Source organism: Dendropsophus ebraccatus, chromosome 1, assembly GCF_027789765.1.
Source record: "Dendropsophus ebraccatus isolate aDenEbr1 chromosome 1, aDenEbr1.pat, whole genome shotgun sequence".
NCBI lineage: Eukaryota > Metazoa > Chordata > Amphibia > Anura > Hylidae > Dendropsophus > Dendropsophus ebraccatus.
In genome coordinates, this window is record NC_091454.1 from 117,503,364 (window position 1) to 117,616,324 (window position 112,961).

At 40.4% G+C, this 112,961-nt stretch overlaps 1 protein-coding gene across 1 annotated transcript; it reads left to right on the forward strand.

The window, feature by feature from the left end:
• Positions 1 to 5,071: 5,071 nt before the first annotated feature.
• LAMB4 (laminin subunit beta 4) lies at positions 5,072 to 99,376 on the forward strand. The gene is made up of 36 exons (XM_069957688.1): positions 5,072 to 5,146; positions 6,002 to 6,059; positions 9,539 to 9,696; positions 11,007 to 11,142; positions 14,111 to 14,184; positions 15,091 to 15,279; positions 19,166 to 19,229; positions 20,099 to 20,313; positions 28,443 to 28,563; positions 32,155 to 32,343; positions 34,045 to 34,224; positions 34,374 to 34,483; positions 38,201 to 38,280; positions 38,704 to 38,854; positions 40,577 to 40,708; positions 40,795 to 40,980; positions 41,153 to 41,274; positions 43,066 to 43,186; positions 48,692 to 48,869; positions 53,035 to 53,178; positions 54,672 to 54,903; positions 56,912 to 57,069; positions 58,488 to 58,709; positions 60,563 to 60,789; positions 61,631 to 61,727; positions 64,095 to 64,467; positions 67,237 to 67,400; positions 69,492 to 69,706; positions 70,714 to 70,917; positions 73,109 to 73,253; positions 74,767 to 74,832; positions 78,660 to 78,858; positions 80,584 to 80,722; positions 82,184 to 82,360; positions 83,743 to 83,896; positions 99,192 to 99,376. Exons 1-36 carry the CDS (start codon positions 5,072 to 5,074, stop codon positions 99,329 to 99,331), a joined length of 5,595 nt encoding a protein of 1,864 aa, XP_069813789.1. The 3' UTR covers positions 99,332 to 99,376.
• Positions 99,377 to 112,961: the final 13,585 nt, after the last annotated feature.

Genomic DNA, 112,961 nt, shown 5'->3' on the forward strand with positions numbered 1-112,961 from the left:
GTATCAGGGATACAATGTACCACTCTTTTCTTTATTACTTTGTTTATTTTCATAAAAGCCAGGATCAGGCATCACTTTGTCTATCTAACCACACACATACTTGGTTGTAGAAGGTTTTAGTTCATGTTGGACTTTTAGAGCAAATAACACTAATCCTGATATCTTCATTTTAGTTGGTAGATTTATGTGTTTACAGTACACCATCGATATTAAGAACAACTTAAATGTAGATTGTGCAATTCTAGTTCTTCAAATTATGATAGTATCATTTTTCTGTTTTTATGTTGTAACAACCTACAAGAGCAACAGTAAAATATTTCTTGACAGCAGATGTGTTAAGATTTTTTTTTAATTATTAAAACATTACAGATATAAGATTACACAGCTATACATTGCAGGTATGATCATTGTATGATAATAGGACATTTTAATAGGAGGAATGCTGTTTTTATTTTACAGTTCATTGTTTCATAGTTATTTGTAACTGTTTCAAAATATTCTCCTGATGTAGTTTTTGACTGTTAGATGTTTTTTTCCCATTGCATGATACTACTGTGCAGGCAGCTGTACAAATTCACAATGAGAATGTCTGTCTGCCACAGGGGCATAGACAGTAGGGAAATAATAAAAACTTGCAAGTTTTTGGACAGTGAATTTTTAAGCATGTGGCATGGATTGCAAGATAAATTAATCAGGCTCATGCTGTATTGAAAATTAGGTGAACTCCACTGCATGTGCATTTAATTAACATAAAATACATGTTTTTAACCTTAAGTTATCATTTTGAACTTGTTTTATGGTTTTGCACACCATCTATTTTTTATCATTCCTGAAGAGCAAATTATTTACCACACACCCCCACGAGTTATTCTCGTGTTATAAAATATTTATTCTTTTGCACACAATGTCAATGTGCAATGAATTTTACTAGTTAGTATAAATTGCATTTACTTACTTTAAAAGAAGTGGCATTAAACCTTTAAACAATTGTCACAAAGTAAGATGATACAGTATGTCTACTTGGGTGCAGTCAAATATGGAACATGACACTCTAAAACCTTATGCATTCTTTAAAAATTAAGCATAAAACACACAGGCCCAGATTTTTCAAAGGGTGTAAAATTTAGACTGGTGCAAACAGGCCACAGCAACCAATACCAGCTCAGCATCCATCTCTGGTAAAATGAAAGCTGATCTGTCATTGGTTGCTGTGGGCAGTTTGCAGCAGTCTAAATTTTACACCCTTTGATAAATCACACCCACAGTTTTTTTTTTATACACTGTCTTTTCACCATTTTTACTATTAAATTCAATTGACTTTTCAATTAAAGACAGGCAAATTAGTAAACCCAAACTGGAAAAATGTACCAACAGCCAACATTGCACTGACAGGCGGCCAGACAGCTAAATGACATCTCTCATTTTAGACTCAAAGCTGAAAAAAGTTGTGTTAACATAGCCTTAGGGCCCTATTATGCAGGACGATAACCCAATTATCACTCTGTGTAACAGAAAGATTGATCATCAACTGATCGTTTCTTTAGGCCCAAACCTAATATCATTCTGCACCGACTGTGCATCACTAGGTGTAATAGCAATACTTGGCCAGCGGCTGAAGATTCTACAAACAGTATACATTACCCATCCACACTTCAGGGCTCCTCCTCTGCTTCTTCAACTCAAAGGCAAAAGTGGCAAGTATTTGTCTCCAAAGTTGGTTTTAAATGGAAGTGATCTCCTGAACCTTTGTGGGCACTGTAGGATTCTCTGGTAATCTGGTGGGCCAGTGTCAGTCTTGGCTGTCTGATGATGTTTGTCTCAACTAGAGTTCCAATAGAAACAAAAAGCTTGACCTGTCTGGTATTTCCCACAGCAAACAACCATAGTTCAGCTTTCATATCTTAATGAGCTCATGGGAATATGAAAGCTGAGTTGTGATTGGTTGCTTTTTGCAAGACCAGACAGTTTTGGTTTCAGGTAGATTGAATAACTTGGGTGAGTCATTTGTCTGGTCATTGAGGGTACCTATTCTAGAATGCAGTATGAAAGTACTAGAACAGGGATGTCAAACTCAGGCCAGCTATAGCAAAACTACAATTCCCATCATGTACGGAAAGCCAAAGCTTTAGTTTTGAGATTGACACCTGTGAACTAGAATGAGGCATTTTAGAACTTCTGTGCAGGGCTCTCAGGGGCTTGGCTGTCAGTATGAAGGCCAGGTTTCTACTGTAACTAACAAGAATGAAGAAACCTCTGTTCCTGGTAAATTAACCCCTTGATAAATGTTCCCAAAAATTGTTTATATTGTGTAAAAATAGTAAAACAAGAGAAAACTGGTATATATAAATTTTGTATCATTATTACTGACTCACAGAATATTGATATTTCATCATTTATGCACATAGTGAATGTCATAAGAAGGAAGACCAAAAATTTGTGGAACTGTTCACATTTTTTCATACCACCCAAAATATAATAAAATAAAGATACCCCAGAAAGGCTACATTAAAAAATACAGCTATGGTTCTCATAGTCAGTTCTTTCAAATGAGTTACTGTGGACAATTAGATTAGTTCCCAACATCCACGGCTGCAAGCACATCCTTGAAATATGCCTTTTGAGGTGGGCCTACCATATTCCCTCATCTGTCTCCTTTACTTTTATTCCCTTCTTTTCTACATTATTCCTCCAAAGTTTGATTCTAGCAACGAACAAACTTTTCAAAAGTTCGGTTTGGCAGGTTTGCCGAACTTTGAACCAAACATTAAATGAACTGCACTAAAACAGCTAAACAATTGTAAGGCATTTAGTGTGGTTCAGTTTGCTCATCAATAAGTACCTGTCTGCACTCTCCCGGTGTCCCCTGCTGATCACAGCCACCTCCACTTCCTGATTGTGACTGGACAGCGATGCGGTCAGTTACTAGCTGAGCGGACTGTCCCATCTCAGACAATCAGCTATTCCACCCTACAGACCCTCAGCACTGATATAGGTGTGCTATTCCAACCCACAGAGCCGCAGCACTGATGTAGCTCTGCTATTCCACCTCACAGACCCCTAGTACTAATGACTCTGTACTACAGACACTGTGCACTGACAGCTCTCTGCTATTCCACCCCACAGAGTTATTGTACTATACCACATACACTGTGCACCAGGGGCGTACCAAAACTGGCTGGGCCCCATAGCAAACATTTGATTGCCCCCCCCCCCCCCAATTGACCACAAACCTGTCAAGTGTAGTAATAACCTTTCACATTTAGCTCAGCCACTGGGTGCTGCAAATGATAACGGCTCAGGGGGCCCAGTTATTACAGGAGTTGGTCACCCTGCACCCTGATTTGGTGGGCCCCATAGCAGTCACAAAGGCTGCTATGGCAGTAGTTACCGCCCTGTTGTGCACTCCAAGCCACTCCAAGCAATAAACCCCTTGTATTAATGACTCTGCACCACAGAGAATCTGCTATGGCAACTATGTTTTTTCAATACACATAGCTTTAGCACTAATGTATCTCTGCTATCCTACCCCTTAGATTCTTTTACCAATGGTCATGATCCACAGACCTTCTCTGCTATTCCAACCCAAAGATTATGTGCACTAACGTCCCTCTGCTGCTTTATCCCACAGACCATGTATGCAAACACCTCTCAACTATGCCAATCTTTAATATTAATAGCGCTCAACTATTCCAAACTGCAGCCCCTCTACACTCACACCTCTTCACTATTCTGATAGACAGACCCTCTATACTAATGACTCTGCTACTGAACATCCTAAAATTACTTGGGACCAAAACAATAGCAGGAAAGTTTTCTGTAGCTCCAGTAGTGATTAAAACTAATAATAATATTATTAAAATGTCATACATAGAGCCACTATATGCAAAATGGGGGGGGGGGGGGGGGGGGTGATAACATCATAGATAGAACTAGATTTGTTGCGCCTATTGATATATTTTACCTCTGCCTCTAATGTATTCTTGTTGTAGATCTTCTTTACAATACTACTGAGCTGTATGAAGGCAGCCACATGCCAATAGGTGATATATGGCACCCCAGGCTGACCATTAGTTTGAAGATTGTTGCCGGCTCAGCCAACCAATAACTGAGACAGCACTGCAGTGATTGGCTGAGTGGGTTGTCACTCTCATCTCGACGAAGATTTTTTCCGTCTCAGTCAGTGATTGGCTGAGCAGGCTGGAGATAGCTGTGATCAGTAGGGGACACCAGAAACCCGCAGGAGGAAACCAGGGGAGCGTAGATAGGTAAGTATATGTTCTTTTTTTTGTTTTCTATGTGTATTAAAATGTGCAGTTACCTTCTTTACAAACTTTTTAGAAACTTTACAAAACGTTCAGTTCTGTAATGAACCAATCTTTTTGCTAAATTTTTAATGGATCTCAGTTTGTGAAATTTGATTCGCTCATCTCCACTTGAGTTAGGTGTCTCTGCCACACTCTATGCACCCTAACGCATGTCATATCTGGCATTCACAGATAGTTACATAATTTCTATGGATGATAAAAGACATAGATGCAACCAGTTCTGACCCTCAGAAATCATAAATAAAGTACTAAGTTCAATGAGTAGTCAGAAATTTTAATTTTCCTTTGATAATTTCTTCCTTACCATAATGCATATGAACTGAGATAATGGTTTATTACATAAATATATTTCACAGACAAGTCTGGCAGCAGGGCCACAGATGATAAAGTCTCAACTTAAACAAGAATTCTAAAAAATTGACTATAAAATTCACTAGCAGATTGTACACAAAACATTTTGGCAGCCCTAACTTTTTATATGAGCAAAATAATTTTGCTGCATTTTTTTTATAGACCAGTTGGGCCGTATTTAAAAGGGTTGTCCGGGCGGGGGACTTTTAAATGCTCTGTCCATAAAAGGACTAATTTAAAAAATAAACTACACTCACCTCCCTGGCTCCTGCACTGCTGCAGGTATTATACCACTCTTTTTCTGCTGTGTGGTTGCTTCTTGCTTCAAGGCACAACCAGTCAGTGACTGCAGTGGTTTCCCCCTTCAACCGTTGACTGAGGGAGCCTGCAATGTCATGACTCTAGAACCTGGAAGAGGCTGCACAGCAAAGAACAAGTGGTATGATACCAGCATATCTCATATCTCAAAAGTACCCTGCTCAGGCAACCCCTTTACTACCATTTATATAGAAATGTTTTTTCCTTTTTATTAGTAATACTGTGTGCCAAATGTGTGTATATATATATATATATATATATATATATATATATATATATATACAGAGAAAGAGAGAGAGAACTTTTTTTTAATTAAAATTATTGTTCTTTATTTTTTAAATTGCAACTTTAGGCTATCTTCACACACCTTACAGACGACAGCCATTGTTTTGCATTTAAAAATAACGTCTGTTGTAGTGAGTGTCAGACAACTGCCGTTGTTGCATTGAAAATTGCATTGAAATCAATGCACTACGGCTGGAAATAATACAATACACTGTGTGAACAACGGCCATTGTTTGCATTGACTTCAATGCAACACATTTCTCTATGACAAGAAGGGACATTGTTTTAATTGAAAACAGCTGCCGTTTTTGTCATAAAAAATATGTTGTGTGAACATAGCCATACAGTAAAATGAATTATTAAAACAGATATTCCTTTCTCATAAAGAGGTATTCCTATCCAAACAAAGTAATGGCATATTGTTGAATATGCCATCACTTGGCATCTGACATCCTGGACCCCCACCAATCATGAAACGGACATGGTGATGGTGTAGTCCTGCATTGACTTCGCTGTTTCCCTTCTGCATAGCAGCGCATGGACAACAGGCTGGGAAGGCAACTATACTAAAGGTTTTCAATCAGGCAATTTATATATACTTAAATATATTTAAAGTTAACACTTTTTATTAGGAATTTGTTCTGTAACACACAGATTTAACCTTCTGTTTGCTAATAGAAAATAGAACACGCTCTCATTCTGGGTCTAACATTCTTTTGCAGCTTCTGTATTATTTTTCACAGATAATGATTGTCCTGGAATTAATTATTTGCATTGCAGGTAAGTGATAAGGTAAAATTATAAAAAGTCTTGGAAACTTAAAATATCTATTCTTTGTATCATTTTTATCTGTTATGTGGTTTTTCACCTAAAATTGAATATTTTTTTTTAGGATTTGCTTTCCTGTAACTTTCTTGAGGCAGTTTATGTCTTGTCATGTAATCACTTCCTTTCTTCAAAAAAGAAAAGATAGATAAAAGATAATATTAAAATGACATATTACCATGTCATATGTTATTACCCATATTCACAACCATGATAATAGTTTTTTTTTTTTTTTCATGTTCTATTAGTGATGTGGATAAAACAGTATAAAGTAGTTTACTGAAGTGCTTAGCTATTAAAGAGGCTATTTGGATCAAATTCCTAATATCCCTTCTGATGAACTGTTTGAAGGGGCCACAGCTTCTATGCAAGTGCACAACCCTCTTTAAAATTTGCCTAAAGTTGTCCTCTCAAGCAGAGTACTATTAATAGTGGTGGTGCAAGGTACTGTATCATTGTCCTCTTCACTTGGAGAACAATGCTGCGGTACTTTGCTGTGCTGCCACTAATAATATGCAAGGATAAGCATTTGTAAAGAGTGAAGAGGTGGCAGTGGTTGCATGGGTCCCATGCCCCATCAAACAGCTGATTAGGTACTGGGAATTGGAAGCCCGTCAAACTATTACTGATCAAAAATTACAACTGGGTGAATAATAAGAGACAATACTGATTATCTTAGCAATATATTATACGCTACATCACTATGTAATAATCAGAACAAGTTCTGCCTAGTACAGTCTGAAATGTTATGTCAAGTTCCTAGGGCTTCAATTCAGAGCTATCATTCAAGACTCAACCTGTTTTAGAGACATATCCCTAGAGGCGAGGTGACAAAAGAATCTGAAAGAATTTGACTCCAGGTATAAAGTGGTCTTTATGTTTTTTCTGCATTGTATCTAGACTAGTATGTCAGTTCAATAAAGCTCATGTTTCACCAAACAGGAATTTTATTAACACTAAAGCACATCTTTTTACATTATTTGTACATGTTTTTACATTTCCTTAGAAAAATAAAAATTCAGTAATTTATGTAGACATTTATTTTTTAATGTGCTTCTTTATTAATACATTTAGGATTAGCAAAAAAAAACTCCCCACATTCCAGTCTCTTATTTCAGACAGTGCAAACGCATTTGATTGAGCTATTTAGGCTTGATAGCATGGGTATTCTTATTATTATGAAAGTGGTGGATAAAAACAAGATGTGTGTAATATGCAATATCTTATAGAGTAACATCATATTGCCCATATGTAAAATAATACAGATTTAATAAACATAGACTTGATCTGGATTACTGTACTGTATTTAAAGAGTCTTTGGTGTATTAATCAGCAGTACAAACACACACACACGCACACATATATTATACATAGTGCTCTTCTGTATGTAACTTACATTTTTATAGCTGGACAAGTCTTAACAAGATTATTGCATTGGCTGTAAAGCTAGAGGGCGAGATTGACATTTAACCTGTAAACTGACCTTATACTAACCCTTCCATATGTTAAAAATACCTTAGACATACAAGACTATATATATATATATATATATATATATATATATATATATCAAGAATTCCGCGGCACAACCAAATCGTGAAAAAATCCAAAAGTGTTTTTATTCCATGTAGGCAAAAAAAATCCGTGCAACGTTTCTGTCTCTTCACGAGACCTGTCTCTTCACAAGATCAATTGTGAATGAAGAACGTTCCTGCAGCCGATACGGAGGTATCGGCTGCAGGAACGGGCTGAATGCAGCCCGGCGGCCGGCTTTTTAACAGCATCCGTTGCTATGCAACGGACGCTGTTAAAAGTTGTGTGAACATAGCCTATGCCAGTCTTGATAAATGTCCCCCCTCATATGTCCTGTCTCTGGATATGGGAAATTGCATGCAGTATAAAAATGCTATCAAAGAAGCAGTCCCTAAAAATAACTAGTAATGTGGTTATCTAAGCTGTTCTGACCAAGTTGTTGGTTGCAGTGGTTATATGAGGGCAAGCACACACAGGAAACAGGCTCCAATTGGCCCAGATAGACCAGCAGTAAACAGGATTGTTTAATCCACCAACAAACATATTGGCTGTATCCATGTTTTCCTGGCAGCCCTTGGGTTGCATCCATCTTTTCCAGCCATCAAGAGACAAATGCTGAGCATTTTGGGTTTCACGAAAATGAACTTACCAGCAAAATCTGTGCTGAATATATACTGTACAATGGAGTAACTTCCCTTCTGAGGGGGTCTATTGGGGATCTTTCTTTTCCTTTGCAAACCTTACAAGGTTCCTGCAAAACACATTAATAAAATAATAATAATAATAATAATAATAATAATAATAATAATAAAGCCACAAAATACAGAGGGTGGTCGTTTATTTCTGAGGCCAGTGTGAAAGCCAGTCAGCACACTATGGCCACATATAGGATATTTCTAGAATTTTTTGAGGGGTGATTTTTTTTTTTAATTTGTCAGTCATGTATGCTGGTTTCTAGCATATAAGCCTCTTAAATTTACTTTGGAAATGAACTAGTCCATTAAAAAACAATTTGGAAATTTTTATGAAAGTAAAAAAAAAATCTGCCAAACTTCTAAGCCTTCCAATGACTGAAAATGTGAAGGAACATTTATCAAGCGACACTTACCTAAATTAGATATATTGTAAATGTGCAGACGCATTCTGTGTGCCATAGCATCACTGTATATTAGGGCATGCTCCATTTTTTCGGCATTTATAGCCTCAGTAAAATTGTCCCAAAAAACGCTGACATTTTCCCCTAAAGTTTTCTTTGCTTATTATTCTTTGCATTTGACTAAAAAACGACAGTGGCAGTGTTCCAAAAACACCAGCCCAAGGAAGTTACCTTGTACCAATTAGTGAAAGAGTTTATTTTATCAAATATCAGACTGATGTTTTAACTACACCTCCTGCTGCTCCTCTTCGTGTGGAATTGTCCAATGTAGAAAAATAGTGTAAATGAAAAGAGGAAAAAAAAACACACCAGGATTGCCGATTTTCTTTTTTTACTAAGGTTAATAAAAAAAAATTCTTTTACACCAGTATGATGCCAATAAAAACTATGAATCAAGGCACAAAAATAACTCTTCAACCAGCCCTGTAGGGTAAAAAATTAGGAGCCGTATGGCTCTTAGAAGGCAAGGAGAAACACTGCTTTAATGGGAACTGGACATCTGTGCATCCCATAAAGGAGTCAAATAGGCAACATACAAATAGGTCAAGTCTCAATCAGTAGATAAAGATGAGAATAATTACCTATGACAGTTTGTTGATCCCCATTTTTGCAATATGTTACCACAATTTCTCATATCTGATCTATCCTTTGCCTCAGTTAACCAGGCAAGCAAACATATTCTGATACTAAATTTTTGATGCACACATCAGGTCTATTTTTTTCTTTCTTTCTTTTTTTTAATGAGAGCTTCTAAGCCTAGTGAATGGGCAGGGAAGCTGTGAAGATGGCTCCTGTTATCCAACCATTGGGGATCTTCTTGTGGGACGCAGTAAGCAGCTGTCAGCATCTTCAACGTGTGGGCAGGAAGGACCTCAGAGATACTGCATCATCAGCTACTTAGAGGTAGAGTTTGATTTAAGAAAAATCTAATTGCAGTACTACAGTAGAATCAAAGGATGCAGGATGTTATATATTAGTTTCCTTCACTTCATCATTTTCATTTTTCTTGTTATTATTTTTCTCTTTTACTTTTCATTTTAATGTTGCATTTTCCTTTTATCATAGAGTGTTCATCTTGCATTGTATACTTTGTGATATTTTTCAGCTAAGTTTTTCCTTCTCCATAATACAATGTAAAGCATACCGGCACAATAACAAATGGTCTCCATGTTCAGACTGCTTAATACATTTGAGAATATATTGCAGTTGTAGGCCATGCTCACAAACTGTCTTTAAAAAAAAAAAAAAAAAAAAAAAATAATAATAATAATAATAATAATAATGTCTGTTTTTTGATACTCAAAGTAATGGTCCTTGTTTTCGGCCTTCAATGATTTCCATTAAAGTCTATGTAAGCAATGACCATTAGTTCACACAATGCATAGAATAACGGCTGTTGTTCACAGTGGCCATCAAATTAATGTTCAGGACATTTATTGGCTACAGTGGCTGTTATTTTAAGTTGTTTACACATAGATTTTTTTCACCATCATTTGGCTATGTTCACACAACGTCAACAATGGTGAAAAAATGTCCGATTTCGCTATTTAAAAAAACGTCCGTTTTGCCGCGATTTAACTTACAGCAATGGCAATGCATTGAAGTCAATGGGAGGACGGACATCCAATGCACACAATGCATTAAAAAGCGGACGTTTTTGCTGCGTCAAAATAATGAACTTGAACATTGTTTTTGGACGTCTTTTGCCAACAGCGCACATTTTTTATTAGTTGTTCACACACAGTTCTTCTTTTGTTACCGTTCTTTCTCCGTTTTTACTATTGACTTCAATGGACTTTTAAATTAAGACACACCCAAAGGGCAATTAGCAACCCTAAACTAGAATAATGTACCAACACCAGTCCTCAAGGGGAGGACAGACTGCTAAAAAATGTCCGTTATTTTAGACTCAAAATAATGGACGTCATTTTAAACGGAGCTGAAAAAACGTGTGAAAATAGCCTTTCACTGTAATTTACACAACATTGAATGGAAATTTATCTTGAACTTAAACTTCAATAATGTACCAGCGGTTAAACCAAACATACTAAAGTATGTTAAACAATGGCTGTTATTTGAAGCCTGTTATTTTGAGTATCAAATAATGGCCGTTGCAAATCGTTGTGTAAATATAGCTGCAATCTAAATAATTGTTGATTTTTTCAATGCAAAATTAAAATATTTTAATACATGTCTTTTTTTTTTCATCATAGAATGAACAGAAATGTTTCATGTGTGACTCTAGAAATCCGTATAATGAGTATCACAATATCAATAGTCACCAGATTGAGAATGTTATTTCAACATTTGATCCAGATTGGAAAAAGAAGTGGTGGCAGTCTGAAAATGGTAAAAGACAGGAAAATAACATGATAAAATTTTCATGGTGATGGGTTCCCTTTAAATGTAAAAGGGGTTTTCTGACACTATAAGTCTATAAGCCAGTACACACAACTATGACTTTAAAATCTTCAAAAAGGCACAATGATTGCGGCACAAGCCTAAGGCTATGTTCACACTACGTAAAAAAATGGCCATAGTTTTACCCGCAAAACTAAGGCCGTTGTTTTGAGGATGGGACGATATAGCAATTCGTACGAACTACGGTCTCACAATGCACACAGACTACGGCTGTAGTTCGTACGGACCCGTGAAAAATGAACAGGTCATTTATTTGCGGCCGGTAATGTTACAACTACGGCCGTGAATTTCAATGCGGCCGCACATTTAAAATTTACTTCAGCCAAATTCAAATTGATTTTAATGTAAAAAATTTACTGAGTGGTTTATTCGGCTAGTCGCAGGGTTTCAATTAAATGACATGTTTCAGCCCGATTAAAAACATGCTAGGAATCATTGGCCTCAAAATAACGGCCGTTGAAAATAACGTCCGTTATTTTACGTAGTGTGAACATAGTCTAAAACTGGAGACACTGTTCTGCTTTGTTGTTCTTTTTTTATCTATAATTTTTTTTCTATGTGGCACACAACCATGACTTTAAAATCTTCAAAAAGGCACTATGATTGTGGCACAAGCCTATAACTGTAGGTACTATTTTGTTTTGTTTCTGTAATGTGATATACTATACAGACCCCAGAATGAGATCCATTACCATATACAGACCCAATTATTATTATTATTATTTTTAAAGCTCCCCTTGATACCCAAGAGCTATACAAGTGATAGGCAGTGACAAACAAAACATTACAAAATCAAAGCACATTACATGGATAAGGTAACTGGCAGACTGCTACATAGGGATTGAAGACCTTGGTCGCAATGGTATACAATAGTAATGATCTATGCAAATCAGACCCAGTGCCATATTCAAACCTCATATGTCATATACACACCCCAGACTCAGGCCTGGCATTATATACAGGCCCTCTATGTGATATACAGACTCACATCCCACATCATAAACAGATGCCAGACCCTATATGTCTTATACAGACCCCAGACTCAGACCTAGATATAAAGGCCCTAGACTCAGACCTTATGTAAATCCAAACTCAGAGTCCATAATCAAACCCCATGTCTTATACAGACCCCATGTGTCATATATATATCACTCAATTCAACCTCCCTATCTCATATACAGACTCCAAACCCTATATGTGGTATACAGACACCAGACTCAGACCTACATTTCATATACAGACTATACTCTCACACGTTTGTACAGATCCCAGACTTCCCCTATTTCATATAAAGTCCTAAGTCATATATAGACCCAATAGAAATATGTAGAAGACGGCACTTCCGTGGCGGTGGTGCTCGAGGTGAGAAAAATGTTCAGATATTAGGAAGAGCCCACCACTCACCAAGTAAATTATGCTTCTTTATTGTAGTGTAGCAAACATATGGTACAAGGACGTGTTTCGGCAAAGCATGGCCTTCATCAGCTTAGGGGTGTATCCCCCTAAGCTGATGAAGGCCATTCTTGGCCGAAACGCATCCTTGTACCATTTGTTTGCTACACTACAATAAAGAAGCATAATTTACTTGGTGAGTGCCGGGCTCTTCCTAATATCTGAACATATATAGACCCAAGACTGAGACCAGATATTTCATATACAGACCCCAGACTCATCCCTTATGTCATATACAGACTCAACACCCATGTGGTATATAGTGCCCAAATTGCACCTTTACTCACCCTGCAGTAGGTGCATCTCATGCAGTCATAGAGGTACAGCAAGGTAGGGAGGGCAGGCACTGATGCCACAATTGAATGTTGAGGTGCCATTGCTCCTTATCTTCTGGGATTTGGGCCCTGTGAACTCCCTGATCAGTGTGTCTTTTTTAATGCAGGGAGAATGATACATTAAAAAGCTGTATAGTAGCGCTGCTGACATTGGATCTAGCTGACCGATGTTCAGTCTAAAATGTTGTCCTTTTCTTTGTGTCTGAAATGTAAATGTGAGGCAAGTTGCATCTCAGAAAGTTTTAAAATACACTCAGCTCACCACTAAGCTTGATGCCTGGCTTATGTGGTCCAATATATCCTAAAGGTCAACCAGTTCTGTAAGACATAATGACATAACCTAATAAATAGTTTTATCTCATTTCTGTCACCTTATGTACTTTACACCAATATTCTTAACCAATGAAATTGCTGCCAATAATACCATACCCTTATTAATTTTTGTGGAAAAGTTAGAAAATTTTCAATGGTGCAAAAAGTGTTTAAAACAACAATGTGTTGTACACCATGTACCATGCATTCTGATTCACTTTGCTAAATGAGTCCCCCTTTTGAATGTTAGATCACTTGATAAGTATGGAGAAAAACTGAAAATTTTCAAACTTTTTAGCATCATTTTAAATTTGTGAAAAGTCAGTTGTAGAATACAATACCAGTGAATGACTATACTGTACATTGCAATCTAGATTAAAAGGGGATGTCTGGTGAGCAGAAAACCGCCTAAGCCTTCTGCTCAACAGAGCTTACTTTCTTACACTCGGAAGTAAGTCTTTTGAGATGTGAATGGGCAAGGATAAGTCACGATCATCCAGTGTGGGGACGAAACTACACCCGCACATTATGTCAAATAGCTGCACAGTTACTGTAAAGACTGTGCAGCCACTGGACACTGTGTGCGGGCATGTTTCACCCTCACATGATAATCACGACTTAGCCCTCCCCCCCCACACACACATCTCTGAAGGGAAGTGGGGGGGGGGGGGGGGGGTTAGTGCCTGTAAGCAGAAGGTGGATTTTGCTTATAAATCTATAGCAGTGATTTCTTGAAAGGGTGATCAAATAAAAAGTGTTTGACATCATAGTAACACTTAACCTTTTTATTCCCCCAGGAGTTGACCAGGTCAGCATTAGACTGGACCTAGAAACGTTATTTCAGTTCAGCCATCTTGTGATGACCTTTAAGGTACTCTTTTGCTAATCTGACCCATGATCCAGTCAGGACTTGCATCTGTTATGCTAGCAAGAAGCCATCCTTATGTAATACTGTTTCAGAGAAACATGCAGCCACTTTTAGGCTATGTTCACAAACAGTAAAATAAAAGCAAAATACAACAGTTACACAATATATTTTTTGGGAGAAATAACTGATGTTATTTATCCTAAGGCTAGATTCACACGTAACACATCCGCAGCAGATTTCACGCTGCGAGTTTGCATCAAAATCTGCTGTGAATCCCTTACTGTCATTCGGAATAGGGTTACATACTGTGGAATTTTCGGCATTTACATACACTCAAAGTGGAATGAAAATTCTGCTGCGAGTATGTAACCCTATTCAAAATGAATAGGGATCCACATGCAGTGAGTTTGCAGTGAAATCTGCAGCGGATCCGTTACATGTGACTCTAGCCTAACAAGACTTTGTGGAACATAGCCTCACATAGGTATAAGGCTTTTTTCCCACTGAGCAAAACTAGCAGAATTCCACAGCGGAATTGTCCACCGCGGAATGCCGTTAGCCTCCCTCTCATAATGGGAGTCTATGGGAGGCGCGCGGCGCATGTTCATTCTTCAGCGCGGACAGAGCAGGAGCGCGCACCTCCCATAGACTCCCATTATGAGAGGGAGGCTAACGGCATTCCGCGGTGGAATATTCCGCCGCGGTATTCCGCTAGTTTTGCTCAGTGGGAACGAAGCCTAAATAAGGACATAAACTATTTTGAATCTAATAATTTGCTACATTAAAGTCTATGGAAAATGTCAGTCTGTGTATACATTCTAAAAATATGTTTTGTAGGTTATGATGCATCTATCTATCTTATTTATCAATGTGTTATTACTTTTTCCTACTGTTATGTTGGCTCTCCAGACATTTCGTCCCGCTGCAATGCTGGTTGAGAGATCTCGAGATTTTGGAAAAACATGGAAGGTGTTTAAATATTTTGCACAAAATTGTGATCTGGTGTTTCCAGGCATTCCCCATGGTCATGCTGATGAGATAGGAGATGTAGTCTGTGATTCCAGATATTCTGACATGGAACCATCTACAGAAGGAGAGGTAATAACTTTGAGGCATTACTACCTTGCAAGGAGTTTGTATGTTGTCCCCATGTTTATGTGAGTTTTCTCTTGGTACTTTACACTTCAAAACCTACAGACCCGTGACTTTTGGAATTAAGATTGTGAGCCCCAAAGGCTACATGGACCAATGTGTGTAACTCGCTGTGGAATAAGTTGCCGCTATATAAATAAAGGAATTATTATTAGTAAAACAATGTATGCTAACTAACAACTGTTTTTAATGCATTTGTTTCTTTAACTCATTTAACCCCTTCAGGATCGGCCTGATTTTACCCTTAAAGGGGTTATCCAACGATTTTTTTTTTCTTTTAATTCACCTGGTGTCAGAAAGTTACAGTATATAGATTTGTAATTTACTTTTATTCAAAAATTTCAAGTCCTCCCATACTTATAAGCTACTATATATCCTGCAGGAAGTGTTGTTTTATTTACATTCAGACACAGTGCTCAGGACAGTTCCTGTCTCTGCCAGAGATGGCAGCAGAGAGCACTGTGTCTGAATGTAAATAAAACAATATTTACTGCAGGATATATAGTAGCTGATAAGTATGGGAAGACCTGACATTTTTAAATAGAAGTAAATTACGAATCTATATAACTTTCTGACACCAGTAGATTTGAAAGAAAAAATTATAGCTGGACAACCCCTTCAACCTCTTAGGGACATATGACGTACCCGTACGGGGGTGTTCAGAGCGGGGCCGCGCGGCTACCGGGGTCCGCTCCAAGATGGCACCGACCCCGGCTCGGCACTCGTTTGTTTTCGGCTGTTGCAGCCGAAAGCAAACGAGTGCCGATCTCATTGATCTTTTTTTTCTGGTTTCGCAGTGTACTTTATGCAAAAATTCAGCCTGTCATTGCAAAGTACAATTAGTGATGCAAAAATAAGGGCTCATGTGGGTTTCTAGGTGGAAAAATGCAAGTGCTATGGCCTTTTAAAGCAGAAGGAGGAAAAAACGAAAACGCGAAAACGAAAATTGGCCCCGTCCTTAAAGGGTTAAGGACCAGAGCCTATTTTTTAAATATGACCTGTCTCACTTTATGAGGTTGTAGTTCTGTGATACTATGACTTATACATGCGATTCTGAGATTGTTTTCTATTAAGTTCATTTTCTTTCTTTTTTTGTCTATTACATAAGGCTTTATTAATTATTTTGTTTTTAAGGCTATGTTCACACAACGTCAAAAAAAGAGAAAAGGCGTCGGCTTTAAATTTAAAAAAATATAAACGGACAAGAAAAAATGTTGTGGGAACATGGGCCAAGGGTGCGTTTACACATACAGGATCTGCAGCAGATTTGATGGCCCAGATTAGATTCAAAGCAAATGTGCAACATTAAATCTGCTGCAGATCTGCTGCAGATCCTGTACTTGTGAACACACCCTAAATCAGTATTTTTTATTTAGGTGATATCGAGATAATGTAAAAAATTATTTGCATCCCCTCCCCTGTAAAAAAATGTTATATACTAACCCCATTCACAGAAGTAAGCTGCTTACATTAACTTGCTCCTCCTGCAGGTACATTACCTGGTTATCCCATGGCCACTTCTCAAACTATATACAGTATATGGCAGTCATTGAGCTCCATACAGCCATCAGGAAGAGAACATTAGTAATAAACTGTCTCTGCCTAATAAATGGGGGTCTGCCTCTCTGGCAGCCAGCTCCCCACTTATGCAGGTAGACAGTTTCTGTGCAGCTGAAGATTCTGGAAGGACATTCCAAAATGTACTTGAATAGCCATACGTAGAATGGTTTTACATACGTACTGCAAGTCTTTAAGTAATAGTCTACGCATTTTTGCCCGTTATTTTCTGCTGATCGAAGCAAATGTATTTTATTGTTTATAAGTTAAAGCGTAACTATAAAATATTTTGACCATTCAGTTTTAGTTAGCTTAGGTCATGATAAGAATTTTTGCAATATACATTAATAACTTAAAATAAACAGTTTTTTAAATACATAAGGCTGATTGTGCGCTCAAAGCTCTCTCTGGCTCTGAGTTATTTCTGCATTCCTGCTGGACACGCCCCCTCCCAGGAGATCTGTAATAACTTCCTCCCCACCTCCTAGCAGCACGTTCTTCCCCCTCCCCTCACAGAGGTGACTTAGCAGAGCTGAGGGTGTTGTGTGTGAGGAGCAGCGCAGGGGAAGAGCTGGATGGAGGGACAAGTACTCAGTGCTTCACCCAGGAGGGACATGAGTGGGTCAGTCACTGAGGGGAGGACTACAAGTCCCAGCACAACACAGCTCTAGTCCTTCCATTGTACATATAATATTCACTATCAGATGTCTACAGCAGGTGCCTCCACCTCCATGGTTGACATTATCCTATGAGTTATGAGAGCAGATGACTGTATCTAATCCCACTGTGTGTGATACCATCTGCTGGGGCTCTGTATCTAATCTTACTGTGTGGTACTGTATGCTGGGGGTGTATCTAATCCCACTATGTGTGATACCATCTGCTGGGGCCGTATCTAATCCCACTGTGTGTGATACATCTGCTAAGGTACTGGTCAGTGAACGAAGGGACCCAGCCAGGAAGATGAGGGATAGGCCACGCCCACTTTCTGTCAGCCAGAAGAAAAATTCATTTATTCTTCTGAGCCAAACAACTAGGGATATCTCAGCAAGCGCACACACTATCAACACAGTTTATGGCTCTTTTTAAAGGGTAACACATGGGCTTTTTATTTGAGAAATTTCATATATTGGCTACTTAAATTATGGTTACGCTTTAACCAATCTTGAATTTGTCTGCCACACACCACAAGCAGAATACAGCAGTGTAGCAAAGCGACACATAGATTTGTATGCCAACTCATTGCTTATTGTAATGAGGGAGTAATGTAAAGAGTTATGACATCATGACCTTTTGTCAGACTTCCTATAAAAAATGTAAATGTAAACAAAAAAGATAACATTAACCCCTTCACGTCAGCAATATGTAGATATATGTTCCTACTGCACATACCCCGTGCAGTAGGAATGTATATATACGTTCTTGACTGTAAGAAGGGATTTATGTGTGCGGGACCGCTGCAGTGAGAGTGGTCCCGCACACATCAGTGTCCCGGGAGCCCAACATTATGACAGAGAGCTGCAATCCCTCAGCTGCCTCTCATTAACCCCTTAAACGCCACAATCTATATCGATCGCGACGTTTAAGGTACTCAGTGACAAGACAAGCCCCTCTTACCTCATCCTGTCGGTTCGGGGTTCTATGCATAAAGTCTGGCAGGCTCTATGCATAGATCGCCGATAACACTGATCTATGCTATGCTAAGGCAAAGCATAGATCAGTATATGCAATCTATTGATTGCATGTTTTAAAGTGAAAACAAGTGTTAAAAAAGTGTAATTAAAAAAGTTTTAAAAAGTATTAAAAAGTATTTTTTAAAACCCCTCCAATAAAAGTTTAATATATCTCCTTGCTCATTATAAAATAAAAATATTAAAAGTAAATAAACATACTATATATTGTAGCATGTGGAATTGTCCGATCTATTAAAAGATAAAATTATTGTTCCATCACGGTGTACGGCATAAACGGGGGGGAAAGGATTGGTGTTTTTTTTTTAAATTATATATCAGAAAGAAATTATTAAAAAGCAATAAAAAATTTTCTGTTACACCAATATGATATTAATAAAAACTAGAGATCATGGTGCAAAAAATGACCTCAACCAGCCCTGTAGGTGGAAAAATAAAAACGCTATGGCTCTTAGAAGGCGGGGAACAACATTGCATTAACTTGACCAAGACATCCGGGAATCAATGCGCTCTGTCTTGAAATGATTAAAGTTTCCTCTTGGTACTCTGGTGCCTCTAAACAGAATAATACTTTTTTTTTCCAGGTGGTTTTAAAAGCTTTGGATCCCAGTTTTGATATTGATGACCCTTATGATCCCTACATACAAGGTATGAAAATGCAATTGGTATGGTGGAGTCATTCAAAAACACATAACATAGATAAATTAGATGTTTATTTTAAATGTTCACATATAAAAATATGATCCAACATAAACGTAATGTCACTATTTTGCAAACACCATTTTGTAGAAAAGTAAGGCTAAGTTCACAATGTTGTTATTCTCTCTGCCACAGTTCTGTTTAGCTGTTCCATTTTTAAACAACATAAACGGAATCTGTCGTATCTGTCCAAAGCCCCATTCATTTCTATGTTTTCTATTGTGCTCAGTTTGTCATAGTTTTGCTCCTTTTGCATGTATCCTGTCAGTGTTCCGTTTTACTAAACGGAAAAAAAATCCTGCATGCTGCTTTTTTTCCTCTGAAGAAAACGGAACACAAACGGAAAGTGCACTTCCTTTTTTTTTTTTTTAACATTATAGTCGGATGTACACAGAGTATACTATACACCATAGATATTTAGCCATTTTATCATCCTATTATTTAGGGAGTAACAGCTGTAAATGCATCCCAATGTAAAAGCAAAATATACACTGCAGAACGTATATAATGGCTATAAGGAGCTGCACTCCAAACATATTGAAAAAAAAAGTTTCTACAGTTCAATGAAACTGAAACATTGGCTGGAAATATGGGTTAAAAATCACTACTAGATTTTCTGATTATGTAATTTAGCCTCTTATTGCTGTTATCTACATTGTAGGCTGGACATGGGTTTTGGGGTCTTTGAGGATGTGTACCGTTGAGTTTTCCAAACAGTCCCTTTGGATAGATTTATTGATAGATAGATTTATTTATTATATAATGACTATTATTTGTATATTTACAATACATGTTATTCTTCTTTTTTTTTTTTAAAGATATAATTACAATAACTAACTTAAGAGTTAACTTTACAAAGCTCCACACCTTTGGTGATACATTAAATAATGGATGGCAAGGCGAACCCCAGGATAAATATTACTATGCCATGTATGAAATGATTGTAAGAGGAAACTGCTTTTGCAATGGTCATGCCAGTCAGTGCATTCCAGTAGACACCATGAGAGGTGATGTCTTCAATGAGCCTGGAATGGTAAGATTTATCCAGTAAGTTGTTTTACATACATACACAAATGCCCATGTATCAGTGTAGATAGATAGATAGATAGATAGATACATAGATAGATACATAGATATAGATATTGGGAAAAATAGTAAAATAAATCAGTGGTTTTATTAGTGCAAACCACTAACTTTCTCTCTAGTAATATCTGTGCTAAATGTGCAGTGTGGCATATGCCCAACAATAGTTTATGTCCCCAAGATTTTCCTGTGTTCATTATAAAAATGAGAAAAGCTGAAACTACATATTATTGGAATGGGGCTCACTATCTCCTATATAAATTCCTTAACCCCTTAACGACATCGGGCGTAAGTATACGGACCCGCAGGGTGGGCTTTAACGCAAACGGCCGTATACTTACGCCCGATGTTTCCCCGATGGCTGTGTGTTCACACACAGCGGTCGGGGAAGATGGCCTGCTATAATGTATAGCAGGCCATCTTTGCTCGTCGGCACGGGGGGTGATCAACCCCTCCCGTGCCAACGATCGCTGCTATATGCTGATCTATACAGATCAGCATATAGCAGCTGAAAACAGCTTTCCGGGTCATCGGTGACCCAGAAAGCAATGGCGATTAGTGCTGTCCGAGATAGCACCAATCGCCATTAGTGTCCCCAAGAAAAATGGCGCCGATGCCACCCCCACGATTGCCAAGATAGGCCGGCCAGTACCGGCCGGCCCATCATGGCGATCAAACTGTAAAAAAACAGTTTTGTGAAGTTCTGCACCCCTCAGCTAGGTAGCTGAGGGGTGCAGAACAGGTGTGTGTGGTGCAGGTGTACCATACTCACCTGATCTGGGCGTCCGGAGCGAAGATCTGCGGTCCGCGCCGTCCTCGCGTCTTCTTCGCTTCACTTCCGGGTTCGGTCGTCCAGCGTCGGAAATCTTTGGAAACGCTCGGGTCCTCGGGTTCGGCGGGTCTCGGCAATCTACGGCAGCGTCGCTCTACTGCCCCCTAGTGGCTGATCAGTGAATATCATTCACTGATCAGTTGCTTTGGGTTAAAAAGATCAACAACTCCTCCTTTTTGGCGTAGGGGCGTTTTTCCCCCCTATATCCTACCGCCACTGTCTGCTGATAAGTGCCGCACATAAGTGCGGCATTTATCAGCAGCTCCTTTCTTGGCGAAGGAATATTTTTTCTTACTGTCAAAAAAACACGTAAAAAACACTACACTACACTACATGGAATAAAGTTTTACACTACACCACTACACATTTACATACCCCATATACCAATCCCCGTATAAAGATTTCGGCGTCAAAGGCATACGTTATTATTGCCTCCGACACCGAAACAGCCAGTGAGGATGAATGGGGGAATCCTTCTTTCCTCCATTCATCCTCATCATCCTCATCATCCAGTGACATGTCTGGGGGGTAGCATAGCGTACACTGCCCCCCAGACACGTCTTTTCCGCCAGTACCGTCCCAATAAGAGATCACGGTATGGCGTGAAATTCTACAAACTCTGTGAGCGTACCTCAGGGTACACTTACAGATCCAGGGTACGTGCACACTGTGGAATGGCGAAGGATAACCCTTTGTGAATTCCGCAGCTGGCACCCGCCGGCGGACTGATGGAGGCGCGCGTTCATTCTTTGGACAGAGGGCAGAATCCGCCCGTGCATATAATGGAGTGTGACACGAGCGGAGACGCGCGCCTCCATCAGTCCGCCGGCGGGTGCCAGCTGCGGGATGAACAAAGGGTTATCCTTCGCCATTCCGCAGTGTGCACGTACCCTTAGAGTGTATGAAGGAAGGGACACCCAAATCCAGCCCCCAGATGCCCCCCCCCCAATCCTCCGAGTTAGTGGGAAGATCGTTTGGGAACTGATCTTCCCACTGCTGGATAAAGGTTACCACCTGGACGGGGATAACTTTTATACCAGCACCCCCTCTTCCGGTCCCTCGCTGCCCGAGCTACTGTAGCTTGCGGCACGATCCGTAAATATCAGAAGTAGTAATAAAGCCCTAATATTTAGCAGCCATGGAGCGGACCCAGCGCTTCTGGATATGTGGGACCCCATATCGCACCAGGGCAACATTTTCCAGGTGACGTCCCCCACACTGGAGAAAGGGAGACCCCAGAAGAAGTGCAGACTGTGGCGTAACAGGGGGATCAGGAAGGACACCATTTTCCAGTGTGACACCTGTCCTGATCTCTGCATACTGGATCGCTTCAAGGCGTACCACATGTCATTGGAGTTCTACATTATCTAAATTCTGTCCCTTATTCCTATTTCAGGGGTCACGTTGATCTGGGGATTATTCTGATTGCCATTATGGAGTCGGGAAGGAATTTTTCCCCTATGAGGAGGCTACTGTTGTCTGCCTCACAAGGGTTTTTTTGCCTTCCTCTGGATCAACACAGGTTGAATTTGATGGACACCTGTCATTTTCAATCTTATAAACTAATAATTGGCCTAAAACCCCCAAATAAATTAGGATGGTCCCTTTTCCCCAGCTAAATAGGTATGGCCGCCATTCCCTTTAGAGGATGCCATGATGCAATTACAAAGCCTCTGTGCGGCCAGGACAGTAGAAAACCCCCACAAGTGACCCCATTCTGGAAACTACACCCCATAAGGAATCTATCGAGGGGGGCTGTGGAGATATGACCCCCTGGTGGCGGCCACATTTGGGCCGTAAAAATGAAAAAATTTTATTTTTTATTTTCATGGCACATGTTCCACTTATGTGCCCGTCACCAGTGGGGATATCAGGAAAAGTTAGTGAGAGCTGATAGTGAGTGATTTAGCCTGAAGGCTTTCAGTGCGATTATATTGTTCTTTACAATCAAGTCGTCACCAGTGGGGTCCATATGCTCACTGTACCCCTTGTTGGATTCCTTATGGAGTGTAGTTTCCAGAATGGGGTCACTTGTGGGGGGTTTCTACTGTCCTGGCAGCACAGGAGCTTTTTAATTGCGACATGGCCTCTATCCTCCATTCCAGCCTCTAAATGGTGCTCTGTCCCTTTGGTGGCTTGCCCTCTGCCCATATGGCACATTATATCCACATGTGGGGTATTTTCGTACTCAGGGGAAATTACTCTACACGTTTTGTGTTCACTTTCTTTTTTAACCCCTTGTGGAAAAGGAAAAAATCAAGGCTAGACCAACATTTAGTGTAAAAAATGTTTAATTTTTACACTAAATCATTGATCTTGTCTTGATTTTTTCATTTTCACAAGGGGTTAAAAGATAAAAAAAAAAAACACTAAATGTGTAGAGCAATTTCCCCTGAGTACGGAAATACCTGACATGTGGACATAAAGCGCCATGCGGGTGCAGGGTAAGCCTCCAAAGGGAAGGAGCACCATTTGGCTTTGTGAGGCTGGATTTGGCTGGAATGGATTTCGAGGGGCCATGTTGCATTTAAAAGGCCCCTGTGTTGCCAAGACAGTCGAACCCCCCACAAGTGACCCCATTATGGAAACTACACCCCTCAGGGAATGTAACATGGGGTGTAGTAAGCATATGGACCCCACTGGTGACGGGCACAAATGTGGAACAATATGGCGTGAAAATGAAATATTACATTTTTTACACTATAATGTTGGTTTAGCCTTAAATTTTTCATTTTTACAAGGGGTTAAAAGAGAAAAAAAACACACAAAATGTGTAGAGCAATTCCCCCTGAGTCCGTAAATACCCCACATGTGGACATAAAGCGCCATGTGGGCGCAGGGCAAGCCTCCGAAGGGAAAAAGCGCCATTTGGATTTTGCAGGCTGGATGTGGCCAGAATGGATGATGAACGCCATGTCGCATTTACAGAGCCCTCGTGCTGCCAAAACACTGGAAACCCCCCACAAGTGACCCCATTCTGGAAACTACACCCCTCAAGGAATCTAACAAGGGGTGCAGTGAGGATATGGACCCCTTGATGACGGCCACATTTGTGCGGTGAAAGTGAAAAACTGAAAAGTTTCCCTTTCATGTCACATTGTTCCACATTTGTGCCCGTCACCAGTGGGGTCCATATGCTTACTGAACCCCTTGTTAGATTCCTTGAGGGGTGTAGTTTCCAGAATTAAGTCACTTGTGGGGGGTTTCCAGTGTTTTGGCAGCACGAGGGCTCTGTAAATGCGACATGGCCCTTGAAATCCATTCCAGTAAAATCCAGCTTCTAAAGGCCAATTGGCGCTTCTTCCCTTTGGAGGCTCGTCCTGCGCCCGCTTGGCACTTTATGTCCACATGTGGGGTATTTCTGTACTGGGAAGAAACTGCGCTACATGTTTGGTGTTTTTTTTTTCTTTTATCCCCTTGTAAAAATGAAAAATGAATGCTAGAACAACATTTTAGTGTAGAAAATAGAATTTTTCCTTTTTTACACCACATTGTTCTGTAAATCTGCGAAGCACCTGTGGGGTCCAAATGCTCACCGCACCCCTTGTTACATTCCTTGAGGGGTGCAGTTTTCTAAATGGTGTCCCTTTAGGGGTGTTTTTTAGGTTTTGGCACCCCAGAGGCTCTGCCAACCTGAAGTGGCACGGTCAAAAATGACCAAATATAACGGAGGCGTTGAAATTCACTAGGCGCTCCTTTATATCTGAGGCTTGTGGTTGCATCAAATAGCGCAATAGGGACACATATGGGGTATTTCTATAAACTGCAGAAACGGAGTCATCAATATTGGGGTGCATTTCTCTGGTAATAGGTTTATCATTATGAAAGATATTGGATTACAATAAAATCTCTGCACAGAAACAATTTTTTTTCAAATTTCTTACACACTTCGCTTTTATTTCTGTGACTCCCCTAAAGGGTTAAAAAACTTTCTGGATGTGCTTTTGCTGAGTTTGGGGGTGCAGTTTCTGAAATGGGGTGCTTTGTAGGGCTTTCTAACATACAGGCCCCTCAAATACACTTTGAACCTGAACAGGTCCCTAAAAATATCTGATTTTGAAATTTTACAGAAAATTTGAAAAATTGCTGCTAATGTTTTAAGCTTCCTATTGTCTAAAAAAAATGAAATATAGTTTAATAAATGCCGCCAACATAAAGTAGACATGTTGCTAATGCTATATAGCAGAAAGGTTTCAAAGTTTGAAAAATGCATTTTTTTTAAATTTTTCATGTTATTTTGGTGTTTTTCATAAAGATTCGTTATGAGTATCGACTCAATTTTACCAGAAATGTAAAGTACAATATGTCACGAGAAAACAATCTCAGAATCGTCTGGATAGGTAAAAGCACCCCGAAGTTATTAATGAATAAAGTGACACTGGTCATATTCATAAAATTTGTCTCTGTCCTTAAGGCCATTTCAGGCTCTGTCCTTAAGGGGTTAAAGGGGTTGGCCACGTTAGAGTAAAATATTTCAGCGTACAGTATTAGGCTATGTTCCCCTTACGTAAGTTTCGTAATAATCATGGGTGTTGTAACAACGGCCATTAACTTACTTAGCGCTGCCTTCTAAGGAATCCCGGCCGGAGTGTATACACATAGTATAGCGGCCACAGAAAACCCTGTCAGTTCGCATAATGGAGTGCGCGGCACGGATGCGCCCCCATCTGAATTCAGCGGCAGTGAAGATCATCTCGAAGATCTTCTCAGACACCAGCCGTTCCGTGACCCAGCCAGGTCACGGAACGGCCGATGTCTTACTACGTGGGAACATAGCCTTAGTAAGTGTACTCACTGTCCTTACTTACAGCAGTTCCCTGTGTGCCTCACAGAGCTAAAAATCAGACCCCCCTCCTCCAGGCAGGGCTGCCCTACTCTGTGATGTCCCTGTCCATAAAATGGCTGACATGGAGGAGCATGTGACCGAGCCCTGCCTCCCAGTGTCCACCACTGAGCCTGTATATGTCTATAAAACAGAGTAGGGCAGCCAAGCCTGGAGGAGGGGAGTCTGATTTAAGCTCTATGAGGTACACAGGGAGCTGCTGTCAGTATACACATTAAGTACAGTTACTAATACTGTTCACTGAGGGTTGTAGTCTACAAAATGTGGTCTTTTGTAAAATGTTTATTATGTTTTGGATCTTTAAAGCAGCTCATACCACCTACTCATAGTAATTTTTCCCTCAAAACAGTGTTTCACTCCAACTAGATGTTTTTTAATATTTTCCATGTGATTCTGAGAATTTTTTCATTAGCATTGCACTTGGTGTTTGTGGTAAGTTTTGGTCAATACATTCATTGATTATTTGTGGAAAATGCCAAAATTTTGAAAAAATGAGAATTGTTTTAAATGTAAAATTGTAAGAAAGATAGTCATGTCACCTTAATAGGTTATACAATTTTATCAGAAAATTGACAGATTTTCATGAAAAGGGTTAACAGAGTTCATATAAAACAACTGGGAATGTTGGCAAAAACTAACCTTACTGCATTTTGCTTCATGTCTTAAAAGCATTGTCTACAACATTTCTTTTCTTTTTATGTCTAAATAGATATAAGCAATGCAAAACAAACATGTTGATTTTACTCTTTTGTTTAACCCCTAAACGACCAAGGACGTCCTGGTACATTCTTTCCTATGAAGCGCGCTCCGGAGCGGAGCGCGCTTCATAGGAGGTGGGGGCCGGCTGCAGTGAGTAGCCAGCACCTCCCTGTTAATGACAGGCTTCAGCGATCGCACTGCAGCGTGTCATTAACCCCCTAAAACGCCGCAATCGGGGTGTTTAAGTGTAAGTGACAGGGGCAGTGTGACTGCGGGGGTCCCGATCGTACTTACGCACCGCCGGAGGTCTCTCACTCTCCTCCGTGCGGTTCGATGGCACTCTGTTGATTAAGTCTGCCACAGGCAGGCTTAATCAGCAGAGCGCCTATGACACTGATCAATGCTGTGCCTATGGCATAGCAATGATCAGTGTGAATAATCTAAAAATTGTATATAAAAGTCCCCCAAGGGGACTTAAAATGTGTAAAAAAAAAAAAAAAAAAAAAGTCTTTTTACGTATCCCAAAGTCTCTCCCCCAATAAAAGTTTAAATCACCCCCCTTTCCCATTATATAAATAAAACATATAAAAATAAATAAACATATAATATACCGTAACGTGTGTAATTGTCCAATCTATTAAAATATAACAAGCGTCATCGCGAACGGCGTAGACAAAAAAAAAGGAAAAAAGTGCCAGGATTACCGATTTTTGTTACATTATATAAAAAAAATTTATAAAAATTGATCAAAACGTCCGATCTTCACACATATGGTATTAATAAAAATTGGGAATGTAGAAAGGCAAATCAGCTCACCATGTGTGCAATAGTCAGTGGTGCTGGTCCTCAATTACGTCTGGAGCAGGTGGAAGGAAACAGAGATCCGGGCCATTTTCCGGTGGCAATAGGTAAAAAGTGGAAGTCCACAGCTCCAAGTAAAATGTAAAGTCTTTATTTAGAAATCCTCTTAAAATCCAAACGTTTGGATTTTAAGAGGATTTCTAAATAAAGACTTTACATTTTACTTGGAGCTGTGGACTTCCACTTTTTACCTATTAATAAAAACTACAGATCATGGTGGAAAAAATAACACCCCATACAGCCCCATAGGTGAAAAATTAAAACCGTTATAAGAGTCTTAATAGGCCCATTTTATTAAGAATTAATTGCAAAAAAAAAGGATTTCATTAATAAAAAAAATATAAAACATTAGAAAATCTGTGTAAACCTGCATATGGTTGTGTTCGGACTGACCTATAGAATAATAGTATCATGTCGCTGTTACCATATAGTTCATTACGTAGACATAGGAACTCCCCAAACGTTACCATATTGCATTCTTTTTTATGATTTCACCAATTTATATCTTCATAAATAATATTTTTGGGGTATCATCATACATGTTATGGTAAAATGAAAGACGCCATTACAAAGTACAACTACTCCTGTAAAAAAACTATTTCTTACATGGCCTTGTAGCCTGAATACAATTTATAATAGAAAGAAACTGCTATTGAAACACCCTTATCAACAAAACTACTGCAATGGAATGCAACTGAATGTAACTGGGTGCATTGGGTCAACTTTTTCTCAGAGCTATAAATGTGTTTATAGACTTCTGTCTTGTATGTGAAACTTCTTTTCCAAACAGTATATGTAAAAACTGAAATCTGTTCCACTGAATGATAGATTTCACTATTTCCAGGTCCATGGCAAATGTGTCTGTCAACATAATACAGATGGCCTAAACTGTGAGAAATGTAAAGAATTTTATGATGATGCACCATGGAGCCCTGCAGAAGGCTTTGAGGATAATTCCTGTAAAAGTAAGTACAGGCTACATTTTTTTCATACTTGTATGACCTAACTTCCTTTGTTTGTTTTACATCGTGCTGCTGCATGTTCCCCCTCTCTTCACTTACACCTTTATAGCCTTGTTGTATGTTTTCTGTTTACTATGGTATACTTCTAAAGTTTAAGTGTAACTGTCCACTAGATATGAGCAAACCTCGAGCATGTTCAAGTCGATCCGAACCCGAACTTTCGGCATTTGATTAGCGGTGGCTGCTGAAATTGAATAAAGCCCTAAGGCTATGCTGAAAACATGGGTATAGTCATTGGCTGTATCCATGTTTTCCAGACAACCTTAGAGCTTTATCCAAGTTCAGCAGCCCCAGCTAATCAAATACCGAACGTTCGGGTTCGGATCTACTCGAACCCGAACCCGGTTCACTCATCTCTACCCTCCACCCTTACTACTTATCTGATCATCTCTTAAGGCCTCCTTACACCTTATACTTCTGTTGGCCATAACCAACAGTCATGAGTTGAGCTGTCAGTATAAAGTGTATAGGGCTTTCCCAGCTATCCACCAACAGAAGATGTCAGTGAAAATAATGGTCGGATTACGATTTTCCATCACTTTAAATCCCTATCTCCACTGACAATGTCTTTGTTCTTGGAGAGATAAACCACAGTCAAAGCTGTTTGGCTGCAGCTTAGCCCTCCCTATAGAAAACACAGCTTAGCCCTGCTGAACATTCCTGTGTATCTGTGTATAGGGAGGGCAGGGTTCGGAAGGGAGAAATAACTGATGACTGAATGATCATTCAACTGTCAACTGTTGAAAGTGTATGACCACCTTTAGGGAAAGCCATCTACAGCGGAGGGAGGCAGAGAGAAGATCAGATCAGCCTATGAAAGGAGGAGGGACTGAGGGGGATAAGTGAGCAGGAAGTGCTGACAAACATACAGAGAGGATTAAGGGTATTGCAGGTTTCAGTTTTTAGTTAGTATACAGTGTACAGAAGCAAGCAGAAAAGAAAAATACAAGTGATAGAATGGCCACAAGTGATAGAATGGCCACAAGTGATAGAATGGCCAGAAATATAGTTGCTCCTTATGTACACACAGGGCAATGATACATTTCTATCTTCTTATTTTTTACTGTTATAACACTAAGGCTAAGTTCACACACCACAAAATAAAAGTAAAATACAGACTTAATTTATATTATGGCTGTATTTTTAACATAATAAAGTGCTCTGTTAAAGTCAATGGGAAGTTGGCAGGTAGTGCACATGCTGTTTAAAATAACAGTGGTAATTAGTTACGGCTAGCTAAATAACAAACATGCTGATTATTTACCACCTGATTTTGCAAAATATGGTAATGTTTTTTTTCCCCACACATTATTTTATCTTTACTCAAAATTACGGTTATATTTAGCTTTTATTTTTCAGCATGTAAACCTAGCCTAAGGACAGGGGTGTAACTAGGATTCATGGGGCCCCATAGCAAGAAACTGTACAGGGGTCCAGTGAATTCTGTACGCCTCCTCCCCCTCACCCATGCATTTACTCCCATGACCTGAAGGTGGATGGTGCCAGGCAGTATCTCTGTCAGGGGGAGAAGGGGGCTGGAGAGGTGTGGTGCAGGCGGGGGAATGTTGGGTTGCCAAGGAGAGGGCGGAAGGTGCAGGTGGCAGCCACTAGTGGCAGTAGCTGACCTTGTCAATGCCATGAGGAACCAATGTCTTTCTGAAGGAGGAAGGTGCTGTTGGTGAGTGAGCTCACAGTGCCACCTGCTACTTTAATGGAGACAGACCGAGTGTTTTTCCGATGGGTCACGGGCCCCCCTGCTCCATTGGCCCCATAGCAGTCGCATAGTCTGCCTCCATGGCCTTAAGCTCCAAAAATTCCACTACCCAGTTAAGGGGTAGATGTAGCTTCTACTTCCTGCATACTTGGTGGCTTAACCCCAAATGTTATTTCTTACCAGTGTTACCTTTAAGCTTCACTGCGTGCAACCGAGCACCTCAAAGGGAACCCCCGCTTACTGCTGCAAGCCTAAATGTAAAGTGAGTGTTAATGCGTACTATGTGCACATCACCACTCAGTAGTGTACAGAAGCAGGAAAGCTGGAGTTAAATTCTTGCTCCTGTATGTAAATTTTGGAACGTACTACGTAATGTACGCATAGAAGCAGGGACTCCCTGCTCCTGTACACAAGAGTAGCGAACATCTCCTCCTGGGGGCAATACGTGATGACGGAATCTCGTTGCACGCCGCCTGTGAAAAGCAGCAGTCACTACAGGAGGATGAAGAGGCCGGTCAGTGTTGCAACAGAGGATGGGAGAGTGAGATTTTTTTTATTTACTTGAACTTGCACAGACTAGGGATACTACTTTGGGACAGAGGGTTTAATTACAATGCAAGGGGGCGTTTAATATACTAGGTGCATCCAAGAGGGAGAGGTTAACTGCAAACTAGGGGCATCCTGGAGGGGCCAGGGGTTAACTACAATACTAGGGGCATCCTGGTGGGGGCAGGGGTTAACTACAATACTAGGGGCATCCTGAAGGGTACAGGGGTTTACTACAATTCTAGGAGCATCCTGGAGATGGAGGGGTTATATACATTACTAGAAACAACCTGGCAGTGAGGGGTTATATATATATTACTAGGTGCACCCTAGCAGTAGAAGGGTTATATACATTACTAGGGGCATCCTGGCAGTGGAGGGGTTAACTATAACATAAGAGGCATCCTGGAAGGGACAGGGGTTAACTATAATACTAGGGGCATCATGGCAGTGGAACAGTTAACATTAAGGCCATCCTGGAGGGGGAAGGAGGTCTCCAAACTATATAGGGGCACAGGGGAGCCTTAACTTCTATATGTGTTGGAGCAAGGAACCTGATATGTTTCTCTCACAGATTTTGGAGAGAGGATTTGTGGCCAGGAGAGGACTTCAAGATAGCCTGGCCTGGTTGGAAAATGAACGACTAATAACAGAAGACACCCCATGTCAAGTCACTGGATGCAACTGCACTGTAATCTCTTAAAGATGCTGATCTGTTGCTGTGTAAACAAATATAACAAAATTTCTAAATATCGCATCCAATCTGCAACAGACGTACATGTGAATGTACACTAATTGTTACACTAGAGTTAATTTGCTATGCTACATTAGACTAAGGTACCAACAATCCTGTGTTGAGGTTTTTGGTTTGCCCAACTTAGCTTGAATATTGCTCAGCTCACTTGCCATTCCGCTCAGCAGTGGCTGAAGTTTAGAAGTAACATTGCTTCTTACTCTCTTGACATGAGACATATGCAGGTTTTTCCATTACCAGCATACAGGTTGTGGTGTCAAAGGAACAATGTTTTGATAAAGTTATTGTGTGTTTGCAAGATGTAACACATATGTTGTGAAACCATCCCATATTATTGTTTAAGTTTAAGAAAATTTCTTTTGAATACTGAAAAAATTACTTACTTACTGCACAAATGTTTACTACTTTTTATGCCTGAAAAAAAAGCCTAAATGCTCAGTACGTTCGAATAACCTTTACTTATCTGCTGATAAATACAACTTTTTATTGTTCACCAACAAGTCCTTTATTTTACTTTCAGAATGCAATTGTAACGGACACTCTGATAGATGCCATTTTGACATGTTGGTATATCAGGCAAACAATGGCACCAGTGGGGGTGTATGTGAGGACTGCCAGCACAACACCAAAGGAAATCAGTGTGAACTGTGTAAACTATACTTTTATCATGACCCTCTCAAAGATATCACTGATCCTGATACTTGTATCCGTAAGTTCAAATCTATAAATTTATCATGTATTTTTTGGGGGGATCCTGTAAAAATAACAATAGAAGTGAATTAATAAGGCTGCAAAAAATGAGGTACATGGATTTAAAGAGAACCTGTCATCACTTTTAATGCTGTTTGAACCACAAGTCATTGGGAGAGCTCATTCAATCAAGGTTGGTGGGGTGGAGAGATGCTGCGGGAGACCAACCCAATTACGTGTGCTTTCATCAGTATAAAAGTATTGACTGGTTTCCTTTAGGCTGGGTTCACACTACGTATATTTCAGTCAGTATTGTGGTCCTTATATTGCAACCAAAACCAGGAGTGGATTGAAAACACAGAAAGGCTCTGTTCACACAATGTTGAAATTGAGTGGATGGCCGCTGGATATTTGCTGTTATTTTAAAACAATGGCTGTTATATTGAAATAATGGCAGTTATTTACTGTTATATGGCGGCCATCCACTCAATTTCACCATTGTGTGAACAGATCCTTTCTGTGTTTTTAATCCACTCCTCTTTTGGTTGCAATATGAGGACACCAATACTGACTGAAATATACAAAGTGTGAACCCAGCCTTAGAGTGATACTGTATTCACCACCCCCACCACCCCCCAAACCCCTGGTACCATCCATTTGATGAGAGTTAGTCCCTCTTGGTCATGTCTTTTAAAATACACCTGGTGCCTTGGTTAGAGTTAAAAATTATCTTTTATGCTGCGGCAGCCGAATCAACATAGTGTGGTTTAGAGTGTCTGTGCCCTAGGCCTGCAATGTCTCTCCTTTCTTCCTTTCTACCTTCTACTCATTAGGAATGCCCCTGGGCAGGGTTTCTTCTATTCTTCACTTGTCTAAACAGTGCTCTGAAGCGGCATATGTGCACTGTTAAGACAAGCAATAGGAGAAATTCTGCCCAGGGGTGTTCCTAATGATAAGGAGGGTGGAGAGAAAGAAAGGATAGGCATTGAAGGCTTAGGGCGCAGACACTCTAGGCCAGTGCTTCTCAAACTTTTTCTACTGGAGCCTCACCCAACAGACCAAGGCAATTCCTGTGCCTCACCAGACTGACCAAGAGGGTGCTGGGCCTCACAATCTGTGGTGAAAGTCCATTTAAAAGCTGAAAATAATGCTAGGGCTACGTTTCACCTGGCTCCCAAGCTCTATATACTAATAACGTAAGTAAAAAAATAAATTAATAATGTTGTTAAAAGGGAGATCTTTGCAAACAGAAAAAGCACTAAGCAGATCATAGTTACTTTTGTGAAAACTGACTCCCCAGCTGGGCCTCACCAACAACTAGGGGGCGCCTCACTGGTGAGGCCCGCCTCACAGTTTGAGAAGCACTGCTCTAGGCCACACCACAATGACTCGGGTGCTGCAGATTAATAGATAATTTTTTACCCTAACCAAGGCACCGGGCGTATGGTAAAAGACCGGGTAGGACTTACTCTCACCAAAAGGACAGTACCAGTGGTTTGGGGAGATAAGTTGGCGGATACAGTATCACTTTAAGGAGCATTTTCCTATGGTTTTAGGAAAAACACATAAGAAGATAATATAAAGGCAAACACCAGTATGACTAAGGCCTTATGTTTACATGCTGCACCATACACTCTCTGCCTGCATACTTTTCTCTTGAATTTTGGGGATTTTATAAAAGCTTTAAATATTTTAAAATAATTCTGTGCTCTTCTTCCAGCATGTGATTGTGACCCAAATGGTACACATGGGTATGGATTATGTGAGGGTAAAACAGACCGCAGACTGGGAATCATTGCTGGAACATGCTTCTGTAAAGAAAATGTTGAAGGACTCCGTTGTGATAACTGTAAACCGGGCTATTTTGGTCTGAATGCCAATGACCCTGTTGGATGTAAATGTAGGTAGTGAAGAAATTAAATTATCTTATAAAAACATTACTTTATTTTTACTAGTAGTGGTATTACCAATTAAATAATACATTAAAAATTGATAAATCTAGGTACTATTAAATAACAATGCAATGCAACAAGTATTTTTCTATTTCAGACTGTGGTTGCAACACTTTTGGAACCTTGCCCTTCTCATTCTGTGATGCTGTAACTGGACAGTGCCAATGTCAGAGCTTTGCTACAGGCCAGTACTGTGATAAATGTCTGGTAAGTTTCTTAATTATACCAGCACAATACCACTGAAGCAAATCACTGGCCACATCAATGATACCAGTAAGTACAGCATTTGACCATAATGTGGAGTGTGAAGCCCCCAGGTGTTCCATCTATGTACACCAGTGCAATAGCATGCCAGTCAGCAGTACACTGATGGGTGTAATATATTCTGACACAACAGAAGTATTGCAGTGTATTATACTAGCAATAAAGTTCATACATGGTCTCCAAATGGGATTTTTAATCTCTTAAAAATCTAAGCCAACAGTAGATGTGATATAAAGCATGTTTACAAATACAGAATACAAATGATATAAAACTATTTATGAGCATTAAAGCCTTGCTATGTAGTCCACAAGACTCTAGGTGTCAGCGTTGTTTATGAAAAACCCTTCAATTGGTAAAAGGAGTACAACACAAGTGTATTGCAATAAGTGAGAAAAAATAGTAATCTTGTGGATGTGATACATTTGTATTGCCAAGAAGAATAAAACAAATTTAAGCTGCTTCCCATACCTCACATTTAAAAAAAAAAAAAAATCTGGTTTACATTTTGTTCTTCCTCACCTTTCAAGACATATAACTTTTTCTCCTCAACTGAAAACCATTTGAGGGAATATTTTTTACAGGACAAGTTGTACTTTCTACTGACATTCTTTACCATTAATGTATTTTTACTGGCATTTTACCATAAATAGTAATATGAATCCAGGAAAACAGTACTTACAAAAAATTTTTGTAGGGCAAAATTGAAAAACAGTTGCAAATATGATCATTTTTGTTTTATCTTACTGTAAGAAATATAGTTTTTTTTATAGGTACCACATTTGTATATGTGTATATTTTTTATGACTTTATTCCATTTTTTGAGATGTGACTAAATATCAGCAACTTTGAACTTGGAAATCAGGAATGTGATAATTCTATAGTTCATACAATTCTCCATGTAGCGACACCAAATATTTTATTTATTTATTTTTGTTTACGAGGTGTTTATTATAAGCAATCATTCAATTGATAATGTAGATCAGTATAATATGCATATGTATTACACTGATTCATTAGATTGGCGCTCTGCTGGTACAGTCTGCCTATGGTAGCCTGTACCAGAAGTCACAGCAGTCAAAGAACCGAACTTTAGCAAAGCCAGGACAATCAGTCGGCACCTTGCCATTACAGCATGGGCGTGGTGATCGAGGCATTGCACGCCCTAATAACAACTCTCAAAATTGTTTAGATGATGCCATCAACTGTTAAAAGACTACATTAGAGTGATGGATGATTGCACCCACTTTGCATGGTGGGGGCTTAGCTTCTGGGCCTGCACTATACTACCTCACCTGACTGTGAGCTGTACTTTACATCTTCTGCTATGGCATACTGTAGTGTGGGCACACCCGAATGTGCCCGTTTTCTAGTTAAAAAGAAGTTTTCTTAACCCGACTGGTACTGCAGTACTGGCTGGGTTGAACATCTAAAACAGCGGCCATTCTGTAGACATGTCACAAAATGGCTGCTTTTTTTACTATGTCTGAACATGGCCTATAACTGCTATGTTATCTTCATTCTGTAGGGCAGTACGATTAAGCCAATAGTTTATATACTTTTTGTGCTTTTTTTACTAACTTAAAAAAATTTAAACTTTTTAGAGATAAAAACATGGTTTTAAATCAATATATTATATATTCTATAACCTCTTCTATAACCTCTTCATTTTTTCATCTATGGAGAAGTATGATGGCTTGTTTTTTGCATATGGGTATATTGGGTATATGGGACATGTTGTTTGCTTTTTATTCCATTTTATCCAATAGATGATAGCATTGATCAGTCAGATCTGTGCACTGCTGATTAAGTATGCCTGAGGCAAACTCAATCAGCAGAGAGACAGAAGCTGCCATGTAAGGTAAGTATTATCCTCCTGCAGCCCCAGTCTTGTACCTTTCAGGCCTCTTAATATTGATCACGGCATACACAGGGTTAAATTATTGCAGACAGGTGTCAGCTGTAACATACAACTGACACCCACTGCAGCCCTGACTACCCACAGAGCACGCACTATATGCAATAATCACCGAGTAAATAGCTGTATCAGCGGTCCTTTAAGAGGTTGTCCAACATTTTTTTCTTATTGGAAATAATTTGTAATCTGTCCCTTTCCCTTAGTGGTTTTCTCTAACCTTATTTCGCCTCTGTGGCCCTGGGCCTCCTCCGCTGCTGCTTTTTGGATTTGTGTTTGTTTACATAAAGAACTTCCAGGTCACAGGGGTCAGCAGTGACATCACAGCTCTGCAAGCCTGTAGCTCCACCCTCTCCTCTCTGAATATAGCTCCTCCTACTCTACCCATAGGCAGGGAAATGTTTGTCTTCCTACAAGTGCCTTTTGAGCAGCATGGTGGCTCAGTGTCTGCCAATTACTTATGTTATCAAATCAACTAGTTTTTTCACACTTTTATCTGTTGTAGGACTACAAACCCCAGCACACATGTACATGTTAGGAGTTGTAGTCCTGGAATACATATACACTACAGTAGCCATCCTACAGGTGGGTGGGATTCTATGACCTAGCATTCTGCTGCAGGTTCACCTCAGCAAGAAATAGATAGAATGGTGAGTGGCATGAGGTGAAGCAGCCTCTCTCCTCTCCATATTACACACAGCAGCAGCTCTGCCCTCACACTGTACATTTTTCCAGTACAATAATAACACTATAGTGGGAGATGTATCACAGCCTGAGCAGGGGAGCAGTTACCCATAGCAACAAATCAGATCGCTTCTTTCATTTTTAAAAATTGAACCCTAGAATCTGACTGGTTGCTATGGGTGACTGCTTCCCTGCTCCTCTGCACAAGGTTTGAAATATCACCCCCATAGTTCTTTTATTTACTGTTTATAGCTTCAACCTATGCTGCAGTGCTATACCGAGATTGTAGTCTGTCATGCTGTCCTTACTGCTGCAGTTTCTTCTGGGCTCAGATGTTAGTTAGATGTTAGGGGTGGGGCTAAAGAAATGTGGAGGCAAAACCCCGCCCACCTGATGACTCACTGTTCCCTCACTGACAGGAAGAGGAAAAGAAAGGGAATGTGTCATCACAGGAAGCAAAGAAAACACAGGCAGAGTGGTCATGTGACTGAGCCTGAGAAAACAGTAAGCGCTCCAAATAAAAAATAGAAGTGTATGTAGAATATGCAACATCCACAGAGGTCAATGCAATGCTAGTTTATTAAAATATCCCGGACAACGCCTTTAAGAGGTTAATATTTTGATATGCTATAACATTTTCTGAATAAACTTTCCTTTTTAAACTCTTAGGTCACCCAATAAGATGCCTAACACAAATTTTAGCTTATTCCATTTCCCTGTGCCTGTCCCAGTATCTTAAAGGGTTTGTCAGATTTATTCTTACTTGTCCCCTATTCCAGCATATCAGCACTCTGTGCGCAATAGGGAGCTATCAGCAGGTTAGATTCATTTCCAAAAAGAAAAAAATAAAACATGGAAGTTGCTAATGACAAAACCAGAAATTGGTTCATTTACTACAAAGGCCTAACATGAAAAGTCATCAAAGGCTACATTTCATTCCAGCAATGAAATACAATGTATTTTCAAGTGTGTGTGTGTGTGTGTGTGTGTTGTGTATGTGTGTGTGTATTGTGTATGTGTGTGTATATAAATAGATTTCCATTCTTAATTTTGTTATGTTTTAGCCAGGCTACTGGGGACTTGGAAACAGCTTGTACCCTTGTTCAGCATGCAACTGTGATATCGGAGGTGCACATACGAGTGTGTAAGTATATGACACAGCTCTAACATGGAAAAAGGCAATAAATGATCATAAAAGTAAAATTTTAAAATACATGAAAAAAAGGATATATTATAGTAAGCATATAAATATAGTAAAAAGTTTTACAAGGCAATGTTTTGCTAAATATTTCCTTTATTATATTGCAGACATTTCATGCAAAATATGATATTTTCAAAGTATAATATTTTCATGTAACACTGTATTTTGTAAACTACTGTGTGCTATGTTCTCTAATACCTGACACAATTACATTAACAAATAAGCCCCCTTCCATTGGTAAAATAGTTTGATGTGTCAAAATGGATATTGGTTTCTTTGTTTCTACATCAAGAAATAATACAGCTGTTATTTTACTTTAGTTTACCTTTTTAATGTTTTATTTTTTCATTTCCTCCATGCTTACAGATGTTCTCAAAGCACCGGTCAGTGTGACTGTCTTCCTAACATTGTAGGACTTCAGTGTAATGAGCCTGCAAATGGATATTATATTGTACCACTAGATTATTACATCTATGAGGCAGAGAAAGCCCAAGCACTCTCTGGATCTGCAACTATAGTGAGTCATAACCAGTATATACAGTAACCTTCCAAGCATTAGTTAAAAAAAAAAAAGGTTACACTGCAAATGATATAACTTTTTGAAGTTATTTTAAAGTACATTAAACCTCATTAATCTATTAAATGATCTTAAAGTATCACTGTTGTTAAAAATTTTTTTTTTGCAGAAATCAGTAGTCCAGGCGATTTTAAGAAACTTTGTAATTGGGTTTATTAGGCAAATATGCCATTACCTGCATTTAAAAAGCCTATTCCCAGGTCCCACCTCCTCTCCTTTCTGTCATCCACTGCTCAGAATCAGGAAATCTCGACAGTTTTTTTTTATCAGTCAGATCCTGTCTGAGCTATGGAGAGGGGAGGGGGGAGGAGGAAGGAGCGAGATGGATAACACAGCAGGGGAGCTATTCAGAGTGCTATTCAGAGGTCAGAGAGGTCAGTGGTGACTGTCAGAGGAGAGAGCCTGTGATGTTGCTGTAAATTAACTCTTTGTTGTCCTGTTTTGGTGCCTTGTTTCCCTCTCTCCATAGGGAAACCATAAAGACAGGGGGGAGAGCTTCAAACTGCTTTTTCATGATAAAAATTCATTTTTCGGCTAATAAACCAAATTACAAAGTTTATTAAAATCGCCTGTACTTTTGATTTCTGCAAAAAAAAAAAATTAACAACAGTGACACTTCAAGGCTTCAATGTTCACACTATGTAAAAACAACAGCCGTGTGAACATAGCCTAAAATGTCTGAAATAATAAAGTTTCTTAAAGGAAACCAATGACTACCAAAATGCCCATCAAACTATAAATATGGGTGGAGATTTATTAGTCATACGCAGGCGTGGCCTCCTCCTGCCTCTAATAAAAAAAACTACACCATAGTCACTGATTGAGTTGGCTGTCATGACAGTTACATGTTTGGAAACAGTGCTGTCTGCCTCATTACACTATATGTATAGTGTATAGTGTATATGTATAGCTCAATGGGTGTTTTGGCAGTGCTTGGCTCCCTATGAAATGCAAACATGTTTATAGTCAACACAAAACATGATATGTATTTTATAAACCCCTAAATATTTTACGTCTTGAAACTTACTGGTGCATGGTTGTCATAAAAGTTTAAATGTACTTGTTCAGATAGAAGATTCTAACCAGCTGATATCTCTCTATTTCACACAGGGCGCTGAAGATGAAGGTAAGTTTCTTACCCTCGTGCGCTTTTTTTGCTATTAGGAGTAAAACTGTTATGCTAATTAGAAAATTAGAAAACAATGCCGAGCATGAGGGTAAGAAACGTACCTTCATCTTCAGCTCCCTGGGCGAGAGAAATCAGCTGGTTAGAATCTTCATACCGGCTGATAGTTTTCCTTTAAAGTGACACTGTACCTACAATCTGACCTCCCCCCCCCCCAAAACCGCTTGTACCGTCAGATAGCTGCTTTTAATCCTAAAAAACATTTTTTAAACTTGCATCCCTGTGTAAAATTGGCCTGGCCTACAGTGTGTGTCCGCCCTAGGGTTGCAACGCCTCTCCCGCCCCCCTCATCACTAGGAATGCCCCCGGGCAGGATTTTTCCTGTTCCTCACCTGAATACTGCACAGGTGCCTTAACGATCCAGCTCATGTGCAGTGTTCACACAGCAGCTATCCCAAGGTACAAGCAGTTTGCGGGGGGCAGACTGTGGGTACAGAGTCACTTTAAGCTCAAATTGCCAATAAATTTCCCTCCAGGTTAATCCAACTCCCATGCCAAAATGCAAGGAATACTTCCTCAAACAAGGAATAGATTTCCGCTTTGAGAACGACAGAATAATACTGAAAAGTATGAATAAAAGAAGCATACGAGGCAGACGACAGGCCCAGGTAATGGTTGCTTCCTATGCTGTTGTATGTGGAGATATCTTTTGCTCCCCAGAAAATACAATTTTTCCTGATATATTTGCATCCAGGAAATTGTTCCATATGGCAAAGAAGGTGTTGTGGAACTGGTATTGCGGCAGCCAAGTCCTGGAAAGCCTATCACTTGGACAGGCCCTGGATTTGCACGAGTACTAAATGGAGCTGGACTGAGGTTTACTGTGGACAACATTCCCTACTCTATGGACTTCATAATCGCCATTCGATATGAGCCAGAGGTAGCATGTTAGTTTCTTCATTGTGACTGTGGAATCTTCAAATATACAACTACAGATAGATAGATAGATAGATAGATAGATAGATAGATAGATAGATAGACAGATAATATTTATCTTTGTTATCTCTTTTACTTAATCTTACTATTGATCATTACTTTATGTGTATTATTAGTCATTGGAAGACTGGACTGCTAGAATCATAGTTAACCTACCACATGGGGTAGCAAGTGAATACTGCAAGAATAGGACACCACAGCCAGAAGGATATATAATAAGTCTGCCTGCTACGTCTAGGTAAAGTACAAAATGCAAAGCCTTTCAATGTGGACACTTTCTTACATAGAAAAAAGTTATCATTATAATTTATTAACATGGTAGAGACTGGAATTACTGTATTAGGGGGGTCAGCAAAATGTCAGAGATAGTGAGAAAGTGAAAATAAATTTTAGCCATCTTACCATTTTCAAGGGTGTGTTATGGGCATTAAGGTAATGTAATAGTTAACTTCATGCCTCTACATGCATTAAATGAATAAAACCCAGCATACTTACCGTCCCTGCTCCTTAGTGATGAGTAAACATGTTCATAAATGTTCATACAAACATAACGCTAATTGCTCGTGTTCACAGATCACAAACAATTTGTTGGATGATCCGAATAGTTTCGAACTTGCGAACGTTTATCTTGTATGGAACAACACAATTTGTGCTTTGCACCTGATTATCTGTACGCATGTGTGTAACTCTAAACTGAAACGTACGCAATGTGTAATTTACGCTTTGCACCTGATCATCTGTACACATGTGTGTAACTCTAGAGCGAAACGTATACAACTGTGTAATTAATGCTTTGCACTGGATAATCTGTATTCATGTGCGTAGAGCAAAACGTATGCTTCTACTGTACACTCGTTAATTGTTCGTAAATGTTCAGAGAACACCAACCAATCACAATATTTTTTTTTTGTGTTCGTGTTCGGGATCCGAACCGAACATTGGGATGTTTGCTCATCACTACTGTTCCCCCACTGTGGACCTCTGCTTTCTCCTTCTGATGATGTTTTGCTACTACATACACTGTCCTGGCTGTGTGATCGGCTGAGCAAGGTATGAAACATCATTGGACTATAGTTGGGACCAGAAGATTTTACAGCAATAGTGGTGGGGAAGTGGGTGAGGTAAGTATGACAGCTTTCATTTTTTTAATGCCCAAATAGACATAGAGATTAGATTTCCTTGAAAATGGGGGGGGGGGGGTTGTTAAATGGGGGTTTAAATTATATTTTATTAAGATTTGAGATTAGTTTTTCTATATTCTTAATGACCACTGTATAAAGGGGTATCACTTGTTATTAAGAAGTTAACATTATTTATTTTTTAAGCTATGCGAATGTGGCCTGAGACAGTTTTGATAAATGAGTTAGTACAGCTGAATAATAAGCTTCGTCTTTCATCTGGTCTTCTCACACATTAGATATTTTGTTACACAGGTATTTACAGGACAAGAGAGCACAAACTGACCTGTTATTACAAGTTTTCTCCTGAATAGTCATAAGTAAGAACATTTACTAAGGAGTCTAATAAGTGCAACTATTCTAATGGGGATTGGTGTGAATTTTGTTCTAATATCTTGTGACTGATTCATTAACATGTAGCATTGCCATAGTAAATGCATCTAAATAAAAAGGCGCAAAAAAGGCGCAACTATGAAAGAATGGCGCAGTTTTATTCACCTGGTTCTGCGACGGTATTGCGCCTGTTTATGTGACTTTTTAAAAAGTCGCAAATGATAAATTGGGCGCTAATCCTGGATTATGCGAACTTTTGGGTGAATACTTAAAACAAGCAGATTTTAAAAAGTTGCATCTAAAAATATTCACCTGTCGAATACTGGTTCATAAATAGAACTTAGACCAAAAATGGGTGAAAAATGCAATTATTTACCAAAAATTAGGCGCAAACCCCTTGATAAATGTCTCCCAATGTGTTTTAATACTACAGACACTGTATGGGTATAAAAACTTGGCATCTATTAAACAGAGGTGACAGAATGTCATGTATCTAATGATCATAATTTTCTCTATAGATTATCTCTTCTGAACTCATCTGTTTGCCTGGACCCTGATACAGAATATCAAATAGATGTCTATTTTTCTCAGACTTCACACACAAACACTAATAGCAAATTGTATATTCTAGTTGATTCGGTAAGTAACTTTACACATGAATATGTATATAACAAGAAAATGTTATATATACAGTATATATATCAGTCTTTTTTTAACCAAAACCAGGAGTGGGTTGAAAACACAGAAACTGTGTGCTATCTTGATTTGGGTTGAAAAAATACTGACCAAAAGACTGATAGAAATACTGTGTGTGAACATAGCCTGAAAGTGTTTCTGTCATGCCGGCCCCATGCCGGATCAGTGGCAAATTCTCCTGTTAAACCAGAATTTTGGGTCTCTTTGGATATCAATACACAATGAGACCATAATGTGTGCGACCCCATTGGATCCAATGGGGGACTGCACATTATAGTCTTATAGCGTGTTGGTATCCAAGGAGACCAGAACTTCCAGTTTAACGGAGGAACTTACCGCTGATCCGGCATGGGGCATCATGACAGATACACTTGAAGTCTATGGTAAAATGTCAGTCTGTGCACACAATGAAAAAAAAACTATCTGTCTTTACAATGTGTGCACAGAAGGCAGTTTTTCTGCAGATTTTAAAGGGGTATTCCAGGAAAAAACAACTATTCCCCTATCCACAGGATAGGGGAAAAGTAGGAGACAAAGTCTGACCTCTGTTCCCCCACGACGATCTCCATATAAGGTCCTGCCTGAATATATTTATTCCGTAGGAATAAATATATTCACTGCCCATGCACCGTACCCGAGGCTCTATTCATAATAGAGCTGGTGGAGCCAGATACAGAGATCGCCAGCGGGTAAAGAGATCTGACCTCCCACGATCTTCTACTTTTCTCCTATCCTGTGGGTAGGGAAAAAGTAATTTTTTTCTGGAATACCTCTTTAACGTAGCACATTATTAAATTCAAAATACAACCATGTTTTATACTTATTTTACTGTTGTATTTTTCTTTTCTTTTACTGAGTGTGAACATAGACATAATGTACCAGTCATGAAGCCATATGAACATAAAAATGTACAAGGCTGCCAGTACTTACACAGCTTGAAGGTTGTGCTGCTGGTGTCTTGATGCCAGATACCACAGAATAACTTTAGAGGAATTACAGGGTCCCCTTGATGACCCAGAATGTACCTATATATGGGGCGGGTAAGAGAGTTCAGAGGAGGGTCACTCCATGAGGCCTCTCTGAACCACGCAGTTCTCGGCTAAACAGCTGCAGTTGAATGGCTTTTTACTCCCATCTTGGTGGGTGTAAAATTGCTGATAATTGTTCACATCAAATCCAGAAAAATTGTAAAAATTTGTATATACGCAAGCAAGATACCGATAGAAAGTACAAATCATGTAGCAAAAAGTGACTTCTCACAGAGCCTCATAGACCAAAGGTCAACATCTCTATATTAATAGTAATAGAGCAATTTTAAGAACATTTAGTTTTTTAAAAAAAAAAAAAGGTTTTAACCCCTTAACGACATCGGGCGTAAATTTACGCCCTGATGCCGGTAAGGGAGTTCAGAGCGGGGCCGCGCGGCGGCCCCGCTCTGAACCGCGCCGGTCCCGGGTGCCGCGTGTAGCCCGGGACCGTAGGTATTAGCGGGCACGGTCCGATCGCCGTGCCCGCTAATACAGTAATCAGATGCAGCTGTCAAACATGACAGCTGCATCCGCTTACCGGACGCAGCGTCATCCCTGGTGTCTAGTGGGGAGATCGCTCCTCCGGGATGTTATCCCGGAGGAGCGATCTCCGTAAATGAAGCCGGACGGGGACCGCTCCAAGATGGCGCCGTCCCCGTCTCGGCACTTGTTTACTTCCGGCTGCAGCAGCCGGAAGTAAACGAGTGCCTATCTCATGGATCTCTGCAGCATATCTATGCTGCAGAGATCTCAATGAGAGATCAAAGCACTTATACTAGAAGTCCCCCAGGGGGGCTTCTAGTATAAGTGTAAAAGTTAAAAAAAAAATGTCATTATTAGTAAAAAGCCCCCTCCCCTAATAAAAGTCTGAATCACCCCCCTTTTCCCAGGTTATAAATAAAAGTAAATAAATAAATAAACATGTTTGGTATCGCCGCGTGCGTAATCGCCCGAACTATTAATTAATCACATTCCTGATCTCGCACGGTAAATGGCGTCAGCGCAAAAAAATCCCAAAGTGCAAAATTGCGCATTTTTGGTCGCATCAAATCCAGAAAAATTGTAATAAAAAGCGATCAAAAAGTCGTATATGCGCAATCAAGGTACCGATAGAAAGAACACATCATGGCGCAAAAAATGACACCTGACACAGCCCCATAGACCAAAGGATAAAAGCGCTATAAGCCTGGGAATGGAGCGGTTTTAAGTGTCGTATATTTGTTGACAATGGTTTAAATTTTTTACAGGCCATCAGATACAATATAAGGTATACATGTTACATATCGTTTTAATCGTAACGACTTGAGGAACATATATAACAAGTCAGTTTTACCCCAGGGCGAATGGCGTAAAAACACGTTTCCCCCAAATAAACAAAATGCGTTTTTTTTTTTCAATTTCACCACACTTTGAATTTTTTTCTGGTTTCGCAGTGTACTTTATGCAAAAATTCAGCCTGTCATTGGGTCACCTGGGTCTCTAGGTGAAAAAATGCAAGTGCTATGGCCTTTTATGCACAAGGAGGAAAAACCGAAAACGCAAAAATCTAAATTTGCTCTGTCCTTAAAGGGTTAATTTAACCTCTTAAGGACATATGACGTACCCCTACGTCATATGTCCTCACTTGCACTTCAAAGCGGGGCCGCGCGGTGGCCCCGCTTTGAAGTGCCGCGATCCCGGGTGCCGCGAGTAGCCCGGGACCGCTGCTATTAGCGGGCACGGTCTGATCGCCGTGCCCGCTAATTAGCTAATCGGAGGCAGCTGTCAAAGTTGGCAGCTGCCTCCGATTACCGGAGGCAACGTTTCCCTGGTGTCTAGTGGGGGAGATCGCTCCTCCGGGACCTTGTCCCGGAGGAGCGATCTCCGTTACTGATGCCGGCCGGGGACGCGTCCAAGATGGCGCCGTCCTCGGCTCGGCACTCGTTCGTTTTCGGCTGCAGCAGCCGAAAGCAAACGAGTGCCGATCTCATGGATCTCTGCAGCATATCTATGCTGCAGAGATCTCAATGAGAGATCACAGTGTATATACTAGAAGTCCCCCAGGGGGGCTTCTAGTATATGTGTAAAAAAAAAAAAAAAAGTGTTGTTTATAGTAAAAAGCCCCCTCCCCTAATAAAAGTCTGAATCACCCCCCTTTTCCCAGGTTTTAAATAAAAGTAAACAAATAAATAAATAAACATGTTTGCTATCGCCGCGTGCGTAATCGCCCGAACTATTAATTAATCACATTCCTGATCTCGTACGGTAAACGGCGTCAGCGCAAAAAAATCCCAAAGTGCAAAATTGCGCATTTTTGGTCGCATCAAATCCAGAAAAAATGTAATATAAAGCGATCAAAAAGTCGTATATGCGCAATCAAGGTACCGATAGAAAGATCACATCATGGCGCAAAAAATGACACCTCGCACAGCCCCATAGACCAAAGGATAAAAGTGCTATAAGCCTGGGAATGGAGCGATTTTAAGGCACGTATATTGGTTAACAACGGTTTGAATTTTTTACAGGCCATCAGATACAATATAAGTTATACATGTTATATATCGTTTTATTCGTAACGACTTGAGGAACATGCATAACAAGTCAGTTTTACCACAGGGCGAATGGCGTAAAAACACATTTCCCCCAAATAAAAGAAATGCGTTTTTTTTTTCAATTTCACCACACTTTGAATTTTTTTCTGGTTTCGCAGTGTACTTTATGCAAAAATTCAGCCTGTAATTGCAAAGTACAATTAGTGAAGCAAAAAATAAGGGGTCATGTGGGTTTCTAGGTGGAAAAATGCAAGTGCTATGACCTTTTAAACACAAGGAGGAAAAACCGAAAACGTAAAAACGAAAATGGGCCATGTCCTTAAAGGGTTAAAATTTAAAGTGTCACTGTCGTTAAAATTTTTATTGCAGAAATCAATAGTCCAGGCGATTTTAAGAAACTTTGTAATTGGGTTTATTAGCCGAAAAATGCATTTTTATCATGAAAAAGCAGTTTGAAGCTCTCACCCTTGTCTTCATGGTTTTCCTATGGAAAGAGAAAGTAAAGGCAGCAAAAACCCGGACAACAAAGAGTTAATTTACATTCACATCTCAGGCTCTCTCTTCTGACAGGCACCATGGAGCTATCTGACCACTAATTAGGGCTCTGAATAGCTCCCCAATTGAGCAATCCTTTGTTCTGGGCTCTCTGCTGCTGCTAATCTCACTCCTTCCCCCTCCCCCTCCCCTCTTCATAGACCAGACAGGATCTGACTGATGAAAGAGATGAAAAAACAGTTGAGATTTCCTGATTCTGAGGAGTGGACAGCAGAAAGGAGAGGAGGGGGGGACCTGGGAAAAGGCTTTTTACATGCAGATAATGGCAGATTTGGCTAATAAACCCAATTACAAAGTTTCTTAAAATCGCCTGGACTATTGATTTCTGCAAAAAAATTTAACGACAGTGACACTTTAAGTTACCTATCATTGTAATCGTATTGACTTGAGGAACATATATAATATGTCAGTCTTACTACAGCGTGAACACTGTTCATCAAAGGGTTAAAGGGGAATGATCAGTTCCCCTGTTGTTTATTCTGAAATCCTCTGCCCGATAAGCTGTTAGGAGCACAAGGGAAGGGGCTAACGCCCCCCGAGCACTGACCCGGCCCGCCCCCCTCCATTGATAATCATAAACAGAGGTGGATTGCCACATGGGGGGCTATGACCTCCAAGGGCCTGCCCCTTCTTATGATTATCAATGGGACGGGACAGAACTGTGCTCGTACCCAGTGCTCCTAACGGCTTGGGCAGTGGATTTCAGAGTAAACAGCATATGAATGGCGCAGAGAATGAAGGTAAGAGACACACCATTATCCTCAGTTTTCTGTGCCCACTAGGAAGCTACCAGCTGGTTAGATTTGTGCTGGCACAAAGGGGACCTACACAACATTAAGGCCATGTTCCCACTTTCAAAACATATCAGAGGAAGCTGGCCGTTTTGTTTAAATAGACGTTTGCTAATAAAGAACATGATGAAAACATAGTCTAAAGTTGTAATGTTATTGATGATCAGTGTATTTATCATATGGAATAGTAAAAAGTTTAGCTGTGATCCTTTCCAAAGTTTACTAAGTATTTGTGTGGAACTAAAAGAAAGCATGACAGTGAATGCATTGTAGCAAGAAAGTCATTTGTACATGTTGCCCTCTACAAGTTCTGTCATGTTTGCATTCCACTAGTCTTTGTGCTTTGTAAAAGATGTGAGTGGAAAGATATTAAAGGTAAACCGTAATCTTATGTCAAAGTTCAAATGAGAATAATCTCACATATAAAGCTTTAGAGATCTCTCTCTCTCTCTATCTATGTATATATATATATATATATATATATATATATATATAAAATTATTTAATTATTTAGTTTTTTTAATCTACCATCACACCTTGCAGCTTGGATTGATTCCCCAGATTGCTTCTGTAAGCAATCTGTGTACCGAAGAAGAATTAGAAGAGTATGATTATTATAACTGCATAGAGATCGCTTCAGATATTGGAACACAAATTCTACCAGATGTGTGCGAGAGGCTTATTTTTAGTATGTCTGCTCGTATACACAATGGAGCTCTAAGTAAGTGTTTTTCTACCTAGCTTTGTATATGCATATACTGTAAGTGCTATGACAAAACGTATACATGACAAGGCTCTATATTTAGTAATATGTGTATAATCATTGTTGCGGATAAAAAATTGCTCGGCTTTCATTTTACCAGGGATGAATATTTGAAAGCTGAGCTCTGGTTGGTTGTTACAGACAACAAAGAACATTCTTCCTCTAAGACTGCTTGATAATCTTCCCCCTTTGTGTATGAGAATAGCTCTGTTTTGTCTAGTATTCCATCATCTTCACCTGAAAGGCAAAGAACCTTTCAACATTCCACTAAAAAGTGCATTCCAATACCATACTGACCCCCAAGGGCAGACCATTTCAAGATTATTGTGTGTACTACAAACTAAATTAAATAGGATGTAAAACAAGGTACATTGAATGAGGTTGGATGTTTATTTTACAATGAGTCTGATGCTTTTACTTGTCTCATATCACACCACAAAGTTGTTGAAGCAATAAATACCAAATTGTATAAAGTTTGCTAAAAACCTAAGATGATAGTAAGGATCTCCAACACTACGCACAGAGGTGCAAAGCAAAGCTAGATAGAAGAATAGGGTAGCACAAGTCCCAGCGTACTTGTGCCAGCAAACGTCATGACCAGAACCTCTGTAGTTGGGAAATACGATCATCCCGGCACTCCAGATAAGTGAAAAAAGTTGCAATTTATTCCAAATCAACATGTGACAAAGTACCGTGGATCATCATATTACATAGATAGATATTTGTTTTTACATTTCTTTCATAAAGTTATAGAACGTATTTTACACACTCAGGCTATGTTCACACAATGTTTTTTCAGCTCTGTTTGTCTAAAATAACGGACGTCTAAAATAACGGACGTCATTTAGCTGTCTGGCCTTCCCTCAGTGCCCTGACGGCTGTTGGTACATTATTCTAGTTTGTGTTACTAATTGGCCTTTGGGTGCGGCTTAATTTATTAAAAAATGTCTGCTGTTTGCAAAAGACGTCCGAAAATAATTGTCATGATCATTATTTTGACAACCGCGGTGAAAACGTCCGTTATTCACTACATTGTGTGCTTTGGACGTCCATCTTTGCATTGACTTCAATGCATTGCCAGTCAGTAAATTGCGGCAATAATGGACATTTTTTTTAAATAGCAAAAGCGGCCGCCTTTTCTCTATTTGTGACGTTGTGTGAACATAGCCTCACGGTCAGCAGCATAGGGGCAAGATGCTGCCAAGAATGACTGTATTGTAAACTCCAAGGCTTTTGTTCTAGGGGCAAAAAGCTGGCACCAGAGCAGTCTTGCTTACCCCTCCCCATAGGGAACACATGAACGTTTTGCCATACTAAACGTTCAAGTGTTTGGAGAGATGAGTTATTGAAACGTATAGGCACCTTAACTGATGTGATTCCTACAGGATTTCGTAAAAATTATTTAATGGGATTATCCAAAATTAGAAAAAAACACTGCTACTTTCTCAAAAAATCAGCACCACACCTTTTCCCAATCTAGCACCATTCAATTCAACATTTAATGGAGAAGAGCTGCAAAACCACACCCAAACTGAGAACAAGAGTGTTGCTGTCTCTAGAAAGTGGCCATGTTTTTTTCTAAACCTGGATAATCCATTTGGATCATGTGCGTTCTTTATGCACAAAGATGGCCAAAATCGGATGTACCCCAAATGCTAGACACATAACTACAACAAATATTGAAAAATTTATACTTTATTCATTTCACATCACCAAACATTAAAAACATACAGGATTAAAAAGCATTAAATAGGAAATGATGCAGTACAAAACACAAAAATTGTTAAAGCGACTCTGTACCCACAATCTTTCCCCCCACAAACTGCTTGTACCGTCAAATAGCTGCTTGTAATCCACCTGGGGTCCGTTCGTCAGGTGATGCAGTTATTGTCCTAAAAAACAACTTGTAAACTTACAGCCCTGTGTCAAATTGGTGTGGCCTAGAGTACCCAAGTCCTAGGCCTGCACTGCCTCTCCGTCCCTCCTCCCCACTCTCCTCATCATTAGGATTTTTCCTATTCATCACTTGTATGAACATTGCACAGGTGCCTAAATAATCCAGCTCATGTGCAGTGTTCACACAGGTGATGAATAGCAGAAATTGTTCTAGGGGCATTCCTAATGATAAAGAGGGCGGGAAGGAGGGATGGAGGGGTGTGGCAATCCTAAGTTTAAAAGTACTTTTTTAGGACAATAACTGCATCACCTGCCAAATGAACCCCAGGACATATCTTGGATTAAAAGCAGATATCCAAAAGGTACATACAAGCGGTTTGGGGGGGGGGGGGGCACATTGTGGGTACAGAGTTGCTTTAAGGGTGAAACAATAAGTGCTGTAGTAATGTCAGACTCACCTCCAATACCAATACCGAAAGATTCAAATGTACCCTCAAAATTCATCTTTTCAAGCAGGCCTATCAGGTTCTCTAATTTGCCCCCCCCCCTCCAAACACACACACACACCAAGCACTTAGGCATATAGACCTGTAGACCTGTAGCTGGTAGACATTGGATGGTGACTGGTTCACTCCCCCTTACCTGCACTGCCCTATTTATAAAGATGTGTGGACCAGAGTAACAATGAAGCACTTTGCCCCTCTGCCTTTTGGCTTCAGCCCCTTCCTTCTCCTCTGTAAGATCTTGCAAACAGGGTCCTCATTCCTCATTTATGGCTTGATAATTACATTTGTATGTCTGTAATGTCTGATTTTTGTCTATGTATGTATCCCCAGAATTGTAAAGTGCTGCGGAATCTGTTGGCACTTTATAAATAAAAAGTATTATTATTAGTTATGTGCCCAGCATTTGGGGTAGATCAGATTTTAGGTAACTACGATACAAGGTGGTGGAGCTGGCACTCCTGGATGTCAGCAGTTAAAACGTGAATTTTTGTATTAAAAACTAAGGCGCTTCATGACAATACCTACACGTTTCACGTGGCTGCACTTAATCATGGTGAGACCATGATTAAAGGACAAGTGCCATGAAAAACTTTTTCCCAGTAATTGAAGCACATTACAAAGTTATATAACTCTATCATCTATCTGCCTCCCTTCCCTGTCTTTTCCCCCTCCACCCCCCACCAGGAAGTGTCCTAACTCACACAGACCTAATGACTGTCACCGTCACCAAGCTCTTCTCTCAGCTCCTTCTCCTGTTACACTAGCCTCCCCCCTCCCCTGCCTTGTCAGGTGACTCAGCTTGCTCAGCTCTCATTGGCTGAACAACTGCAAGCCATCACTTGTCACATGTCATGCTTATCTTCCCTCCGACTGACTCCGGCACATAGGCAGCCCCCCCTCCCCTCATACTCTCTCTCCTGCTGCTGTGGACTCAGTGAGTGAATGAGTCATGTCACTAGGAAAGAAAAGCAAGTGACAATCGGAGCTGAGCAAGCTGAGTCACCTGACAAGGAGGGGGAGGCTGGTGTAACAGGACCTAGACCAGCCCTCCTGCTGATGACTCATCCTCACAAGAAGGAGCTGCCTGGTGACGGTGACGACAGTCATTAGGTCTGTGTGAGTTAGGACACTTCCTGGTGGGGGGTGGAGGGGGGAAAAGACAGGGATGGGAGGCAGATAGATGATTGAAGCACATTACAGAGTTATATAACTTTGTAATGTGCTTCAATTACTGGGAAAAAGTTTTTCATGGCACTTGTCCTTTAAGTGCAGCCGTGTGAAACATGTAGGTCTGGCCATGAAGCACCTTAGTTTTTAATACATGAATAAAACTCATATTTTAACTGCTGATGTCCAGGAGTGCCGGCTCCACCACCTTGTATAGTAGCTATCTCCTGCTGGCCATTGCCCTAGGAGTTCATGCAGCCTCCTCAGGGATCAACTGTGGGACTTCAAACAACAGGGTAAGCTGTATCTTTTACTTTTTTTTTCCATTGCAATCAGATCAGATGTTGATAGTTTTTGTGAATATGGATAAATTCATTCATTTGGACAGTTGCTGTACATAGGGCATTGTAGGTACTTGTACGTTTAGTTTCTTCTTCACTTTTATCATTTATTTCTAGGTTTGCTGCTCCTTTAATGTAGGTTATGCAATGTAATAACTGTTTTGTGCTTGTATTGGTTTATTTTTGTTCTTAATTTGTATGTATCTCTTACAGAATGCACATGTAATCCAGACGGTTCTTTAAGTACTATCTGCAGTAAGATTGGTGGAAAATGTCAATGTAAACTTAATGTTGTTGGAAGCTGCTGTGACAGGTGTGCTGTGGGCAGTTATGGCTTTGGCCCCAGTGGTTGCCTAGGTATGAAACCAATGGATATTCTGAGGTGTGGTGTCTGGGAACACATTCTTGTTAAGAATCAAGGACAGGAATAATTCTTGCCTCTAGTCAATGGTAAATTAATGGTGTGTTCATATATACAGATTCTTGGTTGCAGTTGGTGAAAACAAAGCCAGAAATAGATTTGAAAAGAGGAGAAATCTCAGTCTTTCCGTTATGACCTGTACTCAATTTACAGTCTGTTCCAGGCTTTGGCGTCAATAATTGCTTTGGAAAATCTGTCTACCCTTAGAGCTATAATTTCAACCACAAATTATTAAATATTATAACAACTTATTATGAAATGTATGCATTAAAAACATGATCACATGTCATTTACTAGATTTAATGCATATACTATAGTCACAGCTATTATACTGTACAAAGACCAAAATTACCAATACTACTATGCATCATACATATAATACCACTAGAGTTGAGTGAATCGCTCATCTAAATCATGCAAAGCATTTTGTTTGATCAGCACTCCGCTCATCAAGTCTGCTGGCTGTCAGCGCTGCTTCACTCCCTGCTGCTCCACCCTGGGTGGCGGGGGAAAGCTGGATCTAATCCTGGGAAATTTCCCAGGATTAAATCCAGCTTTTCCGTGCATCCTGGGAGGAGTGGCAGAGAGCAGAGCAGCACTGACAGAAAGCCGACTTGATGAGCGGATCGCTGATCAAACGAAACGCTTCACTTCATTTAGATGAGTGATTCGCTCATCTCTAAACACCACAACACCATGACCACATATTACCACCTCATAGTGACTAAATAAAATTCAAAATACACAGACCAATATTACACCATACACTGACAATATGGTGGTAGATACCAGTTATTCACATCTACTTTGCAGACCATACAGGTGAATACAGTACAGTTACATCCAGTGACTCATGGGGGACTTCTCTGATTGAAGTCATTCACCTTTTTTCTGTCTTTTTTCTGTCTTCACCATCCAGGCTATGTTCACACACTGGGGGAGATTTATCAAACTGGAATAAAGTAGAATTGGCTCGGTTGCCACTAACAACCAATGCGATTCCACCTGTCATTTTCCAAACAATCTGTGAGGAATGAAAAGTGGGATCTGATTGGTTGCTAGGGGCAACTAAGACAATTGAACTTTACACCAGTTTTGATAAATCTCCCCCAGTGTCCAAATAATTCATAATTCGTTATTTCATAATGACAGCCGTGCCTGTAAAAGTAACACATGTCATTATGAATAATGCCAGTCATTTGGACTTTAAATGATGGCTGTCCTAAAAGACAGTAATCAGACAGGCAAAAAAGATGGTGTGTGAACATAGCCTACAAGTGATTATAGCACAGAACAGTTGCACATGTTTGAGCAAAAAGAGTCCTTTGCATACACAACTTTATAAATTCCCTCCATTTTGTTTAATATTTATACCAGAAAAAAAACTATCTTTGATTTAAATTTTTTTTTATTTTGTTTCTCTTTATAGAATGTAACTGTGATAGCAAAGGGTCAATAAGCACATTGTGTGATCAGGTGACTGGTCAGTGTGCTTGCCGTAGAGACATACAAGGACAGCGCTGTGACAGCTGCTTGCCTGGATATTATGGATTTCCAAACTGCCGACCCTGTCAATGCAATGGAAATTCAGAGTCATGTGACCCAGTTACTGGTGCTTGTAAGACCTGCAAGGGATTTACAAATGGGACAAATTGTGAACGGTATGAAACATGTCATTGCAAAGATTGTACATATTGTGAAGGTCTCATAGCATGTTCATTCCTGATTATTAAATTCCTACTACATTTTTACAGTAAATCTACTGCTTTAATAGCTTTAGAAGCTTAAGAATTTACTAATGTTTTTTGTTTTACAAACCACTTTTAAAATCATTCACCTTTGGTTTATTCTCACCTAACCCGCCATCACTCTGATAACTGTCTAATCGACCCTCTACAGTCTGGCTACCGGTCCCTTTACTCCACTGAAACTGCTCTCACAAGATGTCAAACGATCTCCTAAAGTACAAGTCATGAGGAAACTACTCTTTGCTGATTCTTGTGAATCTCTTAGCAGTGTTTGACAGCATAGACCACAGACTCCTGCTTTCCACTCTCTTGGCCTCCAGATCTCTCTTTCTCTTGGTTTTGTTCCTACTTCTCTATCCGCCCCTTCAGTGTATCTCCTCCTCCTCCTCCTCCCCCCTCCCTCCTGCTCCCTCCTCCCTCCTCCATCATCCTCCCAGGTATCAGATCAGCTTAGTGAGTTGGTTATGTTCACACTCTGATCTAACATTTTTCTGTCAGCGCAGAGCAAGCGGCAGAGGGCCATTTTAACACATTGGGGGAGATTTATGAAAGGGTGTAAATATACACCTGGTATAAACTGTCCACAGCAACCAATCACAGCTCCTCTTTTATTCTACTAGAGCTGAAAGCTGAGCTGTGATTGGTTGCTGTGGGCAGTTTACACCAGGTGTATATTTACACCCTTTCATAAATCTCCCCCATTGTTTACAGCCACAAAAACAATCAGCAGATTTTCATGAAAAAATGGTTGCCAAAAATCTTCATGGGAAAAACAGATTTTTTTGAAAAGTTTGAAATACTAAATTTTTTGTAAAGTAAAGAGCGTGACAATTAAACAGAAACTCCAGGTAGAGGTTAAAAAATAGAAACTTCTGCAGAAGCATATAGCATTACTTACCTGTCTATCCCAGTTTTGAAAATCCATTTGTTTGGGGGAGGGGGGTTGTACTGTATTGTTTTTCTGTCCTTCCTGGTTGAGAAGTTCCCAGAATGCAATGTTTTCCCTCAGCTGATCATCACAGTCCCCCACCCATCACAATAAGTAAAATTAGTGCTGCACCTGCCAATGGCCATTCAGAGATAATGGATCACTCAGGGGATCGGGGGATCCAGCCAAGCCTCCCGTGTGAGACAGAGGCATGGAATATTTATCTCCTAAGGGGGTATAGCAGAAGGAGCAGGAAAATGTGAATTGGCACAGAGGCCATTTTTTTCACTTCCTGGATTTCTATCAGCTACCAGTGTGGCAGAACCACACAGATACGGTAATACATTGTATAGACACATCTATATTACTATTAATGTACTTTTAATAGAAAACAAGTTTTACTTATCCGGTGTTCCCGTTTAAGTTTATGTCTTTAAAAGTAAAGTGTTGATGTCAATCGGTACACAGTATTAGCAGTATTTATGGCCATTTCACTATTGAGTTCCATTTACATTTGTGAGGGGCCCTCTACTGCCACCAATGGCTGTGGCGGGAACTGCAGGGCTGCTCAAGCACTGCTCCCAGCACAGTTACATATTGCTAGTGCTGCTGTTCTTATGCATGTAAGCATTAGAATATACATTACATTTGGGGGTACTGTCTGTTTCAGTAGAGCTGCAGCCTTGTCAACTGTAGCAGAGAAAGCAGTGATTGACATTCATCCTTACTAACTCTAGCAATATGTATCTGTGCTAGAACCAGGGCTTCAGCAGCCCCGCAGTTCCCAACACAGTCATTGGTGGCGGTGGAGGGGCTGTGTCTTCCCTTAATCCTGCCACCTAATGTTATTTGCAGATGGCACCTGCCAGTAGTGACAAACATTGGAGATGTAAGCAATCAAATAGTTACTTACAACAGGCCCTGTGTTAACTGTCTTCATCACCACTACTTATTTATCATTATGAGTTATGATTTCTGTTTTTTACACAACAGGTGTCTAGATAATTATTATGGTAATCCTTTATTGGGACAACCATGTCGCCCATGTATGTGTCCAGGTTCTCCTACAAGCAAGCAATATTTTGCAAAATCTTGTCAACAAGACAATGAGACAATGGAGGTGGCCTGTAACTGTCTCGAAGGTTATACAGGTAATTTCCAATTAAATTCAATATTATATATTGATATGTGCTTTCTCTGTAGCTCCTGAAGCTGCTTGGATAAGGCCCTATTCACATGTCTGTGGTTCTGTGCACAGTTGCGGACATGCAATTGTGGACAGACCATAGAGCTTATAGATTTCAATGGTCCTGTTCACATATCCATATGTGTATACAGGCCGTGATCTGGAGAAAAAAAAACACAGGTACTTGTGCAGACCCAAATTTGTGGCATGGATTGCTATTTACTATGTGGTGGTCCGTGAGCACAACTAATGCACAATCGTAGTGCAGTCTGCGTTTACAGGTCCGCAGTTAATGGACTATGTTATTCTGTCCTTCCAATAAAATGTATACAGCAGTGAACCAGACCAAACATATTTGTACTAGTTTTTTTTCCTCTATGGTTGTGACGTACAACACTTTTCTAATGTGATAACACCAATACGTTCCAAGGTACGGTCTATTGCAATATAATTCCATACAACACTCTCAGAAGTTATTATGTATACTGTACAATATACCTATTTAATCACCACAGAAAAAAAAAACTCAATTATAAACATTATACCAAACAATATATGAGCATGATTTTCTTTTAAAATACTAACACTTTATTATTAAAAATTCATAATTCAACACATTACACTAAAAAAGAGATATTCACAGTACAACATATCAGGACAGGAATATACATGGTAACTCAGAGGAAAAAGATGACACACTTTGTCTCATGTAAGGAGACATTATATTCATAATGGGTAAACATATGCCTACACTGTATTGTAAATCAAGTACAAAATTGCACTACAACTCCCAGACCACGCAAAGGACTTAATCTTGGCTCTGAAAATGCAGATCGGCTTTAATAATCAAAAGCATGTAACACTGGCCCCTTGATAACACTGTCAACACACAAAATGCTCATCAGGGTTGGCACCTGGACAGCAATAACATGGGTAAGATGTGTTTATGAGTTGATACTAATGGGTAGTTATTGTGTTTTGCATATGGCCTTTACATGTTAGAATTTTTGAGTCCAGTGTTTCATCAGCAAACCAGAGTAGAGGATTTCACATGTCTGGAGTGGATAAGAATAAAAAAAAAACAGGGAAAGGGTGCAAGATAGCTTATGCATGTATATAAGACATAGGATGGTATTGGGAAGGGGGATTGTTTAGAATATTGTTTTTGTTACCAGGATAACCCCTTTAAAGTTATTGATAGACAAAGCAAAGAAATAAAAAAAAAATGTTTTATTCCGAGTTAAGCAGGAGCAATGCTGCAGGTTTTTATTATATATATATATATATATATATATATATATATATATATATAGATAGATAGATAGATAGATAGATAGATACCAGATTTTAATGTTCTACTGCATTTCTTGTGTTAATTTTTAGGAAAGAACTGTGATGAATGTCCTAATGGTTTTTTTGGAAACATCAAAGAGGGGGAAAAGTGTTCACCATGTCAGTGTAATAACAACATTGATGTTAAAGATCCAGACTCATGTGATAAGGTTACAGGGGAGTGTCTGAAGTGTGCTAATAACACATATGGTTCTAACTGTGAATTTTGTGTACCTGGCTACTTTGGATCAGGTCTTCATCAAAACTGTACAAGTAAGTATAAATTAGGGGGTGTTTTTTGAGTTGTATGTCCCAGATTAGTGTGATGTTAAATTGTACTGCAGCATTTTCAACTCTTGAAAAAATGTCTTTTCTACTGTTTGGATCCTAAAGATTTCCAGTCTAGTGTCACTTCAAAGGTTTAGGCTTCATTGTTCAGGAGAAATTTAACACTGATAGGAAAGCTATGTCAATAGTGTTTTGACAACACACAGTTTAAGGCTATGTTCACACTACATAAGTTTCCGGCCGTAACGCGTTCCGTGAATAAGCGGCCGGAGACTTACGTAGTTTGCGTATAATGGAAAGTATACGATGTACGGCTGCACAGTTCACACTACATACGAACTTACGCCCGGATCGCACGCGGCGCCATAAAAAATGAACCAGACCATTGTTTGAGGACAAAAATGCCGTAACTTACGCCCGTAGCGTTACATGCGGTCCCGTACGTAGTGGTGATTTCTTCATTTTTGCAGCTTTTTGTGCCAATCCAAAAGGTTCTGTGGGGTGTCCGGGGCTAGGCGAAGCTTTCCAAGTAAAAGACCGCTGTCAGATCACTACGTAGGGCGCTCGGGAAGCGTAAGTAGACTACGGGCGTAAGTTTGCGGTCCATACGTAGCCGGCCACAAGTAGCGTAAATCTCTGGCTGGAGTTTACCGCGTATATGTCCGGACGCGAAAATATGCGGCCGGACATATACGCAGTGTGAACATAGCCTAAGCCGGGTTCACACTATGTATATTTCAGTCAGTATTGTGGTCCTCATATTGCAACCAAAACCAGGAGTGGATTAAAAACACAGAAAGGCTCTGTTCACACAATGTTGAAATTGAGTGGATGGCCGCCATATAACGGTAAATAACTGCCATTATTTCAATACAACAGCCGTTGTTTTAAAATAACAGCAAATATTTGCCATTAAATGGCGGCCATCCACTCAATTTCAACATTGTGTGAACAGAGCCTTTCTGTGTTTTAAATCCACTCCTGGTTTTGGTTGCAATATGAGGACCACAATACTGACTGAAATATACGTAGTGTGAACCCAGCCTAAGATATCATAGACAAAAGGGGGTGAGAGCAATAAAACATAACAACATATCTTTAACTATATAGGTCTAAAAACAGCCAAAGGCTTTTCCCCTAAAGAAGTGGTGTCAGACCTGTGGCCTTTCATGAGCATGTTTAGATTCAAGTTGAAATTTATAAGTAAGCTTCAATGCACAGTGTTTCTGCCTGAATAACAACAACATTCACAATACATGATTAGTTCTTCCAGACCACTACTACATTGTTTTCTACCCAGTGTGAACACATGTTGCTTGATAAAGGTCCGATGGGGACTAAAACATTGGCTAGATATTTTCAGCTACAGATATTATTCTCCTTTGTCCATGTCTAGATGGAATCCATGCTTCATGTGTTATTTAACTAAAAATCTGTAAACAAGGATCCTATATAATTGTGCTCAGGTTTATTTATCTAGAGATTTGTGGGTTGAGAAACCCTCTTCACTGAACACCCCGTAGTAGAAGGAGTTCAGTTCCATTTTAATTCTCTTTATGCCACTAACAGAGGAAATTTTTTGAACTTTAGGGCCTGTTCTTAAATGGGGGTTTTCTTTTCAGCACAGCTACCCCATGGTTGACCTCTAGGGTAAATATAAGTGCTCCTGACTGGGATTTCAGTGGAATGCCAGTTAACCAATTCTATAGTCTTTAAGATTTTGTTAGCTGTGCAAATGTCATAATCTAAAGATAAATGTGGTCTAAAAGTAAACACAGGACTGGACTGTATATTGTATGTATAATGTCAACAATGCATTTTTTATTTTTGTCTCCAAGGCTGTGTCTGCAATCCAATAGGAACAAATGCCCAGAACTGCTCAATTTATGAGGAAGTTGGAGAATGTGTATGTGACAGAACTACAGGACAGTGTCCGTGTTTACCTAATGTGGTTGGCATTAGCTGTGATACGTGTGCTATTGGATACTGGGGCTTTACCAATGGAAAAGGATGCCAACCCTGTGACTGTTACCTTAATAATTCCTATGGAAACCAATGCAATCAGGTTTGAAGCCTTCTGATTATGACATAGCACAGCATTTAATACTTCACTAGTATATCCCAGATAATATTTGGCCAAATCCCGCTCCATCCACCCCTCTGAGAGTTGCACAACATTATGAGACTCATTTTGATCACTAATATTCATTCTTTACCTTTTTGGGCACTTATACACTTCATGATTCTTGTACTTACTATGATTATTTGATGTTACTAAACATTGCATGTTTTTTTGCATTTTGCATGGTATTTTTGATATTGTTAAAGCACTAAGCACTGTGATTCAGACTATAGTATTGTTTATTGGCATCTCCCAATAACATTATTCAGGTTTAGAGGGGTGTTTGGTTTCACATTGAACCTTTTCAGTAGTAATCTTGTTTATTTAGCCCTACATGTTGATTCAAACATAGACAGAAAATTGATAGAACTATTAGACCAGGCATGTCCAAACTTTTTTCGAAGAGTGCCAAATTTGATGAAGTGAACATGTGCGAGGGCCGACCATTTTACATGCTACATGCTATATGCTTTATAACACAGGCAGATAATAGCAAGCTGGATACCTGGGGGGCCGTAAAAGTTCGGAACGCGGGCCGCAAATGGCCCTCCGGCCGGACTTTGGACATGCCTGTATTAGACATTAGAGATATTAGAGAAACTGTGTGATATTGAACCTGCTGCACTCCCAATGTGTTCCTGAATGTGTTTAATTTAGTTGGCATAAACCTTTTTAATACTTCCCACATACACCAATATATATATATATATATATATATATATATATATATATATATACACACAATTATGGAACCCAACCTTAGCTCTAATATTTAGTTTTTCAGTTTACAGGGCAGTGTCAATGCAAACCAAAGTACACAGGAAAGAAATGTGACCAATGTGAAGAAAATCACTATGGAAATCCAGCAATTCAATGTATACGTAAGTGACTCTATATACCTAGTAACACATTATAATGATTAGTTTTCTATGTGAGTTATTGTTTACTTCCTTTTTCATAGAAAACTAATTATAAATATAAAAAATACATAAATGAATAGAATACATTTTAAAGTGTACCTGTCATCATAAAAAAAAAAACTTTTGACATGTCTTGAGACGTGAAAAGTTTTGATCAGTCTAGGTCTGAGTGTTTAGACCCGCACCGATCAGGAGAATGAGCTGGGAGAAGACCCCACTAAGCCTTGTCATCTCCTGACTCTGTGTCACGCCATGTCAGGCTCCTAATGTAAGTCCTCCCCCCACATGTTCTCATGATCAGTGCGGGTCTAAACACTCAAAAATCGGTCAAAACCGGACTGATCGAAACTTTTGACATGTCTCTATGACATGTCAAAAGTTTTTTATGATGATAGGTACACTTTAAGGACAGTTTGATGCCATTGTTGCTGAAATTTGTTTTTAAATGTTATGCTTTTACAAGGTACTCCTTGGCTAAAAATACTATATCTGATAAGCATGAAAGTAAGGCACAAAAATGAGTTTGGTATCACTACTGCAAGCCTCTTGCTACATCACTGTCCTCATCTCAGTGCAATTTGGTCTTAAGGTGAAGACCAGAGTAATAACATTATACCAATCTCACATGGGTCAGATGCTTTGGACTAAGTTGACTCTTTATAGGCAGAAAAAAAAAAGATAAGGGAATGTGGTAACCCCTAACGCAGTGTTAACTTATCCTATCTTTAATGAACAGATGGTGAATCTATGAATCTATAAGTCCACTATTGTTATTAGGGCTTCCGTATCTGCTACTCATACTGAATATGAAAGTCTTAAGGCCCTATTACACACACAGATTATCTGACACCGCGGTCCCGGGTGCAGCATGTAGCCCGGGACCGCGGTTATTAGCGGGCACGGTCCGATCGCCGCGCCCGCTAATAAGGTAATCGGATGCATCTGTCAAAGATGACAGCTGCATCCGATTACCTGATGCAGCCGTTCCCTGGTGTCTAGTGGGGTGGAACGCTCCTCCGGTACGTTGTCCTGGAGGAGTAATCCACACGTCCGGCTTAGGCCTGGGTCTGCGCCGTAATGGCGCAGATCCCGGCTCGGCACTCGGTTGCTTCCGTCTGCAATCGAGTGCCTATATCATTGATCTATCCTGTATTACTATATGATCTCGCACGGTAAACGCCGCAATCGCAAAAAAAATCCCAAAGTGCAAAATTGTGCATTTTTGGTCGCATCAAATTCTGAAAAAATGTAATAAAAAGGGATCAATAAGTTGCATATGTGCAATCAAGGTACCGATAGAAAGAGCACATCATGGCGCAAAAAATGACACCTGACACAGCCCCATAGACCAAAGGATAAAAGCGTTATAAGCCTGGGAATGGAGCCACTTTAAGGAACATATATTTGTTAACAATGGTTTACATTTTTTACAGGCCATCACATAATATAAAAGTTATACATGTTAAATATCGTTTTAATCGTAACGACTTGAGAACCATATATAGCAGGGCGAACGGCGTAAAAAAATACCATCCAAATAAAAGAAATGCGTTTTTTTTTTCAATTTCACCACACATTGAATTTTTTCCTGCATTTTCCGTGTACTTTACGAAAAAAATTCAGCCTGTCATTGCAAAGTACAATTAGTGGCGCAAAAAATAAGGGCTCATGTGGGTTTCTAGGTGAAAAAATGCAAGTGCTATGGCCTTTTAAGCACAAGGAGGAAAAAACGAAAACGCAAAAATTTAAATTGGCTCGGTGCTCAAAGGGTTAAACCATATCACTGACCCTAGTGAGAAACAAATTAGGATAGATAATGGTAAAAATCAGACTAAGTGGCATCCTAAAAGTTGAGGCAGTATATATAAGCTGAGGCAGTGGAATATCTTTCTTCAGAAAACATTGACTTCTTTCATAACATCTGACCTAGAATATACTTACTCTCTTCCTCTTCTTCTTTTTTGTATGCCATGTCTTTCCTCTCTGGTATTCTAGAGGTTTACATCTAGTTGCCTAACCAGAGACAGACTCTCAATTAGTTATAATAATAGCTATACCTTTGATCTTGTTCTTTTAACATATTGCTAATAATAGAAGTGGTGAATTATGTAATTACTGTACTAAGCAATGTTTAACATAACATATACAATTAATATATACAATGTGACAATTTGCGCTTACTTGATCTTTGTGACATGTCCTTATACGACTTTAACTTGTTATTGTTGCGTAATAAACATCTTTAAGGGTAAAGTCGATTTTTTTTAACCTTGCAAGAAGTACAATGGTGACATTATGTATGCCACAACATATTTTATCTTATTTTAGGTTGTAAGTGTAACTTGGAAGGTACTAAGAAGCCCATGTGTGATAAAGACACTGGTTTGTGCAACTGCAAAACTGGGGTCACTGGAATTAACTGTGACCAATGTGCACCTAAATTCAAGCAAGAGTTCCCTGCATGTCCACCATGTCACTTGTGCTTTGATCAATATGACACCGAAGTATCAAACCTATCAACTTCTGTCCATGCTTTTGTAAGATTAGCTGCTAATATTGGTCCAACAACATCACCAGCTGGTTGTGATGTTCAGATGAGTATCCTAAAAGATAAACTTTCTGCCATCGAGAAAATATTTCGGAGTCCAATTCTTTCACCTGAGAAATACAATAAAGTGAAGAAATTCTATGACAGCATACGGTAATTGCCATCTCTTTTCTCTAACATCTAAAGTGATCAGCTGCAATTCCCAATTCCATCCCTGCTGACACAGTTAGGTAGCCATTATAGCAAGGAGTAATAGTCTTCACCCACAACAAAAATATTTTTTCTATTCACTTGTGCAAAGTGTCAAAGAAACTTTCTCAAGCCCCTGAAAGGCTGTAATGCCTTCTCTGAAAGGGACCATGGGGGATATTTACTAACAAGTCTAAAAACACGATTTTGTCAAAGATGTTTTGGCATAATTTCCAATCTAATGTGTTAAGTCAAATTTATGTAAATTGTCTAATAGCATAGTAAATGTGTCTTAAAAATAATGGTCTTTTAATTAGTCTAATAAATTCACCTGGTTTGGAGCAGACGTAGCGATGCGCCAATATATGCGGCTTTTTAAAAAATTGAGCAGTTAATAAATTTAGCTAAAAAAGAATTCTGGCGCACTTTCGATCTAATTAACAACAAAAAATCTAATTCAAAAAGTCGCATCTAATTTGGATAGTCTTGTCTAAAAAAGCTTCATAAATTCATATTAGATTTATTTTGAGCGCAAACAAGATATATTAGACTAAAAACAGGCGCAATTACTTTGATAAATGTCCCCCCATGTGTCTTGTACAAACATCAGCAACAGTGTCAGCAGCTTGGAATTAGAATTGCAGATTATGCATTTACTTTAATACATTTGTGTGAATACCTATCATCCAGTTTGAATCATGTGGATTGATTATCATGGTAAAATCTAGTGTAGTCTCTCTTTATCAGTGCTAAAGAGAGATCACCTATACACCTCCATATATATACAAGATATATTAAAAGCAAATAAAAGAGAGGATGCAATGCACCTTTAAAACAATGTTGAGTAGACACTAAAAGTTACATGAAAGCACAAATGTAAAGGTATATGCGGCTATATGGTTACTACACCACAAAAAAAAGGGTAATGCACAGCCAAATCCCTGGTGCTCATAGTGTGACATAATAGACAACCTACAATTGCGTATGAAAGAAACAGATGTATGTCATAAAACACCAGGCACACAACTATGAATTCAAAAATGTATAAACATCATCTTTATTCATATAATAATACATACAAAAAGCAACCCTACCCAAATCCCAAAATATTAAAGCGACTCTGTACCCACAATCTGCCCCCCCCCCCCAAACAACTTGTACCTTCGGATAGCTGCTTTTAATCTGAGATCTGTCCTGGGGTCCATTCTGCAGGGGATGCAGTTATTGTCCTAAAAACAACTTTTAATCTTGCAGCGCTGTGTCTAACAGCCGGGCTTACATTTGTATATGCATTAGGCTGGCACCACCTCTCCGTCCTTCCTCCCCACCCTCCTCATCATTGGGAATGATCCAGGAACATTTACTGCTGTTTGAGCTTTGCACAGGTGTATTAACGATCCAGCCCATGTTCATTATGCACGCAGGTGGGGAATAGGAAGCAATCTGCCTGGAGCTTTCCTAATGATGAGGAGGGTGGGGAGGAAGGACAGAGAGGGTGTGCCAGCCTAATGCATATACAAATGTAAGCCCTGGCCGTTAGACACAGCGCTACAGGATTAAAAGTTGTTTTTATGACAATAACTGCATCCCCTGCCGAACGGACCCCAGGATAGATCTTGGTTTAAAAGCAGCTATCTGACGGTACAAGAGGTTTGGGGGGGTCAGATTGTGGGTACAGAGTCGCTTTAAAAACACTAAAAATACCCAAAAATGTCCAGGAGAGACCGATAACCAATACATAGGATCCCTACCTCCCCCCCAATCAGCTCAGTATACATGAGCACACACTCGACCAGCTAAGTATTAGTAATATGGAGAAAACAGAGATAAATAGGATTACAATAATCCGAAGTGCAAGTGCATAAGGTCGACAACATACAAAATGAAAAAGTTTATAGATATGTATCAAAGTGACTAACTAAACCAAAGCACACAAGATAGAATGTCACCAAGTAGAGTGTGGTCAGCTGAATGGGGTCCAAAGCCTGGTGGTTTGTGACATACATCTGTTTCTTTCATACGCAATTGCAGCTATATGGTTACGTAACTATAAATATGTTTTGAACCACATCTTAGGGATTAAATGCTTTACTTATTGACCCACCATAGTGATTAATTATGTGATATTGTGGTATTTACCTTTTCTGTGAGATATCTCATTGCACATTCTCTTTTATTTGCTTTTACTATATCTCATATGTGTATTTTACTATGTTCTGAATAATAAATATTTGAAATTTTATTCAACTTGTTGCTGTACTAGTCCCGTATTAAGAGTGTAAATAGGGTTTGTCTATATTAAGGCTGGACAACTCTTCTTTCTTAGCAAAGAGCAATGAAAGGCTATTTCCCCACTATGGGAACATGCCGTCATTTATCAGGAAAAGGCAACCATCTAGTGATATTGACGTCTGGCTATAAATAATTAACATGATGCCTTTTCCTGCCCTGATCATGTAGTATAATTTAAATTTACCTGACCAGCGTAAGTTTATTTTAGGGCACAGTGTGCATTATCCTTCAGTGGCAAAGGATAAATTCTGAATATTTTATAATAAATTTTCCGCAATTCCTTTGTCGCAGCCAGACCTAACATTTCAAAAAATCATATACACGATTATCAGAATACAGCATGTCCCTTTATGATTCTCACATAAGCCCATTGTGACAATAACATTCCAGAGATAATGGTAGAGCTGTTCTACTAAGTTTTTTTTTTCACATATGTTACAGCCAAAAAGTGGATAAAATAAAGGTTCCAGATTTGGGAAAATTCTATGAAATTGAAAAAATGAATAAAAAAATAATGGATATGGTGAAAGAGATTGATGATTTATTTATTGAAGTCAACAAAGTAAAGAAAAATAAAGAGAAAGAAAACACAATCAAAGTTACAGGTGAGGAATGCAAAACACATATCCTCCATTGGGCAGATACAATACACACAAGACCTTGGTGCTATGCTGACACTGAACAGCATGAATTGTAATGATTATACTGCAATGATCATAACAAGCAAGCTGCATGATATTTGCACTAGCTCTTCATATCTCATTGCATTTAAAGGGGAAGTATCTGTAGGTTAGTTTAGTCCAACCTTCTGATAGCACCCTATTGTGCACAGGGTGCTGGAGATGAAGGTAAGTCTCTCATCCTAATCTTTGGCGCCGTTGCTATGCAGTTTTAATGTAGCACCTTTTCTGGTAAGGCAATCTGCAGCACTGCTCTGTCCCCAAATTACTGCCCCTTCTAATAATTACCAGTGGAGCGGGCTGGATTGGTGCTCTGGGGGTGTAATGTAAAATGTAATAGTATTATCAGACAAAGGCTATGTTCACACAATGTCAAAAAGATGTCTATTTTTATTGGATGTCCGTCATTCAATGGCAAATAACGCCATTATTTTATAATGACATCCGTTGTGGCCATTTTATGCTGTGTGAAAAAACAGCCCTCATTTTTACAGTGTGTGAACATAGTCTTACATCTGTACTGAAAGGCCCCAGTTGTCTTTATGTAGAGTCTTCACTAAATAATGTAGATAGAATAGAAACCTATTACTGCCCAATTGTTAAAAGACAACTTAGCTACAGAATATCAATGTATATGGCTGACAAGTTAAAGGGGTACTGCAGCAAAATTTATTTTTCTTTCATATCAAATGGTGTCAGAAGGTTCCAGAGATTTGTAATTTACTTCTATTAAAAAAAATCTGCAGTCTTCATGTACTTATCAGCTGCTGTATGTCCTGCAGAAAGTGGGGAATTCCTTCTCTGTTGGCGACAGAAGCTGCTTAGAGCAGTAGCAAATCCCCATAGAAAACCTCTCTTGCTCTCCAGACTAGAAATAATACACCACTTCCTGCAGGACATACAGCAGCTTATAAGTATTGGAAGACTTGAGATTTTGTTTATAGACATAAATTACAAATTTCTGGCACTTTTTGGCAAAAGTTGATTTGAATGATTTTTTTTTTTTTTGCTGGAGTACTTTTTTAAATTATTTTTAAGTTTCAACTACATGACTGACTGTGCATGTGCTTAGAAAACAAATCTTTTGGCACCTTCATGTTTTTACCTTTTTCTTCTTTTTTATCAGTTTTTAAAACCTCAGTGTGAAAAAAAAACAGAACATGCCATGTTATGTTTAGAAAATATCTCAATTTCTTTTTTTCTTTTTCTCTTTATGGGAAAGCTGACGATAGGCTTACTCTGTACTGATGAAGAGCAATAAACCCAAAACAGCTGTTGCTTTGTATATCTTTCTTATCAAATTTCCCAGTCAATCATGAATGGTCTATAAGTCTTCATTCATCTTTATTACATTCTCCTCAAAGAGAAACTTAACCCCTTTGGTTCAGAATGCCTGATATCACTATTCCTATAGTCACTGTCAACATTTTTTTCCAAACAATTTAATATGTAATGTCACTGCGGGCCATCAAGGAATATACTGCTGTACAACAAGGTCAACTTCTCACTCCAGGTCTATGGAAAGACATATTACAACACCAATGAGTATTTTATCACTTGTTATACACCAAGGGGGAAGCTTGAACTTGATCTACAGTATGTGCAATTTTTATTCAAATTTCATTTTATGTGAAACAAGTTAGACCTAGATTAGGATATAATGTGCTGTTTGGATTTGGTAAATAAACAAGTCATAAACTGAATACATTTTTCTGTATTAGCAAAACTAGCCTCCCTCTCATAATGGGAGTCTATGGGAGGCGCATGCTCCTGCTTTGTCCGCGCTGAAGAATGAACATGTTCATTCTTCAGCGCGGACAGAGCAGGAGCGCGCGCCTCCCATAGACTCCTATTATGAGAGGGAGGCTAACGGAATTCCGCTAGTTTTGTTCAGTGGGAACGAAGCCTTACACTGCATTGTACAATATTTTACTGTAAAATTTCCCTTTTGTTTTTATTGCCGTATACATTGGTAATTTATTACCGACAATGATTTTTGTTTTGTTTTCCATGCAGATGTTCATGAGTCTTTGGAGAAGATCACCAAGCACTACAAAACCTTTCTGTCTGCAGTAGAGAAAGCACGTAATGCTGCTCCTATTGTCAAAACTGCAACAAAAACTAGAAAAAACATCTTAATTGCATTGAACAATCTAGACACTAGGGACAAACAAAACATTGACAAATTAAAAAAAATGAAATCACTACAAATAAGCAAAATGAATGAAATGGTAAGAGAATATATTCCAACATGTTTGTGTTTATGTTCTATCTTTCTACAGTAAATACTGTACAATAAGCGATTGTAATTAAAAGGGTTTACTTCAAAATTTAAATCAACAGTAGATGTGTGATATAACAGTGATATAAAGCAAGTTTGCAATTTACATTCATTATTATTTTTATTTTTTTTATCGTCTAAAACACGGCACTTCCTGTGTTTTAACTGTTTTTTTTTTCTCAAAGAATACAAAAGTCATTTCAAAGGGAACTATTAAATATATCAATATTCCTTCTATTTTGTGTCCCCTGTAAATACAACTATTACAGGTAAAGACAACTATAAATAGAATTTTGTTAAGATATATTGTAATTATTTGCTAACAAAACAAATGGGTAGATGGGTACCACATGAATATTAAAATGTAAGGCTTTGTTTCCACAGCGTATGAGACCGGCCGTTCCGTGACCCGGCTGGGTCACAGAACAGCTGGTCTCTGAAAAGATCATCCCGGCCGGTACTGCAGTGCCGGACGGATGATCTTTCATGCCGCAGGCGCATCTGAGCACGCCCTCATCAGAACTCCTCACTGCACACTATGAAGCGAGCGGCTGCAGCCATAGTGTGCATTGACAGGGCTTTCTGCAGCCGCTATTCACTGAATAGTGGTTACAGAAAACTGACATATCCGTTATTCGCGGTGCCGCGAGGGATCCCAGCCGGAGCCTATACTTTGTGTATGCGCTCCGGCCGGGATCCCATAGAAGATAAATCAGCGTGTCTTTTTGTACAAAGTACGTCCGTTGTTGCCGATTGCAACAATGGCCGTACTTTTATGAAAAGATAGAAGTCCTTTCAAGTTATGTGTGAAAAACTAGTGCAGCATTTAATAAAACCATTTGGTAACTATAACACTATGCATGTGGTGTGTACAAATCATGAGCTCAAAGTTTTAGTTTTAGGATTATTTTTATGATATTTATGATGGATTATCTAAGTGTAACTTCTTTTACATAGGTTTGTGGAACAGTCTGGGACTTCCCATGTGAAATTGCACCATGTGGAGGGGCTTTATGCAGAGATAAGTTTGGAAAGAGGAAATGTGGTGGACCGGATTGCAATGGAGCTCTGCCACTAGCCAAAGATGGCTTGAGAAAGGCAAATGAAACAGATGCTAAGTTAAAGAGTGTTGCAATTCAACTCCTTGAAGCTGAGAAACAGGTGAATAAAAAGGAGGAAAAAAAAATACATTGGGGGAAATTTGTCATCGCTTTTGCACATTTCCTGTCACTTAAAATCTCTACTTGCAATTGCTCCTGTTTCACAAGTGAGAAAAATTGTGCAAAATTCTAATTTTTTGTGCATAATAACTACATCTTGCAACAAAAAAAGACCCATAGGGAAGGAAGTGCAGTTATAAGACTGAATGATAATGATTTCATGGTGTTGGAATAAAGGGAGGGCATTTAACCCCTTCACGTCTGCCATATGGCTATATACATTCCAACTGCCGATGCCGCTTGCAGTTGGAATGTATATATACATTGCTGGCGTGGAGGAGATGTTAATGTGTGCCCTGCTGCTTAAGGCTGGGTTCACACTATGTATATTTGAGGCTGTATTTGGTCCTCATGTCAGGTCCTCATAGCAACCAAAACCAGGAGTGGATTGAAAACACAGAAAGGATCTGTCCACACAATGTTGAAATTGAGTGGATGGCCGCCATATAACAGTAAATAACTGCCATTATTTCAATATAACAGCCGTTGTTCTAAAATAACAGCAAATATTTGCCATTAAATGGCGGCCATCCACTCAATTACAACATTATGTGAACAGATCCTTTCTGCGTTTTCAATCCACTCCTTGTTTTGGTTGCTATACAGCCTCAAATATACAGCCTCAAATATACGTAGTGTGAACATAGCCTTAGTGTGCAATGATGGACACCAGCTGGAGATCTCTTACTAGTTTCCCTGACTACCAGGGGGATCTTACCTATTGCTGCTGTCCGATCAGCTCATAGAGTGTGCTTCAGGGTGCCAATCTTACTGATCAATGCTATGCAATCACATTTGGTATGGTAGCATGCGGAATTGTCCTAGCTATTACAATATTACAATATTGTTTCTGTATGGTGAAAGGATAAAAAAAAGCCATTATTGCATTTTTGCCACATTATATATCATTGATAAATAGAAATAAAAATAAATCCCATCTACACCAATATGGTAAATAAACAGCCCTGTAGGTAGAAAAAGGTAGATGGAGTTCTTTGAAGGCGTGGAGGAATAAATGTAGAGCACTGCTTTAGTGTGACCTGCAAATACGTGCATCAATGGCCTTTGGTTATGAAGGGGTTAACAACTCAAAAAGTAAAGAAGGTATCAGAAAATCCCTGGGTTTGGAGAAAAGAAATTGTTTGGTCTTGAAGTTGGTCTTTGGGATGAAAATAGCAGCTGGACAGAGGGAAAAGAAGCAAAGACTAGAATAACAATGAGGTCTCTGTAGAGCAATTCGGTTATTATAGATCTTACATGAAATAAGAATGTAATGCAAATCAAAGGCTTTGTCTCTTTGAAGATAACCCACATTTATCAACCTGTGAAATAGAAAACGGTGTAAACTGCCCATTGCTCTGGTGAAATGAAAGCTGAGCTGTGATTGGTTGCTGTGGGCATTTACAACTTGTTTTTGCTGTAAGTTGTAAAAAAAAAGTGGAAAAAAAAAAAGAAAAGACGACGGCCTAAAATAAGAGTACCCTTAATGTGTATTGGGAGACATTGAGAGGTTAAAAACCAAGTTATAAAAGATGCCTATGTATGTGTTAGTAAACAACTAAAAGGATCATACCTCTAACATATACCTCCTATAGAAGTTACTGTATAGGCATATAGTAACATCTGTTGCCCACAGACTGCCATTGCAAAATCTATTTTAAAAACTTATAACATGCCATGTATAATAAATACTTCTGTATGGAATAGCACAGCAGACTGCTATTTCACATGGACCTATGGATATGTTTGACTTTGTATAACATAGTGTGAAGAGCTATAGCTGCTCTTTGTCATATATTTAAATAGCTATGTATATGCTGTAGTAACTAGAGATGAGCGAACCGGGTTCGAGTCGATCCGAACCCGAACGTTCGGTATTTGATTAGCGGGGGCTGCTGAACTTGGATAAAGCTCTAAGGTTGTCTGGAAAACAAGGATACAGCCAATGACTATATCCATGATTTCCACATAGCCTTAGGGCTTTATCCAAGTTCAGCAGCCACCGCTAATCAAATACCGAAAGTTCGGGTTCGGATCGACTCGAGCATGCTCGAGGTTCGCTCATCTCTAGTAGTAACATATAAACACAATTTATTCATACAGTTTGTGAAAGAGCTCTATTCTGGTTTCAGATTGAAAACATGAGGCAAATAGCGGAAGACACAAAGTTAAAAGCTTCAAGGCTGAACAAAACGCTAACCAAGGCAATGAGCCGAATAGAAGCCGACAAAAATCGCTCTAAAGAACTTATAAAGAATGTTAAAGATTTTCTGCTAGGTAAGTGTATTTATTTTCACTTAATATACTGTAGGTGACATATAATCAATATGAGTTATTTATTTTATTGCTATGATAATTGGCTTATTTGACCGTATGGTGTATCTTTTTATGAGTATGTCCACTATCAAACATAGATGAACAGTTTACATCTTAGTATATAATATTGAGATAGTGGGTGATAACACTATGTAATTTGTGTTATAATGAGTTACATCACTTTTTATTTACCATTTACGCAGCATTGTATTTCATCAGTACTGCATGTACTGCATCAGTAGAGCATGTCCTGCTTTGTTGTATTGTTTATGTGGTGTTTTTAACAGATACAGTTACCTACACCACAGTATGGTATATCATGCCATGTTCACACAACGTAAGTTGTGTATTAATGACGTCCGTTGTTGCTGATGTGCAACAACGGCCGTGATTAATAATGTACACAACTTGCACTGTTAGATGTATAGTATACACTCCATCTGGGATGGCAAGCGGCCATACAAAAAACTGACATGTCAGATTTGTTCAGCCGCTATTCATTGAATAGTGGCCGAACAAGCCTGACAGGTCACACAATGGAAAGTTCTTTTATTTACTACCATACTGTAGGTTGAAAATTGTGATAGTGATAAGCTACAGATGCGCTTTCTGCCGGTGTGGCCGGGGAATTGATTGTGCTGCATGTCGTGTATGACAGTGACTATTAATAGTTAAGAAGTTTTTTTAAAATATTCGAAAGAAAGATAAAGAAACTTTGGAATTATCATATATAAATATGTACCTAATAAATAATCAATAAAAATATAAATAAAATATAATGTTAGCTACTATACATATGTTATATGTTAAATATGGAAAAGAGAAGAAATCTCTTACCTTTTATGACCTGTTCCCTGTTTATCTGTTCCTGGTTTTGGCTTCAAAAATCTGTCAGATAAATCTCTCTGTCTAAACACACCATTAGTTCTATTTATAATTCCAAGCCTTTCAGTACATGTCAGCTGCTTTATGTCCTGCAGAAAGTGGTGAATTCTTTACAGTCTGACACACTGCTCTCTGCTGGCATCTCTGTCTGTGACAGGACCTGTCCGAAACAGGAGAGGTTTTTAATGGAGATTTGCTACTGCTTTGAACAGTTCCTGTCACAGACAGAGGTGGCAGCAGACTGCAAAGAATACACCACTTCCTGCAGGGCATAAAGAAGCTGATAAGTACTGGAAGGGCTTTAAAATATTTAATGTGATTTACAAATCTGTATTACTTTTTGACATCAATTGATTTTTTTTTTTAATGTTTTCCTTCCGGAGTATTCCTTTAAGTTTTTTCAGAGCTGTGAATATACATCTATATATACACTAGATAATCCTATGATGATCAATTTTACCATGACTATTGACCATGTTAAAGGTATTGTAATTATTGTATGCTTTAGAGTCCGTAAGAAAGGATAAAGAGCAGACATTAAATAATCATAAGCATTTTATAATAATAAGCACTGGTTATTTACCTACAGACAGTATTCCTGTCCATCAATGTCGGAAAAACAGTGGAGGCATCCGCAAGACACCACAGGAATTTGGTAAGAGTTATCTAATACAAAAACTTGCATTGTTGAATAAGTGATTAAAGGAGAAGTCCCATGAAACTCAAAAAATACAGACAGACAGGGAGTGCAGGAAAATAATAAACAATGTAACTTACTTATCCTCATTCCCCATAGCGTCACTGCCAGTGTCCCGTAGCTCTTCTAGCTGCAACGTCATGAACCCGGATGAGTGATTGCTTACTCAGCCAGTAAGTGAGTGGGGTGAGACCAGGGGTGATTCTAGCCTCTCTGCTGCCCGAGGCGAACTATAGAATGACGCCCCCCCCCCCCCGTCAATCCGCCCACATTATAATCCACTACTGCCCCCCCCCCACTGCTGTCCCCAATAAACATAATGTTTGGTCCCTTGCTGCACAGAGGATGTCAGGAGAGGAGGGGGCTGACTTTATAGGAGAGGTCCCAGCAGCACAGAGGATGTCAGGAGAGGAGGGGGCTAATCCTATAGGAGAGGTCCCAGCAGCACAGAGGATGTCAGGAGATGAGGGTGCTAATCCTATAGGAGAGGTCCCAGCAGCACAGAGGATGTCAGGAGAGGAGGGTGCTAATCCTATAGGAGAAGTCCCAGCAGCACAGAGGATGTCAGGAGAGGAGGGTGCTGATCTTTTAGGAGATGGTCCCCCTCTTCCCCCCTTATAGATGGTCCCCCTCTTCCCCCCCTTATAGATGGTCCCCCTCCCCCCCTTATACATGGTCCCCCTCTCCCCCCTCCCTTATAGATGGTCCCCCTCTTCCCTCTCCCCCTCCCTTATAGATGGTCACCCTCCCCCCCTTATACATGGTCCCCCTCTTCCCCCCCCTTATAGACGGTCCCCCTCCCTTATAGATGGTCCCCCCCTTATAGATGGTCCCCCTCTTTCCCCCCTCCCTTATAGATGGCCCCCCCTTATAGATGGTCCCCCTCTTTCCCCCCTCCCTTATAGATGGTCCCCCTCTTTCCCCCCTCCCTTATAGATGGTCCCCTTCCCCCCCCTATAGATGGTCCCCCTCTTCCCTCTCCCCCTCCCTTATAGATGGTCCCCCCCCCTTATAGATCGTCCCCCTCCCTTATAGATGGTCCCCCTCTTTCCCCCCTCCCTTATAGATGGTCCCCTTCCCCCCCTATAGATAGTCCCCCTCTTCCCTCTCCCCCTCCCTTATAGATGGCCCCCCCCTTATAGATGGCCCCCCCTTATAGATGGTCCCCCTCTTTCCCCCCTCCCTTATAGATGGCCCCCCCCTTATAGATGGTCCCTCTCTTTCCCCCCTCCCTTATAGATGGTCCCCTTCCCCCCCTATAGATGGTCCCCCTCTTCCCTCTCCCTTATAGATGGTCCCCCCCCCTTATAGATCGTCCCCCTCCCTTATAGATGGTCCCCCTCTTTCCCCCCTCCCTTATAGATGGTCCCCTTCCCCCCCCTATAGATAGTCCCCCTCTTCCCTCTCCCCCTCCCTTATAGATCGTCCCCCCCCCCTTATAGATGGTCCCCCTCTTTCCCCCCTCCCTTATAGATGGTCCCCTTCTCCCCCCTATAGATAGTCCCCCTCTTCCCTCTCCCCCTCCCTTATAGATGGTTTCCCCTTATATAGATCGTCCCCCTCTTTCCCCCCTCCCTTATAGATCGTCCCCCTCTTTCCGCCCTCCCTTATAGATGGTCCCCCTCTCCCCCCCCCCCCTGCACAGCAGATAAAACAAAAAACAGCACACAACTCACCTGCCCTCCGTTCCCCCGTCGAGCCTCTCTGGTCTTGTCCCGGGTGATGCGCGGCTGCCGGAGGTGTCCCGTCCTGTCCCCGGCAGCGCGCGCATCACAGATCTCCCCATGCGCCTGCGGCTGTGACTTCCGGCGCACGGGGAGCTCTCTGATGCGCGCGCTGCCGGGGACAGGATGGGACACCTCCGGCAGCCGCGCATCACCCGGGGGACTAAAGGCTGCATTCCCACGTTCCGTGATCCTGACGGATCACGGACGTGGAATGCATGTACTGGAGCCCCCCCGCCCCCAGGCAGTATCTGTAATGAGATGCTGGGAGCGGGGGGGACTGTATTCATAAGCGCCGCACTGTAGTATCAGCACGGCGCGGCTGATTTAGTACAGCGCGGCGCTTATGAATACAGTCCAGTACATGGTACAGTCAGTGGCGGATTATAATGTGGGCGGCCACCGAACCGCTCATATTATAATCTGCCACTGAATGCCGCCCCCATGGTGACAGCTAGTGGCGCCGCCTGAGGCAGACGATTCAGGTCGCCTCATGATTGCGGCGCCCCTGGGTGAGACACTGCACCAGTCACTGACTGGGTGGTCAGGCAGTTGCTCAGTCGGGCTGTGACATTGCAACTGGAATAGCCGAGTATGTGATGCACCCGATTTCCAGCAGAAAATGACATCTGGCAGCTGTCAAAGAGACCCAGTAGTGGCACAACAGAGGCAGAAGGACAGGTGAGTTTACTTGTTTATTATTTTCTCGCACCCCCTGCCTGCCTTTAATCGTTTTCTTGGACTTCCTCTTTGAATAGGTATATAGTGGGGGGTTGTTTTGTAATTCTTTATAGCGGTTTTGGTTTAGGGTCTCATAAACACTGCTGTATTATACAGCATTCTATTGGCTCATATTATACCTTCACGAGTCTCCAATTGCTTAGATACTGTGTTAAAGAGGTATCTAGATGGGTTGGTCATGTAATATCGTACCACACAACACATACCCTCAGTGATTATGTGTGCCCCTATATAGGCTTTATGCATGTGATATTTTGACGTGCACAGATCCCAAAGTCATAATACCATGGTTTATTAAAAATTCTTAAACTATATTATAAAAAGAAAAAAAACACACACAAGGGTTTGAACATTCCTATGCCCTCTATGGGGAGGGGTAAGCATATCTCTCTATAAAAAAAAAAAAGGGCTCAACGCCTCTACCCACCAACATCATTTGTTGGTGGAGCCTCAGGAGGCACTTTTTACTGATGGCCGAAGCAGCATGTTCGGCTGAAATAAGTATAGTGATAATTGCCAATTTATGAGTCATCAACTATACGCAGTACAAGTTGATTAAACTTTTTGACCACTTTTGAAACTTTTTTACACCACTCAATTGTCAATGGTCGCACAAAAGATTACTTGAGTGTTCACACAGACGTTTACTTTTATTATTATCAACAGAACATCCCCTGTTAACACAGAGAAATGTGCTGTCAACAAACAGTGTTTTTTGGCTGTATAAACAATGGAACAGTTGCATTTATCAGCTCCATCTCTCAGACTCTTACAGGGCACAATAATTAAGAACAAATATTGATATGAATGTCTGTTCAGCCGTTAAAATCCCCAGGTAAAAGGGCCCTTAAAGTCTTAGGGGGAAATTTATCAAGGGCTTTGTGCCTATTTTTAGGTGAATAATTGGATTTTTTCCCCGTTTTTGGGCTAAGTTCTATTTATGAACCAGTATTCCATGGGCAAATATTTTTGAGATGCAACTATTATTTAATCTTCCTGTTTTGAGTATTCACCCAAAAATACCCACATAATCCAGAATTTGCGCTCAATTTATTATTTGTGACTTTTTAAAAAGTCTGATCAGTCGAAAAGCTAGGCAGTTTCCTGGGACTTCTCTTTTAATATTGGTCAGACATATGTTCAAAACTATCCTGCGATTCATGGATCTGGAGATTTGTATAATGATATCCCCTCCCCCTGGTAAGGTGCCAGGGTTGATTCTAATAGAGGCACGTCACCGGTATATCACCAGCGGGAGGAGATTAATGGAGTAAAAATTGCAACGAAAGTGAATACACACAATGTTATTGTTTTTTTTAGATACTACTGCTACCCCAGAAGAAATAGAGAAAATCGCCAATGAAATTCTTGCTATTAAGCTGCCGGCTGCTCCTTATGATTTAATTAATATGTTAAACAAAATTAAAAAATATTGTGATGATTACAAGCAAAACAAAAAAAACTTACAGAAACAACTAGAAGAAGCAAAGAAACTCACTGCGCAAGCAAAGGATGTTAGGTAAGATGCTGTCAAAATTATGGTTACAGTCTACTTAAGTGGATAGAACATTAAGGCTAGGTTTACACTTAGTAAAATAAATGCTGCAAAAACGATCCAGACTCTATGACATTTTTAAGTCAATTTACTGCCATTTATTTTAGCTGCTGTAAAGCATGTACACCTTGCTGTACTGTCTACATTCACAGTACAGTGGTTCCTCAATTTACAATGACCTCAAGATGCAATATTTTCAACATTCAATGTTCATTTCTGAACCCTCGTAACTTGAGACCAGACTTGAGACCATACAATGCTACAGACAATCAGGATCTGCAGCATTAACTACATGGTCGACTAACAATAGTGGCCATTTTACTGGTAAAAGTGCATGCAGAGATTGGCTGTCTAGTAGTAATTCTTTACAGTATAGTGTGATACTACATGTCCTGTATGGCTCTTTATGAGTTGCTACTTTTGACACCAGTTGAGGGCAACTTTATTTTACTTTTCTGGGACCTAATGTGACCTGTACAGGACCCTGGAAATGCAGTAATTTGCAGTTACCAATACTTCTTTCTAACTGTTGTATGTAAAGACTTGCTTTATCCATATTAGTTATCTCCTAATTTTCCTTAAAATCCTGTGGATAGGGGAAAAGTTAATTTTTCCTGGACACCCTCTTTAATCAGAGCCTTTAAATGGGAATTCCTGCTAACTTAAAATGTGTGTTCACAACAAAAATGAAATATCATTGCTAAGGGTGCCATGCTATCTTAAAGGGGTACTCCAGCGGGGGGGCACTTTTTTGCTGGGACCGGTTCCCGGTTCATCGGGGCGATCCGGTCCCCGTTTCCCGGCTGCTTCCTGGTGTCTGACGCGGGCCCAAGACGATACATCACAGGTCCGCTCAGCCAGTCAGTGAAGGAGGCAAGATCCATTTCAAGTCCGCTCAGATCCCGCCTCTGTCACTGACTGGCTGAGCGGACCTAAGAAGTATTGTCTCCCGAAGTATTGTGACCCGGCGCTGGAACCAGGGAGCTGAGTGGATGTCTTTTCCCTCAGCCACCTCCTCCCCGGTCCCAGCAAAAAAGTGCCCCCTGCTGGAGTACCCCTTTAATATCTTATACACCAAAGATGTCAAATACAGGCCCTGAACGGAAAAAAGCCAGCTTACCCCATCCACCGAGCTTCACAGCACGGGCTCACACTCCAACAGGTGTCCTGAGTAGATGCGGAAAAGAAACGAGTCCAGCTCCCGGCAAGGTGGAATCAAGTGCGTTGTTTATTGTATCTCCGTCACCGTACACACGTGCGGCATGCCCCCAACTGAAGCCTACGCGTTTCGGCTGCTGCACCGCAGCCTTAATCATGGCAAGCCATGATTAAGGCTGCGGTGTAGCAGCCGAAACGCGTAGGCTTCAGTTGGGGGCATGCCGCACGTGTGTACGGTGACGGAGATACAATAAACAACGCACTTGATTCCACCTTGCCGGGAGCTGGACTCGTTTCTTTTCCGCAAATACAGGCCCTCCAGCTATTGTAAAACTACGATTCCCATCATGCTTGGACAACCAAAGCTTTAGCTTTAGCTATCCTGGCATGATGGGAATTGTAGTCTTTTAACAGCTGGAGCGCCTGTATTTGACACCTATGTTATAGACAATTGAGCTAATCATAATCTTATGTGTCTTTACTTCCTTAAGTGTGTGTTTTTGTGTTTTCAAATTTTTTTTTTTTTTTTAGAAAAGCAGTTGAAAATCTTTCAAATGGAGACGAAATTCGAAACAATTTAAAACAAGCTGACAATGCACAGAAGAAAACAAATGATTTACTAAAAAATGTAAATAAGGACATTCAAGATATCAGAAACAAACTTTCTCAGGTATAAGCAAATTATTTCAAAGTTAGGCATTACATTTCAAACCAATTTTAGTAATGCTAACATTTGTAACTAATTACATTCAGAAATATAGTATAAGGGTGCCTTCATATGTACCGTATCCGCAGCGGATTTCACGCTGCAAGTTTCCAGCAAAATCTGCTGCAGATCCTGGTATATTGAAGACCTATGGGGTCACATACCCCCAGCGGAAAATTCTTTCTGCTGCAGATATGCAACCAGGCCCCTTTAACCCCTGGCCGTCCACAGCCCCGGCACGGAGCATACATTACCTGCTCGGTGCCGCAGCTGTATGAAGCTCCTGGCTCCCCTCGCTCCTTATCAGCCAATCAGTGCTGCCGTGCACTGACTGGCTGATGGGGACCGTCGGGGGCTGGGAGCTTCATACAGTAATGTATGCTCTGGGCCGGGTCACATATCAGCAGTGGAAGCGGATTTCGCTGCAAACTCGCAGTGTGAAATCCGCTGCGGATCCGGTACGTGTGAAGGCACCCTTAATCAACATTTAGTATAGATTGACATTAGATGTTTACAATCAGTACTTCATGTATTATAAATTTAGAGTAATTTACTGTGTTTTTTAGAGTATAAGATGCACTTTTTAGGAAGAAAATATCCTGTTAAACAGTGCCTGCATCTAGGGGGCCTCAGTCAATGTGGCCTTATACTGTCAGGTTGCCTTGACTGCTTCTCTTACAATCAGGCTCTGATTCAGCACAGAACCATTCACTTAGAGAACTGTGCAGCTATTCTGTGAGATCAGCGCCGGGCAAAAAAGGAAGCTGGATGCGATATGCGTATGCAGCTGTGCCCCGCAGTAATCCTATAGGTAGTGATACCCCCTGCTGTGCCATCCTGCTCAGCACTCTGGACAATGATACTGTCCATAATATAAGCACGGAGGAGCAGGATGCTCCCTCTGCATCCTTCATGGTCATATATAGACTCAGTGGAGCACATTGAGGGAGGAGTATGGTCACATGCTCCTCTCTGTACAGCCATAATATAGACAGGATCACCATCCAGAGTGCTTTGCTGGATGGCATAGCAGGAGGGCATATCTTCTTATATTAGCACTGCGGGGCACAGTGACAGCAACATAGACTTTTAAATACAGTATTTAGAAAAAAATTACTATAAATTGGTCAGCCCCTTTAACTTGTCTCTGCACATATCATTTAGAAAATGCTTTCCTTTTTTTCCTTATACATGTGTTCATATAGTCTATAAACCAGTACAGGCATAAGCAAACAAGCCAAGGCTGCCTACAAAAACTGATTGCCTTGGTAAAAAAAAAATTCTAATAAAACTCTTTTACTAACTGTAAAAATATAGAACAAAGTACAGTACCTTTCTATACACAAGAGCAAAATAAGCTAATATGATTGTTAACTTCCACTACCATTTTGATGAATTATAACCTATATTTTATGTTTTAACTAGGCTCAAGCTAAAGCAGATAAGGCTGACAGCAAATTACAAGCTATAAAAGATCTGCACTCACGACTTGAGTCAAAAATCGTAGAACTGCAAGAGAAAATGCTAAAAAACAGGATTGCGGCTGATAAAGCACAAAAAGGAGCAAACAATGCATTAAACGAGGCATCGGAAAGTGAAAATGTATGCAACTGTTCTGCATGACCATTTCTGTTAATGTATTCTGATATTTGTTTTTGTTTTTTCCCCCAAATTGGAAGAAATCTATTTAAGGCATTCATTTTTCAGAATAGACAGGACGTCAATCTTTTTTTTTTTTTTTACTGGTACCAATATTTTACGGGTGTATGGCAAAGGGAAACTTCAGCTCACCCTATTGGCAATTGGTGGTCGTAGTATAGTGCAGATCCCCGGGAAACAGGAGCACGTGAAAAAAGTTGCGGGCCGTCACCCGTGTGAATTGTATCAAAAACAGGGGGTATCCACAGCTCCTTAAAATGTATATGCGTTTTTATTGGTACAACTTAAAAAGTAACAAAAAAACATTAAAACCGCGCCTTTTAATGTTTTTTTGTTACTTTTTAAGTTGTACCAATAAAAACGCATATACTTTTTAAGGAGCTGTGGATACCCCCTGTTTTTGATACCAATATTTTACATTGGCCAGAGAAAATACATCTGTGAGGGCACCCATACTTTATTACATGTTCATAGACCTTACCTTCCTGTTATTTAGTTTTAGTAATAACTAATATTTTATAATACACTTATGATCAATAAAGGTCCATTACGGCTGATAATTGTCTTGTGTAATAGAAGACAATGATCAGCCGACATGATCGTTGTCTGTCGTTGTCTTTCAACATGTTGAAAGACAAATTACTAATATAGCAGCGATCTGCTGCCATCGCTCTGTGGAATAGGATCAGCGGTAGTAGACCGCTGCTTTCTTCTATGGGCTGCCCGGATGATCTAGTGATCACCCTGGCAGCTCCCCGTGGCCCCCCGGTAAGACTCTTACCGGGGGGCCACGGGGAGAGTGATCGTTTGCTCCTCTCCATCGCACCGTGTAATAGGGGCTTAAATCATTTGTCCGACAAAATCTTTCTGTTTAGGGCCACATGCACGCAGCCATTTCATGGACTGAACACGTCTCTGATTGGGACTCATTACGTTAAAGGGGAACACAGTTTTTCTATGGGGATTTGCTACTGCTTCGGATAGTTCCTGTTACAGACAGAGGTGGCAGCAGAGAGCACTGTGTCATACTGGAAAGAACACACCACTTCCTCCAGGACATATAGCAGCTGATATGTACGGGAGGAATTGAGATTTTTAAATATACGTAAACTTCAAATCTATATAAATTCCTGGCACCAGTTGATTTGATTATTAATGAATTATTAATTATTAACCATTAATTATCCATATATTGGAAGTAAGGGCTTTAAACAAGATTGTGTTATTATTCAGCTATGCTCCCACAAAGGGATGTGACTTTCTCCTCTTGGTTTCTTTTGTCATATACATTTCAATGTATTTGCATTTTCATTTTGTATTTACAGGATCTAAATAATCTAAAAAAGAAATATGAACTGCTAAAGGAAAAAATGAAGAATCAGGATATCCCTCCTGAGATTTTAGAGAGATTACAAAAGTTGAAGCAAAATGCCGAAAATCTGGTCAAAGCAATCAATGAAAAATTTGAACGTATATCAGGTACTTAATAATACAAGTTATTATGTGTGAACAGGTGAATACAACAGGTGGTAATTTGCAAAAGCAGGTGGTCAATAATAAGCATGTTTTTAAGTTGGACAGAAGTACTCAGTTACAGCTGTTATTCTATAAAGTGTGTACACCAGTGGCGGATTAAATGTACTCTGGGCCCCGGGCTGTCCACCCAACCTGGGCCCCCCCCCCAGTCAATTCGCCCACATTATAATCTGCCACTGCGTCCCCCGTCCCCCCCCCACTGTCCCCCATAAACACTGCCTGCCTCCCCTCCCTGCTGGCCCCAATAAACATAATGTTTGGTCCCCTGCTGCTACCCCCAGTAAGCATTGCCCACCCCACCTCCACTGCCCCCAATAAACATATCACCTCACCTGGTCCCCTGATGTTGCCCCCCCCTAAGGTCACAGCAGCACAGAGGATGTCAGGAGAGGAGGGTGCTGATCTTATAGGAGAGGACCAAGCAGCACAAAGGATGTCAGGAGAGGATGGTGCTAATCCTATAGGAGATAGTCCCCCTTTATAGATGGTCCCCCTCTCCCCCCCCTTATAGATGGTCCCCCTCTCCCCCCCCTTATAGATGGTCCCCCTCTTTCCCCCTTTTAGATGGTCCCCCTCTTTCCCCCTCTATAGATGGTCCCCCTCTTTCCCCCCTTATACATGGTCCCCCTCTTTCCCCCCTTATAGATGGTCCCCCTCTTTCCCCCTCTATACATGGTCCCCCTCTTTCCCCCTTATAGCTGGTCCCCCTCTTTCCCCCTCTATACATGGTCCCCCTCTTTCCCCCCTTATAGAAGGTCCCCCTCTTTCCCCCTCTATACATGGTCCCCCTCTTTCTCCCTTATAGCTGGTCCCCCTCTTTCCCCCTCTATACATGGTCCCCCTCTTTCCCCCCTTATAGATGCCCCCCCTCTTTCCCCCCTTATAGATGGTCCCCCTCTTTCCCCCCTTATAGATGGTCCCCCTCTTCCCCCCTTATAGATGGTCCCCCTCTTTCCCCCTCTATAGATGGTCCCCCTCTTTCCCCCCTTATAGATGGTCCCCCTCTTTCCCCCTTTATAGATGGTCCCCCTCTTCCCCCCTCTATAGATGGTCCCCCTCTTTCCCCCCTTATAGATGGTCCCCCTCTTTCCCCCCTTATAGATGGTCCCCCTCTTTATAGCTGGTCCCCCTCTTTCCCCCTCTATAGATGGTCCCCCTCTTCCCTCTCCCCCCTTATAGCTGGTCCCCCTCTTCCCTCTCCCCCCTTATAGCTGGTCCTCCTTTCCCCCCTTATAGATGGTCCCCCTCTTTCCCCCTCTATAGATGGTCCCCCTCTTTCCCCCCTTATAGATGGTCCCCCTCTTTCCCCCCTTATAGATGGTCCCCCTCTATAGATGGTCCCCCTCTTTCCCCCCTTATAGCTGGTCCTCCTTTCCCCCCTTATAGCTGGTCCCCCTCTTCCCTCTCCCCCCTTATAGCTGATCCCCCTCTTCCCTCTCCCCCCTTATAGCTGGTCCTCCTTTCCCCCCTTATAGATGGTCCCCCTCTTTCCACTCTATAGATGGTCCCCCTCTTTCCCCCTTTATAGATGGTCCCCCTCTTCCCTCTCCCCCCTTATAGATGGTCCCCCTCTTCCCTCTCCCCCCTTATAACTGGTCCTCCTTTCCCCCCTTATAGATGGTCCCCCTCTTTCCCCCTTTATAGATGGTCCCCCTCTTTCCCCCTTTATAGATGGTCCCCCTCTTCCCTCTCCCCCCTTATAGCTGGTCCCCCTCTTCCCTCTCCCCCCTTATAACTGGTCCTCCTTTCCCCCCTTATAGATGGTCCCCCTCTTTCCCCCTTTATAGATGGTCCCCCTCTTTCCCCCCTTATAGCTGGTCCCCCTCTTCCGTCTCCCCCCTTATAGCTGGTCCTCCTCTTCCCTCTCCCCCCTTATAACTGGTCCTCCTTTCCCCCCTTATAGATGGTCCCCCTCTTTCCCCCTTTATAGATGGTCCCCCTCTTTCCCCCTTTATAGATGGTCCCCCTCTTTCCCCCTTTATAGATGGTCCCCCTCTTTCCCCCCTTATAGATGGTCCCCCTCTTTCCCCCCTTATAGATGGTCCCCCTCTTTCCCCCCTTATAACTGGTCCTCCTTTCCCCCCTTATAGATGGTCCCCCTCTTTCCCCCCTTATAGATGGTCCCCCTCTATAGATGGTCCCCCTCTATAGATGGTCCCCCTCTTCCCCCCTTATAGATGGTCCCCCTCTTCCCCCCTTATAGATGGCCCCCCTCTCCCCCTTCCCTTATAGATGGTCCCCCTCTCCCCCCTCCCTTTATAGATAGTCCCCCTCTCCCCCCTCCCTTTATAGATAGTCCCCCTCTCCCCCCTCCCTTATAGATGGTCCCCCTCTTTCCCCCCCTTATAGCTGGTCCTCCTTTCCCCCCTTTATAGATGGTCCCCCTCTCCCCCCTCCCTTTATAGATGGTCCTCCTCTCCCCCCTCCCTTATAGATGGTCCCCCTCTCCCCCCTCCCTTTATAGATGGTCCCCCTCTCCCCCCTCCCTTTATAGATGGCCCCCCTCTCCCCCCTCCCTTTATAGATAGTCCCCTCTCCCCCCTCCCTTATAGATGGTCCCCCTCTCCCCCCTCCCTTATAGATGGTCCCCCTCTCCCCCCTCCCTTTATAGATGGTCCCCCTCTCCCCCCTCCCTTTATAGATGGTCCCCCTCTTTCCCCCCCTTTATAGCTGCCCCCCCTTTCCCCCCCTTTATATCTGGCCCCCCTTTCCCCCCCTTTATAGCTGCCCCCCCTTTATAGCTGGCCCCCCTTTCCCCCCCTTTATAGCTGCCCCCCCTTTCCCCCCCCTTTATAGATGCCCCCCAGTGAGTAAATAACACAAAAATAACAAAATATAACTCACCTACCCTGCGTTCCCCCGTCGATCCTCTCTCCGGCTGCCTCCGTCTGATGCGCGGCTGCCGGGGGTGTCCGGTCCTCTGCCCGGCAGCGCGCGCGTCACACAGCTCCTAGTGCCGCCTGGGCCCTGACTTCCGGTACGTGCGCTCCCAGTACCGGAAGACAGGGCCCCAGGCGGCACTAGGAGCTGTGTGACGCGCGCGCTGCCAGGCAGAGGACCGGACACCCCCGGCAGCCGCGCATCAGACGGAGGCAGCCGGAGACTCTTGTGACCGCAAGCGAAACAATGCTTGCGGTCACAAGAGTGCAGTGGCGAGGGGGCCTCCCGGGCGGCATTATAATGTGGGCGGCAAGGCATGGGCCCCCCCGGAGCCTCGGGCCCCGGGCGGCCGCCCAAACCGCCTACATTATAATCCGCCATTGGTGTACACTGCCAACCAATTTCCCATTGACTTAAATGGAACTTAAATGGGTGTATTTTTCTTTTATGTGTGTGAACATAACAATCATGGCAAACAAAAGGAATGAGAAGCACTGACTAGATAGGGGTTCTCATTATGATTTTGGACATATATTTTTATCTCCATAGTCCTCTTCATTAGCGAGACATAAGCCTTTTTGTTTATATTCAAATGAGGCTCAGGTGTCCACAGGATATACCCAGCAAGGTTAGCCAACCCAAATCCTCTTATTTATTACCTCTATGCTTGCTTGCATACACCTACCTTCCTTTGATTGACAGCCTCAAGGTTTATTCACAGAAGTAGTGAATAAGGTGAGAGGCGGGCTAAAGGTGGTCATATACTTTATAACTGTCAGCTGAACTTTCATTTGGCCGACAGCTCTCCCAGCCTCTACATGTACAAGAACATTCAGCACAGACAAACATTTATGTAAGCACAGCCAAGCAGCTATGGCGCTGGCTTATCTCTCCAGAACAATAGGGTCAGGCTGCAAAAAATCCAACATGCCAAGCCCTTCTCTCCACCGACATCATGTGTTGGCAGAGAGTCAGGAGGCCGCCATATACTTTAGACAGTCCGCTAAACCTAGGTTCAGCTTACTTTAGTCTAGGGCTCATCAGCAGCTTTACTTTACGCTCTTGCCATTGTGGGAAATGCCCTGTGGGCAATTGAGCCTCATTTACAAATTCATAAAAAGGCTTAAACCTTGGTGCTAGAATAAAACAATGGCGGGTGGAGGGAGGAAGTATACTCAGATTTCTGATAGGAAGCATTATCTATTGACTGGCCTATTTTTAACCTTGCTTAACTGCTGACATGTCCACTTTAAATGACCACTTGTCATCTCATCTGAGATATTCTAATATGTCAAGACTAGAATTTATTAACTAAATAATATTAACCTCTTCAAAACAAAGCCCTTTGATGCACACAAGTCCGGGTCAAATTAATGCAATGTTCCTCCCCGCCTTCTAAGAGCCATAGCGCTTTTATTTTTCCACCTACAGGGCTGGTTGGGGTGTAATTTTTTGCGCCATGATCTCTAGTTTTTATAGATATCACATTGGTGTAACAGAAATTTTTTGATTGCCTTTTATGAATTTTTTTTGTGATATATAATTTAATAAAATCAGCAATCCCGGTGCGTTTTTTGTTTTTTCCGTTTACGCCGTTCACAGTGCGGGAACAATAATGTTATATTTTAATAGATCGGACAAATCCACACACTACGATATGTAATATGTTTATTTATTTATATTTTTATTTTTATAATGGGCAAGGGGGTCTTTTATACTTTTATTGGGAGGTGGTTTATAAGGGATTTTACTCTTTTTTTTTTTTTTTTTTTACATTTTTATTTACTGTAAAAAATGCAATCATTAGATTGCATGTACTGGTCTATGCTATGCCATAGCATAGCATAGATCAGTGTTATCGGTGACTACATGGATCGCCGAACCGACAGGACGGAGGTAAGGAGCTTACCCGCACCTTTCGGAACATGCGATCGGACCCCCGCAGCCATGCTTGATCTGTCACTGAGCCACTTAAACGGCGTGATCGATGTAGATTGCGGCGTTTAAGGGGTTAATGAGATTCGGCTGCGGCCCTGGACTCAGTGATGTGAGCGGCAGCGCTCTCTCTGCAGCGCTCCTGCTCACATCAAGAACCCTGTCAGTCAGGAACGTATATATTCATTCCTACTGCACAAGGTATGTCCAGTAGAACGTATATATACATGTTACTGATGTGAAGGGGTTAATATATCCCTTATAAAAACATAATAGATTCCTAAAGATAGTAATACACATGCTATAGAGCTAAACCACAACCCTTAAAGTGTCACTGTCATCATAACTTTCAAAATCTAAATCAACAGTAGATGTGATATAAAGCAAGTTTGCAATTTACATTCATTATTGTATTTGTTGTTATCATGCCGTACTACGAAGCTGAACTTACCAGAAATCCGTGTCCAGTCTCCTGAAGGCAGATTTTTAGACTTGTGCTGATTGAAAAAAACAGACTAAACACAGGAAGTCTGACCAGTACAGAGAGTCACAGTTCAATGTGTACATCAATTGTATGACTTCTCTCTGTGAGCACTCAGATGGCCTGGAAAACATGGGACTTCCTCTGTGTTTAGAGACTCTTTGAAAAATATTGTCAAAACACAGGAAGTGCCATGTTTTCTATGATAACTAAAAAAAAATAATGAATGTAAATTGCAAACTTGCTTCATATCACCTGTACTGATGATTTAGATTTTGAAAGTTATAACGACAGCAACACTTTAAAGCCCCTATTACACGGGGATCAAACAAAAAGAACAAGGTACTACTCAAATAAATGGATAACTAATACGGGGTGCTCTACCCAGCATAGCATAAACAATGAATATAACACGAAAAAACAGAAGAAAAGCTACGCTACAAATAAAGGGCTTATGAAGAGTTAATGATAAATGTGAACTAATAAACTATGTCCTTAAAACATAAACAATATAGCGGAGCAAATGAGCATTGCCAGCTCCTCCTTCCTCGCTCGCTGCTGCCACTAGGACATGTGGTGCCTGCGAGCGGGTGAGTACAGGGGGGGGGGGGGGGCGCTAGGAGCTGCGGAAGGGGCTGCCCCGGTGAACGCTAGATTATTCGGGCAGCCAATAGCAGATAGCAGTGGTCTGTTGCCGCCTCCCCCAATTCCGCAGAGCAATGGCAGCAGATCGTTGCTATTTTATCCGTTTCTCTTTAAACATCTTGAAAGACAAATGACTGCAACAATCAGCCGACATCGTTCATGTCGGCTGATTGTTGTCTTCCATTACGCCCGATAATCCTTTTGTGTAATAGGGCCTTAAGGTGGCCATACACCCTTAATAACTGAAGGCCAAACCATTGTTCAGCTGTCAGTTATCTCTCCCGTCTTTTCTTCATCCTCCCCATACACAGGAACGTTCAGCATGGCCGTGCATTCATGTGTTCCCTATAGAGAGAAATAAGCAACAGCCAGCGAGCAGTGGGTTTGGCTGACAAAAGTATAGTGTATGGGACCTTTACACTGGGGAATTACCATAAAATAATGTAGGATGTGTCTGGTGGTGAATGAATGAGACTACAATATTCAGTAAAATAGACTGATTATCTCAAGTACATGCAGACATCTGTTCCTCATAGCGTCTACACATATTTTGTTTTAAACCAGTTTCCCATGACTAAATATGTGTAACTTAGAGATTTCATTTTACAAGAATTTGAGGCTCACAAGAGGGGGCATGTTTTACAGTCTTATCTTTATTCTTACCCTCCTGTTGTTCATTTTTTTTTTGTGTTTTGTTAGTTTATTACCTGAGATAGGGTTGAATTTAACTGCAGAATGCAAACTTTAGTGGTAACATTTTACCACAATTTACTGTGTGCGTCCAAGATAAATAACATCCAGTTCTGAGATACGTAGGACAGTGAAGTGAAAGAATTCCAACAATCCTCAGTATTCCCTGATTTACTGATAATGAATAAGATACTAAATCTTCGTACACAAAAATAAACATTAACCATTTCAAGGCTTGAAAGATTAGGACTATAAAACCATGCAGACTTTTTTTAATAACCGCAGCTCTTCTTAAGTTACATATTTACAAGGGGTGGATTTACTAATACTATCTAACATCAGCAATGCAGCATTTGCTCTGACATACCCCAGCACACTGCATGATGTTGGTGAACAATACTTAAAGCATAACTGTCATTTCAGGGTCATTTTTCTGAAAACATTAAATATCAACAGTACAAGCGATTTTAAGAAACTCTGTAATAGGTTTTATGTACTAAAAGAGTTTCCTTCTGGACTGAAAAAGCAATCTCCCAGCCTCCCCCCTCACATCAAATGAAGCAGGATTTCTGTCTCCATTATGTGGCTATGGAGAGGGGAGGGGCTGTTAGGAGTGACTGAGCACGGAGGATTTCTGCAAAGCACAACACCCTGCAATCTTCTCTCAGTAAGTTCATAGATAAGCACCGACCTTTCTGACCCCAGAATCCTGCAGTTTAAGTGCCCAGTCTACAAACAGCTGACCTTCATGTCACCTCTTCCTGCTCCCTCATCTCCCTCGGCCCCTCCCCCCTTCATAGGCTCACAGTGGAGAGAGCAGAACCCGTCTTCACTGGCTTCTCTGTAATGAAGACGTGTTTGCCTGATAATGCACAGATAAGAAGTCAGGGGGGGAGGCTGGGAGATTGCTTCTTGAGTACAGAAAGAGGCTTTTTTGGCTGATGAAACCTATTACACTGTTTTTCAAAAACGCTTATACTACTGATTTCTGCAATAAAAAAAAACATAACAGTTACGCTTTAACCCTACCAGGTGTAAGGCTAAATCTGATTAAGCAGTTGCACTTGAAAATTCCTGTCCTAGATGGCATCATCTGAGCAAGCCTTAGCACTTCTAATCCATGCGGTACCATAGGATGCATTTGCTGAAAGGGATGCCGCATCTGGCCAGACGCATGTACACATCAAAGTATTAATTATTGAGCAGCTGCTATTATAGCAATGCTATTAGATGACTATATTAGCTGTTATTTGGTCATAATGTGCTAGTGTTACTAGTGGCACTGTATGGTGTTTTTTTACATAGGCATTGCACAACACTGAATCTTAGGAACTGTACAGTGTATAGTTTTTGCAGTGTATAGATATAAAAGTTTTATTTAGCTAACAGTATCGGGCCATGTTCACACAGTATTTCTGTCAGACTTTTGGTCTGTATTTTTTCAACCTAAATCAGGAGTTGGAACTGACAGGGCAAAATTATAATAGAAAGATTTGCCCAGTTTCTGTATTTTCAACCCACTTACAGAGCAAAAGACTGACAGAAATACTGTGTGTGAACATAGCCTGGAGCTGTTATTTAAACACTGTATTGCATAACAATATGAATAAAGCAGAGAAAGTGATAAAAAACACAGGTACAGTGACTCCAGCGCTGCTACCGTAGGACCATCACAGGATTCCGATAGTTAAGATCATAGAGGATTTATTTACAAAACAAAGCATGAGGTTAACATGTTTCGGGAAAAAGCTATCCCTTCCTCAGAACCAGTATGCATACTGGTTCTGAGGAAGGGATAGCTTTTTCCCGAAACATGTTAACCTCATGCTTTGTTTTGTAAATAAATCCTCTATGATCTTAACTATCGGAATCCTGTGATGGTCCTACGGTAGCAGCGCTGGAGTCACTGTACCTGTGTTTTTTATCACTTTCTCTGCATCATTCCTATACGGGCCCCTGGTGGGAGCATCCCGTCCGTTGGTACGTCTAGCTTAGCAGCTACCGGGATCTGGACATTTCTACACTTCTTAACCCTCTTTGGGTGATGCGCATCAAGCCCAAGTGGCTCTTAGGTGAGTGCAACATCTCCCTACCCACTATCCCATTTATCCTAAGGTGTTACACGAGGCGCCGGTGCCTGTGTTTTTTTGCTCTCTTTCTTTTAATATGAATAAAGGGAATTCTCTGGGAATGATTACATATGATGATATACATAGTACATACAGCGTACATCCATACCATATATAGTAGATACAGAGAGCCCTAAGGAGTATATTTATCAATATGCACCCTGGTTTGCACAAACATCTGTGCCTTGTCTGTGGCATAAGCCCCACTTACCTGATGGGCAGGTGGGGGAGGGAGGGATTAGGCGTCAAGGCAGAGAGGAAGCGCATACTTTATTATGGTCCAGTGCCCGTTTGCAGGCATAAACCATGGCAAAAATCTATACATGCCCTGTCCCCCTGCAGTCCGCCAGATAAATGTCCACTATATCTATACAGTACGAACTTAGTGCACTTATAAACAGTATGTGCTGACATAAGTGATGCTGCTCCAGTCAGATTTCTGCTTTAAAATCCCACTTTTCATCTTTAGGCTGGGTTCACACTACGTATATTTCAGTCAGTATTGTGGTCCTCATATTGCAACCAAAACCAGAAGTGGATTAAAAACACAGAAAGGCTCTGTTCACACAATGTTGAAATTGAGTGGATGGCCGCCATATAACAGTAAATAACGGCCATTATTTCAATATAACAGCCGTTGTTTTAAAATAACAGCAAATATTTGCCATTAAATGGCGGCCATCCACTCAATTTCAACATTGTGTGAACAGATCCTTTCTGTGTTTTCAATCCATTCCTGGTTTTGGTTGCAATATGAGGACCACAATACTGACTGAAATATACAGTACGTAGTGTGAACCCAGCCTGAGGGTGCATTCACACGTACAGGATCTGCAGTAGATTTGATGGCACAGATTTGATGCTATGTTCAGTTAGTTACATTGATATCAAATCTGCTGTGGATCTGCACCATCAAATCTGCTGCGGATCTGCTGCAGATCTGCACCATCAAATCTGCTGCAGATCTGCACCATCAAATCTGCTGCGGATCCTGTACGTGTGAATGCACCCTAACTAATTTTTTCTGTGAGCCAGTCATAAATAAGACAAACAATCTAGCCATATAATGCACATGGAGGCCTCCTATAAAATAACATATCAGGTAGATGTAGATGTATAGAACCCAGACTAGAGTAGAGAGATAAGCTGCACATCCAAATGCAGATGAATGGGTGCTTGCCGAGTAAGTCCTTTGGCAAAGGATCCCCAAAATGTGTAGCAACAATCCGCAGCACACCAAATGAAAGTGTAGAGTGATTTATTCCATCAGAAAGTGCAAATACAGGTAACATTTGGTGTGCTGCGGATTGTTGCTAGAACCCAGAGTAGCTATATGAGTCAATGTGGTTGTACAAGAGATTTGACTAAAGATGAGCGAACCTCGAGCATGCTCGAGTCGATCCGAACCCGAACTTTCGGAATTTGATTAGCGGTGGCTGCTGAAGTTGGATAAAGCCCTAAGGCTATGTGGAAAATATGGATATAGTCATTGGCTGTATCCATGTTTTCCAGGCAACCTTAGAGCTTTATTCAAGTTCAGCAGCCCCCCGCTAATCAAATGCCGAAGGTTCGGGTTAGGATCGTCTCAAACCCGAACCCAGTTCGCTCATCTCTAGATTTGACAAAACATAGTGACTTGAGTTATAGATTCCAGCCATGATATAGATGTAAGCAGAGCCTTAGTAATAGAGAAATGATCTAAAAAAAAAAGGTAACATATTCATATTACACGTTTTGACTAGAGATGATCGAACAGTGGAAAATGCCAGGTTCTATCGAACTCAAACCTAGCCAAACCTTTCGCATTTGATTCCTGATGTCTTCCTGGTCCGTGGGGAAGGAGGAGACAGCCCGGAGACCGCCTGGAATTCCGGGATTCAGCCTAGGTAATAGGCTGTATCCCAGAATTCCAGGTGGTACCCGGGCTGTCTCCTCCTTCCCCACGGACCAGGAAGGCATCAGGAATCAAATGCAAAAGGTTTGGTTAGGTTTGAGTTCGATAGAACCTGGCATTTTCCACTGTTCAATCATCCCTAGTTATGACTAGCTATCCTCTGGGAAAGTTAAACGTGACAGATCGAAATTTTGACAAAACATCATTTGATAATGAACAATATTTGTGATAAATGTGTGCAGGGAGAAGCAAGAAGTAGCACTCACCCGTAGTGAGTGCTACTTCTTGCTTCTCCCTGCACACATTGGTATATCTCCTCTCCGTTGTCTGCACCCCTGCACAGCAGCCGTATCCACGGACAGTCAGCTGCTGAGTTCAGTAACAGAGCCTTGGTCCGTGCAGTGCATGTTTTGGTGTGGTGCGGGTCTCTACATCTCACTCTAGCAATTTGTGATAAATGCTTACAAAACACAAAATATCAACACAAAAGACATAGTCAGGCTATGTTCACACAACGTAAGTTTTAAATCAATCAATTCAAAACTTACGTGCACTGCAGGCTGAGGGAATCCCGGCCAGAGTCTATACACATAGTATACACTCTGGCCGGGATCCCTAGCAGCCGCACGAAAAACTGACCTGTCAGTTTTGTGCGGCTGCTATTCATTCATACAAGTCACACAATGTCGGCTATGGTAAATTCGGATGCCTGCATCCCAATTCAGAATAAAGGAAGATCATCCAGCCGGGATGATCTTCACAAACGCCGGCCATTCTGTGACCCGGCCGCTTCACAGAATGGCCGGTTGTTGACGCCGTGTGAACATAGCCTCAGTTTGCATAAATAATAAAATAAATAGTTTATACAGCTACATACCGCAGCTATTTTTTTTTTTTCGGGATTGGTATACAATTACACTGCTCCCCTACCAGGTTGTTTCTACCTCATGTAAAGTCATCATTGGCTAATTTGAATACTTTAAGGGGGAAGAGCTGTTTTCCAGCTTTAGCTATCTATACATATTTCTTATGTCTTATCGTGGCTGAAATTATTGGTTTATGTCAATGAACATAAAACATGCATGTTTGGTTAGCACAAACCTTTATATAAACATAGAGGTATGCAGGTCATACAAGTCAGTATTTTGATCAATATGTTTAGCCAAAACCAAGTAGCAAACAGAAAAGGGTGCACATCTTTCTATGTATTTTGTACCTATTTTTTTTTTATTTTTTTTTTTGCTAAAAATACTGACCAAAATACTATGTGTTACCTTAACCCTACTGTATGGATGATGCAATTGGTACAGACATGCTGTGCACTATACTAGTGCTATATACATAAAGGTTATTATTATGGTACTACTACTGCCAGACATAACAGACCATGGTTACTTTTGCACAATTAAGACAGTGCTTTTAAGGCTTCCTCAAACAATGGGCTTGTTTAGACTGTAAACCTACAGATGCTGGTTTTAAGTGCACATTTAAATGTCAGTGGATTGTGATATTTAATATAGGCAACTCTGAACTGAAATAACTTAAATGTTACTAGTAAGAATAAGATGTCTTATCTAGTAGAGTGTGTGTGTGTGTAATGTGTAAACACATCTATTTAGCTTGCAAGGTTGTAAGTAAACTAATTGATTTGCACTCCTTTGAGCATGTCTTTGGTCCTTTAATAATCCTATAAATCCTATAATTATCCCTAGTTTTCATGCAAGCTATAGCAGGCTTTCTCCCAAGAATGCACCTATACTTTTTCTCAGACTGTTTTTATCTGTTAAAAAGGATTGCAGATAGAATCATGCCTTCCCACAGCCCTATTGCAAAATTTGGAGTAATAATAATTTTGGAACAATGCCAATTCAGTTTAGGGCTCATGGATATGGGCATATTATGTATCTGTGCTATGGACCCATACTGTACCTATATGTTTTTGGGCCACATACAGAGGCATATGGATTTTGTATGAATCCAGTACAAAATAAATAGGAACCTAGATGTGACAACAAAGTCTAAATACACTTGGTATGAGGCTTCTCATAAATTTATTTTTTGCAATTTTATAGTATAGATTTAAAGAGGTTTTCCAGGGATCCACAGGATAGGGGACAAGTAAGAGATTGCGGGGGTCTGACCTCCATACCCCCACAGTTCTCCGTATCAGGCTTCTTTGTTATAAATTTAGCCACAGGTACGGCACAGGACCTGCAGCTCTATTATTCCTATAAAGCCACCAGAAAGAGCTAAGTAAGCCGCAAAGTGCTTACTCAGCTCTTTCTGACGCCTCCATAGGAATGAATAGAGCTGAGGGTCACAAGCAATATTGATGTACTGTATTCATAACAAAGAAGCTGTGGGCCGATACGGAGATGGGGGGTGTATGGAGGTCGGACACCCACAATCTCTTACTTGTCCCCTATCCTGTGAAGTAAATTTTCCCTGGACAAACTTTTAAGTACACATTTATGAACCACTCAGGGTAAACTAGATAAACTTGTCAGTTTCCTATCTCCCATGAAAAGAAGTCCTGTGATTGTTGGAGGCCTCCTAATTCCCCTTTTCAGATGTCCAGATTTGGAGTAAAGCCAAATTTGCAGCTGTACTGTATTTGTACCTTTGTTTCATCATAACATAGTCTTTTAAAATCTTACACTGTTAGGGCCATTTCACACTGAGTAAACACGGTGTATTTCCGTGGCGGAGCTCTCTGCCGCGCTCAGTGTGCTGCTTTGAGAGAATGGGACAGCGCGTGCTTGTCCGCTGCCGCCGCTCTCCGCTCGAAGACCTAACATGTTAGTTCTTTGAGCGGAGAGGAGAGGAAGCGGACGATCGCGCGCTCTCCCATTCGCTCAAAGCAGCACACTGAGGGCAGCTGGATTACGCCGTATTTACTCAGTGTGAACTGGCCCTTAACAGGAAGATCCGCAGCAGATTGGATGGCAAAGATATCGATGTAACTAAATAACTGAACAATGCATCAAATCTGCTGCGGATCCTGTACATGTGAACGCACCCTAAAAGTGCCAAAAACTGGTTACATAAACTGTATGATTAAGATGTACAGCTGCCTTAACGATCCCGCACATGTGCAGTGTTCAGATAAGTAATGAACAGGAGAAATCCTGCGTGGGGCATTCCTAATGGTGAAGAGGGTGGGGAGGAGGCACAGAGAGGCCTTTCAGGCACAGGGCACATACACTCTAGGCCCCGCCAATTAGACACAGAGCTGCAATTGTTTTTAGAACAATAACTGTATCACCTGCCAAATGGACCCCAGGACAGATCTTGGATTAAAAGCAGCTATCAGCAGCTTCAAATCAAAGCCTGCAATTAAAAATCACAAGTGCTTGCAATGTCTGCCAGCTCTGTATCAAACAGTTGTCCTACAATAAATTAATTTAAAATATTCATAAAAACATCACCTATGGCACATTGCAAAAAAAAATAAAAAAATCTAATACAATAGTGCAATAAAAACATAAAACATAAAGGAATTCACTTCAACATTTACGCTATCTGCACATTTGCCTGCCGATTACTGCCCTTATTACATAGGATTATATTGGCCGTGTTTACCACTAGAGCATGGTTACACCAAAACATAATAAGCCATATGTTATAAATACAGTAACTGTATGTGGTAGCCTTGAGCTGTATCTGTACTTCACCTGTAGTGGCTGAAAATCTTTGCAAATTTTCTGTAAATGGTGGAAATTTGCTGTAAACCAGAATTTGCAGCAACTACAGATGAATTATAGAAGACAAATACATAACGTGCATATGTACAGCTAAGTTTGGGGAATTTGTTTTGGGATTAATATAATACTGTAATATTGATCGCCCATTCATGTTACATCTGCTGAAAACAGATCTCTACCACATAATAAATGCCTTATATTTGAGACATAGATTTCTAGTAAAGAGGTTTTCTGACAATGAAAACTATTTTCAACTCCCTAATAAATAAACATATATTAAAAAAAAACAGCTATTTTTAATACCATTATGTGGTCTTTCATGCTTTCCTTCTGCTTTAGATTCAAACTATCTGCTTCGGTGTTTTCAGCCCAAGTGTCTGTGTACATGTTGAAATGGACTTCCTGTTCCTGTGTACAGGACACTCTAGCCAGGAATTCAGCCAACTCTGCCTCAGGTTAATAGTTAAGAAAGTGTAGTGAAAAAGTTGGCTAAATTCCAGATTGTCCTGTACACAGGAACAAGAAGTCTGTTACAGAATGTAGACTAGATACTTATGCTAAAGACAGAGCAAACAGTTCACAGCAAAAGCAAAAGGAAAAAAAAGGCAGTAAAATAACCTTACTTACCAATGTATGTTAATTTAATAAACTGTTAAAAAATCAATTGACAAAGGGGATTGACAACCTCTTTGAGGTAATGATGCCATAAAAGATTTTTATGAAATTCATCCATTCCAGGATTGATCATGTACATTGTAAAATAACTCTTGTCTACACTGTATGGCTTGTGATCATTATATAAAACACACATACTTGCTTTTAAATAGTGTTGATATTATTTTCAGCTTCACAATGCATATCTGACATGTTTTCATTACAGATTTAGAAGAGAAGATTGATGACCTAAACAAAGTAAATGAAGAAAAAGCCAATGAGCTACTCCAGTTGGAGGAGAGGGCCAAAGAGCTTATGGACTACATAGTTAAGGAAGAAAATAAGCAAGCTAACTGCCGAGATTAATTCTTTTTATTTGATTTTTACATGTATGTATGTTTTATATGATTGACCAGTCTTCCCAAATAAAGTTATTGTAAACTTTACATTAACAATTTACAGTATTTATTTTGTTAAGAAATTATCTTGACGAATGGTAGTTTGGTATGTGAGAACGATTTTACTCAGGTTACCTGGCAGGGGTGTGGCTACAGAAGAGTGGCGGGTCCTGAGTATTGGGCTTGGTCATTTTTTGGACAACTAGATACAGTATATTGCATTGTCCTGAATATACTTATCGGTAACAATGATTCACTAGATCACTTGTACAATATAAGATGAAGCATACTCATCCATCTATGGAGTTGTCTACATTGTAGAGTAGGGGCAATATTACACAGCCCAATGACTTTCTGTAAGCAAGTGCTGAGCTGCTAGATCTGCCCTAGCTTAGGCTGGGTTCACACTACGTTTTTCCTATCCCTTTTTTTCATTGTTGTTTTTTTTTCCATATTTGTGTACATCCATTTTGATCCGTTTTTTCCATTTCCATCCGTTCTCCCATTATAAAAAAAAAATGGCTCAAAATGGATTTGTGTTTTTTTTAATGGACACAAAAATGATCGACTACGTTTTGATACTTTTTCATAATGCAAGTCAATGGAAAAACGGATCAAGACGGATGCACACAAATGTATCCGTTTTCCCATTCGTTCTTCATAAAATAAAATAAAAAACGGATTGCAAAAACGTAGTGTGAACCCAGCTTTACTGAACTTATACATGGCTAGATAAACCCTTGCTGCATGGACATCTTTAGCAATGTCGATGCAGCCCTTGCCTAAATAAGTAAAAGTAATAAAGTCATACATATCTCTCTGTGCTCCCTGATGTCCTGCTAGCTTCGGCCCGCTGTACGCAATGTCTGAAGGGACAGGCTGCTCAGCCAATCACCAGGACAGTGCTTGAGCTTGATCTTTTCATGAGGACTGGAAGGTTTACTCGTACACTCAAGTTTCTGAGAGACTCTTCCCTCCAAGATCTAGATCTAACTTCCTATCCTTTACATTATATTATTCAGGCTTTTTGCTTAAGGGAGCAATATTTCTGCTTTAACCCAGTGCTTCCTATGATTCCTAGGAGAACCAGGCCCTCTACACACCTGTCCAACACTCCCCCAATGACGTTGTTTAAAAGAAATAAATAAATTGATCAATAAAAAAAAGAATAAAGAGGGGTAACATCATTATAATTTTAATAATTTTTATTTATATAGCGCCAACAGATTGCAAGCACTTTACAATTCTGGGGGTACATACATAGACAAAAATCAGACATTACAGAGATCTACATATAATTATCCATACATGAGGAATGAGCTCGCATGCATCAGCTTACACACTATTACATGATATATAACAACAGAGACAAAAGGGTAACATAATACTACAGAACTGAAAATACTTACATAGCAGATCAACATTTCCACAGATTAAGGTTACGTTCATGTAATGTATATGGATGTCTATAAAATTTCTACATATACAGTAAATCTATCTTATACTGATTTCAGAGTGATGTAATTGAAGTGGTGTATTTCATCTGTAGAGTGTGGATTCCTAGTTTTCTTTACCTGGTAATAAGAAGTTTAAAAGTTGTTTTATCAAAGGTGAACATAGCTTTCCCATCATGTCTAGCAAAACTACAATGTTGGGTCGACACAGACTTTACTTACAGTAGGCAAAAGTATAGGCATGAATAAATCTGTGGCCCCAAATTTTACTTGAATGTTCCATACAGGTAGGAAAATCTAATAATATCTGTCATAAGAGACATTTTTAGGCTTAATACTGCTGTCAAATGTAAATAAGGTACTGTATAAATATATACAGGGAATGGATGTCACATTAATCCAGCAAAAGTGTGAACTTTTAAAGAATCTACAGATATAGCGGCATTCTTAGCTGTTATACTAAGAGGTCATATTCCACTATTAACCCCTCTAGTGAAGCAAATAGAATGCATCCACTCAAAGCATTTCTGCTCTTTCACCCATGCAATAGCTTGTATACCTTAATCAAGATATCACCTATCAGTAACACATTCCTGCCATTCTATTGAGCTAGGTATGGTGTCATTGTAACAACGATTGGATGAAGTGAACTTTACACTGAACACTGAAATGTTCTTCTTCAAAGACATATAATTCGTATATTCAATTGCTACTATATGGAATCTTAGTACTTTGTCAATGTACATTGTAAGGCTATGTTCACACTACGTAAAACTACGGCCGTAGTCCAAACCGCAAAACTACAGCCGTAGTTTTGAGGTTTATGCCTTGGCTGCAATATATACGAACTACGGTCGTACAATGCACACTACGTATCAGACAACGGCCGTTGTTTTCACGGCTCCGTGAAAAATGAACGTGTCATTTATTTCCATCCGGTAATGTTCCAACTACGGCCGTGGATTTTAATGTGGCCGCGCACGGAATATTTATTTCTGCAAAAGTAAACTTGATTTTGAAATAAAAAAATTTCTGTGTGGTTTATTGGGCTGGGCGCAGTATTCCAAATAAATGACTTGTTTAATCCCGCTCAGAAACAAGCTAGGAAGCAAAATTATACAACGGCCGTGGTTTCACGACTAGACTGTATGGCCATATTTCTACGGCCGTAGTTTCAGACGCACACGTCCGGCCGGGTGAAAACAATGGCCGTTAATTTATGTAGTGTGAACATAGCCTAAACATGTAAATGTAAAACAAAGCAAACAATTATTACAAAAGGTTCCAGGGCTATAAGGCATATCCTTAATCTAGCCATGACTGTGGCTGTGGCTGTGCCTGGCGCTGCAGCTCACTTGATTAGGACTGGTCAACTGTGTGCTATAATACCAGGTACAGCCAGAAGGAAATGTATGGGGTGTCTGGGATTCACAGCTGATCTGCTAGAGTGCATAGGGTCAGACAACCACCAATGAAAAATGAATTGCCTATCCTTAGGATCAGCCATTAATTGTATAGTCTCAGAAAATCTATTTATGTCTATGTTCCAGCAACGTCTTTTTTGGCCACTTGGGGTAGTTTTTTTTTTTATATTGTAAGGCCGTCATTTTGCAGCCAAAACACATGCCATTTTATGCAAATCAGTCCCAAAAAATAGCTGTACAATGGCCCAAAAAAGACATTGTGGGAACATAGCCTAAGGGCCCTATTCCACAGGACGATTATCGTTCGCATAATCGTAAACGATAAACGATCCAAATGACCGCTATTGCGAAAGACCTGAAATCGTTCACCCATTTACATGGAACGGTGATCGTTACTTATGATCGTTCTTGCGGTCGTCTTGTCGTCGCTATTGCGTTCGTTACTACTGCCAACGACCAAACGACGTCTTATTCAATGCGAACGATTTGCAAATGTGCAACGATAAAAATAGGTCCAGGTCTTATTAAACGAACAACGATTTCTCGTTCGGTCGTTAATCAATAACTGCTATTTAACCGAACGATTATCGCTTAAATTCGAACGATTTATCGATAATCTGAATGATAATCGTCCCGTGGAATAGGGCCCTTAGGTTATGTTCCTACAATGTCTTTTTTTTTGGCTGTTTGAGGCCAAATAACAGCGGTTATTTAATAATAACAAATGTTATTGTACAAATGATGGATGATGAAATAACGGCTGTTATTTGGTCTCAAGCAACCAAAAAAGGCACCTAAAGGTGTTAATTCAAAATCAAAAGATATCTTCTACAGGATACAAGATAAAATGCTGATTTGGGCTTCCAAAAAGCATGTACACTGCCACTCTATTCATACTGGGGACAACTGAACCCTGTATTTAGGATCAGTGGGGATAAGCCTGTTTTCTCCTATCCTTTGGGTATTTCAATATAGCCAAGGTCTTTATTTTTATGCAGTGGAGGCCGTGTCACAGAACGGCCGCTGTCATGCAGCATGTGAAGCTGGCCTAAAGGGATATTTCCATCTCAGCTTGTTATCTTCTATCCATAGTCCCAGTGGTTTGACCCCCATCAAGTCCTCTATCAGAATGGAGCAGTGAGCAGTGCTCATTTCTGCTCCTTTCATTCTCTATCATAGATACTGGGAAAAGCTGAGTATAGCATTGGGCTATCTCTGCAGAAGTTGGACCGTTAAGATGGGAATACCCCTTTAATTCTTGTTTAAAAATATACTTGTAAAAAACCTTTTACAAAAGCGATGAGTTGCGGTCATCTAGAATCCACATCAAAGAAAGCATGTCTCATTCCACAACTTCTAAGTAGTCAATAACGCTCTGACTAATGTTGCATCTGTCTGGGAATCTTCTCCTCAAACAGCTTCTTGTGATAAGGAATTTTACTTTATTACAGGTAGGAGGCTGACCATAGGAGGACAAAACCTCTTACCACTGTAAAGTGATGGATGCTTTTATTACCTGCATCACTCTGATCTTCCCTAGACAGGACAGCAGTCATTTCAGACAGTTCCGTTTTGATCCCTAACAGTCTGGCACTTGTCTGTGCAGAGAATACCCTGAGGTCAAGATTTGTGATAAGTGCAGGATGTTAGTGATTGTATACAATGTAGGAATGAGAGTAAAACTAGGCAATACTAAGATAACAACCTCTGTATTACTATGAATGACACTGCATAAACATTGTGTTACAGTATTATTTTGTTACTTTTTTGTATTTTATCATTACATTACAGAAAAAATGCATAAATGGCATGATATACAATGTAACAAATACTACAAATTAGCATTAGCCCTTAATTCACAATTCTTCTGAAATAACCATAAACATGACACATGGGTTAGTGAAGAATATTATTAATTTTGCTCACATGCTCTTAATTTTTAGGAAGTTAATATTGTCTAAACAATAGTACCAAAGTAGCTTTAAATCATTCTCCATACAGTACAGTAAGTGTCATATAGTCACTGCTTAAGTAAAATTGGTAAACATTATTTAAAGGGGTATTACCATCTGGACAAGTTATACCCTATCCACAGTATCCACAGGATAGGGCATAACTAAAGGCCTTATTCCACCTACAGATCTGACAACAGATTATCTGCCAAAGATTTGAAGCCAAACCCAGGAACAGACTATAGACAGAGATCAGGTCATAAAGGAAAGCCTGAGATTTCTCCTTATTGCTGGAGCCCCCCCCCCCCAATCCCAAGTAGGGGAACCCTAAAATCCTGGCATGTTTTAGTTATGCCCTATCCTGTGGATCCTGTGGCTAGGACATAATTTGTCTAGATGTGAATACCCCTTTAAATAATGGAGTAGAGATGTAAGATCATGATTAGTTAAGCTGAGCAAGTTTACAGTAAACTTTGTCAAGCCTAATCCAAAGAATTAATTTAGTCTTGAAAAAGTTGTACCACTTTCCAAGTCTTTGGATCCCCCAGGAACTGACTAGTGTATATTTCCAGATTTCTGTGGGGATTTGCAACACTTACAAAGCAGCACAACTTTTACAACAACATTAGATTCAGGTTCAGTGAAAGTTTCTGTCAAATTAGATTAGGCCATATGTGCTTCAGTGTAGGGTGGTGGTTATATATATATGGCTTATGATCCACTGTAAATTAAATAAATGCCGGAAGAATTGTGGATGCAGGCTGCCTAACTGTCCTTTAGCAGCAGGAAAGAAGGATGATGTATTTTGGATTTCACATTAAGATCAGTCAAGCAGGGTTCAGCCTTCATGTACTCACAGTAATGTTTTGTCTCAAAAGGAGCCTCTCCCGAGCTTGAGAAAGGTTGAGTTTAAGTAAATGCACAATTGTTAAAAATCCTCATGAATCCTGTGCCCAAGGGGGCCCAGAGTTTAATTTCCTTGTCTCAGGCACATACATCCTCACCAAATTAATCTTTCTAAAGTTTGGGAATCTATGATAATTTTTCTGTAATTTAGTATTTTTTTTGTCTATTAGTACTGTACATACATTTAACAGCACCACTGTACCTTAGATATGCAAAAAAACACTGCAGAGACACCATCACATGTCTCGACGTCAGTGAACTAGCCAGACCTTCCCTCCGGGAAGGAACAACCAAGCCAAAGGCGTTCTCTAGTCAAGGAAACCACCTCAGCAAGGTATCCATCCACAGACAGTTTGTTCCTTCCCGGAGGGAAGGTCTGGCTAGTTCACTGACGTCGAGACATGTGATGAGAAGAGGGGAGACAGGGGGCGCTTCCTCGTGTGATAAAAGATAGCCAGGTGGGTGGTAGCAGGGTCTTACAGGGATCCACTCACCTGGGTAGGTTGTGCAAAATTTAGGCACAACTCTATATGCAGCATGAAACAGTGTACTCCGCAGCTGTACTGGGGGACGTCCCCACCAACGGTGGGAGAAGCAAATGTAGATGTGTAATCAGCCGATTACAGGACCAAGAGTCGAATCCACACCAGAATATAGTAAGCGCAGGAGTATATAATATATAAATTTGCACACAGCGGTGCAGCCAGGAATCATCCAGAGGTAGATGGCATAATAAACATATATTCTTTATTACAACGCGTTTCGGCCCTATATCGTCTAACATGGGCCTTTATCAAGCATCGTGATGGTGTCTCTGCAGTGTTCTTTTGCATATTAGATTTCCCAGGGGGCAATGTTCTAGAATACACTGACGTTGAGACACACGATGGTGTCTTTGCGGTGTTTTGGTTGATCTCCCTGAGGTCAACCAGCGTCCTTTTACTGTACCTTAGATAAACATACTTCAGAGATGTTTGAGAAGTTGCTTTCAGGAATTTCACCTGGCCTTATTTTATATTAGCAAGAATAAAACAAAAAGTGACTACATTTTAAAATACCTTCCCCCAAACACTCAATAACTTACAGCAGACTTGCCATCAGCTTTTTGCTGACTAAAGGAAAGTCAGTGTACAATATAGTTTCTTACCCTAAATCAAGAGATATAACTCTTATTTCAATCCTTTACTCCAGTGCTGTGATATTAGCTTTAGAATGTTTATGTAAGATAGGAGATTAGGAACACCCTGCAGGCTTTATCTTCTAATTGTCATACCACTTCAAAAGCTTAATTCTCAGCACTGGATCGAGGTATTAAAATAAGAGTTATAGCTCCTTATTCACAGTAAGAAGCATTATAGAACACTGCAAAAAGCTGCAGAAAGGTCTTTTGGAGACAACATTCCAAATGTGAAAGTTGACGTTTATTCACACCAATGCAACATTTCGGCAAAAATAGCTTTCCTTAAGCATAAAGGTGCACTTTAATGTCTTATTACACATTTGAATTACACCTATGTAGACCAGTATAGTAGTCTATTTTCTGTAAAAATAAATAAATAAAATAAAATAAAACCTAATTATATAGGGTATGTGATTTGTATGAAATATTATTTATAGCAGCCAAGAATAGATTGAAAGCTCTTTTGCAAACATAGAAATAGGTGATGTAAGACATGCACTACATTCTTAGAGATCAGTGGTTGTAAGAGACATTCCAGGCACTTAATCACATAAGAGCTTGGAATAAATGCCAGGGCATAGTAAAGGTTCTATGTTTGTTAAATCAGCCTAATACACTATATGGAGAAAAGTGTCAGGGAACCAATACGTTACACATACAGAAGCTTTTAGAAATCTCATTCTAACTCCATAGGAATTAATATGGAGTTGGTGCTCCATATTATAACAGCTTCAACTCTTCTCTCTCCTGGGAAAACTTTCTACAAGATTTTGTAGTGTGTCTGCCCATTCCTCCTGAAGACAATCTTTGAGTTCAGGAAATGATCTTGATCTTTATTCTAGTTAATCAGAAACATATTTGGTTGGGTTGAGGTCAGGGATCTGTGTGACCCAGTGAAGTTCTTGTACACCATGCCTTTATGGTCTATGCTTTGTGCAATGCTGCACAGTCATGCTGAAACAGAAAGGAGCCAAGCCAAAACTCTGCCTGCACATATTTTAAAGCATACAATTGTCCAAAATATCTTGGTATGCAGAAGCAATAAGATTTCCCTTCACTGGAACTTAGAGGCCTTGACTAACCCCATAAAAAGAATCTCATAACATTATCCCTCCTCCACCAAACTTTATAGATGCCAGGTATGTCAGGTCAGCCAGGTAACATTCTCCTGGCATTCACCAAACCCAGATTGTCCATCAGACTGCTAGATAGAGAATTGTGATTGACCACCAGACAGAACATGTTTGCAGTTCACCAGAGTGACAGCATGCTTTATTTATTACCGGTGATATAAGGCTGCTCAGCCAGAGAAACCCATGCCATGAAGCCCCTGATGCAGTTTTTCAGCTCTATATGCAGGCATAATTTCTATATTTTAGAAATGCTATATTTTGGCTACTGATTGCCTAACCTGGGCGGTTTTCTTGGGTGGTCCACCTGGTATGCATCCGTAATACAGTAACAATGTAATTTTATTATGTATCTTCACATTGAGTTTTATATGCATTATGTATGCTGCTGCATGAAAATAGACTGATGAATACTTAGTTGGATCCTCAATGTATACACATAAAATTTAATGAATACATAAATTTAAAATTCATACTTTCATTGACTTGTGAAAGTCTTAACCCCCCACCCCCCCTTGACTTTTTATTTGTATTTTCTACGTCACAACCTAGAAATATATATATATATTTTTTGAAGGTTTGCATCAATTCATGTAAAAAAAAAAAACATGCCAAAAATAGGACAAAATAACAGAAAACTAAAGATAGCAGATAACTAAAGTCAAAACTAAAGTCAGTGTTTTGTACAGCCACCTTTTGTTTCAATTACAGCTGCAAGTCACTTTGGGTAAGTCTCTATGACCTTGCCACATCTTGTCACTGGAAATTTCACCTAACTTCAAAAGGCAAAACTGCTTCAACTCCTTAAAGTTAGATGGTTTCCACTGGTGAAAAGCTATTTTCAACTCTGACCACAGATTCTCAGTTGGATTAAGGACTGGGCTGTGATTAGGCCATTCCAATACATTGCTTTAGCAGTATGCTTTGGGTCATTGTCCTGTGGGAAGGTGAACCTCCGCCCCAGTCTAAAAACACTGACAGACCAAAACAGGTATTGCTCAAGAATATCCCTGTATATCCCCTTGGCTCTGACCAGTTTGCCAGTCTCTGCTGCTGGAAAAACAGGTATTGGAGTGATGAGATGTATTGGTTTTGCAGCACACATAGGGAGAGATTTATCAAAGGGTGTAAAATTTAGACTGGTGCAAACTGCCCACTGCAACCAATCACAGCTCAGCTTCCAGCTCTGGTGAAAGGAAAGAGGAGCTGTGATTGGTTGCTGTGGGCAGTTTGCACCAGTCTAAATTTTACACCCTTTGATAAATCTCCCCCATAATGTTTTCCTTGGTGTTTGAGTTTACCACTTGTCTTTTAGCAAACTCTCCAAGCTCTATGTAGGGTGCTGCTTATTGTGGTGGTATGGCCAGATACTCCAGTCTCTGCTCTATGGAGTGTACAGCTTATTGTGGTCAAATAATAATAATAATAATAATAATAATAATAATATTTATTTGTATAGGGCCAACAAATTCCGCAGCGCTTATTTAAATATATATAAATACGTTACAGGTTATATATTAAATTATACAATGAATAAATTACAACAACAAATTAGAGACCTGCTCTCAAGAGCTTACAGGCTAGGATGACTGGGAGTAACACGAGAGGCAACAAGTGCTTTATTTGTCAATGTTCCAGTCATTGTACATGGATTCTCTAAGTGCCTATAGGCGGCTGGGCAAGCCAGTCACAAGCCATTTTCTATGCTCAGATGACAAGGACAGTGTACCTAGCACCGAAGAAGTTATAGAGAGGATGGAGGATGGAGGATGGAGGATGGAGGATGGAGAAGGGATAGCAAAGGGAGATGAGATTACGAAATGTTATAAGCACGCCTGAAGAGATGGGTCTTTAGGACACGCTTAAAACTGGGGATGTTGGAAATAAGTCTGAGGTCTTTGGGTAAAGAGTTCCAGAGAACTGGACAGTTACTCCAGCTCTGCTTTTAAACTCTGCAGCTTCTTCAGGGTTTCCTTTGGTCTCTGTACTGCCTCTCTGATTAATGCTGTCCTTATCCAATCTAAAGCCCCAATTCCAGTAGCGAAAGGGGGACGGCGCTCCCGGGCCAACTCAGGCAGGGGCCCACTGAGGTCTCAGACAGTTAATGCTGTCTGCAAAAGCTATTGCTTTTGCAGACAGCATTAACACATGTCAGAAGAGGTCGGGGCCTCCAAGCAGTGTCGGACTGGGCCACGGGAGGAGCGGGGATCCTCCAGTGGGCCCCTCCCCCACTCCCGATGACCGACCGGCAGCTGCTGGATCCCTGGCTCCAGCCCCCACCTCGTCCCCACAAACTGGTCGGAACTGTATGCGCTCGCACTTCTAATGAGCGCATACAGTTCCGACTGGGCCAGGATGTGAAATGGCCTTAAGGACCGAGGCAAATTTTATGAATATGACCTGTGTCCCTTTATTCATTAATAACTCCGGGATGCTTTTACCTATCCGGCTGATTCTGAGATTGTTTTCTTATGACATATTGTACTTTACATTTCTGGTAAATTGGAGACGATACGTATAACGAATCTTTATAAAAAAATAAATAAATAACGTAAAAAATTGCATTTTTCCAACTTTGAAACTTTTCTGCTTATACAGAAAATGGTTTTGCCACATAAATTATATATTAACCACTTCAAGACCCAAGCCTATTTGCACCAGGCTCATTTTTCAAAATCTGACCTGTCTCACTTTATGCACTTATAGCTCAGTGATGCTTTAACGTATGCTAGCGATTCTAAGATAGTTTTTTCGTCACATATGGCACTTTAACCTCTTAAGGACATATGACGTACCCGTACATCATATGTCCGCATTAGCACTTCAAAGCTGGACCACGGGGCGACCCCCCTTTGAAGTGCCGCGGTCCCGGGTGCCGCGTGTAGCCCGGGACCACCGCTATTAGCGGGCACGGTCTGATCGCCGTGCCCGATAATTAGCTAATCGGAGGCAGCTGTCAAAGTTGACAGCTGCCTCTGATTACCGGAGGCAACCGTTCCCTGGTGTCTAGTGGGGGAGATCGCTCCTCCGGGACGTTGTCTGATGCCGGCCGGGGACTCGTCCAAGATAGCGTCGACCCCGGCTCGGCACTCGTTTGTTTCCGGCTGCAGCAGCCGAAAGCAAACGAGTGCCGATCTTATTGATCTTTGCTGTATATCTATACAGCAAAGATCTCAATGAGAGATCAAAGTATATCAAAGTATATATACTAGAAGTCCCCTAGGGGGGCTTCTAGTATATGTGTAAAAAAAAAAAAAAAAAAAGTGTTGTTTATAGTAAAAAGCCCCCTCCCCTAATAAAATTCTGAATCACCCCCCTTTTCCCAGGTGTTAAATAAAAGTAAACAAATAAATAAATAAATAAACATGTTTGGTATCACCGCGTACGTAATCGCCCGAACTATTAATTAATCACATTCCTGATCTCGCACGGCAAACGGCGTCAGCGCAAAAAAATCCCAAAGTGCAAAATTGTGCATTTTTGGTCGCATCAAATCCAGAAAAAATGTAATAAAAAGCGATCAAAAAGTCATATATGCTCAATCAAGGTACCGATAGAAAGAACACATCATGGCGCAAAAAATGACACCTGACACAGCCCCATAGACCCAAGAATAAAAGCGTTATAAGCCTGGGAATGGAGCGATTTTAAGGAACGTATATTTGTTAACAATGGTTTGAATTTTTTATAGGCCATGAGATACATTATAAGTTATACATGTTACATATCGTTTTAATCGTAACGACTTGAGGAACATGCATAACAAGTCAGTTTTACCCCAGGGTGAATGGCGTAAAAACACAGTTCCCCCAAATAAAAGAAATGCGTTTTTTTTTTCAATTTCACCACACTTTGAATTTTTTTCTGGTTTTGTAGTGTACCAAATGCAAAAATTCAGCCTGTCATTGCAAAGTACAATTAGTGACGCAAAAAATAAGGGCTCATATGGGTTTCTAGGTGGAAAAATGCAAGTGCTATGGAATTTTAAACACAAAGGTCTAGACCTGTCGGCCAGCATGTTCCAATGGCCGACGAGGGGGCGGGACCAACGGTGCCGTTGTGGGCGTGGCTAAGTGGCGCTAATGCCGCAAGGCCACGCCCACTTAATACAGTCTGCAGTTGATAAAAGGACACTTTTTTTTTGAACAAACACCATGACGTATGATATGAAATAAGGTATGAAAAACGCTAAATTTACCCTTTACACCTGTGTAGAGATGCAAAAATGCAAAAAAGGAGGTGACAGTGTCACTTTAAGGGGTTAAATAAGTGGCAAAATTTGGTCACTACTTTGTGTGTTTTTTGTGAAAAACATCAAAATATCATGAAAAAAATTACCATTTTATGAACTTCTAAAAAAGAAAGTCATATCACATAAATTAGTTACTAACTCACATTACCAATATGTCCTCTTTATTCTGGCTTCATTTCATAAACATATTTTACTTTTTTAGGGTGTTACAGAAATTACTTAGAAATTTATCAGCAAATTACCACATTTTCGTGAAAGTTTCCAAAACTGATTTTTTTAGGGACCAGTTCTTGTTTTAAGTTGAATTAGGAGGTTTGTATACTGGAAACCCCCATAAGTGACCCCATTTTGGAAACTACACACCTTAAAGAATTAATCTAGGGGTATAATGAACATTTTAACCCTACAGGGGCTGGAGGAAAGTATTCACCATTAGGCCGTAAAAAATTGTAAATTTTAAATTTTACAAAAATATATACGTTTAGATTAAAGTTTCTCATTTTCAAAAGGAACATGAGAGAAAAAGCACCCCAAAATTTGTAACGCAGGTTCTCTTGAGTACTACGGTACCCCATATGTGGGCGTAAACCACTGTATGGGCACACAGCAGGGCTCAGAAGGAAGGAAGCGCCAATTAGCTTTTCCATTGCAGATTTTGCTGAAATTTCCGAGCGCCAGGTGCGTTTGCAGAGCCCCTGTAGTATCAGCAGAGAGAAAAACCCCTATAAGTCACCCCATTTTAGAAAGTACACCCCTCAAAGAATTCATCTTGGGGTAGGATGAGCATTTTGACCCCACAGGTGTTAGAGGAAAGTATTCAAAATTAGACAGTAAAAATGAAAAACTCGAATTTTTCCAATAATATGTTCGTTTAGTTTGAAATTTTTTCAATTTCACGAGGAACAAGAGAAAAAAAGTACCCCAAAATTTTTAACGTAGGTTCTCCTGAGTAAAAAGGTACCTCATATGTGGGCATAAACCACTGCATGGGCACACAGCGGGGCTCAGAAGGAAAGGAGTGCCAATTAGCTTTTTCAATGCAGATTTTGCTGAAGAAGTTTCTGAGCGCCAGGTGCGTTTGCAGTGCCCCTGTAGTGCCAGCAGAGTAAATTCTCGCCATAAGTCACCCCATTTTGGAAAGTGCAGCCCTCAAGGAATTCATTTTGGGGTGTGGTGAGCATTTTGACCCCACAGGTATTAGAGGAAAGTATTCAAAAGTAGACAGTAAAAATGAAAAACTCAAATTTTTCCAATAATATGTTCCTTTAGTTTGAAATTTCTCAATTTCTCGAGGAACAGG

Bases quoted from the DNA above. Each gene is read 5' to 3' on its own strand.
- LAMB4 (XM_069957688.1), top strand. From the start codon at position 5,072: ATGACTCTAGAACCTGGAAGAGGCTGCACAGCAAAGAACAAGTGGTAT. The intron at 54,904-56,911 runs GTATGAAACATG...TTTACACAACAG, and splicing joins AATGGGACAAATTGTGAACG to GTGTCTAGATAATTATTATG. The intron at 78,859-80,583 runs GTAAGATGCTGT...TTTTTTTTTTAG, and splicing joins GCGCAAGCAAAGGATGTTAG to AAAAGCAGTTGAAAATCTTT.